The following is a 110,046-nucleotide window of genomic DNA, read 5'->3' as shown; positions in this document are numbered from 1 at the left end:
ACAAAACACCTGCTAATGAAATTTGGAAACTTAACATTATATGAAACTCCCAACATATGAAACTTGCCACAAAACAAAAAAATATTTAGCAAAAAAGTTTAAGAAAATCAAAACACATCATAACTCCCCAAACTTTTACAAGAATAGACTAAAACTAAAAATGAAATAAGTATTATTGACTATCCTCCTGGTACATAAAAATGAATGTGTGATGGTTTATTTCTCTCGTATATAGTAACTCCTCGTGTAGATGACTCTTAAGTTAGCTGAGAAATGGGAACCTTTATTTGAGGAGCCTATACGTCTCAAGAGACCTCAATCTTGGGAGGGACCTTATTCTTAGGATGAATATTTAATCCCTTGTGTCCTGGTCTAAAAGAATCTTCTCGTCATCTTCCTATACTTCGTCGTACGTCTGCCACGTTCTCTCCCTCGTGTAGATAGCTCTTGCACCAACTGGAATGTGGAGACCTCAATCTAGGACAGCGTCCTCGTGAGCTGGAGCTGTAGTGTCCTCATGAGCTAGAGTTGTAGAGTCCTCATGAGCTAGATTTGCAGCAAGACGTTGTGACTCCATCAATTATGTTTAATACTGTCACACATACTCACACATCTCCGTCATCGTAAGATGCCCCCTATCACTACGCTACATCCATAGTGCATTCATACCTTTAGTGTGAATATCTGTCAAAATATGAACCGACGAGTAAACCACAAGTTAAATTTACATAATACTAGAAATAGTAAATATCGTTGTAAAAAAGTACACTACCATAGTCTCAATGATGCTACCAGATAGATGAAATTGCATAGGGGTTAATCAAATAAAGAAAAAACAAATTGTCGGGTAATCGTTCTGTACTACTCCATATAGGGGTCGCTGAATCTTATCAATCAAATATGTGAGGCCTTATTTACAAATCTATTTATTCACTGCTCCCACATATTAATGTATCTTGCATGATGCATCTGGCGGTAATAACTGCTTTTTTCACACTTATAGACCTCACGAAATGCATCTTTTGTATTATATGAAACTGGAATTTGTTGTATGCGACCAAATTGTCACATAACACAATAAAAAAAAATGCCACTCCACCACATCAAAGTATATGTAGGGAGCTCTAGTCCTCTATATGTAACTATCTGATGTACAGATGACTAGTAAAGTAGCCATGACATCCTCAGTATATGGCTCCTATATCATCTGCATTACAATAAAATAATTAGTGAAAAATAAGAGATGTTTACATTGAAACACCAAAACCTCCAAATACATGTGTAAACCGCATGGGTAAATCCCCCCACGCAGTGAATCACATGACCTATCAATAATAGGATTTCACAAGGCACATAACAACACAAGTTCATACCATAAATAAACTCAACCATAAGAGTCCGGATATAAGTTTCATAGGCCACAACAAGCCTTTAAGATACCATCCAAAATACAACTCTAAAGTCCAAAATACAACGTTAATTATAACTCCCTCGCAAGAGCTCAATACAACAAATAGATATATTGAAATAAAAAGATAGCTACTCCTCGCTACCCGCACCTGCGTCCCTTAGCTCTGAAATAATACCACCAAGAGGTGGTGAGCACACATCCCACCACCAATGGAGAGCTTGGGGCTTCATGGGCTGCGGTCTAAACCGCAATCCATTTAGCCTTATGGGCTGCGATTCAAACTGCAGCCCACAAGCCTCATAGGTTGCGGTCTAAGCCGCAGTCATCCTCGAAATTACGCACTTGAGTCGGTAAATAAATGAGGGTAAGTAGACTGGATCTCCTCCTTGGGCTCCCATGTAACTTCTTCTACTCCATGGTGTCGCCAAAGAACCTTGACCAAATGTACGGCTCTTCTTTGGAGCATCTTCACACATCTATCAATGATCCACACTAGTTGCTCCTCATAGGACAAGTCTTTTCTCAACTGGATAGGTTCTTCCCTCAAAACATGTAACGGGTCATATGGATACTTTCTCAACACCGACACATGGAACACATTATGAATTTGAGACAGCTCCGATGGCAAATCCACTTGATAAGCAACCGGTCCTATCCGTGCCAAGATCTCATAAGGGCCTATATATTGAGGGCTCAACTTGCCCTTCTTCCCAAACCGAACTACCCCTTTCCACGGCGAGACCTTGAGAAAGACTTTGTCCCCGACCTGAAACTCCAAATCTCGATGTCGACGGTCAGCATAGCTCTTCTATTGACTTTGGGCAACCTGCAAATGTTCCCGCATCTTTCGTACCTTGTCCACGGTCTCATGGATCAGCTCTGAGCTCTCTATGTTCCGTTCCCCCACTTCGTCCCAACTGACATGTGTCCGACATTTCTGTCCATATAAAGCTTCATAAGTGGGCATCCCAATGCTGGAGTGATGACTATTATTATAGGCGAACTCAATTAAGGGAAGGTGTCGGTCCCAACTGAGTCCGAAGTCTGCAACTGAAGCACGTAATATATCCTCTAAAGTCAAGATCGCTCGCTCCGACTAACCGTTAGTTTGAGGATGATAGGCAGTGCTAAATTACAATTTGGTACCCAATGACTTAGCAAAATTATGCCACAGCCTAGAGGTGAACCTGGGGTCACGGTCAGAAGTTATAGAAACTGGTGCCCCATGGCGGGCAAAAATCTCATCCTAGAATAAAGTGGCTCGATGATCCATAGAATCAATGGTACTGACTCGGAGGAAGTGAGCTGACTTGGTCAATCGATCCACAATCACCCATATAGAGCCCTTTTTCTTCAAGGTCTATAGTGATATGCTCCCACTTTCACTCAGGAATGGGTAAGGGCCTGAGTGTCTCAGTCAGTCTCTGATGTTCAATCTTGACCTGCTGACAAATCAAGCATCAAGCTACAAATTCTACAATGCTTTTCTTCAGTCCCGGCCACTAGAAGTATCTACAAACATCATGGTACATCTTCGTCTCCCTAGGGTGCACACTGTAAGAGGTCTGATGAGCTTCCTCCAAAATCTCCCGATGGAGTTCGCCCACGTCACGTACATAGAATCTATCTCCAAACTTTAGGGTTCCCTATCCATCAAGGCAAAAACCCTTTTTACATGAGTCTCGAACTTGCTGGAGGACTTGTAGTAAATGTGGGTCTTCTGCCTGTGCAACTCGGATCCTCTCCACTAGAGTCAGCCCCACAGTTAACTGGGCCAGCAGTCCAGGACCCATATCTTTGGCTATGATCTGCATGTCCATCTTCTGCAGATCTCGCAAGATTTCCTACTGCTGAGTAATCAAACTAGCCAAATCTCCCATCGACTTCCTGCTCAAGGCATCAGCCACCACATTTGCCTTCCAAGGCGGTAGTTAATAGTGCAGTCATAATCATTCACCAGCTTAAGCTACCTGCGCTGTCTCATGTTCAACTCCCTCTAGGTGAATAGGTACTTCAAACTTTTGTGGTCCGTGAAAATCTCGCACTTCTCCCCGTAGAGATAATGCCTCCAAATCTTCAGAGTGAATACTACCGCTGTTAGCTCCAAGTCGTGGGTAGGGCAGTTCCGCTCATGGTTCTTGAGCTGTCGATGCATAAGCGACAATTCTGCCCTTCTGCATTAGAACACAGCCCAAGCCCGAGTATAAAGCATCATAGTAGACCTGGTAGCCCCCTCCACTACGAGGAACTATAAGGATAGGTGCAGATGTAAGTCTCATCTTCAGCTCTTGGAAGCTCTTCTCATAATCATCTGTCCATACAAAACACTGATCCTTCCGGGTCAGCCTAGTAAGGAGACTGGCAATTTTTGAAAGCCTTTCCACAAAACGCCGGTAATACCCGGCCAAACCCAAGAAACTATGGACCTCCGAGACAGTACTCGATTGCCTCCAATTGAGCACAACGATGATCTTGGATTGATCAACCCGTATGCCCTCTCCCGAGGCCACATGCCCAAGAAACACCACTTCCTCCAGCCAAAATTCACACTTGGAGAATTTAGCAAATAACTTTTCTCTCCTTAGCACTTGTAGTACCAACCGAAGATGCTCTTCATGCTCCTGTTCTGAGGCCAAGTAAATCAAGATATCATCAATGAAGACCACTACGAACCGATCCAAAAAACGGCGAAAGACTCGGTATCAAGTCCATGAAGATAGCTGGTGCATTAGTTAAGCCGAAAGGCATAACTAGAAACTCATACAACCCATACTGGGTACGAAAAGCGGTTTTTAGGACATCTGCTTTCCCAATCCTTAATTGATGATACCCAAATCTCAGATCAATCTTCGAGAAGACGCGCGCCCCACGTAATTGATCAAACATGTCCTCAATGCGAGGCAAGGGGTACTAGTTCTTCACAGTCAGCTGGTTTAATTGTCGATAGTCAATGCAAAGGCGGAGGGTACCATCTTTCTTCTTCACAAACAAGACTGGAGCGCCCCAAGGGGATGAGCTAGGCAAGATGAGTTCCCTACTTAGCAAGTCATCAATCTGCTCTCTCAGTTCTTCCATTTCCTTCGAAGCTATACGGTAAGGTGCCTTGGAGACTAGTCCTGCCCCTAGAATCAGGTCGATGGTGAACTCAACTCCCCTGTCTGGAGGAAGCCCCCGAATGTCCTCAGGAAAAACATCTAGAAACTCCCGTACCACTGGCAAGTCAGTCAGGGTTTGGGTCCCAGCTGACTCGATGGACATGATTGTCACTAACTGCGAACGGTCCACCTGTCAATCCTTACACAATCGACACTCAATGCCATCATTAAGCTGCAAGATAACATCTTTGCTGTAACAGTTAATACTAGCATGGTAGGCGATTAACCAATCCATCCTCAGGATTAGATCAAAGTCCTGCATCTGGAGGGGTAGGAGGTCGGTCTGCCTTGAAATCTCACTCACCAAAAGTTAAGGTGCAAGATCGATAAACATGGCGAAGTTCCAAAAAGCCACCAAGTGGGGTGGCTATGACCAAGGGTTCGACAAGAGGTCCCGGCGCCACATTCGCATATTCCAGAAAAGATGTAGAAATAAAAGAATGGGTGGCCCTAAGGTCAAACAAAATCCTAGTGGTGTGTGCAAATAATGTCATAGTACACGCTATTGCGTATATGAGTCTTAACTAAAATAAGAAAAACACAATTTTCACATTATGCAAATTTGCACGGGGTTAGGAAGGAGGATCTAATATCATATATGAGTAGGACATACGTAAAACTTAAATAACATGATTAATTTACTCAGTTACCTATGGCCACCTCATTGGACTCTTCAGCATCCTACAGGGTCATAGCAAAAACTTAGCCGGTACGTCCGCCTCGCCTCTGCTAGGAGGTCCCGATCGTGCGCCACTGCGACCCCTACTCGCAGTAGTACTGGCTCCCGATGCTCCAAATATATAAGGCGTGGTAGGAGTGGATGGCGCTCTGACCAACAGGAGATACTATGTGCGGACCTGCCTAGACTCTCCAAACTGGAGGTAGGTAACGCGAGCACTGAGGCAGTCACGAGATATGTGACCCCTTTTGCCGCAAGTAAAATAGGTCCGACCCTCAGGGGTAGACGGCCGTGCAGAACCACCACTGCCTAAACTGCTCGAAACTGCTGCTGACCTTCCACCACTAATAGAAGGTCGAGCCCTACTCGACCCGCCTGAACCCTGAGGGCTAGGTCTACTCGGGGTAGCACTAGAACCTACACCACCAACATAGGGGTGACACCTCGGTCGTAGAAAGGTCCCACCAGAATGACCTCCACGAGGATGCCTATCAAAGCGGCTGGTACGACCCGCTACCTGCTCCTGATGCTGTGAGCGCTCCTTAAGTAGGTCCCTCTTTGCTATCCCTGCATCCTCTATCAGCTCTGCGTAGGTCAGGTTCTTCACCATGTTCACCTGCTAGCAGATCTCAATCCGGAGGCCCATTTTGAACTGGTCAGCTCTAGCAGCATCATCAACTATGACTCTGGGGCAAAAGCGGGATAAGGCATTGAATCTGTCCTCATACTGTGCCACTGTCATATTCCCTACCTCAATTGGGTAAACTCCCTCGTAAGCTCAGAACGGAGGGATAGAGGGAAATATTTCTAGTCAAAGGAATTCGAAAATGCCCTCCAAGTGATGTACTCCCTAGCAAGGCGATCTGACATCATGCGCTCAGTGGCCCTCCACCACTCTTTCGCTTCTCCGTAGAGAAGGAAAGTGGCAAAGGTCACCTGACGACTCTCTAGGCACTCAAAAGTGGTTAGGATCTTCCTCACATCCACAATCCACCTACTAGCCTCCATGGGGTCCGTCGTGCCGCTGAACAAAGGGGGGTTGAGCTGCATGAACCGGTTCAGTGACCAGGCGGACCCACCTCCAATCTGCTCGGCTGGAGTAATATGCTCTGACGGCTCTCTCGGTATGTGCATCCCAGACATAGTCGCCGTGCTCTCCCAAACTAATTCTTCGATGAGCCTCTCTTGCTCTATGACAAGCTGTCCTAGGGCCTCGATGCTGGCTGAAGTACCGACAACTAGTTTGTCAACGGAGGCTAAAGCTCGTCCATGAACAGTCGCACGAATAGACCGAGCACGTCTAGGCGGCATTCCTGGTAAGTTCAACGCAGTTTTAGTTCTTAATTCACAAGTATGTCAAAAGTCGTACGTGACTCTATTATTCATTACTCCTAGTTATTCATTATTATTATCACTTTCCTATGTATTTGGATGGTATCTAGAAAGACTTGCCGGATTTATGATGAACATATGCTCTGATACCAAGTTGAAACACCCAAACCTCCAAATACACATGTAAACTGCGTGGGTAAATCCCCTCACGTTGTGCATCACATGACCTGTCAGTAATAGAATTTCACAAAGCACATAACAACACAAGTTCATACCATAAATAAACTCAACCATAAGAGTCTGGATACAAGTTCCATAGGCCACAACAAGCCTTCAAGATACACATCCAAAATACAACTCTAAAGTCCAAAATACAACGTCAATCATAACTCCCTCGTAGGGGCACAATACAACAAATAGACATACTGAAATAAAAAGGCAGCTACTCCTCGCTACTCGCACCTGCATCCCCTAGCTCTGAAATAATGCTACCAAGAGATGGTGAGCACACAGCCCAGCGAGTAGGATCCATATAATCTATAATAATAAAATCACAAGTACATATCCAATGCATGCCTATAGTTGCTAGCAATAACCATACGCTTGTTTAAATGACTTATCATGAGTTACTAAATCAATACAATCAATAAGGATTACACGTCACTATCCTAGAACATGCCAGTTCCTAAACGTATCAGGATAAGTCCACACAGATATCATGCTTAATACAATCTTTCATTCATACAAATTTCAATTATAGTGTTTACATATTATGCATAACAATAAAAGAGTAATCTAGTCATATCATGCCCACTAAGGCATTAATCATATTTATCATAGCTCACTGAGCTATTCACCACACAAGGTAAATACTCTCAAGAAAATCATTCATCATCTCATACATCAAGGGGATATATACACATCTAGCAGTAATGCCACCTACACATGTATGGCGACACTACATTCGATCGGTTATCTGTGGCCATCAGACTAAGGACCCCGGTCATAAGCCCATATCTCACTCTATCTAAATCATCACCGCCCTCAGCGCGAAAATCGGGAGCCCTCAGCTCATCAACGAATGTGCTAACCCTACGTCGTCGGGTACCGCTAGAGATATATCTCCACCTCACAATAATATTATTTATCATTATAATCTAGTCATGACTATGCAGTATAATTACCCGAATGCCACACAGGCTCCCGACCTCAAGTGTAGGCTGCTAATAGTATAGTCATATAAGATACACTCTACCCTCAAGTGTAGGCCGCTAATAGGAAGGAGACAGAGGGAGGGGAGAGAAGGGCCTGACGCTGCCGGTGGCCCACATCGCCGGCAGCCCACCCTTGACGTCAGCGGTCGACGGCCCGCGGCCCTCACCCGGGGTGGGTGGCTTGCTGGAGGGAAGGGGAGGAAAAGGAGAGGAGAAATCGAGGGGAGAGAGAGAGAGAGGTGCGGTGACTCACAATTGACGGCGCCAGCGGCGCTGCCACGCGGCCGAGAGGGATGAGTATCGGGAAGGAAGGGAATCAACGATAATAACAAAAGAAAAGGTTTACTGAGGGGTGGGTCGCGCGATTGGCTTCGTCGGCCGTCGGCTCCGGGGCTTCATCTCCGGCGTCAACAACCCGAGAGAGAGGATAGGGAGAGAGAGATGGCGCGGTGGAGAAGAAATAGGGGAGGCTAGGGATGTTGTGTGCACGGCAAGAGAAGAAGAAGAAGAAGAAGAAGAAGAAGAAGAAGAAGAAGAAGAAGAAGAAGAAGAAGAAGAAGAATAAGAAAGAGAGAAGGGGAGGACGGGGTGGCAGGGTGCTGGGATGCATGGATGCGCTCGGCACGTGCCCCCTCTATTTTTTTATTTTTTTATTTTTTAAAATTTTGGGTGTTACATACATTCTATTATTAACTATCAACTACTTGATCATCTCTTTGTTCATCTAGCTGATCTCTATAGTATCGCAATACATATGGCATTAGATTATGCTCATAAGTCAAGCGACAGTGCCATTTTGCACTAAGCGGATCTGTCTCCTTGGCCTATACGAGTGGGGGTGGTACTACAAGAGATCTTGGACCTTTATGGGTGGGGCTGATATGGTGATACTACAAGAGCTCTTGAGCCTCTACGGATTGGGGTGGTACTACTCTCTATAAAGTACTACTAGTGCGACATCGCCCTAGCTAATATTGCTAGAGTATTACAAGTCCCGTAGTAGAGGTAAATACATCAATTAGACCGTAGCTCCTAACTTGTCAGACAAAATGCAGCCACCCAAAAGTGATACAATATATCTCTAGCATATCTCTATATAGTTTGATCATAGGTATCAATATGTAGCATCGTAAATGTGTCACGCAACCATTGCATTTGGATTGATGAACCTCGCATAGTAGTCTAAGGTGGCGTAATTCATAAAATCTCTAAACATAACTGAAAGCCAGATGTAATCTATGTTACTAGTGATAGCTAGATCATGGATACATAAACCCATAAGTATCACCATATCCTTCAGAGTCATGGCAGCCTTCATGACTACGGGATGAAATATGTGTCTCTAGCCTCTATTGCTCAACTAGAGTTGTAATCAATAATCAATCAATAGTAATATTTGCTACTCTATAGAAAAAGTAGAATTCGCTTTGAACAAGATTTGTGTAAAATCTTGAATGTGGCACCCATTGTCTCAAGATTTGTGTAAAATAATGTAGACAAGTGAGGGTACCTGAATCCTGCAATATACAAAAACAAAAATAAGTATGTCATATGAACTAAACATTATAGTAAATTTAATTATATAATAATGATAACTCTTACCTCATCTCTCCAAATAGCATTAGATATATGTTATTTTTGTAACCTCAAAACATCTCCATCTAGAGGGTTTGGATCCTCACGTGCAATCATCTGTTCATAATCATATAAAATTACATTCATAAGTATACTAAAGACCATGCCATAAAAAAAGTAACATGACACATAAGATAGTAAACATGCTAAATATTCAAGAAAGTGCAAAATAGTTACATTTGAAATAGTGTCAGTATTTAACTCTTTATTTGTAACATGTCAAGTTCGTTGATTATGTCCTTATTGTTTGCAACACCTACATTAGTAGTCATGAGTCCATAACGATGTCCACCATCGTGAGCTAGAGCCCACTTTTCAATTGGGATCTCATTAAGCTTGATGTAACCACTTAATTCGTGAAATCCAAAAGTCAAACTTTCGAATTTGATTTTCCATAGCAGTTTGATAAACAAAATTATTTAAAATAGTATTATAAAAATGTTTATTAAAATTGCTAACTATATGACGCAAATAAATGTGGTGATAAGTCATTAGCTCCTTTGAATTATTACTGGAGTCATTCATAGCTGTTAATATCCCAACATGCTGATCTGAAATTAATTTTTTTTTTTTATCTTTGATGCACAATAAGATAACGCAAAATACAAGAAATCAACCCCAACTTGGTGCATTCTTGCTCTCTACAATAACAAATATAATAGAAAATATTTGTTCATTTTCATCAATGCTTGTAGCAATAATTAAGACACCTTTAAATTGGCCATTTAGATCTGTGTCGTCAATACTTATTATAAGCCTACAATGTTTGAATCCATAAATTGAAGCTCCAAAGGACCAAAAAAACATTCCTAAACATCTTCATATTCGGGCCATCCAATTTGACTTTATCCTACTGAATCACTATATCAACATTTTTGCATTTAACTTCCATTATATATGAATGCAATAGCTTACATGTTTTTGCCCAACCACCAAATAGATTTATCATAATATTTTGTTTTGCTCTCCACACCTTTTAGTATGAAACCTGATAATGATAAGTATGGATAATCTTTTATTGGAGACTAACTATTTTTATATTTATATTATTTCTCGCAAAATTTGTAAGTTCATGAGCCACAAATTTGATATCTAATTGATGATGGTCTGCATTTAGTGAAGGGTTGAGATAAGTATGAGGGGTAATGTATTTTATTATTTTGCACATCTTATTACTATTGCAAATATATGCTCGTACTCCCTATTGACAAATATTATCTTATTGACTCTTCACATATAAACTGATAGGACTATAATATTTAACTCATATGTGTGGCGTGAGGTAATTGCATGTTTTTAAAGTGTTAAATATAGCTACACCACCTCAAGTATACCCAGTTTTTATGAAAATCCCCTAAACTTTGAAATTTTTTTAATATCACCCTTCTATTAGTGTACCATTAAAAAAATTGAGTTAGTCAATTTATGTGACAATCATCTCAGGATATATCAGCTATAAAATAACTTAAATACCCCCTTTTTGGAGAGAAGAGAACTTAATGTTATTTTAGTTTAATAATAATGGACAAATATACCCTCATCTTCATTCTTCTCTCCCCATTCTCTCCCCCATTCTCTCCCTTCCCTCATCTTCATTCTTCCCTTCCTATCCTCTCCTCCTTCATTGCCTTCACCGCCACCACCTCCTCTACCGCTGACGACATCCCTCCTTTGCTGTACTCCATCACCACCACCTTCATCATGTACGCATGACGCAGCGCGCCCTCACTACGTAGCCAGTAGCATAAATACACCATCACATGCACTAGCTTGAAGTTTGTCGGGCTTGGCTTGACCGGATCGCGACCTAGGTTGGGTCGAAGGAGCGATGCCTGTGCACCAGCTTGAAGTTCGTCGGGCTTGGCTCGACCGGATTGCAGCCCCTTCCCGACGACGCTTTTGCCCACGGCGAGGCTTGTCGCCCCGATGAGTGAGGGTGCCTGCAGGATTCCATTGTGATAGAATCCCTGAGGGAGCAGCACGGGGATCATGCCGTGTAGGATGGGGAGGCAGTGAGGAACTCGCTACCATGCCACATTGAACGGGGAGGCGGCGGAGAGCTCACTACTGCGTCGGCGGTGAGCTCGCTGTGGCATTGCGTGGGCTTGGGAGGCAGGGAGCTTGTTGTTGCGCAACATGGGCTAGGGAGGCGACGACGAGCTCGTTACCGTTACCCTCCTGCTCACGCGTTGCCACCACTGTCGTCGCCATCTTGCTCACACGTCACTGTCGTCGCCATCTCGCTCACACGCCACTACCATCTGCCTCACGCCACGTGACACTGCCGCTGCCTGATGCAAGGTAAAAGACGAGTGGAGACTGGAGAGAGAAGGGAGGTTAATTTATTTGAGAGTAATGATGCAATTTGCTATTTTAATTCATTTTTATTAAAAATTAATAAAATTATGATATATTAATAGGGTATAATAGTCATAGCTTATTCCACCACTGCTGTTTACCTTCTCACTTAGATCCAAAGTTTAGGGGGGACACCGTAACCAAGAAAAGTTTAGGGGGTCCCTGTAAAAATCGGGTAAACTTTAGGGGGTGTATCTGTAATTAACCATTTTATTAATACATTTGCCGCTCGTCTTTTCTTTTAAATAATAGATCGACACGTGAATCCCCACTAATATTCTACGAATCAACTGATATACCTTATACTTTGTTACTAGTAACCATATGAGGTGCCTAATCTACATTACACTACTCTGATGAAGGTTCAAATAAATGTGTCACAAAATGATCTTGATCAGCATCTAGTTATTGATCAATATTTTCATTAGATGTGAAAATATAATCATCATTTGGTTCTACACCATGAATAATATCTACTATATGTGTGATATCAAGCCTATCACTTCGTTGACTTGGACTTATATTATATTTATAACAACCAAAAAAAAAAAATTCTACATTGCATGGCACGACAGCTCGTGCCATGCAGTTGCAGCTAGAATGGGCGCCACGCGCCCCAAGCGCTGACCTGGCCAACCTGGCCGAGCCAGCTGGTGCGGTGGGCCCCCGCCGGCGCCGCCATCGCTGAAGACTCCCTCCCCACCGCCTCTCTCCCTTTTCTTCCTCTCTCTCTCTCTCTCTTTCTTCTTTCAGGTTCTTTCTCACCTCTCTCTTTCTCTCTCTCTCAAACACTCTTTCTCTCTCTACCCACTGTTGCAGCCACCTCCACTAGCTACGGTGAGCCTCCCTCCCCCTCCCTCCATCTCTCTCTCTCTTTCTCTCTCTCTCTCTCTCGGCTTCCTCTCGGGACTGCCAAAGGATTGAGCTGTCGGCGAGAGGTTGGCCGCTGAGTGGCCACCAGCGGCCGCACCCTCCCCCATGGCCCAACCCTCTTCTTCCTTCTTCTTTCCTCTTCTTCTTCTTCTTCTTCTTCTTCTTCTTCTTCTTCTTCTTCTTCTTCTTCTTCTTCCTTTCCTCCTCCTTCCCTTCTCTCCTCTGACTGCACCTTGCAAGTGGTGCTAGGCTCGACCCAGCGCCCTTGCAGCGCCATGCACTGGGCTCGGCTCAGCGCCCTACTGTGCATGGTGCTGCACAATTAGTTTAGCTTAATAAATTTAATGTATTTAGTTTATACAAATTAAATATAATTATCTCATAGTTAGTATATAATTCTAATTATACCATGTTTAGCAAAATACCTGCAATATAAATTACTATTTTAATCCTAAGTAGGTAATACTAATTATTAGGGTTATGTATGTATATTCTTACGTAATTATTTACAATAACTTAATTCTTATTTTTCTTAATTATCAAGGAGAATAATAGACAGATTAAATTATATTGTAAATACACTATTAAATAATATGATTATGATTAATAAATAACAAAACAAATATAGAAATAAAGAGTACATAATTACAACCAGAAAACTATCTTTCTTGTCGGGTTAATTTTAATGAATAGAAAGACTGACATTATTTGTTATAAATAATTTCAGATCCCGACCCCCCCCTGTTCAAGACCCTGTGGACCTAGCTATCGAGGCTTGATCGTTGTCGTAGCAACGTGAGCGAGTGGTTGTTTGGTATTTGCAGTAGCGGTAAGTAGTCTTATCCCGTAGACGCCTTTCTCAAATTATGATATATTATATCTTATGTACACGCATGTTTTGACCTCCAGCATGATTATATGATTTTATCTAGGGATGATTTCAGTCAAGCATATTTTATCATATATTTGATTAGGCTAATCTGAGATATGAGTACATTGGTGATATATAGAGATGATTATACTGTTATGATTTTTATGTCGGGATGATCTCTATCATGAGTATGTATGTGATAGACTAGCAAAAGTATACATGGTTAGAGTCGGCATTGCATCATTTTTCTCTTGGCTTCTTTACCACTTAAATTCCTGAGTTGCATGATCTGTTGTCGTACTAGATATATGCATATAATTTATCATGTATAGGAAATCATAAAAGTACATGTATATGTGATGTGATGTGATATGATGTGATATGATGTGATGGCTGGAACGGTATCTGGTTTGGACTGGTACTGGACATATTCTTAGCGTATGGCAGAGTATGGTGATGGCTGATGGTTGTACTCTTAGCGTATGACAGGTTACAACTATCATTGATATACCCTTAGCGTATAGCAGGGTATGATTACTTTCTTCTGAGTTACCCTTAGCGTATGGCAGGGTATGATTTATCTACAGAGATACCCTTAGCGTATGGCAGGGTATGATTTATCTTCAGAGATACTCTTGCGTATGACAGGGGTAAGCTCGAGCTTGTGACATGATGTGTATCGAGTTTGGGGCTGGGTACCGTAGTTCAGCATAGTTGATGATATTCAGAGTTGAGATGGTTGATTGTGATAGTGAGAGATATGTGGACTATATCTTGCTTTGACATATACGATTATCTAGTGGTTGGCATGCATCATGCATCATCATTGATGTGACTAGTTTCATTGGATCATAATTATTATACATGATATGTCGTTATATTCGGTGATGTTATATGGTAATTTCATCATGTGATATATTTTTAGTTGATGATATAATATGCTCATTCATAAGAATTGATTTCATTCATATATATGTCATTGAGGATCATGTTCATACATGATATCATGTTACTTTTTGATTCATATTATCCAGTACATGATTTACTCTCTGTTTGGCATCACTGATTTGGGGTAAGGTCTAATCATTGAGCCTTTAGCTCATGACTCTTTGTTTTCTCTTTTTCAAAAATCCAAGTGAGCGAGTGGAGCAAGATACTCTCTTAGAGACCTTGCGAGTGAGTGAAGAGTAGTGTGTGGTTAGTGTTTTGCGCTAGATGAGTTCTCTTATTTGATGTATTAGTAGACATCCTACAAGTATGTCTTTATCCTTGTCTTATATTCTAGCAGGTGACTTTGTACTTGTATAATAATGTATATACCACCGTTGTGTGTATATTATGGTGAAAAGATCTTGATGATGTGTTGTGGCCTGTGTGGAGCCCAAGTAGGGTTATCCGTGTGTTGTTGACAGTTAAACTTGTTTTATTCTTAGTTTAGATGTTGTGAATAATTTATGATGTTAATACGGGATTATTTGACTGTTAGTAACTAAGCAATTGGTCAGATGCCACGCACGTGCCATGTGGGCTCATGCCATGCACGTGTTCAGGGTTGTGAGTGTTACAATATTATTCTTCATTACTATTTATATGTATTGGTGATTGAAAAATCTAAGGGCTCACATTATTAATTATTAAAACTTGACTGACTTGGATATGCATAATATTGTTTATGATAATTCAGATCAACTGATGCTTGAGATATCACTGTGTTAACGTAGTTAAAACTTTGTTGACTTAGGTCTACATAATATTGTTCATAAAAATTCAAATTTACTATTGGTTGAGATATCACTTGTTTATTAAGTTGTGTGAGTAGAGTAATGGATTCTATGAAACCACCATATACTTTATCATTTGGCATAGACTCTACAAATAATTCCACTAAACCACCACTTTGTTCACGCAAATCAAGTATTACATCCATACTTTCATCATCAACAATTGACATCGTATTGAACTCACCACCAATGTTACATATTCTACAATGCAATTCTAAATTTCATTGACCCCATACTATAGACTAGTGAGTATCGATATTTTATCGAATAAGTCCTCATATGTTGATCTCTTATCCACTCTAATAAATCTTATTATTCCACCATCATATATTAACGCCACTAGGCCCCCTCGTAATTGGGCCACTCTAATAACAAGCGATAGGCATTAATTTCAGAGCTGTATTTTATATGAAAAATAATAAAAAAAAATATGCCAAATATTTAATTGAAGAATTGTGAGGACTTCCTAAAATATCACAATTTATTAAATATATTAAATTTGACATAGTATAATGCCTAAAATTGAAGAACATATAATATAAGATAAATGTAGTATAATGTCCAAAAATGAAGAACATATAGTCAAACTTTCAGACTAGGTTTTTTTTTAAAGAATTAGCAATATAATTTTTTTTTAAAGTATCAAATCTTCATTATGTTTATTTGTATCTATTTCCATCTCGAAAGATTTATTATGAAGAGAATTTTATGAAGATAAACAAATAGTGCTGGTATTATGATTCATAGTCAAGCTGTATGAAGTCCTTAAATCCCCTTCTTAGGTTAACATTAAAACATATTACAATCTCATGCTAACCAAAGTACGTGAACTACAACTGACTTCCTAATGACAAATTTCTTCATAACTGTGAGTCATAGGACTAGCTGAACCAATAGAAGGATTTGAAGAGAAAATGATCAAATAGTGACAAGATGAAACAAAAAAAAATCGATTGATTTCAATTCCGACTATTTCTTCTAACAAGAGAACAAATCTTGCGACTACATTATGAAAGACCTTTAGTGAATTTCATTGTCCACATCAAAATAACGATTATCTATGAGCCCTTATAATCTGTAGCACACTGTAAAAACAATATTGAGAGATCGACTATGAGAGAGATTGAGAGAGGGAGATGGCAGCGAGACGGAGAGAATGAAGTCAAGCGAGAGAGTGTTTTCACTAAAAGAGAAAGAGAGCACGAGAGAGGGAAGGAAATGCCGTAGTGATCGCTGTCGAGAAGAAAATGCTATAGTGCCATAGCGATCGTCAAGAAAATTGTGGAAATGTACTAAAAGTGCTATTGTTAGGAAAGCTGTGAAAATGTTGCACTTGTCGTTGGTACGATCCTTCCTCGGCTATAGGCTCTGATACCAGCTTGATACGAACCCTCTTTTGGTGCTATGGCTCTGATACCAGATTATTACGATCTTGCACGGAACTTTAAGATAAGATCCCGAAATATCCCGCCGTTGGATCACTGTGAAATTTTGATATGTTGTAGGCCCGGAAAAGAGCTTTCCAACGGATCTAGTTTCAGGCGAATCGGAGTTGGGGATCTCGAGATATCGTTCGTTTAGTAGACGAACGTCAGGATACTCTGTTTTTGGATTCCGTGGATGAAGGCACGAAATCCTGGGTAATGGTGGATTGTGGAGGGCCGGTGTTGATGGGGTGGCACCGGTGTAAAAGTGATGGTGGAAGGGTTATGGATGATGGAAAAGTTAGGGATAGCGATGGATAAATTGGAAGAAGGGGGAGAAGAGGGCCACTCCTAAGGGACTAGGGTGATTGGCTGTCGAGGGAGATTAGAAGCGGCGTCGCCGGGGAGATTGAGGAACGGGAGCGAAGAAGATGAAGGAGGCAAGGCAAACTCAATTCTCAATATTCAATTCTTAATTTTGGTTGCCCTACACATACTTTTATAGGCTAACCAACAACTCAATCTTATCCTAAAACACAATCTTATCCTAAAACTCAATCTTATCCTAAAACACAATCTTATCCTAAAACTCAATCTTATCCTAAAACTCAATCTTATCCTAAGGTAAATCCAAGCTCGAGACGACGTCGGTGAAGTCCGAATCGTATCAGTCGTCGACAAACTGTCAGCAAGCTCGAGTGTGAGAGGGAGAGAGAGGACTTCACTTTAGCTTGAGTGTGAGAAGAAGAAGAAGATAGGTTTTTTTTTTGTTGTGAAAATGACTAAGTGTTGTGGGTTTAGCTCAGCAGATGGTTTTTTGCATTAGTGACATTGCTTTCTAGAAAAATGATTATTAAATTGCTTTTCTCAAAAGCTATTTATTAGGCTATGTGGCTACAAATAAGTTGATGAATAGAGTTCATTAATCGCTTTCCGTAGAATGGTTCCTTAATCACTTTCTTGTAAAGTGATTCATTTATCATTTTTGTCAATTACTTAGAGATTGAATTTAGTTGATTAGCCAAATGATAGTCGCTGTTCGAGAAAACTATTTTCTTATTGGACGGACTACTTTGAGAAATACTTTGAATAATATTATAGTTTGAGAAATATATTTTACTATACCAATATTTTGGTCAAAAACTCTCTAATAGGCAATCAACTAATCAATGGGTGAGTATGTAATTAACCCTGCTTAAATTTGAAATCAGGAATACTATTTTGAGAAAAATCTTTTCGAAGAAAAAGAAAAACAAAAATTTCAAGTTTCGACTGTTAATGGTGCCTCAGCACCTTCACTAAATTCTCCTCTTCTCTGCGCTTCTTGTTTCCAATAACGGCTACCATGGAACCCGAAGAAGCTAAGCTCGATCGCTTCCTCCAATGGCTACAGGTCTCTCTCTCTCTCTCTCTCTCTCTCTCTCTCTCTCTCTCTCTCCCACCCTCTTTAAACCCATGGCATGGTCGCTTCCTATGGAACTCTAGGCCAACGGTGCGGAGCTTCGGGGTTGTAGCATCCGATGCTGTGGACCCAACAAAGGATTTGGTGTCTTTCTCACAGAGGCCCCCTCCGGAATCGATAACAACGGTGAGCTTCTTTTCCATGGTTCTTATTGCTTCTATTCGTTCGTATCTTGTATAAAGAACTAGCCAAAATTGGTTCTTGCAATCATCAATACTTGGGTCTTTCCCAGGTGTTGTAATGGTGGTGCCGCTCGATCTCGCCATCACTCCCATGAGGGTCCTGCAAGACCCAACCGTGGGACCCAGGTGCCGGGCCTTGTTTGAGGAGGGCGATGTCGACGACCGCTTTCTCGTGATGCTCTTCTTGATCGTGGAGCGCCTGCGCCCCGATTCGCTTTGGAAGCCGTAAGAATTCTTCTCAAGAAGTTGAAAAATTTGTCCGTATAGTGGTGAATGGGGGTAGATGAAATGCCTCTACATGATAAAGGGAAGAAAGGCCCCAAATATATGAAAAAAATCTCGTCCAATCAGGGCTGTAATATTAAGGAGAATCTACTGGCCGTAGAATCTATTTCATAGTTAAATAGGAAGTTACTTAACCAAAGGCTTGTGGATGTAACTTTAGCTACTGTATTTATAGTGTAGCTGACAAAGATAATGTTCAAAGCCCTGCTACTTCTAGTAAAATGAGTAAAAGTGATAGCAGTGCCTTGGTCTCTGAATCATAGTAGAAATAGACTAAAAGAAGAAAATGGAAGTAAGGGATAATAAATGGGATTATCCTGGCATGTCTTGCTCTGACACCTCCAATCTTATCCAAATATCTTAGAAGTTCTATGTTTTGTTAAACTAATGAATCACTTACCACCAATAGGGACGATTGAGATGAACTTTGGCTGACTCTAGGTTAGGAAATATCCTTGCTTTTCATAGATTCTTTGTTATCATTTTGTAGAGGTCTTCTCCTACATACCATGTAATAAGGGAACATCCTCTTAAGTTACAAAACATGCCTTCTATGGTCTTCATGTAGGTATTTGGACATGCTTCCAAGCACCTTTGGGAGCCCCCTTTGGTTTACAGAAGATGAACTTTCTGCATTGAAAGGTACAACGCTTCACCGTGCCACTGTATTGCAGGTATATATTTCCTAGCGGCATTTCAGTATTGGAACTTGACAAAGATTTTATAAGTTATAAGTATGCCTTATGTCATTTATCTAATGTAAGTTGGAGCTTTTTTTACAGAGAAAATCATTGGAAGATCTATTCAGAGATAAGATGAAGGGTCTGATTGAGGAGCTTTTATGTTCGAATGAGTTGCAATGGTGGGTAGACTAGGCTCAACTAGTCAAATTATTTGAAAATTATATGGTCAATTGATTTTATGACTGGATAAATTTATTTGAAATTTATATGTCCAATGAATGTTTGACAAGTGTCGGTATCGACACGGCATGCTATTTGAACTTTGAAGTCGTGGTGCTTCCTAGGTAGGCATAAATGAATCCTAAATTAGAAATTGTTATCTTCCTCTCGTTTTGGACCATTCTCATGTCTAGGGGACCTTGGATTGCTCTCCAGACTTGCATAAGCCTAAACTGCTGATAGAAAGATTAAATTTCTTGAGAAATGCATATTAGTAATGTTAGATACTTAGATTATCATCATTTAGTGAAGAGTAAGTACTTCTTAAATTTTTACCAAAATTTTCTCTTTCAGTTGTTAAATATGCAGAGAAAATTTGCAATATATAAGCATTCTGCTTTTCTGCCTTTGTAAGCATCTTTGGATCTTTTGGACTATTTTGCCTCTCCCAGATATCCCTTTCTTTTCGTAAAGCTCAAACTTGTGGATGTTTTAGCACCAAAACATGATGATAGATATTTCCTGTTGCTTTAAATGAGTGTCATACCTGCTACGTTTAAATGCAATAAATCGGTTTTGGTAGTTTCTCATAAATGGCTACTTCAATGGTCTAATTGTGCTATGTAAATCTGCCCCTTTTTACTACTAGCAATCATTTCTATGAAGTTTTCTAGAACTTGTATCATTTTGTGTTCCATTATAAAGAATACTATAGTCAATGTAAATATATGAATTTCTCTCTCTTGCTGGATGCCATTTCATATCACATGGTACACTACATTTTCTCTTATTTGCACATTGTGATTGCACCTGCCCTTCACAATGAAAGTTCATTTTAATGGATTTTTTTTCTTGTCTGTTTAACTTCATGAACAAATTATTCTATTGTTATCTTGTTTGCATCAAAATCTCATGGCTTCTGAGAATTGTGTCTGTGACATGCTTGTTTATACTGTCATTTTGGCAACAACACAATTGACATGATGCTAGGTTTTGTACTGATACATTGCATTGGGTTCTGTAATGCCATGGCATTTTGTGATCCTGTGTGACTCTGCACAAGTGCACATTGTCTGTTTCTATTTACAATGGCTGTACCATATGTGCATTATAGGTACAAATCCCTAGGTTAAATTATATGACTTCTAGTTGGCAAGATGTGTAGAAAGTATAAGTAGCTTCCTAATGAACCTATAGCCTTTTCAATTTAAAGAGATAGTATGGTCATAACCTAGAAAATGATGTGACTGTCTTTTATCACAATAAGTATAAATTATTTTCACAAGTCTTTTGACATTTTGTGTGACATTATGATCATGGTTCCAAGTTTCGGCCAGATTGGCTGATACTGGATCCGTTTCCAATCAAAATTGGGAGAGAGAAAGGGAAAAAGAGAGGGAGGAGAGTAAGAAAAAAAAAGAGAAAGAGAGGAAAATGAGAGAGATAAAGAGAGCTCGTCGGAGTGAGAGAGAAAAATAGAAAATACCTCGTCGGAGCTCTTTGGAGAAGCATTGCTAGAGAATAATCGGAGAGAAAAAGACTGAGAGAGAAGGGAGTTGGTGAGGGAGAGGGAGAGTTAGTGGGAGAAAGAAAGAGGGAGAGATCGAGAGAAGGGAGTCGGTGAGGGAGGAGAGAGAGAGGAGTGAGAGAAAGAGTTACTGAGAGAGTAAGATTTTTTTTTATTTGTATGAGAGGGAGAGTGTGAGTAGTAAAAAGAGAGATAATGATTAAGAAAATAATATTTATTTTTTAAGTTTTAGATTTATATATGATTTTTTAAAAAAATTTTAGAATATTTTTGCATTTTAAAAATTATTTTAAAATATAAATCGATACGGACAGCCAATACTGCTGATACGTATCGTTTTCTGGATAGCCGATCCTGATCTCGATCTTGATTCCGATACTTGGAACCTTGATTATGATAGTTCTAGAATGCCGTGGTTTTCTTATTTTTGACATAGGCTGTGATATTGTTATACTTATGAGGCATGGCACAAACAAAATTGTAATCTCATTTTAGTTTTTGTTATTGGGTTCCTTTCATCTAATTGTGCTAAATATTTTGTTTCCTATGTTCCAAACATGTGTTTGACACTGACATCTCATGAATCTTATTTGTACTTTGGCAGCACGAGGGAAATACAATATGAAGACTTCCTTTGGTATGTGCATTTTCTATTGTATGCTTGATGTGTAACATTGAATCTTTGTTTTCTTAATCAGATAATCGTCCATAAAAGATTAATACTTATGTAGGACTACTAAGCAAAGCATAAGCATCAACTTGTGCTGTACTGCTGTAGTATTCTACTTTTTATGGAAGTTTTTCTTGAAGTTGATGAGTAAATCTTGAATGTGAGTTTATGCTAGGACATCTGAAGACATCAAAAAACTATAGATAGTTCTTATGGGAACAATATGCAAGTAGCAGTCCATTTTGGTCCGAGTACATGATACAAGGCTTCTTGGTAGACAAGTTTCTCAGAATGGGTTCTACCTTTTCACCTATCAGACGATTTTGAAGTCCATCTGCTCATAACTTTGCAACTACCTCTATGCTTTTTTTGCAGTTTATTTTCATTTCTAGATCTGTTCTAAGCTTGGATAGAGGAAGAGGTTCGCATCAGTTAGCTTGATGACACAAAAGCATTTGTTGGAATACTAGAGAGTTGGGTCCTTTGCGAAATAATGAATTAGGCAAGATTTGATGTCTTGGCATGTAAGTTATAAAATATAGACAAACATTTGTGATTCAAAGTGTTGGTATTATATAGAGGTGTAAATCTTTACAAACCTTTTCTTGATTCCTCCAATGTATCTCTACATCTTGATCATCAAAAATCATACTTCTCGGAGTTGCATTGTACTTAACCAGGATGAGATAGGTGCAAAAGTTACCTGCATGGTGCAGAACTGCAGAAGTATGCGAAGATTTGTCTCTAACAGGAGTTTGCCAAGGTTTTGTGTCAAGACAAAAAAAGATAGGGAAGAAGGGAAGCTATTTGTTGCAGATTTAGAAAAGATATAGCAAGATACAACCTTATACAAGAATGGATATATGATTTCCTTTGATTTCAGTTGAAGTCCCTTCTTTTCTCCTGTAATTTTAAGAAGTTTCTCGAACTGTCAAATATATCAAAAGTTGACTTAACTATATAGCACCATTTATTTAAGATCCAAATATTAAATTATAGATTAGGAGCCCTATTAACTTACATTTTGGGGAATGTTGACTTCACCGAAAGCAAACAAATTCTTGAGCTTAAATTGAAAAATGTCATGTCAGCATTATTATCGAAAGCCAATCTATCATTTCATCCACTCATAATTTTAATCTTCCAATTGCTTAACAAAATTAGTCATTTCTAAAAATTATGATAATCATCAAAACTAGAAGTATTTTTCTTAAGTTGTCGTTCACTTTAGGAATAAGTTTTTTTTTAAAATTCTGGAATACAACTCTTTATTCCAGAATAACAGCTAAACATTATAATAATTCCATTCTAGAATTTAAATACTATTCATCAAAATTATATTTTATATCACACGCTAACCAAATTACTAATTTACCTTTGATATTTATCTCATCAACCTACTTTATATCAAATTAAAGGGTATTCATAGTAATTACATCTTTTCTTTCACTTTATACCACATTAAAGATAATTATTTCATCCTTATTTCAGAATACAAATGAACATAAGAATAGTTATTCCTAGAATAAAGACCTTATTTTAGGAATAACAAAGAGGAATGCCTATTTTAGAATTAACTTTATTCCTAAAGTAAATGAGGCTTAACTCATCAACTACTCTAAAAACTTTAGCCGTTAGAGAATGATGATTTTTATATTTCATATTCTAACACTCTTCCGCATTTTGGGCTGAGACATTTCAATAGACCCAATGGTGGACTTGATATTAACTTGTAGTGATTTTATATTTTAAATAATAGATATGTCCAATAGAATTTGAACCTAAGTCCTCTGCTTTGGTATTATATTAACTCACCAACTGCTCTAAAAGTTTAAGCTCTTAGAGAATGGTGGATTTTATATTTTATATTCTAACAATTCTTTGATTGATCAATTAAAGGGCTCAACTTGAAATGATTATTAAGTATAAAGATGATAAAAGCACGATCTACAAATATCTCCAAAACTCTTAAAATTTTGAATGTTCTTTCTAATGGAAATGTTGTCCTAGTGTGAGGACCATACTTTGGTGAATATAATTATTAGCTTTAAATATATCATATATTCATATGGCAGTGGGAAGTTGTATAGATATAAGATATATCTTTAGCTAGCTTGAAAATTTAAACAATTGAGAATCAAGAGGACTGCGAGTCTAGTTAAAAAATTGGAAAGGAGATTTACCATTTTACTGAAATACCTATAGGGGATATGATGCGATGCATCAAATCAGTACTTTCATGCCATCCTTTGTGATTTGTTACTTATCCACCACTTAAATGTCTTAATGAGAAAGGGTGGCATATCCAATTTTGATATTCAGTTGGGAGACATCTATGTAAACATTTCTTCAAAAGAATGCTGAGGGAGAGAGAGGGAGGGAGTGGGGAGAAAAATTATGCAAATATTTTATGAGTAAAGGTTAAAGTCTTGGCAATTGTTGCTTATCTTCATGTCCTGATTGGGTTCACAAGAGGATTTTTTAAAAAGGATTGTAGAATTGAGTGTGGCAGTCCTAGGGCATGCCACTAGCACGTTGACATGCCCTATAACACGCTTTTTGGGTTTTTGGCTGACAGATAGTTTCAATGGCTAAATTGAAGACATTTAGCCCTAGATGTTGGTGTAACAAATGCGATTTGTGTAGAAATATTTATATAATTTGTCGTGAAGGCACAGAAATTATCTTGAAGCTATAAATTGCATGCACATTTAATTCAAATTAGAAGAAATTGTTATCGTAATTCAAAGTAGATCAACACCTAGAAGGTAGATCTAGCTAAATCATACACCTATTAGATTCCAATTTAATGATTTCTAGGCTATTTGTTTGGATTTCTTGAAGTCACTAGTTATGCACAAAATTTGAGGAAAACCCATATCTTGTATTTGCGGCTCAAATCTCAACTAATAATTGCAAAGATCAAGTTGTGATTGACCAATATATAGATCTATATGAATCTTACTATAATTAAGACGTTATATTATGATTTTTTCCCCCAAAATTTTGCTCATTTTGGATCAATATCAGCATGTTCTCATGCCTCATGCTGATACCCCATCGGCACAATACATGTCGGTTGGCATGAGGCATGCCAGTTGACATGACAATCCTTGCTCATAATCTCTTTTTTCCATTATGTACTGTATTTTCCTATTATTTTCAAATTTGTCTCACTTATCTGCACTACTGCAGGGCAAATTCCATATTCTGGACTAGAGCTTTGAACATACCATTTCCACATTTTTATGTATTTCCTGAATCATCAGACAAGCAAGACCATAGTTCCTCGAGCCATGATAGTGATTCTTGTGCCTACAAAATTAAAGTTCCTAGTGAAGCATCTGGAGAGGTTCTAATTTCCTAATAAATTTTCTTTTATTATTTCCTTATTCTGCCTTTTATCTTCTGTCAGCAGTCTGTATAGTGCAGCTTTTCATTGTCATTCTTTAACAGGTTATAGTGGCCTTGACTATGTAGGATCTGAATTCATGTTGGATGATTTAATGGATTAGATCTGAAGCAAGATATTTGCCATGTCTCCATAATAACTAATCTTGCATGTTCTTAAATATCCAAGCCTAATAAATCATCTGGATCTAAACATGGTTGGCAGGGTCCCTTGCCAACCCAAAAATTTGAGAATATTTTGTTACACAACAATTTTTTGTGCTTTCCTAAGAGTAAGTTGATGATATTTGGTTTTCTTTTAGGATACTTCCATTCTGGTGGAGCACAGCTGTGACAATAAGACTTCCAACTTGAGAAATATGGAGCATGTTTGGGTTGAGGGTCTTCTCCCAGGAATTGATTTTTGTAATCATGGTATGTTTTCCCACAGTAATATGGTCCACCTCCTATTGACATAGTAACAGGAAGATGTTCTTCTAGGATGGAAGGCTGTAGCGACATGGGAGGTTGATCCAACAGGAGCCATAACTGGAGTTCCAGCTTCTATGTACCTTGTTCTCGGTAAAATTTGTTGGTTACTTTTTATATTTACCATTTCCTGTAAGAGATGTAAATATTTTGTTGTTGCTAAATGTTGAATTGTTGGCTACTTGTCTTTGTTACCTTAGTACTGCAAAATGTGGAATGTAGTTCTATAGCTAATGCTTGTTTTGCTTTTATTGTCACGACTGTCAGAATCAGAAAAAAAAAATTTGGGGGGTTGAGAGAAGAGGGTGCACGTGCTCTGCATGTGCAACCCCTCCCCTCTCCCTCTCCGGCACGCGACGAGGCGCAGAGAGAGAAATTGCGCCTAATCCGGATCGGATTAGATCTAGATTTTTCTTAATCTATAAATTAAAACCCTAATCCTCTCTCTCTCCCCTTAATCCCCTCACCGTCGGAGTCATCGCTGTGGAATTGGATCGCCGGAGCGCCGCCGGAGCAATCAAAGACCACCATACGACTCGTTGGTAGGCCCTCTCTCACCATAAATTTTAATTAAAGTTTAATAGAGTAAATTAGAAATATCTAAATTTGGGGGTTCTTCAGCTTCACCGGCAAATTAGGCCGGCCGGCGGCTTCGGGTCGCTGCCGCTCCATCTGGAAGCATCTTGCCATTGGCCTCGTGTTGTGGGCGTTCACCGTTGGAGCCCTCGTGGCTCCGGTCGCCGTCGGCCTTGGGATTGATCGCCGTTAGCGGGTTCTCCACCTCGCGAGGATGGTGGCACTGTGTGGGTGTTGGGGAGCTGAGGGTGCGGCCGGCGAAGCGTCGCCGCGGTGGCCGCTGGCGTCTTCCTCTTTCTTTTTTTTCTTTCTCTTTTCCTCTCTCTCTTTTCCTTTCTCTTTTTCTCTCTCTCTCTTCGTCTTGGAGAAGACAGACTCGGGCAACCCGAGTCTGGCCTTCTCCTATCAAGTGATTGGATTCGGGTCGGGTTGGATCCGAATCCAAGGAACCCAACCCGGTTCCATTAGTTAATTGGATTGGGCCTTGGGCCCAATCTATTTAAGTGTGGTTTGGTTGGGTTGCGGGCCAATTGTAGCCCAGCCCAACTGATTTGGGCTTATTTTGGCCCAGATTATTAACTTTTTTTAGTTAAATTGTAGGAATATATATATATATATATTTTAATTAAAAATATTATTGTTATTTATTATTAAAGGTGGTGATTTTTAGCACGTGAGCTAGGGATTTAAAATTCAGCTGTCTTGCCTAGACTTAGGTGAGTGGGTTCACTCATATATTTATTTATTTATTATATTTCGTACTTTCGTCAGACTATGTAAATTTTTTGTGTGCAAATTATTTATTTCACCCTTACGTGCAAAAATTTAATTGTTATAATTTTTGTGTGCATTTAATCATATTTTCTGTGTGCATTTAATCATTATACTCTGTGCATCATCATACTTTGTGCAATTATTAAATTTAGTGAAAAGAAGAATGAGACTAGTATTGGTACGACTTAGAGAATAGTCCCGATATAAATCGCTTGCGATTTTTCGTGGTGACTCAAGTCTATCTGGTAGTCCAGGGGAAAGTCCTAAATTAGATCACTTTCTTAGGTAACTCTGGCGGGGTTAGAGAACAGTCGTAGGATGAATGAGAAATTTCCTAGGTGACTCTAACTTCTCTCGACAGTTTGTGGAAAAGACAGAGTGTGTTGATCACATAGTGATACTATCTGATGACCTTAACTGGATCAACTATGAAGAAAAGTCCCGAGCGTCATCTCGAGGTGACTTCTAGTTGATGTGGATCCACAGGGTTTAGACCCATTGAGACATATGACAGTATAAATATTGTAAAGATGTTAACATGTTGAAACCGTGCAAGGTTACAAGTTATGACTCTCTCTATTGTTATTTTTGTTATTATTTAAAGAGCATGTTTATTGCATATTGTTATGAATATTGTTGCTTTTAGTTTAATCTTATTCAACATTAATATAATTTAGAATTTATTTAGTTTTCGAGTGGATTCCACTCACTGAGCTATAGTTGTTAGCTCATGGATTCTTTTTTTTTGTATTTATTTATCTATTTCAGGTAATAGTCAGCGGGACGACTGAGCGAGATGTACCCGGACTCCACCTCCACTTAGGATTCACCTATTTACTTTTCCGTTTTTTTGGGATTTTATGCTTTAGATTATAAGCTTTATTTATTTAGTTTAGAGACTCAAAAACATTAACATTGTTTTATATTTTTTTGCAATTAATTTTAAATTTAATAAAGCAAATTTTCATTCTTATTTATTTATTTTGCCATCGTACACGTAGAAAGTATTAATAAGGCTTCGTGTATCTCAAGCATATTGAGATGCATAGCCGGTCATGATTCCTATTTCGAGTCGTGACAACGACCCAAAATCAGAATCATGGCCGACCATGTACCTCAATATACTTGAAATACAGGAAACCTAAAAATAAGTATCTAAGCCCACAATAACTAGAATCCATATGAAAATCTAATTATAATAAATTTAATCCAATGAAAATAACCAATTTCACTACTAATGTGTCTTTAAGCAAATCGATTTAATAGATAGTTTAAAACATAAAGACCAGTAGAATTGAAACATAAATAAGGTAGATCCTAAGTGGAGGTGGAGTTTCGGTATATCTCGCTTAGTCACCACGTTGACTAGTGTCTGAAATGTTAGAAGGGGAATCGTATGAGCTAACAACTATAGCTCAGTGAATAAAATCTACTTAAAATCCAAATAGATCTAAAATTCATAACTTTAAATAAATCCAAGTCCAGCGATATAAAATGATAATTTTACTAAGCATGTTTATAACAACAGTAATAATAACAACATAGGTAATAACGATGTAAATTATAACTCATAACTTGCTTCGTGTCAATATGCTGAAATTCTCTCAATATTAATAATGTCATATGTCTTAATTGGGTCAATATCTTGTAGATCCATATCAACTAGAAGTCATCTTGAGATGGCGTTCGGGTCTTTTTCTCATAACTGATTCGGTTAGGATCACCAAGAGGTGTCATTATGTGATAAATGACCCTGTCTCTTTTCCTAAGGATCACCAGGAGGTGTCACTATGTAATAAACTAACCCTATCTTTTTTACTAACTGTTGAAAGAAATTAGAGTCACTGCAGAGAGCCTTTCAATCTAACCTGAGACTGTTCCTTAATCTCGCTAGAGCCACCTAAGAAAGTCACCACAGTGATATAAAATAAGACTTTCCTCTGAGCTTCCAAGTAGACTTGAGTCACCACAAAAAGTCGCAAGCGATCTAATTTACATGAAGTATAGCAATGCACTGAGTCATATATTTTGCACACAAATATAACAATTAAATTGCACACATAAATATGTTTTATTTGCATAAATACATGATTTTGCACACAAGTATAGCAACGCACAAATATAATAATTAAATTGCACACATAAATATGTTTTATTTGCATAAATACATGATTTTGCACACAAGTATAGCAACGCACGAATATAATAATTAAATTGCACACATAAATATGTTTTATTTGCATACATACATGATTTGATTAAAAAAAAGGTACAAGATAAATAAATATGTGAGAAGTGTATTAAAAAGCAGTCGCGGATTGCGGGCGCCTAGCGCCTAGGTGGAAGGTGGGCGCCAAGGCGGACTCCAAGGTGGTGTAGTATTTTAATATAGAAAGATTAAAAATATTTATGTATGATATATAATATATTTTAATATAGCTAAAAATTAACTGTAAGAGTACAAGTAGCTAAAAATTAGAATTATTACTAATCTTTTTTCCCTTTACAATTATTGAGATTCTAAAAAACTAGAATATTAAAATATCCCCATACTACCCTTCAGTATTACTCTCAAATGTTAGCCTGTTATCCATTATATCTGGGCCAAAATTGGAAACATAGGGAAAAAAAACTTGAAAAAGACGGAAGCAGAGAGATTTGCATCTCTGTTTCGTCGGAGAGGGAGAAAAGGCATGTCACCGCTACCTCTATCGTTGCTGCTCGTGCTGCGGCTCGAAGAGAGGAGGATCGAAGGAGATGGATTTAGGGCGCCGCTGTCGATGCTGCCTAGGAGTGAAAACGGATCAGATACGAACCATATAGTGCTCAACCCACATTTAGATCCATATTTTTAATTCGGATACGAATATAAAACCATATCCTAACTAAACGGATTCGGATAATTTTTGGATAGAAGATTGGATCTTAAACGAATATTGATCGAATTATTTAGACATAATTAAAACAAAAATATTAAGAGTTTTATAAAAAATAATTTTTTTGTATGTCAAATGCATATAAATTTAGAGAAATTAATATCTACAAATAATATATAACACATCATTAGTAACAATATCAATATTCAATATTTAAATAAGCAAACTAAAACTGTAAAATTAGTCAAAAAAATATGCGGATAAACGGATATTCAATATCCGTATCCGAATTCGAAAATTATATCCGACATGTATTCGAATCCGTATATGAGATTTTTTCAAAAATTTTATTTGTATTCGAATCCTTATCTGAATCGGATAGGAATTTTTTTATCCTAATTCGATCTGAATCGGGTCGGATGGCAGGTTGGGTCGGAGTTAATCTCACCCGTTTTCACCCCACCGCTGCCGCTGCTACCACTATCGACCCGTCCCACGTCTACCAACAAGGTGGGCTGCTAGGCGCCAAAGAGGCCTTTCCCGAGCGCCAATGGCCTGCCTACCTTTGGCAGGCTGCATTACTACTTTGCAAGGCGGCCGCCAATACTGCTTTTCAAAAAAGTGTTAGTAAACCCACTTAATTGAGTCCAGATGAAACGATTGAAATCTCTCGTCCACGTGCTAACAATCATCATCGGTGAGTCGTAGAGTGGTCTTCGATCGCTTCGACAATGCCCCCACGCTCTAATTTGATGGTGGGTGTTCCAACAAGAAGGAGAGAGCGAGAGAAAGAACGACGTAAGGGGAAAAGAATAGAGTTAGGGTTTTGATTTATTGGGTAAGTTTCAAATTTTTATTTGGGATCTGACTTGGATTCGAAATGGCTAGAAATCTTGCGGCCAACTCCTCTCGTTGTGTAACTACGAAGGAGAGGGAAGGGGGTGCATGTGCACTAAGCGTGCGGCCCTTTTTTCTGTTTTTACAACTATTCCCAATAAAAAAAAATTTCGTCCTCAAAATTAAAAAATTAATGTAATAAAAGGATAAGGTAATACCGTAATAATCACTATGTAGACTGGAAAAATAGCTCTGGATGCTTCTCTTACATTTCATCTTCACGCTCTTAAGTTGCTTCGTCTGGCTTGTAGTTTTGTCATAAGATCTTCACGAATATTATTACCCTATTGCGAAGAGTTTTTTCCTGAGTTTTTATGATGTTTACAAGTTGCTCCTTATAAAATAGATTTTTTCGGATTTCAAGAGGCTCGAAATCGACATGATCAACACTAGGCACATATCTTCTCAACATAGACATATGGAAAGTGTCAGAATAAAAAAAAAAAGGGGTTGAGAGAGAATGGTGCACGTGCTCTGCACGTGCAGCCCCTCCCCTCTCCCTCTCCGGCACGTGACGAGGCGCAGGGCAGAATCGCGCTTAATCCGGATCGGATTAGATTAGGATTTTTCCTTAATCTATAAATTAAAACCCTAATCTCTTCTCTCTCTCTGCTTAACCATCTCAGCCTTCTTCTCTCTCTTCTTCCTCCCCCTCTTTCGCTTTCTTCTTCCTCGCCGTCGGAGTCATCGCTGTGGGATCGGCCCGCTGGAGCATCGCCGGAGCCATCGGAGACCACCACACGACTCGTTGGTAAGCCCTCTCCCACCCATAAATTTTAATTAAAGTTTAATAGGGTAAATCGAAAATACCTAATTTGGAATTTCGGCTCCATCGACAAATTTGGCTGGCCGGCGGCTTTGGATAGCTGCCGCTCCATCTGGGAGCATCTTGCCGTTGGCCTTGTGCCGTGGGCGTTCACCGTTGGAGCCCTCGTGGCTTCGGTCGCCGTCGGTCATGGGATCGATCGCCGTTCGTGGGTTCTCCTCCACCTTGCGAGGACGGCAGCACCTCGTGGCTCTCTCTCTCTCTCTCTCTCTCTCTTCGGCTTGGGGAATGACAGACTCGGGCAACCGAGTCTGGTCTTCTCCCTTTATTTTTTGGATTCGGGTCGGGTTGGATCTGAATCCAAGAAACCTAACCCGGTTCCATTGGTTAATTGGATTGGGCCTTGGGCTCAATCCATTTAGGTGTTAGTTGGGTGGGCTGCGGGCCAACTGCAGCCCAACCCAACAGATTTGGGCTTATTTTGGCCCAAAATTAGTAATTTTTGAGTTAAATTGTAGAAAATTTTTAATATTTTTTTAATTAAAAATGTTATTGTTATTTATTATTTAAGGTGGTGATTTTTAGTACGTGAGCTAGAGATTTGAGATTTCGGTTGTCTTGCTTAGACTCAGGTGAGTGGATTCACTCACATATTTTTTTTATTATATTTTGTACTTGTCGACCATATTAAATTTTCCTGTGTGCAAATTATTTATTTCACCATTACGTGTAAAAATTTAATTGTTATAATTTCTGTGTGCAAATCTATTTATTTCATCTGTATGTACGAAAATTTAATTGTTGTATTTTTGTGTGTATTTAATCATTGTATTCAGTGCATCACCATACTTCGTGCAAATATTAAAAATTGTGAAAAAAAATAAGATTAGTATTGGTACGACTTAGAAAACAGTCCCGGTATAAATTGCTTGCGATTTTCCGTGGTGACTCAAGTCTATCTGAAAGTCCAGGGGAAAGTCTTGAATCAAATTACTGCGGTGACTTTTTTGGTGACTCTGGCGGAGTTAGGGAACAGTCCTAGGATGAATAAGAAATTTCCTAGGTGACTCTAACTTCTCTCAACGGTTAGTGAAAAAGACAGTGTATTGATCACATAGTGATACTATCTGATGACTCTAACCGGATAAGCTATGAAGAAAAGTCCCGAGCGTCATCTCGTGGTCACTTCTAGTTGATGTGGATCCACAGGGTTTAAACCCATTGAGATATATGACAGTATAAAAATTAAAGAGATGTTAATATGTGGAAACCGTGCAAGGTTACAAGTTGTGACTCTCTCTATTGTTATTTTTGTTATTATTTAGAGAGCATGCCTATTGCATACTGTTATGGATATTGTTGCTCTTAGTTTAATTTATTCAGCATTAATATGATTTAAAATTTATTTGGTTTTCGAGTAGATTCTACTCACTGAGCTATAGTTGTTGGCTCATGGATTATATTTTTTTGTATTTGTTTATCTATTTCAGGTAATAGTCAGCGAGGCGACCGAGCAAGATGTACCCGAACTCCACCTCCACTTAGGATTCACCTATTTACTTTTTCGCTCCGTTAGATATTATGCTATAGAATAGAAGTTTTATTTATTTAGTTTAGAGACAATAAAATAGTAACATTGTTTTATGTTTATTGCAATTAGTTTTAAATTTAATAAAGCAGATTTTTATTTATTTATTTATTTATTTTGCCATCGTACACGTGGAAAGTATTGATAACGTTTCGTGTATCTCAAGTATATTGAGATGCATGGCCGGTCATGATTCCTATTTCGGGTCGTGACAGAAAGTATTATGGGCTACTCGATATGCCACCTCACCAATATGCTCTAATATCTCAAAAAGTCCAATAAAATGAGGACTCAATTTGTCTTTTTTACCAAGCCTGATTAATCCTTTCCAAGATGACACATTAAGAAAAACTATGTCACCTATTTGAAACTCTAGATTTTTTCTCCGGTTATCAACATAACTTTTTTGACGACTCTAAGCTATTAGAAGCTTTTCCTTGATTTTTACAATTTTCTTAGTAGCATCCTATACTCTATTTAATCTCAATAACTGTCTCTCACCAATCTCATACTGATAAAATGGAAATCTGCATTTTCTGCCATACAGCGCCTTGTAAGGTGCTATTCCTAAACTGGAATGATAACTATTATTATAAGACAACTGCATTAGTGGAAGATGATCATCCCAGTTTCCTTCCCACTCTAGAGAATAAGCTTGCAACATATTCTTGAGAGTTTGGATAGTCCTCTTGGATTGCCCATCAATCTGCGGGTGATAAGTTGAGCTGAATTACTTTGAGGCTTACTTCATCTTACGAAGAAGGTGGAGTGCCGCATCAACTAGCGGACTGATCAAAATGATTAAGTCCGTGACAAGCTAGAGACTTATGTCATATTGTGCACCAACTCGGAACTGAAAATTAAGTGCTCTACTCCTATTTGCTTCCTAATTAAACCTTAATAATGGTCATGAAAGTATTTTACAAAGAATTACTTTAGGCAACATTGCTACAATTTCAGGATTGACTACAACCATTAAATTGTCTGTTTAGTTATCTAGTTTCTTGAGGATTAACAATAGCTTTCCAGTTGACAAATGAACATCTATTCAATCATTTTGTGGCAATTTAAACATATACTTAGGGAAAGGTAATTCATTTATATGCCAGGCATCCTTGTTTCTGTTTAAATTTATTCCTAAAACTAGACCTGCTACCAGAGCATTTTCGAGTAATATTTTATTTAATATCCACTTAATTTCTCTCGTATTTGTGTCTCAAGTTGATCAGGGAACTGTTGATGTTGAGAAAGAGATACACATTAACTATGGTAACAAAGGAAATGAGGTACTTTCTTCTGTGCACTCTTCATTGTCTCAATGGTCTATGTAGTTGGTGGCTTGTCATAATTTTAATTTATTAAGATTTCAGAAGCTTCAGTCTTTGGCACTTCTTGTTGTAGTTCATTTTTGTTATTTTCATGCTACTATGATATTTAGCAAAATCATACAAAAAGTTTTTGCTGTAACTTTGTTAATATAGTTGTTCCCAGCTGTGTTATACACTACAATAATAGTTTTATCAGCTGTTCTAGTGTACCTTGGGTTTTATCTATATGCATCAACAATTGTCTAACAATCTTATATTCTTGCATATTCTATTTCATGATTCCTAATATTCTTTTAAAACGTGACTTTCTCTGCTATGTTAGTGTAATATCAATTAGTAGCTTACTATTTGGTTATTCTTTGGTATAATATGATACATATGCAGCTTCAAGAATAAAGGAAATAACAAAAACTCTCTTTCTTGTGCTTATCTTCATTCTTTGTTTACCATTGCTCATGCATTAGTAATTGTTGCCCTATTTTTAGCAGGGTGTCAGCTTTAAGTGAGTATCATGTTCTTCGTTGGAGTTTTGCATGAAGAACTATTTATGTATATCAGTTAGGTACTAAATGGTCTGTTATAATATTTTTGGTGCAGGAATTGTTGTACCTTTACGGATTCATTGTTGATAATAATCCAGATGATTTTCTCATGGTATAAAACCTTTTCAACCATATCTCTTTTGACCATTTATTATGTCCTATTAATCTATTATACATGTAATTAAACATATATTTTCCTGAGAAGTTACTGACTCTGATTTGTCTTACATTTAGATACATTATCCTGTTGAAGCTCTCCAAAATGTCCCATTAGCTGATAGAAAAGCGAAGCTGTTAGAGATACAGGTATTTGTTTCTTGTAGTACCATGTCTTCATATATCACTTTTAGTACGTTTAGAGCAATGATATAATGCTTCCAGGCTATCACTATCTTGGTAATCTAGAAATCAAATTTACTTGTCTTTTTGTTCCATTTAGCTTGGTTGACATAAGCAATGCTTTAAAAGACTTTAGGCAGCAAACCGGGGTTCATGTAGGCACTAAGCCAGAGTCTAGGCAGGCACCTAGAAGTAAGGTGACCATACATATAAGAAATCATTAATAAATAATGTATCAATGGAAAACTAAATTTACTCATCCTAGAATAAAATTTGAGTACTAGTAATATATCTGAAAGATTGTCACAAAAGTCTTAACGATAATGTTTATAGCACCTATAGAAAATTAATATGAAGAACCAATCACTGCAAAATCATAACATCCATATTTGTGAAAATCTAGAAAAAACAAAAGATAGATTAATTATCACTCTGAGCTAAGCTTCAACTTAATCAATATAAAGCTCTTTATTGGATCTTATCTCATCATTAGAACCATCATAATTTAGTTCCGATTCACTTCAACTTCCTCACTTGTCATCCTCAGAGTCTAAATCTGCTTCATTAATGTCATCTAACCTTCTAAAACTAGAGGCACCTGATGATGCAGAACAATGTTTTGATTGTAGAGTTGAGAAGAAAAAGTAGGGAGAAATAATCAAACCCGAGGAATCCACCAATCGAGGTGTCAGAATTCACTGACGTTGGAATCCACCAACAAACACTCAATAGGCAAAAGCTCTCAAAATATTCATTAACCGATAAAAGATGATTACAAAGCCTTTATATAGGCTAAATAAAGTAAAAGATAAAAGACAAAAATAGCCCTAGAAGATGACTAAAAGACAAGATGAAAAAAATAGCTCTAGAAGGTGACTGGTCACAACCCTCGTTAAGTCAAAGGGCCACGGGTGCAGCCTTTTTGTGCTTACGAGAATAAACATAATAAAAAGTGGTGTCCCCACCACCTGATGATGCAAATCTAGAACATCTTGTAGCCATTACTTCTGTTGCACCAACCATACTCTATGTTAACCTAAAGCCAAGGAATTCTTCCTCTTTATTTATTCTTAAGTTAGATAGCTATGCAACAGTATTCTCTGTATTCTTTAATACCATGGGATCTTTTGTCAAACCTTCATTATGAATTCTTGCTTCGGCGTTGAATTGGACATAGACTAATTTATTAAGTTTATTTATTATTTTGGCATAGATCCGTAAAAAAACCACAAAATAAAAAAGAATCAATTATGGTATACAGATAAATATCATAGCTTTTCTTTCTTACCATCTCAAAAGTACTCCAATTCCGCTCGCAATCAGAAGAACTACATGCCAAGTTTAAAATTCGTAAGTCATTTTTTCTAGACGAGGTTTTGAGACCTATATAAGGAGTACCATTTAACTGCTCCACCCAACGAGAAAAAGGAAAATAAGACATTTTAAAATTTAAAGTAATCAAATTCTAGACGTAATCAAAGATAACCCATAGAGCTAATACTTGAATTTACATCCGGATTAGCCCTTCTCTCATAGCAATTTTTTTTAATCAAAAGTGTCACTTGCATATTTATAAATGTCAAGTTCATTAGTGAGTGATCTTGTGCTACGAGATCACCATTTTAACAACCCAAAATTTTGAAACATAAATAAATAAAATAAATAGATACAATCATTTAGATAACGAGGGATTTAGTTTTATATTTTATATTTTTAGGATTCAGATTAACTCAAATTAAATTTGTGGGTATATCTTTAACTAAGAAAAGATATTAGAATCTTGATCCTAATAAGACTCTTATTATATATATTTTTTTAACTAGAAAAATGGGGGCCTAGAAAAAAGTCCTAACTGGGAGTTTAAGAGAAGTTTAGGGTGGTACCGGAAAAGGAGGTTGTACTAGAGAGAATGGAGAGGAAAGAGAAAATAAAAAGAAAAAGAAAAGAAGAAGAGAACAAATAGTACCAAAGAAAGAGGGAAGAAAAGAAATGAGAAGAAAATGATGGAGTGCATTGGAATTTGTGCGGATGACAATTATGATATGAACATCAGATTATTTTGGATTAAGTGATTGAGGCAAGTTCCCACTTATATTTTCTTAAAATTTTCTTATTCTAAAATAAAGTTAATGAATTGAAAAATATCTCTTTTTATTTATTCTTATCGTGTTCAATTTTATGAGATAATAAATTTTGATAAGATGATGTCAATTATGCTGCATGTATAGAAAATTAATAAATTTGTTGTTTTATGAATTTTATTGAAAAATTAGAGATGTCAAGATTATTTATATTTTTATAGAAAATTCAGATTTACTATGTTTTGAGTATAAAAAGGGATTATGATGTTTATATTTCTAGCAGATTAGAAATATTTCAATTTAAAAGTATTTTAGATTTCTAAAAATATTTAATATTTATTTTATCCAGAAAATAAAATATAAATTGGAAGTATTTCAAATTAGAGGAATTTTGAATTTATGAAAATATTTAATATTATATTTTATTTTCAGAAAATAAGATATAAAAAGAAATCTTTGTTCTCATATATTTTATTTACTTCAGATAAAATATAAGAGATCTTATAAAAAGAAAGATTTTTAGAAGATCTTTGATAAAAGATTATTTATAAGATGAATCATGAATGTGATCAAATATTAGCTTATTATTTGTTCATGTTTTCCTTACATGACATATATATAGAATTAAGATATATATATATATATATATATATATATTAGAGAAAATATTAATCTTTGGATTATGGATAATTCATGCATAAATTGTATTTATAGAATTGAGAATCTTAGTAATTGAAGAATATCACATTTGAAATTCAGAATAAATCAGTATTAATTGGATATTGATAAAAGTGAGATTTGGAACCCAATTTGTTTCTAGAAGATAGGTATAGAGAAAAGATTCTTGGAATATAACGTTGCGACGTGCTACCAAGTGACTCTGGCTGGTTAGATTTTTATCCTGGTGACTCTAATTTTATTCAACAACTAGAAGAAAAATCTGTAGGGTACTATAGAGTACCTATTGTGATCCCAGACGGATCAGCTATCTAGAAAAGTCCCAGTACCATTTCGGTGGTGACTAGTAGTGCGATGTGGCTACATCAGAGTACCCATTAAAGAGAATATGACATTTTATCACTTTTTGCGGGCTTCTATGATATACACTTTAATAGAGATCAATTCTTGTTATATTGATTTATTCAAATTGAAATATTATAAATAATTTATAATTCGATTTTCATAACAGTACACTATCATAGAGATCAATGTTATATTGAATTATTCAATATGAGATATTATGAATAATTTATAGCTCAATTTAGTATATTGGATTTTGAAATTCAGTAAGAGATAAGAAAATTATTTATTTTCTAAGATGGCTTATATATATTGTTATGACTCATTTTTTGCTACTATAGATATCATGTGTTAATATTAATTAGATATATTCTTAGTAGAGTAGGTTACTTGTTGGGCGTCTAGCTTATGAGGGCTTATTATTTTGTAGGAATTTAAGAAGCCGATTAGTGAGAACTCTAAATACTAAGTATATTTTCACTATGTTAATTTATTTTTAAGGATCTGTTCATTGTTTGGGCTTTTATATTTTTTTCGAATTTTATCCTAGAGATTCATGGTCATTATGTTCCAAATCGGGACGTGACAAACATTCAATAAACTGTGAAACTGCCGCCGCTCTCAATGAGTGCAACGACGACAGATGCCGCCATAGCCTGCAACTAGTGCAGCAACGAATGCCGCCGCCGCCCGCAGCGAGTGCAGCAATGAATGCTGTCGCTGCTGGCCGTAGCGACAATGGACGTTGCCATAGCCTACCTAATGACTATGCCGCAACAAGCTCAAACTTGTGGCCGAAAAAAAAGATGAGAGAGAGTATGTGCGAGAGAGAAAGGGGGCACTTACTTGTGAGGCTGTGTTTGTCTTGCACTCTTGCTCAAGATGGATTTGGATCTTTTAAAAACCAGATCCATATACAGGCCTAAAGCCTTAGATGGAAGCCTAGCATTTTGATCGATTAAGCTAGTGACCACCTAATCGCCACAGCAAAAAATCCCATTTAATACCAATAGTTCACTCCAAAACAAATCTTCCAAATGATCGCCTCGCCGTAGATGTAATATTAAAATAAAAGGGCTGTCGCATGCGAGGCACGTGCCTCACTGGTCTCCTTTTCCTTTCCTTCTCTGCTCTTCTTTCCTTCTCCGACTTGGGTTACGGGTGCTTGTCGGATATTCCATGATGCCCTAGCTATAGAGCCTCGCTAACCCCTCCTCGAGAGGCATTGGGATTTTCTTCTCCTTCTCTTCCTTCCTCTTAGCTTTATTTTCCTTCACCGCCGAAGTCGCCGCTGCTGGGGTCGAGTTGTTGGAGTGCCATCGGAGTAAATTACTATCACCAAATGAGTCGCCGGTGAGTCCTCCCCCACCCCACAAATTTAATTAAAAATTAATAGGTCAGATTATAAATACCCAATTTTGGTGTTCCTGGCTTCATGCTTCCTTTATATTATTTTTCGTGCAACATTATACTCCGTACATTATCATCTTTTTATACTATGTTGTATTTTGTCTCATACTTTACTAAATGCAATACTTTAGTTAATGAAATGTTGATCTTCGTGCATTACTATTCTTTATGCAAATAGTAAATATTAGCTTTGGGTTGGTGGGATTTGACACATGCTAAATATTCTTTGTGACCCAAGTGTACCTTAAAGTCTAGAGAACATACTTATACCTGATCAGCACATGATTCATTTAGATGACTCTGGCACGATTAAGAAGCAGTCTTAGACTAGACCAGGAGTCTCCGAGATGACATTAATCTCTACGATTAGTAAAAAAGATAAGTTGCATTTATTACATATGACACCTCCTGGTGACCCTAATTGAATTAGCTGTGAGAAAAAAACTCGAGCGTGTCTCAATGTGACTTCTAATTGATATGAACCCAGAGGTAGTCAAGTACAATTTCAAGCTAAGATAGTTGACACTATTGAGATTGAAAAGGGTTGCATAATAAAATAGAGCATGATTACCTCATTATTTGCATCTTTGTGGCTTATGTTTATTACTCGTATTATGAGATTGCTGGCTATTATTTTTTATTATTGAACTTTGGTTAATATCTCATATTTGATAAATAATGATTTTCTAACTTTTGAGTGGATTTACTCATTGAGCGTAAGTTGTTAGCCCATTAAACTCTTTTTATATTTCAAATGTTGGTCAATGTGGTGAATGAATGGAGGCATCGAACACTACCTCTACTTAAGATATTGGCCTTTACACCTTTGGTTATAGTAGTGGTTTTTAGTTGCTTTAGTAATATTTAGAAGACATTGATTGCATAATTTAGATACTTTATGTCTTTGAGCTTTTTTTATTGGAGTTATTAAATAAATTTTGAGTTTCATTATATTATGAATAATTAGTTAAGGCTTCATGTATTCCAAACTTATTGGGATTCATAGTCGGTCATTATTTCTATTTTGGGTCGTGACATTAGGCGATCGCCTCACACGATTTTTAAAACTAAACATTAGGCATAACTGAAGAAAAGAAAAGTGGAATATATCACTAAGAAGCTAACTTTTCTATTAATGGATGGAAAGAGAGCTTTATATACAATATCTTTGATTACTTTATGCTTTTCTTCATTCAAGTGTATCTTGGGTAATGTCCTGTTACTAAAATGGTTATGATTATGTGATAGCTTTTCTCTGTTTCCAACTTCTAACTAATTTCTCCTGTGTTTCCTTTCCATTTTGATGTGCTTCCCACTTATTTGGATTATTTCTCCTTGTGGCACATTATGTAGTTTCATGGGAACTAAATCATCTTAAATGATCTTTCATCTTTCATGTGCTATTCTTAGTTGGGCTATTCAAGTCTCAACTAGCCATGAATAAGTCATTAATTATACTCGTTTATAATATCCTACTTTCCATTTTGACATACTCATTTCACATTTTCTAACATGTATTTTTTTTTCCTAATCACTGATATTATCTTTTTTGAAGTCATATCCTCCTTGTAAATCATTACGTCATATGTAGCATAATAACTTCTATGCATCTCTAGTTCACTCTAGTAACTCCTTATAATATAGGGTAATATTTGGCAGTTATTTTGGAAGAAAAGTGTGCTTCAGTCATGGATGCTTACTGGTTTTATGCTTGCAGAAAGCGGAATTGAGATGTCTCTTACCTAAAACTTTGCTTGACCGTGGATTTTTCAGTAGCTGTCCTTTCGAAGACATTGAGAATAAGGATAGCTCTGCTGTTCAAATCTCCAATTATAGTTGGAGTGGTCAACGCATGGTTCCTTCGTATGTAAATAAGTTGGTCTTCCCTCAGGAGTTCATAATGGCGTTACGGACCATTACTATGCAAGAACATGAGATTCAACAGGTTTCTTCATTGCTGGGTGAGGTGAGGACCTGTCTCTTTACATGCTTACTTACAAGCATTTATAGTGCTCAGAATTGTTTGTCCTAGTAGTTAGGTATTTCAGATACCAGACGTCTGTTTTCTTTATTAAGGAAAATTCAAAATTAGCAGTAACAATTGTATGACTTATCATTGATGGATTGATCAATGAGATAACTAGTTGCTGGAATATTTATGTCCTAAAGCCATGGCATCTTATATCTGTTTTAGAAGGTGATTGTTAATCATGAATGTGTGATCTTCTATGGTCTAACATTTCTATAGCTAACAGAGTTGTCCAAAATTCGAAGTCTCTATATTCTGATATTTAGTGGAAGCTGTCAATGGTTTCAGAGGAAAAATATGCCTAAAAAGTGAAGTTTGTAATCTCTATTTCTCCTAGTCTGTTTCTCTCGAATCTAAACACTGATCTACTTTTTATTTAAGTGATTGCTGAAGTGTTTAGTTAGGATGGATTGAATTTAATTAAGTAATATGTTTCTATTTGATTCTGATAAGAGTCAAACCAGGTATATCTAGTATGATCAAGTTAACCATAGGCTGAGGTTATAATCTGTTACTCTGACTAGCAACATGCCGTTATTTGCACATTTTTTGAGAAATAGAAGACTTTAGAGTGAGAAGGTATGAAGTCGATAATGAAAATTTCCATAATAATTAATAAATTGAAATGTATAAGTGCAACTAATGTACAATACTTGATGATCAGAACAGCATTACTTGTCTTTCACCTCTTCACTTTTGATGGTGGAATTTAGGGAAAATTATATGATTAGACAGCTCGTTATAAAGACAGGATGGAGTTAAAACTTCATCATAAAGCAGAAGTACAAAGTAGTATGGAGCATCTCATATTGTTTGTTTTTAATACAATTATCTCAAACTAATCAACTGAGAACACTGCCTTCACAGGGAGTGTATAAATGCCATCTGTGTACTCTAATTTCAGTGTACACATTCATACATAAATGCTCTTGTTGTGTCATACAGTTCTCATATCTGCTTGCTAAAGCAGAACATAAACTTCTTATAATTCGACTAAATATAAGATAATATAATGTTGAACCTTTCAGTTGCTTCATGAATCAACAATTCGAGCTGTTGAAGCAGAAGTACAAAGTAGTATAGAATGTAACAATGCAGGAACAAATGATGGTATTCTTGTTGTCAGCTTGATGTTCCTAGAATTATTCATTGACTCAAATCAATGCATAAATTATGTTGGTGGTAGTCACCTCAAGATAAATTGAAATGACATGCTAAAAATTATGAGCACATCTGATGACTCATGCTACAAGAATTAATGAAGCAAGTCTGGATCAATGTTGTGAAAATCACCTGTGATATATGGGTGATCATACCCTTGCATAGCATAGCGCATATGCTCTATGTGGATGCATATGTTATTTAGCAATGAAAATGTGAAAAACACATATATTTAATTAAAAAATAATATATCAGATAACTTTTACCGATAATAAAACTAAAGATGCTAAACAATATATTGGAGAACCATCTTCATTAAAATCTTATCCATGAATAAGAAGATGCTTTGCTACAATGTGACCCGTTTCGGGTGAGATCGGCCGATCCTGTCCGAAACGGTTGATACTCTAATCGGAACCAGCTAACCGACTGGTTTCGATCAGGATCGGGATCAGTCGAAACTGGAAACCTTGTTGGTAGGCCGCCAACTGTAACAATCGTCTTATTTATGTTATTTAGCTAGATTTTATGATTTTTATAAAACTAAGATAACAATTCTCCTACTTGAAGAAAAAGAACTTTTCAAATGAATTATGAACAGAGAGTTATATTGCTTTTAGGGTAATGTATCTAAAAGGTTTTTTGCATCTATACCTTTCTAAAATCTCTTATTTGCATGTATACCCTTCCAAGGTCAATGTTTGCATGTATATCCGTGTTAAAACCCTTGGTCTTTTGCATGGATATCCCTAAGTGTAATAACTATTAAGGTTTCACCATATTAACTATAAAAGGACAGAAATGCCCTATTCTTGTAACATATATTCCTTTTATTTAAGATATGTTTTTTCGTCTGCTAAATCCTAAGCTTTTAATGTATAAGTGTCAAAAACTAACCTCAAAGGAAACCATGGATTTTGAAGGGTATACACATAAACATGAAATTTAGAAGGACAAACATGCAAATAAGAAACTTTGCGGGGGGTGGATATACCAAAAAAAAAGAAAAACCATTATTTTATTTAATGGATCAAGAAAATTACAACATTCATAAACTATCATCTTTGGGGCAGGCTGCTGTCTTCAAATAATACAAAGGATTTGTCTTCCTACCTTCCTGGTATCAGGTCATTCTTCAATCTCCGTTATTTTCTATGGTTGCCCTTTCTAGACCTTTATACTTACCCGGATAAGTAGGAAGATGTAGCTTTATTTTAGTGTCCTTTTCTACATGTCTAATGGTTTCAGCACTTGCAGAAGCCTTGACTCTTGGTAATATGCATATTACATATCTCACACCATTTTACTATCTTTGACATTGGAAGCTTGTGGGATCTGGAGAGGATAGACAGCTGTCTGACAGAGAGGTGCAAACAGCTATATGGGAAGTTTGCGGGGATTATGGAGCCTTGCAGCTGCTTGTTGATCTTCTTCATGTCAAGTAACAAGTCATTCTTATTTGTTGAATTTGATAAAGATACTTATATCATTGTTTTTATGAAGGCATTTCAATTTGTAGGAATGAAAATGGTTTGGCTGTTTACCAAATAATTGAGGATCTCTTTCCAACAATTCTTGGTTGATCTGTTTGAGCTGAATTCTCTAGCTGATAGGGACTTAGGCTTAAGTGGGCTGCTTAGATTGATGTCCTGTAGGTAGAAATTCTTTATAGTCCATCACGTATAGACTGTTAGAACTTACAATTTATTTTACATGGTCTAACATGTATTCCCATAGATATCAGGCTAAAGGATTCTCTGGGCTTCTCTAATAAATTGGATTTCCTATCTATGCTTAGCTCATTTAAGATGTTCATTGCAATTGATTCCTCTTATTAATCTTCTCCCTCTGATTTGTGATATCATTCCATTTGAAAGGATGACAGAACTTGAAGAGGGTTCTGGAAGTGAAGCAGTTGACAATGAGCTTTTGGAGAAGTTCCAATTTGAGGACCTTGAAGATGATAAAAGGTATGCTACAGCTAAATGTATATGTTGAGTCTTTGTCCAGAATAAATCTTGCTTACTGAAACAACCTGAATTGTGATTAATCTTGATCAACAAACACTCAAGGTCACATAAATAACAAGATTGACTCCACCATATCTTTCCTAATCTTTGGAACCTTCTTTCTCCTAGATTGTATTAGCTTCGCTCACCATCAAGTTGATTTTTCTACTCTATTGCATTTTTAGGGGCACTAATCCTACCATGCATTGAGCATTTACCATGTAAATATGCAGTTTGGTGCTATAAATCTGCTGTATATGTGTAGGTCTATTGCTTGATGCAGTTATTTGTACCTCGAAGTTGTTTGTATTTTTAATCTGCTTTGACATTTTTATACTGTCACAGCAAAAGCAGGAAGACAAGTGATGACCAGTCGAGGAGAAATCACTGGTCTAGCATAGTCTACAGAAGAGGACAAAAGCAGCTTACTAGCTTATTTTTGAGGGAAGCAGAACATGCTTTGGAGTTGTGTGCAAAAGAACAGTCCTGACTCTTTAAGTCTATACACATGGCGTAAGTGAAATAAGCTTTTCTTTCTGCACAACCACATAGTTAATTGACTTAAAATCAACGTAGGACATATTAAATGTATAGTGGAATGCTTGAGTCTTTATTGGTTCACATAACTTCTTTTTTTCCCTAATCATGCTGACTTCTTTATTTTTCGAGAGAAAGCTCCTTAAATTGCTGTCCTAATCTTTTAGCATTTCTTTTTTCCTCCTTTTCTTTTCAAACTTGTGCAGGATGTTTTACATCATTACCCATACGCTCTCTCTTTTCTCATCTGTGAAAATTAGAGATGTCCTTTAACTTCTAAGTGATTCCTCTAAGCTTATAAGAAAGGATCACACTTAATCAGGAGTTAATTAATCATGCCATCAGCTCTTTATAATTTTTCAGTTTCTTAAATAGCATGATAGGTGCTCTTTGCTGAATACTGAGGAATTATTCTGTGCTCAGGTGACAGCTCCGCTCCCTGAAGGATAACTGAAGATCAAATCTTCTTGTCCCATTGAGATCAATGAAGCCTTTTCGATTAGAACAATAGACAGCTTGATGAGGCTGTGCCCTGCGTGCATCAGTTCTTTCCAATCTCTGAATAAGTCTCATCAAAATAATGGAGCCTTTGCATCTCAATTTCTTGTTAAGGTGGCAGAGGATAATTGAGATGGCGAAAAATTCTTGGCTTCAGTTACCAGAATTGGTAGGAAACAGCAGCATATGTAGCTGACCTAGAAATTGCAGATTAAGCATGACAGTTCTTGATTTTTTTATGTTAGACAATATGTTTCCCTGTTAATCATTTGGTTTTGTGGTTTATTTAACCTCTTGCTAAGAACTAGCATATCTTAGCTAGGTGATGTGCTATTCTTTTGATGGTCAAACAGAGTTGTTGAATAAATTAACCAACTTTTGGAACCCAGATATTGATGCTCTTCTGTGATATTCTTATATTACTTTTTGCTGTCATCAATTTGCTTCAGCGAAGACCGCAAACTGATGTCATCATTGACTCATTTTAGGATGAGTGAAATTAAGGAACAACTTGTTCACCCTTCTATTTCACCCTTCATATAAAATATTAAAGCTCTGCTTACTCGCAGAATAAAACCAATTTCAGAAAAACTATTCTAATTTCTTATACTAAAGGAAGAGAGTTAATATCAGTATAAGTTATTCTATTTTTAGTTGTATTTTAATATAAAGAGTAATAACTATATGTGATGTGATATAAAATTGATATTAAAGTAATTAAGAATAGTGAAATTGCATTGAAAATTGATGATGGTTTATATCAAATGACTAAAATACCCTCGATTAGATTTAAAGTACTAATATTAATAAAAATAACCATAATATACATAATATATTCGCGCTATATACAAAGATTTATATTCTTGGGGGAGGTGGAGCTAGAGTCGTCGAAAGTCTCTCAATTTGTCGGAAATTCTTTAGGAACTCGGGCTCAAGTTGCTCTGAGGAACTGCCCTCGTAAATCTGAGACATTGCCAGCAAAAACATGGCTTTTTAGGATTATGTAGAACTATTGGAGTAGTCGTGAAGAGTGGTGATTGGGCTTTACAATAAATTCTTTGGTAAGTTTGGCCAAATTTTGGCCTATCTCATGGTCATTATTGGCTTTGGATGTGGTTGATGAAGGTATTTCCTTCTTTTAGTTGGATTTAGAAGATAAAATTTCTCAGAGGGTCCTTGACTATTCATGGCCAAATTCTTAATCTGGTACCATCCATGGAAGCCTGACTTCTAGTCGGTGGAGGAGGTGAACCAGTTTGCACCCGTTTGGGTTAGATTTGTTTAAACAGTATGTGTGACTTCATCTGATTAACAATCTAACTTAGTCTCACTCACATTGTGCTTTTGACATTGAAAAGGTTAATGAGAAGGATACCATTACTTGTGTGTGAAAGTCATCCTAGTTTTATCCAATTTGACACCGTACACAACTAAAAAACAATTCCTTTCAAAGTGCATGTAAATGTAAATGTATTGTTACCTAACGCGTGTGTAAAAGCCGTCGTTTTGTTAGAGTATTCATTTTATAAAAAGATATAGATGAATAAAAAAAAAAATTGAGCAAAATAACCTAGCATTTGTGTGAAAGTGACTTTAAGTTGGGTTTGAGTTTAGTGTAGAGTTTCTTTTGTTTTGTTTAAAAATATAGCTTGTTTAGGTGTTTAACTAGATTGAAGTATTGAGATACTATAATTGATTAACAGTTGGGGTTGCTTTGGATTTCATAATTATGAGGGACTTATTACAAAAAGTATTCTTACATCCATAGAATGTTTTTTTCATTAACGCAACTCTTGAAATAAAATGAATAAAATTGTTTTGGATATGACTTGAGATTTATGGGGATTCATATAGTTTGATGTCGCATACTTTGAAGATTTGAGGTTGGAATTTGTAACTTGAGATTTTTGCTTAGCTTTTTCTTAGTTTATAGTTCTTTGATAATTTCACAAAAGAGAGAATATTTTAAATTTGACAATCACTTGTCTTATAGTTGAATCGAACATGCAACTTGTTATCGTATACAATTATCATATGACATGTTTACATTTGATATATATGTTGTTTATTCTACACATGCGTTTCACGTAGTATCTACTATTTGTGATTGCTTCGGCTCTGTTAAAAAGATATAGATAATTTTATAATTTAGATATTTGAATTAGTTTGTAGGTTTTTTGTCATCAAATTGCTAAAGGGAAATATTCAACTAATCCTAAAAAAAAATATTACAAAAAAGGGAGAAAGTTTGATTTATTGTTAGTCTATCTTTTGCAAAGAATCTGAACATGAGTTTGTGCTTCTGAACTTTGGTGTATATATATATATATATATATATATACCCAATTTTTTTTTTATATACAAACAAAGAACCTTACTAATGTGACTACCTCCTATCTCAACTCTTTCAGGCTTCTTCTCTTTCTCGCTTGGAGAGTTTAGTTGCTGGAGTTGGAATCATAATTGCTAAGTTGGCATCAACCTAGTAGAAGAAGAAGATATCAAGGATCTCTTCTTAGAGGAGATCTAAAGTATTTTACAAAAGAAGACATCAAAAGGATCTATTATTTAATTTGAATTGTGGGATCATTTGTATTAATGAATCCAAGACTACCAACATTACTCAGGATTTTTTTGGGTTTGATTGGTTCTAACTCTTTGTTGGACTCTTGGACACGCTAAGGGACTGAGAATCACGAGTTGGAACTCTTTTCTCTTCTCCAAAATCATTAGGAGTGGAGGGCATTTCTCTCTTTGTCCTCCTCCTTGATCATTTCTCAATGAACAAATATTTAATCACTAATGCTTATAGCCTTATTGATATCAATCTTAAAATAGAGTTTTGGGTTGAATTGGACTCTCTTTCCTCAAATAATCTCGCACCTTAGTGCATTCGTAAAGGACTTTAATTCCACCCGCTCTGGCTTAGAGTGTAACTCTAGCTTCTTTTGCTACTCTGAAGGTCTCTTCAATTCTTTTCTCCGCAAACAGGGACTCAGATCTTCTAGTTCGCAGAATAAACTATACTTGAAGAAGAAGACCCCTGGCCACTATATCCAAGCTTGATCTCTTCCTCATCTTCTTAAGTTGAGATTGATCTCCTTTGTGTCTCGATTTTTGATCTTAATCCTCTCAAGCTTGACACTTTTGCTCTTCGACTTCTTCCTAAAATTTTCAGATTTGAAAAGTTTTGGATTAAACAAGATAGCTTTGACTCTCTCATTAATGATTCATGTCTTTCAGCACCCTCTAGTTTGAATTCAAATGTTTTCTTTCTCTTTAAGCTTCACTTCTGTCTAAAGATCAATGATTGGTCTTCTATAATATAAGACTTCAAAAGAAATTATTCTAGCAAAGTATTCTATCATTAGATGCTTAGGAGGAAGTAGCCCCGGTTTTGAGTGATGATTTGTCAGTTGGGGCCAGAATCGAGCCAATTTAAATAAAATCCTTTTAGAAGAGGAGATTCTATGCAAATGGGAGAATATCATTTTTCTCGATCTCTTCTAAGAGAAGGAAAATCATACGACAAAGGAGAGAGAGGAGAAATCACAATATATAAGAGTCAACATTTGTCAAGAATCACTTTCATGACTTCTTCAAGCAAAGAGTATGTCTTTCTTACACATTGATTTAGACTTTCTTTTGTCAGCCTTTCAATGAAGAGGAGGTTAAGTAGGTGGCTTTTGAGTTTTTTTTTTTTTGACAAAGCCTCGAGGCTCGATAGGTTCTCAACACTTTTCTTCAAGTGATACTAGGCTTCAATTTAATCGAATCTCATTCGATCTTTGATACACCTTATTAGAGTCTTTTCTTATTATACTAGTTATTTATTTTTATTAAAATAAAATTCCTATAGGTTGCCCTTGCGAACGCCTACATCAGGTTTGCAAAAATAGAGAACGTGAAATGCGCGTTCGCATCGACAGAGAACGTCTTTTGTGCGTTCGAACAGGATTGGGCGCGTTCGAATGCGATCGGTGAGATTCCACTAGGATTAGGGTTAGTTATTGTTATTAAGGCTTGCTGGCTAGCATCTATAAAGGTTTGGATGCCAGTCAAAATCATAATGCGATTGGATTATTGATTTCTTGCCTCTTATCTTCTCTCATTCTCTCTCTACCCTAATCTCCCTCCTCATTCTTCACCAATCTACCATCTCTACCAATGGTAAGGTCTCTCCTAACTTCTAATATCCCTCGTCTGTCGAGTCCTCCCTCTTCTTTGGGATCTCGACCACTTCTTTCCCTTCGTTTTTATCCCTCAAACAACATCACCTATCCATCCTCATCTTCATTATCATCCATAACCCTAACTTCCACTCCACTTGCACCACCACCATCATTCACAATATATCATATTTTAGTCTCAGTTGCAATTCGAATCTACGAAGGGCGTCAATACGAAAAATGTAGATCTGAGAGTTACGAATCGATTCCACTTGATTTAGTAATTTTCTGACTACGGGATAATATTTTGTAAATATTTTTCCTCAATTGTGCGGAATGCTTCCCACAATAAATCCAAATCTTTAAGGAATTGTTCCGTGACCTATCATTAGTATCAGAGCCAGGCGAACCTCAGACCTTCATTAATGGTGGAAATAAGAAAGATGACATCAACAAGGAGACCAATGGAGAGCACATCGATAAGGGAGGACTCAATCCACGATAATCCTAACTGTGAGGCCGATTCTCTTAGAGCGACCACGACAGGACCGAGTCAACCAACATCCATGGGTGTGAACATTGGCTTAGCGGATGAACTCAGGGGCATGTTCCAAACATTGCTGCATAGAGAGTTGACGCAATATAGAATGATCATAATGCTTTAAAGGAATATGTCATGAACCGATCGGCTTCGTCATCTCCTCGACGAAGATCGGTGCCTCAAGAAGGACCAGCGGTGGGACCACACCGAACTGATACCCCACAGGTCCAGGTGTGACATGTTAGTGTCAATGATCCTCTTTTACATATGCCTACACATCATCCCCTACCTCCGATACAAAACCCAAGACCGGCGATGGTAGAATCAGAGAGGCATGCGGCACTAATGTGCTTCATTGATGAGGAGGATTGGCACTTTGAGGATGAGGTTGATCTCTTCAGAGATGGTGATGGATATGCTCGAGGATTTAGAGAAGGAGATCAACATGCACAAAGGTTCAGACCTGAACCAAGGATCTTTCGTGAACTCGATAATGCTATTCGAGGAAGAACCGCACGCTTGGACTTTTCAAAATTCTAAGGTGGTGATCCAACGGATTGAGTGTTTCAGGTTGAGCAATACTTTGATTGTCAATGGACAATTGAGGACGCAAAGGTCCAAATGGCAAGTTTTCACATCTAAGGAATGGCATTGCATTGGTATTGATCGGTTATTCATGCTGGAGGATTTACTAGTTGAGCTGACTTTTGTGAAAAGATTACACGCAGATTTGGGTCAGCGGCATATGAAGATTTTGCTGCCACATTAAGCAAGATGATTCAGAAGATGACCATATTGGAGTACCAAGCAGAATTTGAAAAAGTTAGTAGTCGTTGTGAGCCACCTTGGCCCGAACCAACATTGATGAGCACATTCATTTCAGGGCTGCGAGAGGAGATACATGTGGATGTTTGTGCTCTTTGTCCTACCACTCTTGAGGAGGCCTTTGAAAAGGCTGTGAGGATGAAGCAAAAGCATAAGACTCTCAAGATGGCAACAAAAATAAGTTGGGCAACCGAGATGGGCGGTTTGCGCCTAGAATGTCGGTTGGAAATTCTGCGGGTTTAAAGACAGTGACTGCTAGTACTAGACACGATCACCTTTGAGACCTTCTTCCGATGTTATGGGAGGCACAAGACCCCCGTTCAAACTCTCACACCTACCCAAGTGGAGGAGCGAAGAGCAAAGGGTCTTTGCTTTTGATGTGATGAACGTTTCACTCCTGGTCATCGGTGTTCCAAACCGATCGAGAGTGTGATGCTCATTGATGGTCTCGAGGAGGTTGAGGAGGTTATTGATGATGGAGAATGTTCAGAGGAGGTCCATGAGGAGGACGTGGAGGAGGGCACGGAGGAAGATGTCTAAGCTGAAATATCGATGCATACATATTTGGGTACTTCCGCGCTGAGGACATTGCGGATAGATGGACTCGTTAGAAGGCATTGTGTGCATATCCTCATCGATTCGGGGAGTACACACAACTTTCTAGACAAGAGGTTAGTGAGGAGATTGGGCTTGGATGTTGAATCGACTTCGGGGTTTGACGTTGCCATTGGAGACGGCACGAAGCTTCGGGCGGAGAGCTTGTGTCGTCGGGTCGGTATACGGGTGCAAGGACACGACATCATTGTGGACTTGTATCCGTTGGTACTGTGAGGAGTGAAGATTGTCTTTGGCACTTAGTGGTTACAAAGTTTGGGACCCGTCACATTTGATTTCCGGAGCATGTGGATGAAATTTAAACAAGGAAACAAAGATGTGCAGCTTGATGGAGTTCGTTCTATAACAACCTTCCCCACAAAAAAAAATTTAAAAGTTTTGGGCACGACGTGGCCGGCCACACTGTGGTTGTCCTCGTGCCCATGCAAGCTGCTCATGCAGCTTGCATGGTGAGGCACCACGCACCCCCTACAGCTGCCGTAGCCAACCGATTGCGGCCAGCTGGCCGCGGTGGGCCCCAGCGCCGCCACCTTTTTTCCCCTCCACCGCCTCTCTTTCTCCCTCTATATCTCTCTTTCCTTCACTCTCTCTCTCTCTCGGTCTCTCTCTCTCTCTCTCTCTCTCTCTCTCTCTCTCTCTCTCTCTCTCTCTCTCTCTCTCGCCGAGGCCAGCCTATCACCGCCGCTGCCATCCTTGGAAATCACCGCCGCCACCTCCGCGAGCGTCAGTGAGCTCTTTTCCTCTCTCTCTCTCTCTCTCTCTCACTCACACTCAAGCTCGGGTTAGTCGAAGCCAAGCCGCCGACGAGTGGTCAACCGCTGGCTGGCCAGCAACGGCCGGTGCCCTCCCCGCCGGCCCGGGTCCGCACTTCCCTCCCCTCCTACTTCTCTTCTCTTCTTCTTCTTCTTATTTTCTTTCTTTCTTTCTTCTTCTTCTTCCTCAGCTTCCACCCAGCACTATAGCAGACAGTGCCGAGCCCAGAACTGTGTCAAGTGATTGCTTCCTTTTAATTTGTTTACATTAATTATGTGATTTAGTTTCTAAAATTTAGGTAAATCAATTTATCTAGATGGTAGATTATTTTGATAATTTACTCTCACTAGTATAAGTATTAGCTAAGTATTTTTAGTATAATAATTTATTAATTATAGTTATAAATACTTGCATATGATTATATATAGTTTAGCCATTATTTATTAGATTAATACATGTAATCATATCGATAATAATCTTATATTTTATATAGTTAGTTTTATTAAAAATAATTAAATTATATAAGTTTCTATTAATGTTTATGTATGCTTATACATGCATATATTTAATATATTTGAATATACAATGTGTTTCTAGCACCTTATTATTATTATATATTATTTTCAATGCAATAAAATGCTAAGCTCAAATAATTATTTTTATATTTATGGATAATGATTATTATATGTATGATTAGTAACTAGTTAAGTAATCCAAATAATTGAATTATATTTAGTTATTTTACGTACATATGTTTTAATTATATTATTGTATATATGATTCTTTTATGCTTAAAGAGATTAATTACTATATGCCTAATATATAATTAGAATAAGGTTATCATAATTATATATATATATATATAATGTATATCAAGTTATTTAATAAAATCAAATAATTTATTATATTTTACACCAATGAATTCTAAATGCGATAAACGGCTAACATCATATTACTTAAATATTTTCAGACCCCGAACCCCCTTATGTGAGACCTCGTGGGCCTTGACGATGAGTTGATATTTGACTAATGGACGTGAGAGATGCGTGGTTCGTGTATTCTGATCAGACTATGAGTAGTCTTATCCCTTAGATGCCTTTCTCAAATTAGGTTATATTATATATTATGTACATGCATATTTTGGCCTCCAGCATGATTATATGACTTTATCTAGAGATAATTTCAGTCAAGCATATTTTATCATGCATTTGATTAGGCTGATCTGGGATATGAATACATTGGTGATATATAGAGATGATTGGAGATGATTGGAGATGATTCTACTATTATGATTGTATACCGAGATGATCTCTAGCATGAGTGTGCATGTGATAGACTAGCAGAAGTATGCATGTGTTAGATACCCTTGCGAGTGGCGGAGTATATTTTGATCCTTCGAACATGATGTTGAGACTGGATACTAGGTGTTGACTATGCACAGTGGTCTAGTATGATGATGATATATAGAGCTGACATTGATGACTAAGATGTTAAGAAATGCATATGATTTCATTATCATTTGATTATCTGATTATATACTTTTATCAGTTATGACATGTTATCTACTTTTCATTTATATATCATTGATGATACATTTATATACTCATTTATGACATGATGCTCTTTCTGATTTATATTATCTAGTGCATGATTTACTCTCTGTTTAACATCACTGATTCGGGGTAAGGTCTATTCACTGAGCCTTTTTGCTCATAACTCTCTTTATTTCTTTTCTAACCCCCAAAGATATTATGGTACGTTATACCGACTTGAGATATCCTGATGAGATATTTTAAAGCAAAGATGAGGTGAGCTATAAACGTGAAGTGATATAGAAGATATTTTAACCAGATATTGAGTTGCATCGTTATTTGTTATATTTGTATTTTATTGTATCAGACGATGATTTATATAGAACATGTCAGATTATAGTGCACTCGTGTATTAATTGTTTAGTTGTATCTTGATAGTTTGTTGTGGCCTGTATGGGTCCTGCCAGATTAAGTAGTAGTCTGGTATATATTATTGTGGACTTAAATATTCATATGTTAATAGATTTATTTGGTTGATAATATGATTTATTTGGTGTTAGATTATGCGAGTATGAATATATTAGCAAGTATTATTTGATGATGTCATGATTATATATGCACAAGAGGGTATCTGTGCGTGACGGGCCCCGCACGCTAGTAATTGATCTTTATAAGTGAAATATTAATTAGTTAATTGGTTAAGATAGAGATCTAGGTTGTGATGTCAAGATTATTAAGTTTTGATACTTGACGATATTGATAGAAATAATTTGTGATATTGGTATATTGAGAATTTATCTGAGCAACTAATGAATAGGAAGAGGTATTACTAAAATCATGCATTGATGTTATTGATATTGAGGTGTTATAGTCTGTGGAGCATAATATTGGATATATAGACATGTTCATATGTTGTGATAAAGTGTAAAAATTTTTAAATATGTGGAAATATATATTTTGTGCAGAAGGATTATTATCAGTAGAGTGGAGGTTATTCTGAACAAATATAGCATAGTTTTGGGATTTTTTTATCTTTTATAGATATATTTGAGATTAGGAGATTGATGCAAAGAGATATATGCGCAGAGAGACTATTTTGATTTTTATGAGGGTTATAATTATGGATTGTGGATGGATGAGTAAGACATATGACGATTTTGTATAGTGGAAAAAATATTAGGAGGATGTGCTGAATTTGTTGAAACAAAACCAACTGAAGATTAAGAAGTTCAAGTGCCTATGGAGAGTACCACAAGTGGAGTATTTAGGCCACATCATCTCAATAGAAGGTGTAGCGGCAGATCCTCAAAAGGTAGCATGCATGACCGCTTGGCTGATACTTACTACTACCATAGGATTGCAAGGATTCTTGGGGCTGACCGGGTATTATCGTCGCTTCATCGCTGGGTCTAGCAAGATCGCTGCTCCTCTCACTTTTTTGTTGAAAGGCTCTTTTAGATGGACGAATGAAGCCACTATAGATTTTAAAATACTGAAAACAGTAATGACAATGGCGCCCATTCTAGCTCTACCGGGCTTCACTAAAGAGTTCGTTATGAAATGTGATGTATCAGGAATTGGCATAGGAGCTAGCTATACTAATGCAAAAAGGATATCCCATAGACTTTCTTAGCAAGGCTTTATCACAAAAATTTCAGTAATTATTGACCTACGAGAGAGAGATGTTGGCAATTCTGCATGCGGTGACAAATTAGAGGCCTTATTTAATCGGTAGGTGATTCATTATCCGAACTGATCAAAGAAGCTTTCTATACTTTATGGGACAGCGTATACACACTCCGGCCACAGAGAGATGGGTCACAAAATTACTGAGGTATGATTATGAAATCCAATACAAGAAGGGAACGGAAAATAGAGCGGCGGATGCACCATCGCGCCAACCCGATACCGCCAAGCTCGCAGCATATTTTCTCCTACCTTTCCCTTCCTTGACGAGCTAAGGTATGCATGTACATCTGACCCAGATGTTTTGAAATTGTTACAGGAAGTGTTGGATAATCCGAAGCACCATCCAGAGTTGGAGAATCGAGGCGGTTTGCTGCTGGACCGAGGATGCGTTCGGGTGCCCGCAAATGATGGATTGTGGCAAAAATTGTTGGAGCACTTCCACCAAACTCTAGAGGCTGGTCATGAGGGTGTCTTGAAGAGTTATAAAAGGATATCTCAGAGTTGCATGTTGCCAGGATTGAAGCAAGATGTGAGGAGTTTTGTTCATGTTTGCGAAGTTTGTCAAAAGGCTAAGGCAACCACATTAAAGTTAACCGGATTACTATAGCCTTTATCAATGCTAAACCATGTTTGGAAAGATATTTCTATAGATTTCATAGAAGGTCTTCCGCTGGTATGTGGTTATTCAGTTATTTTTGTAGTCGTTGACATGTTAAGCAAGTATGCGCACTTTTCTGCATTGTCACATTCATTTTCAGCCAAGTCAGTGGCTGAAATTTTTATGAGAGATATTGCTCGGTTACATGGCATGCTACATACGATTGTCTCGGATCATGATCGTGTATTTATGAGCGACTTTTGGATAGAGTTTTTTTGGATTACAGGGGACTCAATTGAACTTCAATTCGGCCTACCATCCATAGATGGACGACCAAACTGAGGTGGTCAATCGAGGTATTGAGCAATATTTGAGGTGCTTTATTGGAGAGATGCCGAGACGATGATTGGAGTTCTTACCGTGAGCGAAGTGGTCTTACAACACTGCCTACCACAACAGTATTGACATGACTCCATTTGAGGCAGTGTATGGACGCACGGCTCCGACATTACGCGTTTATGACCCAGTGACATCTGCAGATTGAACGGAGGTGAACTTAGCTTTGATTGATAAAGCCGCCACATTGAGGAGGTTGTGTGCCCATCTTAAACTTGCTCAAAATTGCATGAAGCAAGTTTATGATCGTAGCCATCAAGAACAGGATTTTGACATTGATAGTTGGGTGTTTCTGAGGATACAACTGTATCGACAGGTGACCTTGCATCCGATGCATAACCAAAAGTTAGCACATCGCTACTTTGGTCTGTTTCGGGTGTTAAAGCGTATCGGTCTGGTTATATATCATTTGGAGCTGCCAGAGGGGTCGAGAGTGCATCTCGTCTTCCATATTTTATTGCTGAGGGGGCGGATTAGTGATCATAAGGTCGTTGGATCAGTTCTACCAGAGCCATTGGAGGAGACAGAGATCGTAGAGCCAGTTTGAGTACTTGCTAGGTGCCGACGACGTTATGGTACCAGATTAGATATGGAGATTCTAGTTGAGTGGCTTGACAAGTCATCTGATGAAGCTACATGGGAGTTGGAGACGGACATCTTGGAGCGTTTCCCCGACTTTACACTTTGAGGGCAAGGTGGGGGAAGCGTGGTATGCTGATATACCTTGTTAAAGTCTTTTTCTTATTGCACTAGTTATTTATTTTTATTAAAATAAAATTTATATAGGTCGCGTTCGAATGCGGAAGGGGTCGCGTTTCAACATTCTTGCGAACGCCTGCATCAGGTTCACAAAAATAGAGAACGCGAAATGCGCGTTCGAACGCTTGCATCGCATTGGCATCGACATATAATTTCTTTTGTGCGTTCGAATGCGATCGGCGGGATTCCACTAGGATTAGGATTAGTTATTGTTATTAGCCAACAAGCGTTGGCTAGACTCTATAAAAGTGTGGATGGTAGCCAAAATCATAATGCGATTAGATTATTGATTTCTTGGCTCCTATCTTCTCTCTATTCTCTCTCTACCCTAATCTCTCTCCTCCCTCTCCACCAACCTACTACCTCTACTGTTGGCAAAGTCTCTCCTAACTTCTAATCTCCCTCGTCTGTCGAGTCCTTCCTTTTCTTTAGGATCTCGACAACTTCTTTCCCTTCGTCTTTATCCCTCAAACAACATCACCCATCCACCCTTATCTTAATTATCATCCATAACCCTAACTTTCACTCCACCCGTCACCACCACCATCATCCGTAATATATCGTGTTTTCGTTCCAGTTGCAGTTTAAATCTACGAAGGGCATAAATACAAAAAACGTAGATCTGAGAGTTACAGATCGATTCCATTTAGTTTCATAATTTTATGACTATGGGAGAATATGTGGTGAATATGTTCCCTCGATTACGTGGACTGCTTCCTACAATAAATTCAGATCTTTAAGGAATTGTTCCGTGACCTATCAATCTTCAACCATCTTAACAATCCATATCTCTCCCTAGAATGGTGTGCCTAGGCCTTCTTAATTCTTATCCTTAAATGTGAAGGAGCTAAGGAATTTGACTCATTAATTGTTCTTATAAAATTATCTCTAAAGTTTTGGCCAACCATCTCATCCTCTTGCTCAATGATTTAATCTTTCCTACCCATTCTAGCTTTATCAAAGAAAGGGATATCTTCAGTAACTTTTCTATGGCCCATGTGTTGAGTACTCTCCCTCCAAAAATGAGAGCAAAGGTTAAAAAAATTTCTTTCCGACGCTACATGTGTGAAATGTCTTGGAAATAGAGCTTAAATCAACATCTGGATTAATAGATGAACCTCTCAAATCTCCCTCCAAACTCTATTTCTCTAGGCTTTTTTTAGCGGCAAAGATCTCAGATATCACTATTATGGAAGGGCATAGTAGGATGACTTTCTCAGCCATTTCTATCTTATTCTCAAAGGTTAGAAGATCAGATGCGGTAGTTGCGCTTGAGCTACAAAAGATAGAAACTTGATTCAAGGAGTTAACGTGGACCAATTCTCTGATCGGAGAGTTTTCTGTGTTATATCATTTTATCATTTCTTGAACTTCTTGGATTTGAGATTTGCTAACTTCAACATAATATGGTGCTCTTCTCCTCATCTAAATTAAAAATCTTTTTCTAGTTAGCCCATGTCGACAAGCTTCATATTAGATCGAATCTTATTAAAAAGAATTTTACTATTCCTCATTTATGTGTTCTCTATGATGAGGATATTGAATTGGTGGAATACATTTTCTTTCTTTAATTATACGACGACCCTCAATAGATTCTTTTCTAAGCTGAAATTTCCTCGTATATCTCATATAGGTTGGACCACCGATCAAACAAGCTAGACACTTCTTTCCACCATTTGGCGGAAGATTCGGTGCAAGCACAACAATAGGATTTTCAATAATAAGGCTCTCATCTCAGCTGCCTTTCTCTTTTGAGTTGAATGCTCTTTAGAAAAAATGAGAGCCCTATCATCATCCCTCTTATAGCATATACTTTTTCTCCTCATTCCTCTATAAATTCTCCCACTTAATTCATAACTAAGCTATGCCCATTATATCTCAGAAAAAAAGAAGAAAGAAAAATGAAGAATATATAGGGAATGCTAGAGGGGAGAGTGAGGAATTATGGATTATACAGTGTGGCGAAAGATCTTATTATTTCTTTCCTTCCAAATTTTTTACCAATTAATCGCTAAGAGCAAGTTAAGTCCCCTTACTAAGAATGACAAAATGCCGTTTGAGTCACTAGGAAAGGAAAGGAAAGAAAAGGAAAGAAAAGAACTCAGATTGATTTATCTAATTTGGAGTTAATGTTTACATGAGTTAACTATACTTATCATAGCAGAAAAATATGATTTCTTATTTCTATACTGTTAAGGCAGTCAATTATTGGGGTATATTAATTCTAGATGTTTCTAATTAATAAATAAAAGATAAAAATTGAATAAGAATTATGATCATTCTAGGTCGGCACACCATATTATTGTATCAAAATAAGTAAGTTACAAAGTGAGTTCTAGAGTGCGTGTTGTCAAACAAAATTACTTTTGGAGACAACAATTTTGTTCAATAAGAAATTGCTAACTCAATTAGCGAATTTTAGTATCCTTAGCAAGTGTAAGAGTACTTTCGAGTGTCTAAAATATTTCTATGTTAAATAAAAATTGTTCAACTCTAATATTGGCATCTAATTGAATTAGAAGTCATCTCCTAAATAAATTTATAATTCACCTATCTGGATACCATGTTTGATTTGCAAACCTAAAGAATAAGGCAAAAACTCGGATAATATCGGCCATAATAAACATAAAAGGGAGGGTTCTATTAATAAAATTCCCAAGCATTTATTTAACTTGGCTTCCCGCCTTCTCGGAGAAAAGGAGTACTATTTCGGCAACCAAAGGAACGGAGCAGCTCGTCTGCATCCTCGTCGCAGGAACTGGCTTCAACCGAGAAATTTATTGGGTATCACTCCCAACCAACCTACCGTAGTAGTAAATTCCCTGCGCCTAGAGTTGCAGACTACCAGCATCCTCGAAACCAAAATTAGTAACTCACGACTGCATTTACCCGTTAATTTGGGGCCCCTTTTTGGCACCACCTAATGGAGAACCACGTCGCTCCCGTGACGACGTCCCGCAGAATCAATGAATCACGTCGTTTTTGTCAAGAAGCGAGTGCGATTTTAATGTGCACATATCGCATTACGACAGATCGTTTGGACAGCGACGAGACTTCTCGCGTCCCCTTTCCTCCGTTTTCCCGCGAAGAACCCATCGAAACCCTAGTCCTCGAGGTGAGCACTTGAGCACTTTGATCGATCTCCTCCTCTTTCTCTTCTTTATACTCCATTCTTTGATCGAATAACCTGCTAGAAGCGTGCTCGCTTTCACACTTAATTCGTTTCTTAGGGTTCCTTGATCGGTCTCGTTTGCTCTGTTTCTTACCATTTCTTGATTTGGATTGAGAAAGCTTGGCTTTATTCCCGATTAGTCGTTGGTGGTTTGTGATGGACCAGGTGAGCAAACATTGGTTTGGTAGTTGAATACTATATTGGATTTTTCGTTTTCTGTAATGAAGGGATAATTCTGTGACAATGTGGGATGATTTGGTCTTCAGTACGAGAAGGTGGAGAAGATTGGGGAAGGAACATATGGCGTGGTGTATAAGGCTCGTGATCGTGTGACAAATCAGATGATAGCTCTGAAGAAGATCCGACTCGAGCACGAGGATGAGGGAGTCCCCAGTACTGCAATTAGAGAGATCTCCCTCTTGAAGGAAATGCAACATGGAAACATAGTCAGGTTGTGTTCAATTGCTTCATGTCGCTCATTATTCCTTTTGCGTTTCGTGATAAGAATGAAGGTGTCTTTGATTCCATCAGTTAGCTCTACATCTCCTTGAGTTTTCTTATGCATTCTTTCTGTTCAGGCTTATTAATTTTTCAAAAGAATTTGAAATGAGTACATTCTCTAGTTATAGCAATTAGCAACCATGAATCATTAGTGATGTTGTTTGCTTTCAAACTTTTGAGAATCATTTTGAAGTTTGAGGATGGGGAACAAACTGTAGAAGACCTTGCTTCTTCATATGTTTAAGGAATAAAGTAAAAGATGTGTTACCAGTTGACATGGAAAAAGTTTTTTCGATTTAGGTATCTGCACTTATTTTTCATGTCTAAAATAGTTTAAATCTTTTCCATTTGGCAGGTTGCAAGATGTTGTGCACAGTGAGAAGAGGATATATTTAGTTTTTGAGTATCTCGACTTGGATTTAAAGAAGCACATGGATTCTTGTCCAGATTTTGCTAAAGATTCATACATAATAAAAGTGAGTTTCTTTTGTACTCGATCTTTTTTCTCATATGAATTATTCTCTTCATGCAGTGTGTCCACTCAATACTGAAAGAACATTTACATTGTGTACTGAGTGTCCTTATATCCTCCTCATGATGCTACATAGTGGGGCTGCACCCTAAAATGATATTACTATGATGAGTTACTTTTTGTCGCCAACGCTTTCCGAGCTTACCTAAATAATTCCTCTTCATCTTGCATTAAGCTTTTTATTATGTTTGTTTAGACTTTAGACCAGCTTCCCCCCTTATGATATCACTCCCTGCATTACTGTACATTTATTTTGCTTGATTGATAGAAGTTAACAAAAAGGCATTGTTGGTCCATCTGAAAAAAGATCGTATCGCTTGCTTTGAAGATCAAACAAAATGGGTTTTGACCTGATGTTTTACTGTATTGTTATGTCTCAGAATGCAAGTAAATTGAAGCTCATAAGTTACCTTTCATACTGTGTTTTGGTTGGTTTCGATTTTTTAATGTTGCTCCTTAATTTGTGCTTAAAAATATGAATAATAATATAGGTCAAAATTTCAAATATCTCTTTATTTAGCTCCTTCCACCTTTGCTGAGTTCTAGAAGTTTGATCCCATCTAGCAGGAGCACAAGAGTTTGAAAATGAACGTAGTGTTTGATATGGACAATTGTCTCTCTTGGTTTTATATCATGATGTGTTGTATAATTGATCTCCTAGAACAGTGAGCAGTTCTAGAAATTTGACAACAGGTTGTAAGATCAGCTCCATACTCTTCAGAAGCCTTCTTGACTTAAGCTCATGCTTCATTTGCAAACAAGTTATAAACTTATAATCAGATGCCAGTTTCTAACTAAGCGATACATTACAATAATTGAGCCGGTTTGTTGTATCTGGTAACTTTTTGTATATGACTATATCGTACAATTAAACTATTTACTAGGTTATCCCTATGGTTTGTCGGATTGGCCGATCCAGACCCGATCTGAACTCTCTTTCTCTCTTTTGCTCTTTCTTCTCTCTCTCTTTCTTTCTCTCTTTCACTCTTTTTTCTCTTTTTACTCCTTATTATATAGCCATTGTTTCTCTTATGGAGAAATCTAGTTTCAGCAAACTCTAACAAACTTTGGTATATGATTTTTTGATTTTATTTCTTTATTTTTCTCAAAGTTTTTATTTTTTATTTTTTTCACTATCTTCCTTTTTCTTTTCTTTTCTTCTTCTTATTTATTGCACTATGGTTTTCTTTCTTTTGTTTAGTTTTCTTCCACTTACTCTCTTTCTAATCTCTTCTTCTTTTTAGTTTTCACTGCACCATACTTTTTCTTTCTTTATTTTTTATTTTTTATAATTTTTTCTGAATTTTTAGAAGTTTTCCTGTATTTTTAAATAATAGTTAGAATTTTACGTTATTAAAAAGTCCGATCCGATCCAGGCGACCGATACAGCCGATATGACCGATCTAGCCGATATCTATCATTTTTTGGAAAGGCCGATCTTGATCCCAATTTTTCGAACCTTGGTTATCCTGAATTTGTTGCCATTAGAAATATCCTTCTCTGGTTTTGTATCTTCAAGTTCCAACCTTATATCAATAACAAATGGGTAGAATGCAACAGTGTTACCATAGACTATTAATTGCTGAATATATGGAGGCTGATGTATTGTATGTTTCTCTCTGCAGAAATTTCTTTACCAGATTCTTCATGGAATTGCATACTGTCATTCTCATAGGGTTCTTCACCGAGATTTGAAACCTCAGAATTTGCTGATAGATCGCTGCACTAATGCTCTTAAGCTTGCAGACTTTGGATTAGCTAGAGCATTTGGTATTCCAGTTCGTACATTCACTCATGAGGTGCCATTTTGCATCCTTTTTCATTTTATTACATAATTAATTGGACTGAAGTATTCGCTTCATATATTGGTTAGAAAGGAAAAGCTAGAAATTGCCCTCTAAAAGCATATAGCAACTTAGAATTTAGATGGTTCTACAAATTGAAAAGTGTTAATGTAATGAACAATGAGAAAGTATGGTATTAATTATTTACTGGATCCTGTTTTTAAATGGAATATGTAGATATTTATTGGAATTGCTTTAGTTATTAAATATTACATTGTATACAAATCGTTAGAGTGGAGACTAATCAAATTGCAGTACGGTGTTTGAATGCCTGAAGGACCATTCAAACATCATTTCCCGAGAGCAAAGAGTTTGGTTGGTTTTGCGACGGACTTCAAACAAATTTCTTGAGAGCAATTGTTGCTCGGCATTTGAATGTAGCATCAGGCGTTCAAACGCAACATTGGGTGTTCGAACCCCTAGGCAATTACTATCTAAACCTATATATTGTTTTGCTTCTCTAAAGAGTTATATGAGCATGAAAACTTTGGTGAAAAATCAAGAGAGCTTGCTAGAAAGAAAAAAGAGGAGAATGTGAAGTTCTTGGATTTGGGTTGAGAGGGTTTTTCCATTGTAATCCCTTTTATTCTTTATTAATGAAATCGATGGGATCTTTGTGGACGTAGGCATAGTTAGGTGAACCTCATAAAATCTATGTTTCCTTGCTTGTGCTTGATTTTCTTTTCTTCTTATTTTGCATTTGGTCTCGCAATAACTGATATCAGAGCCTGGATTATGGTTCAAGTTGGAGCTATGCTAGAAGAATTAAAATCTCGGATTGAGAAGTCTAATGTAAGCAACTTTGCTTTGTTGAATACAGATAGAAGATTACTCCACTAAATTGAACTTTATTTGCTCTTGGGTGGAAGTGCAAATAAACCTAAAGACATAGATAATGCAAAATGAATATATTACATAAGAATGCCCTAGCGATGATCCGACTTACTTTTGCAGCAGCTATGGCCCTCAACATCTCCAAGGAGAAGACAATTGCAGATCTTATGGCGGCTTTGATGAGGATGTATGGAAAACGTTCGGCTTCAAACAAGGTTTTCTTGATAGAAAAATTGTTCAACATGATAATGTCTAAAAGTTGTAGTGTGGCAGAACATCTGAACGAGTTCAACAGTCATGAATCGATTTGAATCAAGTTTGGTGTTGAATTTACGACTTTGTTGATTTTATCTAGTGTACTAGATAGTTAGGATAGCTTGGTTATGGCGGTAACTTATAGGATCAAGTAACTTGAAGTTTGATGATGTACTAGGAGTTCTTCTCAATGAAGAGTTCAGAAGGAAAAACATCTCATTAGCAGAAGCATAAAAGAAATGCTAAAAGCATTGAAGGCAGAGGAAGATCTATGAGGAAATATGATAATGGCAGAAGATAACCAAAATTAAGGAAGAGCAATTCAAGATCTCCGCAAAGGTGCTAGAACTGTGGCAAGAAAGGGCACATCAAGTGTGATCGTAGGGCACCAAAAAAACAAGTGGAGAACAACAGTTAGGAAAATGATTCACCTTTCTATTGAATCCTCTTCTGATAATAATGTTTTTATTTTTTCTTGTGATAATCGAAATGATTCTTGGATAAAGATTCAGGCACACATCATGTGTCGCGCCCCGATCCAGGAACATGATGGCCATGAATCTCTAGGATAAAATCCGGAGAAAACATGAAAGCTCAAATAGTAATCAAATACTAAAATAAATTGACACAACGAAAACGGTACTCAGTCTTCAGAGTCCTCACTAAGCGGCTTCTTAAATTCCTGCAAAATAATAAGTCCTCATGACTTAGGCGCCGCAAGTAACCCACTCTACTAATAATATATCTAATGACAAAGATCAACATGTGATACATATAGTAGCAGAAAAAAATCATAATAATAATATATAAGCTGTCTTGAAAAATAAATAATTTTCTTGTCTCTTATATTGAATTTCAAAATCCATATATATACTAAATTAGAATAATAAATTATTCATATAGCACTTTGAATAAATCAATATAAAACGAATCAATCTCCACTAAAAGTGTATTTTTATAGAAATCAAATCATAAATCATTCATATTAACACAATCCGAATAAATCAGCATAAACCGAATCTCCACTAAAGTGTATTATCATGGAAATCGAATTATAAATCACTTATAATATCTCAATTTAAATAAAAATATAAAACAAATCAATCTTTACTGAAAATGTACTATCATGGAAATCGAATCATAAATCATTTATAATATCTCAATTTGAATAAATCAATATAAAAATAGTCGATCTCTACCAAAAGTGTACTAGCATAGAAACTCGCCAAAATTGATAAAATATCATATTATCTCATTAATGGGTATTCTGACCCGTGGCCACATCGCACTACCTAGTCACTATCGGGATGGTGCCCGAAACTTTTTTAGATAGTCGATCCGTTTAGGGTCACAGTAGGTACTCTGCAGTGCCCTACTGACTTTTCCACTAGCCATTGAGTAAGATTAGAGTCACCGGGAAAAAATCCAGGAATCTTTTCCCTAATCCCGTCGGAGTCACTTGGTAGCACGTCGCAACGTTACATTCCAAGAATTTTTTCCCTGCACTCGTCTTCTTGAAAACAAATTGGGTTTTAGATCTCACTTTTATCAGTATTCAACTATACTGATTTATTCTGAATCTCAAGTATCAAATTCCTCAATCACCAAAATTCTCAATTCTTCAAATACAATATATACACGAATAATCCATAAACTCAAATACTACTATTTCCTCTAATATATATATAATATAAATCATTCTTAATAGGTCAGAAAACACGAATAAATAATAATCTAATATTTAATCTTGCAAAATTTCACGTCTCAAAAATAATATTTTATTTTTGATCATATTCTAAAAATAAAGATCTCTTATATTTTATTTATAGAAAATAAAATATATTAGCATAAAGATCTCCTCTATTATTTTCTGAAAATAAAATATAATAATAAATAATTTTTTTTACAAATCTGAAATTCCTTTAAATTGAAGTAATCTTAATTTATATCTTATTTTCTACAATAGAAATAGGTATTAATTATTTTCAGAAATTCGAAATCCATATAAATTGAAATATTCCTAATTTATTTCTTATTTTCTACAATAAAAATAAATACTTTGAAATCTGAAAAATAATAAACAATAAAATCCCTTTTTTTTCCAAGAATGATAAATACGAATTTTCTATAAAATGCAAAATCTTAACATTTCTAATTCTTTATTGAAAATCCTTAAAATAACGAATTTCTTAACTTCCCGTATAATTGACATCATCATATTGTAAAGTTTCTTATCTTATAAAATTAAACAGAATAAGAATAAACATAAAGATATTTATAATTCATCAATTCTATTTTTATATAATAAAAATTTAAGAAAATATGAGTAGGAACTTGCCTTGATCGCTCAATCCAAAATAATTTGATTTTCACATCATAATCGTAATCTGCACGAATTCCAAAGCACTCCATGATTGTCTTCTCTTTCTTTTTCTTCTTTGGTATGATAAAATCTTTTTCCCTCTATTTTTTATTCTTTTTTTCTCTCTAATCTTCCTCAAGAATAATCTCTTTTTCTCGGTACTATAGCAATGCTACAGTACTGCATAATTTCTTTCCTAAAAATCTTTCTAGGGTTTTCTTCTAGGCCCCCTTTTATAATTGAAAAAAAAAAATAATAAGAGTCCTATTAGAATATGAATTCTAATATCTTAAAGATATATTTAAAAATTTAATTTAATTTAATAAAAATCCTAAAATATAAAAGATAAAGTAAAATTTCTCATTATCTAAACTATATATATTTCTATTTATTTATGTTTTAAAATTCTGGGTTGTTACATCATGTGTGATTGTAGGGCACCAAAAAAAACAAGTGGAGAACGACAGTTAGGAAAATTCACCTTTCTATTGAATCCTCTTTTGACAATAATGTTCTTATTTTCCTTGTGATAATTCAAAATGATTCTTGGATATAGATGCAGACACATTCTTTCATGCTATGTCGAATGTATATTTGCTTTTAACTATGTATAGGGAAAGTCAGAAAGGCATATCTTGGTGACGATAAACTATGTGAAATCATTAGAAAGGGAGATGCACATGTCAAGATATCAAGTGGGTTAGAGCTGAATTTGATAAATGTGATATATGTGCCTAAAATGGCTAGAAGCTTAATTTCTGTCAATCAGTTGTCAGACATAGGACATATTATAATATTCACTAATGGCTCATGAAAGATCACAAAAGGATCTATAGTCATAGATTAAGGCAAGTATGAAGGGACTCTGCACATGGCATCTAATAATTATGGAATTGCAGTTGCATCATCTAGAGTTGATACTATGACGTGGCATCGAAGGCTTAGGGACATGAGTCAAAAAGGTATAAAGTGTGGTTTCAAAAGAGAAGGTCAATGCTGGACATAGATGTCTATAAATATTGCATCTTTGGGGAGTAGAAAAAGGTCAATTTTACAAAAGTTGGGACCGATATAGCTATTTTCTCTTGATAGTTCTCTTTCTTATTTTACCTTATAGATTATTCAATTATAAATTTTTAAGTTTATTTTTTAAAATGTAAGTCTGACGTGTTTGTGGTGTTTAAGAATTGGAAAGCTTTAGTTGGAAATAAGACTGGGCAAAAACTGAGAGAGTTTGGAGTTTTGTGCAAACAATAAAATAAAGAGGGAGAAAAGTATTCCAGGAACATCACAACAAAATAGTGTTCCAGAATGCATAAACAAGACACTTGTAGAACACGCTAGGAGCCTAGGAGCATGAGGATAGATGTTGGATTATAAAACCAATTTTGGGCATAAATAGTGAGCACAATAGCCTACCTTATCAATAAGGATCATCAGTTGCAAGATGCATACTATCAAAGGAATTTTGGAGGAGAAAGTAGGTAAACTTGTCAGATTAGTCCTTGGTGGAATATGGAAAAAGAGATAAACTCTTTGAAGGCAAATCAAATATGGGATCTAGTTTAGCTACCAAAAAGAAAGAAAGCCCCGTAGAATAATGGTTATACAGACTAAAAGAGGAACCTGATGACTCTAAGAGATACGAATTTGTCTTAAAAGGTTTTCTAATAATAAGTAGGTGCCAATTTTATAAATAAATTCACATATTGTAAAATTGTCTACTATTATGACTGTGCTTAGTATTTTGGTTGTGGAGTATCTACACCAAGAGAATTACATGTGGAGATAACATTCTTTCATGAAGATTTGGATGAGATTTATGTGAATCGGCTAGAGGGATATGTGGGAGCAAAAACTAAGAAGCTTGTATGAAATAGATTACAAGGCAATGGGTTACAAGAAGTTTGACAATTTTATAGTTCAACATAGGTATAAGCGCCACAATTTAGATCGTTGTTGCTACTTTAGAAAGTATAAAAATTCATATATTATTTTACTCTTGTATGTAGATGATATGTTGGTTGCATGTTCTAACATGAATGAGATATGATCAATTGTCTCAGATATTCTCTATAAAGGATTTAGGTGTAGCCAATCAAATCCTTAGAATTCGAATTTAAAAAGACAAAGAAAGGCAACTCCTGAGACTATCCCAAAAAGAATACATTGGTAAAGTGTTGAAGAGGTTCATCATGGAGAATGCTAAACTTGTTAGCACATCTCTTGCGACTCATTTCAAATTCTCAAGTTAATAATCTACAAAGACATAAGATGAGGAGACAAGGATGACGAAGATCCCATATGCCTCAAAACTCAGACTTTGTTGAAGATTATTACAAAATGAATATTAGTGGGTATATGTTTATGCTAGACAATGCAACGATATCTTGAGTTTCAAGGTAATAAAAGATTGTCGCTTTTATCAATGACAAAGGCAATGTATATTGAGCTTCAAAAGTCAGCAAAAAAATAATATGGTTGAAGAAATTCTTGAAGGAGTTGGGAATGAAGCTAAAAGATTGCAACTTGTATAGTGATATGCTTGACAAAGAATTTAGCATTTCATTTAAGGACGAAGCACATTGATGTCAAATATCATTTCACTAGGCAATATCTGGATCGGAACCTCAAAGTTAGTAAAAATTTACATAGGTCAGAATCCAATTGACATAGTAATAAAGTTGTCACCACTGAGAAGCTAAAGAGGAACTCAACTTCTATTGTTTTTCTAAGTTGAAGGTAGTGTTGAGATCCCACCGGTAGTTGAACATTGATAAATGTTGAGGGCTTAGTTTTCACAAGTTATCATTGAAGTCAGATTAGTCTTCCAAGTGTGAGATTGTTAGAGAGTAGAGACCAATTAAACTATAGTAGGGCATTTTAATGGCCCATTGAGTATTCAAATGTCATTTCCCAAGAGTGAAGAGTTCGATTGGTGGTACCACAGACTTCAAATGCGTTTCTTGGGAGCAATTGTTGCTTGAGTGTTTGAATGTAGCATTGGGCATTTGAATGCCCCAGCGAATCAATGGTGGATTTGATTAGGTTTTTCACTAAACCTATATATGGTTTTGCTTATCTAAAGAATTACATGAGCATGAAATATTTTGGCAAAATCAGAGAACTTTATAGAGAGAGAAAAGAGAGAAAGAATGTGAAGTTCTTGGAGTTAGATTGAGAGGGTTTCTCTCTTATAATCTCTTTTGTTCTATATAGTGAAATAAATAGGATCTCCATGGACGTAACCTTAGTTGAGTTTGCTACGTAACATATGTCTCCTTGTTTGTATTAATTTTTCTTTTCTTCTCGTTCTGCATTGTCTCCCAATCACCATTTTGCTTTCAGACGCTATGCACTTGTTTGGGCATTTTTTATTTTTCTTTTAACCCTATGACTATCGCAGAAACCTTCTTAGAGTCGTTTTGCCAAAATTGAAATCAGTTAGACAAACTCAGAGACCAGATCCTCCACAATTCTTTTACGTTGTTTATTTTATCCTTTTCCAGGTGGTGACGCTGTGGTACAGAGCTCCAGAAATTCTCTTAGGCTCAAGGCATTATTCTACTCCTGTTGATGTGTGGTCTATTGGTTGCATTTTTGCTGAAATGGTGAACCAACGACCATTATTTCCTGGAGATTCTGAAATTGATGAATTGTTCAAGATTTTCAGGTTTATAAGCTAATATTAATATGCTTCAACATATGGTTTTCCTGTTTCCATTTCGTGAACCTCATAGTTTTAGTTATGCAACTTTCTTTTGCATGTACATTCTTAAAGAGTTTTGGGTACTCCAGATGAAGGAATTTGGCCTGGCGTTACTTCGTTACCTGACTTCAAGTCCGCTTTTCCCAAGTGGCCTCCCACAGTATTGAATTCTTGATCTTATTTGCTTCATTGTTTTCTTTTTTCCTTATAGTTTACACTTGAAATTCTTGGGAACAGAAATCTATTTAAATTGAAAAGCTAAAGAAAAGCCTTTTATGTATCTTTTGAATATGTGAGACTTTTGATCATGCTACACCAAATATCATATTAGTTTGAAAATAAGGTTAGTGCATTCTTTAATCATCATGATCCATGAGACTGATTTTTGTTTAATGGAATATAAACTCCACAGAATCTGGCAACAGTGGTCCCAACGCTTGAACCTGCAGGAGTTGATCTTCTCTCTGTAAGTTCTTTGTTCTGCAATAGTTTTTTACTGATCATAATTGTGCAGGTGTTATATTCTGTTGAAGTTTAACTTTGAATACTAAGAACAGTTCTTCGCAACTAGATATGTCCATAGATGTAGTAAATCTGAATACTATACAAACATATTGCGTGGGTCTTCACTCACCAAGGGATATATAGGATCCCTCTTGGAATTGTGCAGCATATGCTCCACTTTCTGCATGAGTCTGCAGAACACACCAAGCAGCTAGAGCCTAGAAAGTTGCCATCGGATTTTAATCCCTTTAATCAAAAAAGGAAGGAAACATATGGCTTTAAGTTCCTAATACATCATATCTTAGATTTACCTTTATCTTTATCAAAAGTCATAGTTTTTGTACATTCTTTTGCGAGCAGCCTTATTTGACTGGACAACTGACTATAACAGATAGTGCTGCACAAGTACTTAGTAACTCTTTGTATACAGTGTTAATTTAATGGAACGCTTGTTGTCAGTTTACCCTTCATTCCACTTGTCTAGATACGATCATGAAACTCTTACGAATGCTCCTATTTTTCCTAATGGAAGTACTAATCTGCCCATTGCTCTGTCAAACGTACTTGCAATATTTTAAATATGAGAATAGAAGGATCTTTACTGAGGATACTTTGTATTGCCCTTTATTTTTAATGCATGTACAGAAAATGCTCTGCTTAGAGCCAAGCAGAAGAATCACAGCCCAGCATGCTCTTGAACACGAATACTTCAAGGATCATGGTGCGGTACCTTGACCTACTTTCTCTGTCTTCACTGCTGTACATATTTTGGGAAGTTTATCATGAGCTAAATTCCCTCTTTTGGATGTGGAATAGTTTCTTTTTCTTTTTATTTGGAGGGTTGGGGAGGCGAGGGGGTTTGATCTCATAGTTTGCTTTGTAAAGAACTTCGATCCAATAATCCTTTGTGCTATTTTTGCATGTGACTCTTATCTGAATAGTCCTCATTGCTCTTATGCAACTTGTTAGCATATATTGATCAAATCACTTGCTTCTAATGAACGTGTTTATTTATCTTGCTTGTTTTGCTACTTAGAATTTACTGTCTAAATTCGAACCAAAGTGCGCTGTGTACTATGTTAGGATCAAATGTTCAAATCTGTTAATGGAGCTTTATTGCGTTTGTACTTGGTGAGTTTTTATTTCTATTTTTTAATCTGGCTTTTCCCAAATGGTTTGTTTAAACCATCTAATGTTAATGCTATGTCCATATTTCAATGCTTTCGAGCTTTATGTGCAGATGTAAATGAAGTTTTCTAACTAAAAGCTCGTTTCTAGTTTCCTTTCTTGAGTCACGATGTTTCACTTTGCTTAGTAGAATTTTACGTCTGCAGAAGCTCACTTATCTCTTGTTTTATTGCACTTAAACCAAGAGGAGAAACAGAGTGGTGAACAAGGTGCATATAAATTTCACTCACCTGAAAGACATCATCAGCTTGAAGCCAAGAATTTCTACCAATTCCCATAACTGAAGCCAAGAATTTACCATCATCTAAGTTCATTGTCAACTGCTTCGTCACCTCCAGAACCCTCTCTGAGTTCCGTCATCTTTTTCAAATGGAAATGATATGGCAATTCAAATACTCTTGTAACAGAGTATTTACAGGTGGAGAGGAGATCGATCTTGTCACAAAGGGGCTTAGCCCAGATCGGGCACCAGGACTGGATGGCTTTACTGCCTGGTTTGTCCAAAGCCTCTGGCCTATCTAGAAAGGACATTTCGATAGCCATCAGATCCTTCTTTCAGACCGGAGTTGGAGTTGTGGATCAGATGTTGAATGCCATGCAAATTCTCTGTTACAAGAAGGGAGAAAACTTTGTTGCCCATAATGATTACTTCACCAATGCTACGAATTTGAATCTGGGAAACTGTGTGGCCACAGTGCTCATGTATCTCTCAGATGTTCAAATGGGTAGTAAGATCTTCCCTATAGCAATGGTTCTAAGTAACATTTCTTAGGGCTTCTCATCTGGCATTACAGCCCAAAAGTTTTGACCCACAAGCTAGTCGGAGCCCAAACTAGGCCCAACCTGATCATGACCGGAAACCATTTCCGTCGACCAGTCCTAATACTTGAAGCCTATAGTTCAACCTGTCCATGAGATCAATCCAATAAAAAGTGAGTTTTATAAATAGCATCTTACATTTTACCTATTTTACGATTTACACTATCTTTAAGGATTTTGTAACTTAATTCTTCTTTTTTCCTAAAACTTGAAACTATACCGTCTATGAGATCAATTAAACAAAAAGTGATTTTTACAAATCACATTCTATATTTTACCTATTTTGTGATTTATACTCTGTCTTTGAGAATTTTATAATTCAACTATCTTTTTTTTTTCTACAATTCTCATTTAACACCTTATGTTATTTAGACGGGTACTAACCTCACCTTTTCTCCTTACCCCTCCCCGTATTCTCTTTCCCCCTCCTCACCAATATCCTCATCTCATTCCAATTCCCATTCCCTTTCCTCTCTCTCATTCTTATTTTCTCTTCCTTCTCCATTGTGGCCACCATTGCAGCTCCTCTACCTCGATGATGGCACCATTGTCGAAAGTCAACCTGATGGCCTGAACCCAACCTATTGAATGTGCTAGCTAGGGGTGGCAATCAGATCGGGTTAAACGAGTTTGGGTCGGGTTAAACAAGTTTGAGTCGGGTCAACTTTGCCTTGACACTAACAAGACCTAATTATTAAACGGGTTGCATTTGATAGACACGAACACAACCCGTTTATTAAACGGATAACACGACACGACCCATCCATTTAATAAATAGGTCATGTTGGGTTAACTCAACCCAACACGATTCACCTGATTAACAACACAAAAACATCATTTCTAATTCAAAATACAAAATAACACAGGCATACTAAATAACAAAAGATGAACTCACAACAAAATAATTCTTATACAATATAACAAAATAATTTTAAAAATGAAATCATTGTTGTTCATCACAGCCGAATCTACCACTAGCATGGCAACATTCACCACTAACACCATCATAGACCCTAAGGGCTCGGAGTTCCAATTATCTCCCTCGTTCACCTCCCACCACCACCACCTGATCTAGCATTAAATCCATCACCAATGCCTTGGTGGTAATTGCATCGTTATAAGCAAGGGGAGCAGAGCCTTGCCACTGATGTGAGATTGGGCAAGATTACGGAATTGACCCCCTGTGTGCGGCGATCGAGGCAGAGGCAGGCCCTATTGCCGCTGGTGTTATTCACATTCTGGATCAGCTCTTTGAGGATGGTGGTGCCCTCAGGGTGGTTTGTCAAGACCTTGCGAGTTGCAGCTCCGCCTTATGAGATCGACCATCTTCTTAAAATCCTCCAACAGGGGGAGGTCGAGAGGACCAGTCGGATCCATGTCTCCAACTTAAAGAGGGGAAGATGGATGGAGTTTGACGAGAAGAGGATCTCTCGAAACCCTAGGAGCGGGCCAACGGTAATGCGAGAGACTAGGGGAAGGAGTGGGAGATTAGACAAGGAGTTGAGGCCGACTTGAAGAGGGGAAGACGGATGGAGTTTTACTCAGACTTATCTTTCTCCAAAAGTAGTTTAACCTATTCCTCTAACAATTGTAGAAACACATATATTGGAAATAACAATCTGATTCTAACTGTCACAAACTCCGATTCAAAATAAATAAAATAAAGTTGCAGACTATAGAAAGTAAATTTTAATAGTCGAGTCTAGTGGTGAACACTATTTTTTTTAAAACAAATTGCACACAAAACTAAGTTATTATCTAAGTGCCTTACTAAACTAGAACAATGCAATACTCTCTGGTAATACATTGGTTTGTACGACTTACTGCACATATAAGTGTATATGTGCTAGCTTACCATTATAGCACATGTAAGTGTATATGTGCTAGCTCACACTTTAATGTCATATATTCCCTTATTTAAAGTCATAAAGAGAAGTAAATAAAAATTAATTTTAAAGTGACTATCACAGAAAAAATAAAGAGAAGTAAATTTAAAACCACAATAATTATTTTGAGAAATATTGATAGAGTATATAAGTATTAAACTTCTCACGAGCTTTAGGCCCCAAAAAGGATGCATATTTTATAGTTAAAAAAAATCTATACAAATAAACTCAAACACACACCACACGAGTCAAATCTAAAATTAAAATTAATTTTTGTCGGATGAAGCAATTAACCTTAGCCTGTTGTGAAGAGGTGCATCTTTTTGTCACAACCAAATGTCTTTCATTACAATCCAACCAATTTTTTTGCATCCCTTCGTCTGGCTATTCAGTTCTTTAAATAAGCCTACAGTCTGCGTTAACATTTAAAATTGACTTGGTTCATTTCATTCATACATTTTTTTAATCTTCTGGGAGAGAGTATTATAAGCTAGTATTGCATAAGACACTTAGATAATAACTTAATTTTGTGTGCAATTTATTTATTTTTTTAAAAATATCTACCACTAGACGCGACTATACAAAATTTACTTTCTATAATCTACAAGTTTATTTTATTTATTTTAAATCAGATTTTGTGATCCGCCAATATATGTGTTTCTACAGTTGTCAGAGGAATAGGTTAAATAGGTTAAACTACTTTTGGAGAAAGATAAGTCCGAGTAAAAGTATATTAAGACTAAGTAAAGAAATATTGACCTTGAAGGCAATTAACTTTTACCAAAAGCGGATCGCGGTATTGCTCTAAAACTTTGGAGGCTCACCTATTCATCAAACAAGCTAAAAAAAATAGCACAAATGGAATGTAATCAGTTTGTAAACTATGCATTATTTCACTGTACCACTATTGAAGTATAAATTACTAAGTCATTTTTCTCTTTGCAGTGAAACCCAAGGAAGGTGATGCAATGCTAATCTTTAACCTCAATCCTGATGGAGGTATAGATTTATTCAGCTAGCATGGGAGTTGCCCTGACATAGTGGGGGTCAAATGGACTGCCACAAAATGGATTCATAAAATACCTTACCAGGATAACATTAGAAAAAGTTCAAACAAGGAGCCACAGTGTGTGAAGGCTGAAGTCTAATAAACCATGCAATCCTTTCAAGGGGAAATGCCTTCTTTGATCCCTAGAACATGATGGTTAGGGAATTAATGGAACAGAGATATCATCTGGGAGTAGCAAATGACCAAAAGTTGAATCTCCACATAGTTTTCACATTTTTTAATTGGCGATGAAGAAGGAAGTATAAAAACTACCAGTTCTCTTGACATATCAAACACAGGAACAAACTTATCTGCAGCTCATTTTTCTTCTTCACATGAAGAAAGGAAAATATTCTGTTCCGCTAATCTAATGCAAAACTCTAATGCATGCATGTTGGAGCCCTTTCGACAACTTTCAGCAAACAGCTTTCTCCAGGTCTTTAATGCATTAACAAACAAAAAAGAAATTGCATGATAAAAACCAAGATTCGCATAGAAAACATTTCTAATTATACATCCCTCGACATGATTGAATGTGTATGATGGGACTAAACAGAGCATGTATCAATGCAAAATCACAAATCACTGGTCTGGATTCTGTAGCTTCAGTTTAACAGCCCATACCTCACGTGCTACAATTCAACAATAAATATCAGCTAGCATGAGAATTGCTTCCAACTTTAAAGGGAGCAGGAGCCTAGTAGTTCTTTATCAAAAGGATTTCTAGATAACAAACTTTGACGTATACGAAGAACTTTTAAGTTTGTTCTCTTCTGAGTTCTAAACATGGATACATGAGCTCTATGCTAGTTTTTAGAGAAAGTAACTGATTGAAAAGGTCTGCATTTATTGAAAAGGGAGTCAAAGATTCGGAGGAGATATTGCTGCAGATAGAGCTGGCCAGCATGCACTTGGAAAATTAGCACAAACATAGATTCTATAGTCCATAGTATGATGAACACCAGGTAGAATGAAGATCAAATTGATTATGACAATATTTATAAATTATAACTAAAAAATGGTGCACCATATCAACAGCTGCTGATAGAGCATCCATCCAGAGAACTGAGAATAGGAGGAGACAGCATAACATCCATGCCTGTCTCACAAACACAGATCTGCATTGTTTATCTGATTATAATCATCCTATCATTATGTATAACCATAACCAAAAAGGGTCGGAGCACCTTATTCCTACATTGTTGAAAGCCCTGACAACACAAGCTGGCAGCAATGGATCTTCATAACCAGCCAACAAGATAAAAATCTGAACAAATTTTGTGTTGAACCAAAAAAGTAAATCCAATTGGCAACTAAACAGAGTAAGGATTTGGAGTTGGACATAACACATTGTGCACATTAGAAAGAATCTGATATCTAGTAACTACCTGATTGTCATCAAATCTATTTTCAATTTGATACAACAGGTACATTGTTTCTCCACTTGATATAGAATGGATCTCATGAGATCTTACCAACTATTACCCTTATCTAAAAAGTAACCAAGGATTAAGTTAGGCAGTACACAATGTTAGGAGAAGAGAGCTTTGAGAAAAAAAAAAGGAATGAAGGAAACAACAAGATCAGTGCTTTCCAACTACTTTTAATCACAGAAATGAGGAACAGAGGAAGAAGGAAAAACAAGTAAGCTTGATTTCGACCATAGGAAATCTGAAATCATAGCATCATTCTCTAGAACTTTGAATATGATCCATCCACTAAGAAGGTTCTGTTGAACCAAAATTGTTGGGGAAGTAAATTCTTGGAAAAAAAAACCCCTTTTTGACAAAGAAATAAAATGAAATTGAGCTTCTAGGAACATCAAAAGGCAATCGAGATTGATGGAAGGTTCAAAATAGCGATTGTATTCAGAGAAACTGAAGGAAGAATGAACGATGAAAGTAATAACACAGTGCACAAGATCTTCAAGAAAAGAAACCAAAAAAGATAATAAAAAGAGCAAAGACAGCAATCAAAACATCCTTTGTCCGCAACAAGATTAAAGTGTGTCAGCAACTACTAACTACAGACTGGGGATATGCAATCAAGGGCAAACTCAAGAAAAGAAAAAGAAAAAGAAGAATAGGAGCAAGCATCAGATAAACGTAAGCACTGGACAACAAAAGATACAACCTAATTCCTGCCATACAAGTAGATGAGAACAATTATTCCGAAACACATCTATTGCACCAACAAGATTCAGTAGTTCAGCAGCATATGACTAATTATAGTTTTACCTGACATATATAACAAGCAAACAATTTTAAGATATTTTAAAATTTTATTAATCATTTTGTTCCACAGAACTCACTTCTCAAAACAACATACTTGAGGTGCAAAACCTATCTATTTTGGAACACATGTGAAAGAAACATCAAAATCACTGACCTGGAAAGAAAGCTCTACCCTTTCCTCGTCTCCGTTGATTCGTCACCGGAGCTTCTCCTTCCCGGCAAACTTCTTGGCGGCCTCCCTAACTTTCTCAATGTACCCCTCGATCGGCGGCGTGAGCGTGGCCATGAATCGATTAGCCGGGAACGGCGTGAAGTCCGGCACTAGCGCCGGCCCCCGGAGGTTCTCCGGCAGCGCAGCGATCGCCTCTTTCTTGAGATTTAACAGATTCGTCTCGGCCGCCTGGCGCGCCCGGTGCCTCCGCATCAGCACGCGGCTGTACTCCTTCGCGAGACGGCGGCCGTCCTCGACCGTGAGCTCATACTTGGGAATCGCCTCCTCGTCGACAAGGCCAAGCGAGATAAGATCGAGCCCAGGGGTGCCCATGATGACGCGCTCATCTTCCTTCTCATCGGCGCGGGATTTAGCGCGGGCTTTGGCGAGATCGAGCTCTCGCTGGCGCTCCTTGGAAATGAGCCCAAGCTTCTCGCGTTCGGCCTCGCGGTGTCGCTCCTTGGGGGTGAGGTGGCGGATAGGGGTTGGAGCGGAGAGGCAGGAGTCCACCATGTTGTTAAGGCGGTCGATGGCTTCACGGTGGGAGCGGCCGCGACTGGCGGAGGAGTCGCCGGCTCCAGCGCCGGAGCTGGAGGCCTTCTTCTTGGGTATGGCGGAACGCTTCAGGGGCTGTCCGGACTTGAGCTTGGCCTTTCCCTTGGCCGTGCCGCTCACCGGAGAGCGTTGCTGGAGTTGGTGGTGGGATGGGACTGGGGTAAGGGGTAGGGTTCTGAGGGAGAAGAGAAGCTTCGTGGAGCAAAGGTTTCGGCGGATCATCGTCTTCTCCTCGCACGGTCTCGTCTATGGAAGGGGGGATGGATTGGGGTTGGCGTTAGGGTTTTTTGGAAGGAAAAAAGGAGGGAGGAGAAGAAAAGAGGCCCATTTACCAAATGGCCCATGAAACATCCTTTGGTTCGGCTACGTGCCGCTACCTAATTGGCTTTCTGGAATATGTCTCTCGAATCGATTTCTATGTCAAGCTTACTGCTTCCAGCTCGAACCCTTTCCTCCAAGCACAAGGTGAAAGATCTGACCAAATAAAATCCTCATTTAAATCCTGATTAGAGATTTCAATCTCTCTTAGAGAGCAAAGCAGTTCGATTTTGGGTAGTTTGATCCTATCCTCTCTGGTGATTCCTTGTTTCTTTTGAAAGTTACTGTTGGATTTAGATCGATAAAATTTAGGTCAGAGTGGTTAAAATTATCTAATAATTTTTGTTCTTATTAGTGATTGGTCTATCTGCACTCTGATTTCCTTTATGCTTGATTCAGTATATTTAGACCCTTGTGTGCTAGATTGGAATGACAAACAGCATATGAGGATTGGTATATGATAATAAATGTGGAGTATAAAACATGGCAGCTCCTACTTCTATGTGTTTTAGCCTCACTTATCTTTAACATAACGGAAAACAGGAAGCTATCGAAGTAAATTATGTCCATGTTGATGCCACTACAACTTTAGGTGGTATGCTCTTTCAGAACTCCAGAGAAAGAGTACCTTTTGGTTAGATACTGAAGGTTGCTTGATTATTTTCTTATTTACCAGCATGCTGTGTGTGTGTTTGTTGGGGGAATGGGTGAGTGTGTATATATTGTTTACCAGAACCAAGATTCTAGACATCCATGTTACTGATTAGATTCTTAGTCTCGCGGGTTTGCTCTTCTTGATTAGATTTTTTTTTCGATCACATCGTGACTTAAAGCTGACCATGAACTTGGAAAGAGAGAATAAGGAATGGGAGCAATTAGTCTAGACAATTTCCATTTCAGGAGAGCAAGATTTTCATGCCCATCTTTCTACAAAGAAGATTGAGCTGTATTGAATACTAATAATTTGTTGTGAGCTGTTTGTCAAGATGACCTTTCAGAAATTTAACTTGATCTAGAAAATCAAGTTTAAGGTAAATAATGATTGGGGGAAATGTTGAGTGAGTAAGCTAAAAAAGTGTGTTTGGATGTTTTGTCATCCAGCAAAATTTCTATGAAGATTACAGTAGTGGAAGAAACTTCTACCCTCTGCAATCTTACCGGTGTATGATTCTATTAAAATCCACCCAAATTAAACAATATGGAAGACTTAGATTTTGTCATTTGTGAAACTCTTGACATAGAATCATCAAACAATTCCCATGGGTAACTTTTCAGAAATGCTTGTGAAGTTTTCTCGAGGAATTTTGTAGCTTGAAAGGGATATGCACTCTATGATGCAGGGAGAGAGAGTTATAAAGCTGCAGTGTTGTCATTTGTGGGTTGTCGAAATTGTTCTTCAACATGTTGTTCTAGCAACCTGTGCTCTACTAGAGCCTTGTTCTCTGTGGAATCTTTCCTTGTGAGTTACTATGCTAACTTTTCTAATAACATAATCGATGTATAAAAAGTTCTGTAACAGTGGATGGAGCCATTTGTCCTTGAGAGTCACTGTCTTTTCTAGAAAGGTAGAAATGACAATAAAAGTAAGAATTTCACCATTCTTTTTTCCTGGGTATTCCTAGAGTAATAATCTTAATATCAAGCTTTGAACCTATATTATATTGCTAACTTGTTTTTTCAAAAGTTACGTATCACCTAACTTTCTTTCTCCTCTGCTGTATCCTGAATTTTCATCTGATATGCAGCAAGTTGATAGATTGGATTTTATTTCAGTGGAGTATGAACTCTGTAATGATGATGAAAGAAGAAAAGGGCACAGCCTGAATCGGAGAGGTTGAGATTGATCCTGGATAGGATTTGTAGTTGAGCACAATATCTTAATCCTTAGAGTAGAGGCCAGGAGAGGGCTAGCCCTGATTATGACCGTGGTTCCATAGCAAGCCTCAACAAAGGGTAGTCCTAATTATGGGAGAGATGAGAGTCCTGCATGCGACAGCTACTGCAGGTTAGACATTGCTTTTATGAGATCATCAAATTATGTACCCATATGTAGTTTCCCGAATTCTTGTACTATTGAGCTGACCATTCTTTCTGTAAATAATCATTTACTTGCACGGCCGCTTCCTTAAACCTCTGGGGCCAGGTACTTCTGTAAATTCATGATTTTTAGCAGATTGAATTAGAAATTTGTTGTTTGATTACCATTTTGTCATTGTCCCTTGCATGGGGAAAGGTATTGTCTTCGTTTAATATCATTCTACTTCAAAGGAAACTCAACTCTCTTTCTCTTTCATGCAAATACAGTTATTCCAGTTATTCTTTATAAGTAAATCTTCACAGATGCATGTAGATGGGACTTGCATGATTTTCTGACTCATGTGAACTGATCGTGCTTACATGCTGCAATTTTAGCAATTATTTCGTTGCCAACTTCACCTTAAGCCATTCACTAGTAAAATTTGGAACTTGTGTCATGCAAAGATAGCTCACATTTTAGGAAATTGGTTTTAACAAAAATTTTCATTACTAAAGAGGCAATCCTACTTGAACCTATAATGTTCCATGGCTATCCTTTCCTCACCAAAATTCTTGCCTCTAGCACATGTTATAATCCCTCCCCCTCCATCTCCAATTTGGCAATTATAGATTCTCCGACTGATACAATCTGAGTCTAATCGGATCAAATCACGGGGACATTGAGCTCAACGGATCGAGTCTATTTATCTTTTAATTAATTTATGTTTACCTCTCATGTAAGTCCTTAAGACAAGTCTAGTTATATCATGTAAACTCTTAAGGCAAGTTTAGTTATGTCATGTAAGCTACTAAGGCAAGTCTAATTAAGTCATATAAATTACTAAGATAAATTCAATTAAGTCATGTAAGCCTCAAAGACAAGTCTTATTTTAAATCGTATAAATCTTTAAGATTAGTCCAAGTATGACTCATTATACCCGATCTCTATATATAGAGGGGCTAGACTTTTTTGTTTAATCATCCAAGCATCCAAGCAGCTAAGAATTAATAAATTATTTTAGTCTTAAGTTTATCTAATAATCTAAAAGTAGAAGTAAGTTAATCATAGCCGTTTATTTTTCTAGGAGTAGATCTAACTTAAAACCTTAATTCTACCTTCAAATCCTAGCCACAATCACCTCCACGAGTCACTCTACCTTACGGCCGTTCACCACCACCTTTATCCGTCCGCGACCCTTCAACAACCACCACAACGTCGGATAATTATCAATTTGTCTTATCCTGACATTACTCCTTTATTTTATTTATCTTTTTTCAACCCGACATCCAATTTATGTGAAACCAAAACTATTAGAATCCTAACTTTCAAGGCTACCATCAGATAAATTTTCATAATTTTTTTATGTCCAGATCTGATTCGTAACAACGACTAAATACATATATCTGGAAATAGATGCTTACTAATGCATACTTAGGATCAAAGTAGCCAAAAATACCTAGCATTCTCGTGGTTGCATATATGTCTGCACCATCTGGCATTAACTTAGTGAGGCCAAGATCAGAAATCTGAGAAGTTCAGTTGCTATCAGTTCTGCCACATGCATTGTAGGTCGCTTTTGATCGGGTTCATCACTTCAACAGGGACACCAACAGCTGAATGAGAATGGAGATAGGACCGTAATTGTATTAGAAACTTGGAATCCATCTCAGTTGATATGAGTATCAAGCTTAGTATAAGAGGTAGGTCGTTTGCAAGTATCTTGAGCTTGATCATAGCGATAGTAGAGGTGAGATCACATCCAGCAGCATCAATCCACTGGAGAGGTTCATCATTTTGTTGAAACCTTCTTTAGCACATTTCATACATCAGAATGTCTTTTGAAACTTTTGATTTTTGGTGTCCAGTAGTTGGAGCCTGAGATGTCAAAGAGGATCTTAAGTTGCCATAATATTTGTCATCTTCTGAAACATTGAATCCTTGAATTTCTTTGAATATTCTTTTTTTCTTTTCACTTATGCTGAAGATTCCATGTAACCAATATTGGCTGAAAATTCTCAATATTCATGACTTTCAAGGTGTGCTCAAACTAATTGTCTGCTATTATTGCTTTAGAATTACTTTTTTGAGAGTAAGTACTGCTTAAGTAATTGTTTGATTACAAATGTATAATCTTTAACAGTTATATACAGATTATCATATTTTTCTTCAATTCCATAATTCCAATAGTTGTTCTCCATCTTATGCTGATCTTTGCATGATAGTAACTAAACAAGTATTATGATTGACTTTTATCTCATATTAATCGTAATACTTGTAGTGTAGTATGACTTCTCCACATTCATATAGACGTGGTTGATTCTCTTCAGTTCTACTGAGTTGTAAACTTTGGAACCAACAATTCCAGGAAATTTTGAACTTATGAGTATGAACTTGATTTCAGTGATCATAATAAGCCTGAGAAAATGAGTCAATTTGAGGTCTGGATCCAATCATGCTTCACGCAAATTACCAGTTGCAATTCAGTTGAGCTTAAACTGCAGTATTATCAAGCAAGTAATAACCAAGCTTCTAAGATCAAGATTGAGCCCATGGGAAATGGAATTATTGTTTGATACTTAAGATGTATATAGGCTTGAAAATCGATTGAAAGCATTTAACTTTACTATTATTACAGGTTTTTTTTTTTTTTTTTTTTTTTGAGATATTACTAGTATTACAGGTAGTTGTTTTTTTCTTGAGATATTACTAGTATTACAGGTAGTTGAGCTTACTTGGTATGAACTTGAGCCTAACTAGGAAGTTGAGAAAGAATACTGCAAAAAATTGTTCTTTTTTCAAAAAAAAATATAGTGCAAAAAATTATTTTGTACAAAAAGTTGCTTGCATCTCCTTAAGGACCATCCTCACAAGAGGAAAAATAGAATTCTGAAACTCCTCTTCATTGATTGTCCTCGAAAATAAATTTTTGGAATCCAGCACCTTCTGATCCTCTTAATCATATTTGTTTCTTCAATTTCTTATTTTCTTTCTTGATGATGGCTCATAAAAGGCTTCACTGAGTTTAATTCCCACTGATTTTTCTATTAACAGTAGAGAACTTTTAAGTCGAAGTGTTTCAATCTCTTGCATTGCGAGAAAGGATAGATTTTTCTCTAGCTTCTTTTCAAATGGTGCATTACTAATGTAGTATTCAGTTTCAGTCCTTGAGATTGTATCCTTGTATACTCTATGACCACTTCATATCAATTATTATACCATTATTACTTGCAACTCAGTGCAGACAATAATTTGAGTAGGAACTAGCTAGAAAACTTACCAGGCAAAGTGCAAGATGATATATTGAATCTCACTTATCTCAGCTAAGCAAATACTAGATCTAATTGGATTTCTCCAGATAGATACAGAACTTTATGTTCCTTGAAACAAACAAACTCATTCACAATATCAGAATAAATGGTATTTCCACATTGGACTGGATCAACTACTCTAATGCAATTACTCATTATGTTTTTGCTGACCTTGTTTCTGAACCTGTATGTTTGGTGTTGCAGTTATGATTTCCTTGGAGTTGAATATGAGCCGGCTCGAATTCTTTTTGAGATGAGCATGAGAAATTCCATGCTCAATTTAGGAGCACGACCAAGACCCAGCTCACTCGTGTTTTAATCATTGGCACCCTTACTTAGAAGACATTGGTACAATAAGTGACACGTATGTCTCTCTCTCATCATAGATCTTTACTTTTCCTAGTTAGCATTATCCACATTCATGCTCTTAACCATTTCCACCTCATTCAAAATTGTGCCTCCCTTAGCCGCATTCTTAGAAGAACAAAGAGTAGTTTGACTTTGGTTTTCTTTTTCTTTTTCCTTCTCTCATTCTTCATGCCCTTAACTTCTTCTTTTTCTTATTATTTTTCTGTCTTTTTTTGGAAACTTTTCACCCACCCTTATCCCTTAGATCTCACTTCTTTTAACCAAGCAATTAATTCTAGTTTCTAGGAGTTGCATGTGTCTTGCTCTTTTACATAAATTTCTCCATCTCTCAAACAGTTTGAAGACTATTCTTTGGGCCCTATTGATAGAGACACTATCACCCAACTTTGAGCTGTACTTTGTCATGCTTTTAATTCTAGTTTACTCTTTCTTGTTCTATGCCTAAGATGAGATGGAATAACTAGAGGATAGATATGATTATTGAGTTATGTTTGTTATGTTTGTTATGTAGTAGATGCAAAGATTGCCTTTTTCCCCATTGTGTAGTTGAGAGTAATAGTCATAAAAATGGATCTACTGAGATGCAGAGTAATGTTTCCCCTGGTAACATTCAATCAAAATCCAGCCTAATGTTATGACAAAATACAAGCTGGTTGATGAGATTTAAATACAAACAGCTGGTGATGCAATGCTAATAACGTACGGGCGACCGAATTATGATCTCGAAAATTTTGATTTGGACAAGTCAATGAGAGAGGGGTAGCAACCTATGTAGCTTGCTGAATCTACTAATAATGCGATGATTGATCGAACGATTGATCGATGCACGTGTTAGATGTTACGTCGCTCTCGTGTGCAGCCCTAGGGCATGTGCCTATCGTCGATCAAATAACTACCATTCATGTTAAACATCGATGCGATATCGATGCGGAATACATCCTTTTTGCCAAGGAGGTGGTCCCTGGCCAAAAAGATTGAGCTGGATGGGAGCTCATAGCCTTGCAAAATGGGAGCAAGTATGTAATCTTGTTGTACCATCAATGGCTTAGGCTTGGGCAGGCAAGACTTGTGACATTGAAGACATGGTCCATTCCTTGGATAGCTAGATACTAGTAGATTGATGGAGATTGTGTATCTAACAAAGGACTAAGAGATCAATATCAAAAGGATAGATGCACTTCTCACTTAATTTGCTACAAGTATTCAAGTAATTCTCATCACAATAGCAATTCAAAAGTGTGGTGTAATCGATCATTTTATCTCTTTCTCCACATCATTTGATTTGCATGACAAGACATCTATTCTATTCCAAGGACAATAATTATTGACCTAAAGGCTTAAAATAGAGAGTGATTAACTAGTTGCATAACAAAATTAGCCATGACTTCCAAATATTTTAAGGGATCATTAACTCCTCTTATGCAGCTACTCGTACATGGATTCTCATGACATTGTATATATGGATGTACTAGATGACACTAAGAATAATATCCAGTGATGGAGATGCCCAGGTAGGAGATTAGATCCATGAGCTCTAATTAAATTGTTAATTTAGTGAATTCATGTGTTAGTGACCCTTAGAGGTCTTTAAACGCCACCATTGATTCTTAATCCAAATAGAAGAGTGGCTTTTAGAGCAGCATTAGTGCTAATGAGTATTTAATGGTGTACTTTCTTTTCTATATTCTTTTGAACTTTTAATCTAGTACTGCAGTCTTTCTCTGATTTATTAATTAAATAACTTATTATGAGATTCCCAAAATTTTATGAATAATAACTTTTTGCTCACCGTTGACCTTTTTTTAATTACAAAATGTCACGTGATTAATTTTAGATCTTTTAGCGATCATTTTATCCTTATTTTAGAGAGAGAAAAAAAAAATAAGAGAATAACTGAGGATGAAATGAATCGTTTAATATTTTTCATCAGTACTTTAGGGTGAAAAATATAGATAGCTTCGGAGGCCAAAATGTTATAAAAAAATAAGTAAAAGAGTCTATGCGAAAATAGACTATAGTTCAAGAGACTACGTGTAATTGACATACATAATTTTTTATTAATAAAACTTTAAAAGGAAAAATTCTTAGAAAGTTAGGCAACTTTAGTCATTAACAAATCTTGTCAAATTTAATTAGCTTTTAATCACGTGGATTTGTGTAACAACTCAATGGTGGGTGGCTTTGGAATGCCTTTTTTTGAACTTTGAAAATGGTGGGAAGCAATGGATATATCTCAAAATCCAATTTGGTGAAGACCAAAACTTTGAAAAAGAAAATTTTATATATTAAAAAAAGGCCAAAACTTTGAACAAAAATTGAAATTATATTAAAAAAATAATAAAAAAGAATCAAATCTTCGCAAGTGGCGGCGTGTAAGCAAGCAGTTGGTAGCCGTCTATCTCAATGGGAGTGCATAAAAGTAATTTGACCCATTACCTTTCTAGAAAAATTTATTAATTATTCCTCTCTCTTTTTTAAAGTATCAGAATTGCCATTATATTTTATCAAAATATTTGTAAAAATATTATTATTTCCAGCAATTGTTAATATATTATCTCACAAAAGAAACATTTTAAAATATCATAATTATCACCAAAATTATTGGGTTATTTTAAAATACAAGTACGGTTAGATTTTTTATAGTATACTCCTGACAGATTATTATTAAAGTTAACAAACGCATACAAATAATTAAACTATTCTCTCTTTTTAAGTTTAGAATATAAAATTATCTATTACCAATTTTTATCTTACATACAAATTTTCCGTTGTATTATGATGTTGATTATAATATTTGATAGCTTCGAAATTATTTTAAATAATTTATGAAAGAGCAAAATAAGATATTGTTTGTTTGATAGAGAAAACCACATTCTTCCTTCTCTAAGCTCTAAGCTCTAAGCTCTAAGCTCTAAGCTCTAAGCTCTAAGCTCTAAGCTCAGGTTATAATAACTAATGGAATGGTATATTTTTTTTTAAGTGCACAGTAATTTTAATGACAATTATAATATTTAAAAAGTCTTAGGTAGCAATTATATAAAAATCGTTCTATAGATATATGTATGACTTTAGAATTATCAGAATATTAGTAATAAAATGTATCAATTAATATTTCCCCCTCGGTGAAATTTTGACCGATGTTGTTAAAAATTACAATTTCCTTTGCCTTAAAAAAAAAAAAAAGAAAGAAAGAAAGTGAAGGAAAGGAAAAAGAAAATGCTCAATTTAGTGATGACTGAGTAGATGGATCGATCAAAACAAGCAACCCATCTTCCTCATCCCCACCACCTCCACCAACCACCTTCTTCACCTCTTCCTCTTCCTCCTCTACTCCTCCTCCGGTGAGCTTTTGCGCCCTCTCCGCCTGCTTCTCCCAATCCATGCCCGTCACCGTCGCCACCATCCCCACCACGCACGCCACCTGGGCTGCCATCATCCCGACCCACAGGCCCCTAAACCCCATCCCTTCCCAGAACCCCAGCCATACCCCCACCGGCATCCCCACCAGGTAGAACGCCGCCACGTTCACGTTGGCCGCCACCCGCGGCCGCGCGCTCCCTCGCAGCACCCCGCACCCGGCCGTCTGTGGGCAGTTCCCCAACTCGCACAGCCCCAGGATAGGCAGCGCAGCCGCCGTCATCCCCCGTATCGCCTCGTCCGACGTGAACGCGCCCGCCCAGACGCGGCGCACCGACGCCGCGAATGCGAGCGCCGCGAGCCCCATGGCGGCGCCGCAAGCCAGTCCGACCTTGGCGGCGCGGCGCGCGCGGTCGGGGCGGTTGGCGCCGAGCTCGTTGGAGACGCGGGTGGAGACGCCGAAGCTTAGCGAAGAAGGGAATATATAAATCAACGAGGTGGTCTGGATTAGAATCCCCATCGACGCCACCGTCGATTTCGGATCCGCGAGGAGGCCGCATAGAAGGATGATGATCTCATACCACCACCATTCTAAGCACACCGACACGCAGCTCGGAATCGCGAGGTTTAGCAGCGAATCCCAACCTTGCGATATCTTGCTGCTGCTGCTGCTGCTGTTGTTGTTGTTGTTGTTGTTGTTGTTATCGTTGATCATCGTATCGTCGTCTAGTTCGTAGACGCCGGAGAAGTAGATGTGGGCCATAAGGGTTAGTACGAGGTTGAGATTGGTGAAGACGGAGGCGAGGGCGACGCCGCGAATACCGAGGCCGAGGACGGAGACGAGGAGGTAGTTGATGGGAAGGTGGAGGACGAGAGCGGCGGCAGCGGCGTAGGTGAGCGGGAGAGTGATGGATTGGGTTCGGAGATAGATGCGAATGGGGTGGAGGAAGGACTGGAGGAGGAGGTCCGGGACGGAGTAGATGAGGTACGAATGCGCGGCGGAGACGATGTAAGGATCCTGCCCAAAGACCAGGAGGAGCCGCCGCATGTTGAGCCACAAGGCAGCGATGGGGAGGGAGGCGGCAAGGAGGAGGATAACAGTGCGGCGGAGGGCGAGGCGGAGGAGGGGGTGGCGACGGGCGCCGAAGGCCTGGCCGCAAATGGGCTCCATCCCCATGGCGAGGCCCGAGAGGACGGAGTAGCCGGTAATGTTCGCAAAGCCCATGGCGAGGGATCCGCCCGCGAGGGGGAGGGAGCCCAAGCGGCCAAGGAAGAGCATGGATATAATGGAGCGAAGATAAAGGAGAAGGCCCGAGATGATCATCGGGAAGGCCAGGCCCAGAATGGACCGAGTCTCCACGACAGTCAGCCCAAGCTCGCCTAATGGCAGCTTGGAACTTTTCAGAATCAGCGGGGTAAGATGCTGGCGTTGATGCCACATTCTTTGGTGTTGGATTGAAGGGGGGAAATGTGGACTTTTTGGCGTTTGAGGGAGCGAGTTTATATAGGGGAGTTGGGGGGAGGGGGAGGGGGAGGGGGGGCAGAGAGAGAGAGAGAGAGAGAGAGAGAGAGAGAGAGAGAGAGAGAGGAACCAAATGCATTCTTACGTTAGCTAGTCAAAAAGCATCTCTATCTATCCATCCATCCATACATCCATCTCTATGTGTCTTCTTGTGATTCCGAAAGACTCGTAACTCTCAACTCCCCTACGTAGAGAGAGAGAGAGAGAGAGGGGGAGTTCAATTGCCGTCGCCTTCTTCGTAGAGTCTCGTATTCTTATTTAGATTAGAGATTGAGGTAATTAAGCTGCAAAGGAGAAGAAATAGTTGGATATAATCCAACAAATACGCCTTGTTATCTGCCAAAAATTAAGATAAAATGAGTGTTGATTAATTGACCGTTTTGTTTCTAAAAGATGTCCTGAAATGTATGCTATGGTTGGTGGTGCTTTGACACAACAAGTGTTTTGATTGGCTCTAATTTCTCCATTTATTAGTTTTAGGTAGTGGGTATCCTTACTAGTATACCAATACAGTTGTTCCAAAATGAGCGACATTAATAACTTTCTATGCTCATCCAATAAATTGTGGTCCTAAATTAATTCATCACACTACCTTTCGCATTAGGGCATGTATTCTAGATTCAATACCGAACAAGTAGGGCTGAAAACGGATTTGGTAGCAGTAAAATCATATTCATATCCACACAAAAAAAATTTCGGACACGAATCCGATACGGAGGAGGACGAAGGGATAGTGAATGTAACTATAGTATCTACTAAACTAATTACTGAAATCTATAGGAGTATGAAAACTACATTAGAGATTCATACAAAAGTATAAAAAATAGTTTACATCAACATTTTCATAGTATTGGTTTGGATACTTATTTATTCTTCAACTCATATTTGTATTCGTATATATTATCTAGATACAGATACAAATTCGAATATTTAGACTGATTAAAAAAATTTCAACACATATCCATCAAAACTTGGATGCAAAGTTAGATTTCATCCGACCCGTTTTCGCTCCTACGACTAACGAGACAATGTAACTAAAGTTGAAGAAGAAAGATAGCATATGATCATGTAACATGCCTTAGTTCCCAATCAGGAAGTAAACAGCTTAGATGAAGTTGAGCAAGCAGCAAAATCACTTGTCTAGATCGACAATGTGAGTTGTTTATGTTCCTAGTTGTAAGATTGACATCAGATCTTCAAAAGAAGAGAGAGAGAGAGAGAGAGAGAGAGAGAGAGAGAGAGAGAGAGAGAGAGAGAGAGAGAGAGAGAGAGAGAGAGAGAGAGAGAGAGAGAGAGAGAGAGAGAGAGAGAGAGAGAGAGAGAGAGAGAGAGAGAGAGAGAGAGAGAGAGAGAGAGAGAGAGAGAGAGAGAGTGAATCCTTTGCTTATGAATTGAATCTTTTACTAAAGATATTCAACACTAATCTTGTACAATTGGTAGATAAATATTTGCACTTCACCACATGCATGGGATCTGATTCTGTTGTGCATGTGTAGTTGAAATCCTATGCCAGTAGAGTATAAGTTAATAATATGGAGGGAAATATATTAAAAATATCCTATCTTTAGTTTCTATAATCTTTTCCTAGGTTAATTGTATCTCAACAACAGTTAATATAATAGGGAGTATTCCATTACTTTCCAAAATAAAAAATTAAAATACCTAAAAAACCTCTTGTTGAATTTTAAAATTTTAGTTTCACTAACCTAAAAGAACTTATTCATGGATATTATGATTATTTTGCACCTAGAGTTATTTTAACTCATCTATGTTAACGACGGGATATTTTTAAAAATATTTTAACTAAAATACAATAACAAAAGCAAAAGAGTATATATATATATATATATATATATATTTTTTGATAGATTTTTTCCTAATATTAAAAAGGGTTTCTCTCTTTTGCACATGTCCTCCTCAAAAGTTTATTATTTATATGCAGCTCCTTCTAAATTCCATATATATTTTTTGCATGATATTCTTGAGATCACCTGTTGACAGTTATAAGCTCTCAACAGTGTAGAAAGATTTTGTTTTTAACTGATCTAAATGCATGCATATTTGTGTTTTTACTATTAACTCTATCAAATTTTAACGGTTACTTAGCTTCGAAGTGATATCGATATAAAAAATATCAAGGGATGCACGGAGACACTAAATTTTTTGAGAGTGTTACATATAGACGCAAATATCAACTTCAAAGAGTTATACACGCAAATAAAAGATTCTGAAAGGGTATAATAAGAGTCTCTCATCAACTGATCTATTAAAAAAAAGCAAACACCAATGGCCATCTTGCTCTACTTTTAGATGAGCAGTGGATCACAAGCTAATCTCACAGTGGAAGGAATAATGACAGTAGTTTAAAGCAAATTGATGTTATTTTTGGTAGTTTGAGTGTAAATGCATGCAAAAATGACTAGCTGTGCACTGGCTCATCTTTACCAAATATGGAAAAAAAGAACTATTCCAGTAGGGCATCAAAACTTGAGACTTGAGAGTTGAGAGTAGTGGAGACTCTTTCTTGTTGGAAGATATTATGCACTTTTAGCTGTATATGATGCATATATATGGAAATATGATATGGCAGTGGGGAAAAAATAGTTCAAAACCTTGTGCTAAGGGACTCATGCTATTATTTTAGATAGTTTATGAGATGATAGGCAATTTATCAGCTAGACAAAAGGGGGTCAACTCTTTTCGATACATAGGTTAGGCAATGGGGCCAATTTAAGGGCGGAGCCGACTCTAAACCTAAGGAGAGACAAAGAGGGTCATAACATATTTTTAGCTATAGGTGGCTACACCGCTAGCACTAGCCCTCCCAAAACAAGCCACAGATCACAATAGGCCAAGTCCACCTAGACATGGTGCTATCACATTTCCTCATGAAAATAGTGGCAAATTTTTTTCATCACACATGGTGCAATGAGTTGGACCTATGACTCCCTATCAAATGGTGATAGGACCTGATTACTTTGCTAAGTGATCGACCTAAAAAGCTTTACTTTGGATCCATTTTGGCTTCTAACTCTAAGATATCAGACTTCGAGCAATGACTTTATTTAGGCATTGTCATAGTTAGGGTAGGCGTACGGGTAAAAATGGATCGAATACGAATTAGATAGTGCTCAAATCATATTTAAATCCATATTTAGGGTTTGAATATAGATTTAGATATGGGAATTAGACCGATAGTAAAATTTAAAATAATTTCTAACTAAATATATATGAATATTTTTTTTTTGAATACAGATCAAATAATTTTCAGATAGAGAATCAAATCTTAATCGGATATGGATCGAATTTTAAACGAATTATGACATTTCTTTTAAAGACAATTAACATAAAATATTAAGAGTTTCAAAAAAAATTTACAAGATCATTCAAAAAATATGCAAGTGAACGAATATCTGACATCCATATTCGTATTCGAACAATTATAACCGATATGTATTTATATCCGTATTTGATTTTTTTTTACTCGTATCCGGATTTTTTTTTTAAATCCCATCCGCATCTAAATTTGTATCTAGGTTGGATAGAAATTTTTTATCTAAATCAGATTAAATAGTGGGTCGGAGTTAATCTAATCTGTTTTCACTCCTAGGTGGGCCGCATTAGATTCAAGCCAATATAATTGGGTTGATTTTGTGCCTAGGTCTCTCCCACGTTAAAACTGAAGCTCTTTGGTCGTATTGGATTAACTCCTTCCATTGTGGACTCTCCTAAAGTTGTGATATTTATCTTCTTAAAATTTCAAAAAGTAAAGACTCAAAATGATCTTGAAATATATGATCTAGGGTTAGGTTTTAAGTTTTTAGATAGCTCTAACAAAGATAGCCTCAAACGACATTGAAAAGTGTAAATACAATAATTTTGTAATGATAATTCGTTGACAATATCACATGTAATTGAGTTATACAAATTAAACTCAAGTAAATAGTCAAAGCACATAGTTTATGAAAGATCAAATTATATTAAAAAAATTACAATATTTGAAGTAGAACTCAATTTTGTCATGCAACTTTTAGGATCTCATTCGAATAGGATCAAGGGAGTCTGGACGGTACTTAAGAGCATTCAAATGGCACACACAATACAACAAAGAAAAAGTTTAGACTCATAGACATATTTATAAATTCTTTTGGAGGTTTTCCTAGCACGAATCACAAATGTTTATCATCTCTATTTAAGAGTCTTAGAGCCAGTGGGAAATTAGAGTTTTAACTTAAAAAGTTCTCTAATTCCCTCACCGCCGATTATATATTTCATTATAAAATGATGAGAGCTTTATTATATGTTGGATTACTAGTACTTCAGATGAGATGAGGATGATAGTAGAGCATTGCAAAAGCTGAAATGCTTATGTATCATCTTCTACGACATGACATGCGGAATAGAGAATTAACCATCGGCTTGGTGGTGAAATAAATCGAAAGCTTTGTACTCATTGAGTAGTTCATTGAGAAGAAGTTTGAGCAACTGACAGACTTCAACCAGAGCTGTTAGTGCGGTTAAAATGATTATAAATGAAACTTCTTTCTACGATTTAACTTGGTAGATCAATCTAGTTTAAGTAGGTACGCAATTTTTCTCTCTCTCTTTGGTAAGAGATATTTTTCTTGTCAAAAAATTGTGTTGTGATCTTTATCATAGTTTTTTTTTTTTTATTCTTGCTCGGATTTTGATTTCGTAATTTACTCAGTTTTTACTCACCGATTTGAGTTCGATTTCCTGTTCTCACTCGGATTTCTATTTTTCTACTCTTATTTAGTGCGTTCGAACACCCTGGATTAAAACTCATTCTAAGTCATTTTCATTCTCAAACTTGTTAGAAACATACTTTATTGTTAGAAACACTTTCTGGGTGGTTAGAATTACTGCAATAAAATTTCATATATATATTTTTTTCTTGATCAATGTCATAGAACTAAAATTCTTAACTTTAAAATTAATGTTTTACGCTAATATTCTTTTATCAAGCATTTTATAACTTGTTACGAACCAAATTTAGATTGATCTAAATGTAAGAAAATTATGAAAATTTAGATGGCGGTAGCCTCAGAAATTAGAGTTTCTAATGGTTTTAGTTTCACACAAATTAGAGGTCGGGATGAAAATATATAAATAAAATAGTAGAAGAATGTCAGAACGGGACATATTGATAAATATCTAATGCTATAGTAGTTGTCGGATGGCGACGGACGGCCAAGGGTGGTGGCGGGCAGCTGTATAGTAGAATGGTTGCTAGAGGAATGTAGTGGCTAGGGTTTGGAAGTTCTAGAGATTCTACGACTATGATCTACTCTTAGAAAGGTAAAGACAATCTAACGGTAACGACTATGATAAAATGATAAATGTGATAATAAGAAAAATAACTAAACTCAATTTATTCTCAATGCTTGAATGCTTGGATGATTAAACAAATAAGCTCATCTCTCATTATATATATAGGTCGGATACAATGGGTCATATTCAAACTTAATCATAAAAGTTTATATGACTCGAACTAGGACTTACCTTAGAGGTTTATATGACTTAACTAAACTTTCCTTAGTAGCTTACCTGACATAATTAAACTTACTTTAGTCGTTTATATGACTTAACTAAACTTGACTTAAGAGTTTACATAAGAGATAAATATAAATCAATTAAAAGATAAATAAACTCGATACATCGAGCCCAATGTCCTCATGATACAATCTGATTTCACCCGGTTCGTACCATAACTTTTATTGAAAACTCATATAATAAATCTAAACATATTACATAAATAAAAATAAATACTCACATAAATACAACAATGAAATCTTATAATCTATACACATACATGTCACATCACATTTCATGAATATTTGAGATAGGAACGAAGAAAAGTCGGTGGTCCTCCCTTATCTTTGTGCAACCGACCTTTTTGATTCTAATGTATGATCCCAGATACACTTTGGATGGTAGCACCTTATGGTCCTCAAAAGTTAAATAATTTGTTAAGCTCATGTTTTCATAGTGGATGATTTGGAAATATTGCAATCAAATCTTTTCATCAAATCTTTTTATTTTGTCTTTTTTACAATATCTAGATCTAAAACTCAAAAGATAGAAACATTTTATGTGATATATAAAAGTTTTAAGTTGTTAGATTATATTCTAACTAGTATAATATGATGTTAACTAATCAAACTCTAACAGAATAATGCATGTTTATTGTATCCTTGTTAATGATGCCAATGAGTAAGATAGAATATGCGACAAGAATAAGAGTGTAATATATAAATATATATATATATCCTTATATAGAGTATTTTTATAAGATAAAAATTAAGTGTAATACATAAGAAAATAATAATCCTTATCTAAGAGTTATAAATTTGTCGCATAGGGCATCGAAAATAATTATAAAGCCACTACTAATGACCCGAAGCAATTTTTTACCTATGTAAACTTAAGCTATTAGAGAACGATAATTTTATATATATTTTTTATACGCTAATATTTAATATTAATGATCCATATTCTTTGGAAGGTTTAAATCTTGAATTGCAATAGACTAAACACTCTTGCTTGCTACTTGTAGAGAAGAAAATGTTCAAATAACCAATCTTTTTTCAATGACCATAAATTATAGTTAGATATATTCAAATTTTATGAAGGTCATTATCCTAATATACCTATAAATTAACATAGCCTTTATGCAATGAAATGTTAGGTTGGTGGCTCCAAAATTAGATTTTCTTTCAACAGTGACTCTTAGTTTCCTAAATTATTACTATTTTCAATATATATTCACTCCCCGAGCAATCCTTTTTATCACATCGATCGTCAAAACTCATGCAAGTTACTTTTTTTCTTAGTTTAGAAGTCTATATAAATATTTTTTATATAGATAATAAAAAAGTTTAGAAAATATATATGAAAAATTATGATACTTAAGAGAGGTTACATGTAATTATTATTTTTCTTTAAGATTTCTACATAATTTCTACAAATATCATAAGTACCGCTGCATTCTTAAAATATTATAATTGCGACTAAAATAATATTTAACTCTTTCAGAATTACCATGAAGGTTATTTTTTAATAGGATATTTCTAATAGATTAGTACTAAAGTTAATAAACACATATAAAAATATAAAATACTTTTTTTTTTAAGTTTAGAATATAAAATATTTATGGACAGTGTTTGTCTCACATAAAATAAGATATATTTTATTATTCTATTGTATATAGTTTGTTTTTTTTTACTAAGTTTTATTTTAGTTGTGATTAGTTAAATCTAATTTCGGTGGCAATTATAATATTTTAAATAACGCAGCATTAATTATAATATTTTAAAAGATTTCGATTACAATTATATAAACATTCATTTTTCTTTTTGTTGGTCCACGTAGTTGTTAGAGAAAAGTCAAAAGAGTAACATTCCATTTGGATAAAGAGAGAAGAGAGAAGATAAAATTAATTTTTATTAAATAGATTTTAGTAAATATTATAGTAGAATAGGACATATTTTAAATATTAAAATATAAAAGAGTTTACGTTTTCTTTTATTATTTTTTTTCTTTTCTTCTCACCGCTATTTGAATAGAAAAGAAAAATTGACCATTAGAAGGATTTCTTTTCTCTCCCTATCTTCTTCCTTTCTCTTCTTTTCCTTAAAAAGAGATTAAGTTTGAATTAAAATTATTTCAATTCAAACTAATTTTGAGTCTATTTTAAACTTGAGCTCGAGCTTAAACGAGTTACTCAATTAGATATTTCAAGTCTTCTTATCAGTTCGAGTCATTTTTGAGTCCGAACAAACTTAAATTAATTTAGGCTCGAATTAAGTTTAAAATACAACCTAATTCAACTATAAAGAGAGAATTTATATTACTTATATTAAATATATATATATATATATATATATATATATCGAACATTATCAAGCTGATACAAGATTAAGCTCGGCTTAACTTATTTTTCAAGCCAAATATGATCGAGCCGAGATCGAGATCGAGATCGAGTAGGCTCGATTATTTTGACAGCCATATTCAGAATACATTCATGTAGGGTGCGAGCATCAATAATTTGGATGGAAAGTGAGAGCATTAAGTCAATCAAAAGGAGACAATTAAAACACTCTTTTGAGCAATAACTTTTAACGTATCCGGATGGCATTTGGTAGAGTCGATACATTTATGTGGTTCATTTAACCACGTTCTCCTTGTGATTGATTGTAATGTGGAGGAGGAGACCAAAGAGAGTGAGACAAATTAATATCATTGTATTTTTTTATGTATATCATTGTTAGTGCATGCAGTCAAAATTGCACCCGTGCATCACTGAAATTGACGACAAAATGTAAGGGAATTAATGTCCTTTTTAAAGATTCTTCCACACTTACAACACCAACTGTCTATCATGTTGCTTCTTGGTTGAATACATTTTACTCATGCCAAATTTAGTTTGTTTGTTTTTTTTCATACCCTTCCTTGTGTTAGCTAACTCTCTTTCTCTCTCATGCACTTTTAATCAGTTTGTAGTTATTAGGGTTTTCATTCAGAGTTAGCGGTGTCGATCTCTCACTGGTCGGTCGGTTTGAATAAAATTACTTTACCTTGTGAGTCTTTCCTTCTCTCAAAGACATTTATTTTAAGGGGGCATAGTGATTCGAACAAGAGGTCAAATATATTTAACCTTATTTTCATTTAAAAAGTTAAACTAGTCTCTTTCAATTTTCAATAACTAGTTAGAAAATGATTTTTTTATTTTATAAAATCCAACCGGAGTTTTGATGTGGACTGGGCTTATGGTGTATTTGTGGTGAAGTGATGGTGCGGTTGGTGGTGACAATGGAAGAGATGATGAGACCTAGAAGGTGGAGGTCATGGAAGGATGGTGTGAGTAGGTAAGATGTTAGAAAGAAAGAAGAGGAAGAAATGAGTCAACCTTTTGGGACCAAGAGAATATTAATCCCCCATCGAGGAGGGAAAAGATGACATCGACTTCGCAGCATTAGCCTTAGCTTGAGAGAAGGAGATTGAGAGATAAGTAGAATAAGAAAGAAGCTTAATATTCTTCAATGGTCTAGACTAGACTGCTCTCCACATATCTAAAGACTAATCTAACTCAACAAAATATTCAAAATAGTCATAATCCATACTAACATCAACGGCGGGCATTGAAGTCCATGATAAATGTGTTCAACTCAGTAAATCGAATGTCCCCACGAGGTGATTCGATAGAGTCCAAACCAAGTCATATTGCACTTCTTTCATTCCAAATTTGTCTTCTTTCTAAATTTTAGTATTTGTAAACATCTAAAGAGAGAGGAGACAAAAGGAACTAATAAAAGGCTAAAGAAATTATGTCATTGAGGAAAAATTACCCTTACCGTTATCTTCAGATAGATAAAGTTCAACTAGACATCTTATCGTTTCTCCAAATCATAAGAGAGTGAAAAAAAAATTAAAAAAGAATTCTTAAAACGCATCTTATAATATATTTGCCATGGAGGAGCTTGGAGAAAGTTGGCATAAAGTAAGAATTTTGCAGCAGTGGGCAGAGATACAATTGAGAAAGGCATCAATACCAACCAAAGATACCAAATCATCTTATAGACTTAGTTGGATATATAGTTCATCAAGTGGTCCATCGAGTTTTTTCCCTTTGCAAAATTAGGCTAAAAAATCCAGAGCTTCATTTATTTATTTATTTATTTATTATTTGTGATATTAGTGTGCTATTCAAATTATGTGCATTCTATTATAATAAAATATATATCGATTATAATATATATATATATGCTAAATTAAAAAAAAATTAAATATAATTAAATTGCAAAAGCCCCTAAAAAATCCTCACTTCTTTAAATACTTTTTCTTTCCTATCTCTAATACGAAATGGACTGCAAGCATATGCTTTAGGGTTTTTTTGTGCAAGTATACCCTTCTAATGTTAATATTTGCATATATTCTCAAAAATGTTGATATCTAAATATATATAATCCTCAAAATATATAGTTTTTATATTTATACATAGAAATACCAACTTTAGAGAGATATATACATACTTTTTAAGGGTATATATACACACACACACACACAACGCTACGCTTTAACAGCAAGAACTAAATTTTTAAAGAAGATATTTACATTGTGTTATAGGAGAAGATCGTGAGTTTAATTTAATATTTACTTATCTATTTGTGTCGTAAAGAGTAGTTTAAGGCATGGAAGAGCCGAACTCTTCATATCGCCACTGTAATTGGACACAAATTTTTATCAAGAATATTGAATTAGAACCCAGATAGAGATATTAAATAGGTATCTTCGGGCTCTTATAGTTAGTTTATTTAAGGGATATAAAGATGAGATTAGATTAGTTATCTCAACTAGTTGTCATATTTGCCAAAAGGATGTATCAACCCACCTGAGGAGTGAGATGATATATCCTAGTGGAGAGATAGATAGAGCTCTTATATAAGAAATAATAAATTTAGATATATAAATAATAAAACTAATAATCTTAATTAGTCTAATTATATTTTTATATTTATTTAAAGTATTGCTATATTAAAAATTTTATATTTTTATTATTTAATATTTTCATATAACTTATTGGATTATTTTGTATTACTTTTGATCTTAAGTCTGATTATTTTGAATTGAACGTGATTAATTTTTATAATTAATATAGTATAATTTAATAATATTTAATGATATAATTTAAATTTAAGATAATCAATAATAGTTTAAAATAGTAATTGACGTTACTATTTTTCTTTATTGAGGACAATGATATAATTTTATTTAATTATCTCATATATAGTCTTTGTATAAACCAAACACTATATTTAATTTATAATATGATAGGAGATATGTTATCTATTTAAAATAAGCCTAGGAATGACTTATCCCCTCTTATTTAATCCTACAACGATATGCCCGTAGTGAAGGACTTAGATATAAATTCTTAGCCTCTTGTTGGGCCTCACCTGGATTAAGCTTTTGAGAACATCCCACCTCACCATTTATACTATTTCCTTATGCTATCCATATAAAAGAATTTAATTTCGCACCTACATCGTTTAACTAAGACTTTAATGTGACAGCTTGAGACCCAAAACCATTGGATCTGGTCTCATTCTTCCTTGCATAGCTTGCATAGACCACCCCCACATAACACTTAATTATAGACACAATGATGCAATTTTCGAGCGAGATTTATGAGTTGAGATTTTGCAAGTAAGAGTTAATCAAGTATCTTGAAGAGCCATGCACATCAACATGAATCTGATTGCATGATTTGAATATTCGCTGAAGGGTTGCAGCATTGCTGCAAAAAAGATTGAAAGATGGTCATTCTTTTTGAGCTCAGACCTAGAGGTATTTATGCGATAAGGCAATATATATATCTTCCATCGTCTCCTTGATCCTTTTGCTGTAACAGTTTTAATTACTTACAAGTAGTTTGTTATAAAGATAACTCTTATGTTCTTCGAGGTAAACTATGCAAAGAATCTGAAAATCCAATCTTAACCTAACATTTAGTTCATGATAATAAAACGCGGTAGGTAAGACGGGGAATATAGAGAAAGTTCAAGCATGTAGGGCATAGAAAAGATCAGCAATTCATAAATGTTAGATAATTAAAATAATATTGTGATCACGTAGAGGCAGCATTCCCAGAAAGACATGAGCTTACCTCCTTATCTACTAGCCATGCAGCTAACAAGCCCAGATATGCTTGTTTTTACTGTACTTATTACCTAGTAACAAGATGATCTAACAAATGAGAGGAAAGAACTTCCCTTCAAGTCGTTTTTGCCTTTGCTGGGGTAGGAAGCAACTGCCAAATAAAGGAAGAAAACGAGATTAATTTCTCGAGTCAGTAGCTTTAGACTTTATGTTATATCAAAATAGAATTCAGGAAGAACCTGATAACAAGAGATGAGAGAGGTAATGAATCCAAGTGCTCCTGTGACACGCGGAGTGACTTTCTTCGGTGCCAGTTGCAGTAGTCCTACAGCGACTACCAAATCCATGGATGATTTAATAAGAGCTAGTAATCTATCATTGGATTTCTTCAGCTTTATCTGGTATTGCTCATCCTGCAAGCACCGTAATGAGTATATTTGAATTTGTAGGTACACAAAAAAGGATGGATCACAGTAGAGGAAGCTTAAGCTTGTAGGAAAGGATGTAATAATACGTACTTCATATTTATTTTTTCCTTTCAGCCCCTTCTCTAACTTCTTCATTGATTTGGATAGCCTTTGAAGTTCTGCCAACTATGAGTACGAACAGAGTTGTATATCTCAAGTAATAGATAATAGGTTAGATAATGGATGAAGCAAGGTGCATACCTCAATTAAGGTGGTGCAAGTAGAAGAACCCAACCAGCAATAAAGCGATATCCTGCTGATTAACTCTGCACGTTCTTTGTTCTACAAACATCATTTTAAAGCATTTATATCAGTTTGTCCAGTTCAGAAACATCTAAGAGCCAGATTACAAAAAGAGATCCAAACCTTGTATATCCCTGTCCTGCTTGCCCACACGATTTGATCTAGAAACAAGAAAGATGACAGCAGCGCATTTTTGGACTGTAAAGGCCATGACCACCCAACAGAAAAGATAAACATTCTTAAAAGACCATTGAATGACATAAACAGGCCTGCACCATTTTCTATTAGAACAAACTTTAATGATGTAAAACTGGTTCCATGAATAAAAGTAGCATCTGCATACCTTTCCGAGTAAAATCAGTGAAAGAGGAGTTCCTTGGGCAGGTGGGCTAATAAGGGCATGCAGATCATTAACAAACTGCAGAGCATAGGGAGATGATGATGCTGATTGCGTTAGTGCCACAGTAGCACTTTATACCATTACTAAGAAGAAATGGATAGAACAAAGACAACCTTAAAGAGTCGAAAAACTTTCCGTGCCAGACTGGTTGATTTGTCAACATTTTGTGCAGTGCCAGGTTCTCCATTGCTCAAAAATTTTGATCCATACTGGATAGCCCTACAAATCTTATCCCTGGCTTCAGCCTTGTTTAAGTATAAAACTAACAGAGCAAGCTCTGCTCTTGTGGCATCCAATGTACTCATCTTCTATCCTAAAAACACCTGACAAAGCAAAGATACTATATAATGATAAAATAGACCAAAAGAACTGAACTAATATAAAATAGTAACTCAAACACACAAAAAGGTAAGAAAAACACAATTTTGGATATTAGATATCTCGATATCTTAACAGAACAAAAAATTACTCTTTAATAATCCTAAGCACTATATAAACAGTGGACAGCTGACATTAAAATATACAAAAGATCAGAAAAGATTTAAATGTTCTAAAGGCAGACATGGAGCTAGTTGCAGAAAAAAAAAACTCTTAAATTCTAGTAATTGTAAGATTGGGTTCTTGAAACTGAATGCATTCATGCATATCTTTTTATAACAAAATGCGAATTTTAAACCCTAAGTTTGATCAATAATCAGTTTAAAAGAGGCCACAAGTGCACACAATGGCCCACTTTGCTATTTTGTAAACTAAATGATTTTTTTATGCAAATGGCCCCACAGACATGGCACCACATAGAGCCTATGCTTATGCAATTAAATATTTTGTTGTTACATATTTTGCAGTGCACACGGGGTTACATATTTTGTGGTGTTAGATATAAAATCAAGATATCATACACATGCTAAACATAATGGTACGTAATAAATAAAAGGAACATGTAAGAGAATTTCAATGAAAAAATACTACTTTCTCAATCTCTGTCTCTCTTTTTCTCCCACTAACTCTCTCTTCCTCTCCCTCACGTAAATAAATAAAAAATCCCTTCTTTCCCTCACTCCCACCCTCCCACTCACTCACTCTCTACTAACTCTCTCCCACTCTCTTTCTCCCACCTATCTCTACCATCTCTGACTTATAACTCACTTCAAAAACAAAAAATTTCTCTTTTACCCTCTTCCTCTCTGAATCCCTGTCTCTCCCACAAACACAATGCCTCCCCCTCTCTTTCACATACACACAATGACTCTCTCCCCCTATCTCTATCCCTCTCCCACTCCGAGAGAGAGAGAGAGAGAGAGAGAGAGCAGTGTTGCCGGAGTGCGGTATTGCCGAGTCCATCAGAGGAGGAGCTTGCTGGACACCTACTTCAATGGGTCTGCATCAGAGGACTTCGCCCAGGTGGATAACATAGAGAGAAGGTATATGGATGTCTACTTCGAATGTCTAACCCATTCACTAACACATATAGAGTGGTTTTGATCGATACAGTTGAACAAGTCCGATACGGCTAGGGATGAGTTGATCCAACCGATACACCATCAAAACCACTCAATAAACTAGTTTTGGGGTGGAATTTGTTGTGGCTGATCCAGTTCGGATCGGAATATGCCAAAATTGGAAACCTTGGAAAGAACAAAATCCACATATCGCACATCTTTCCAAAACATCTGAAAATATACTATAACTATAAAGATGGAACAAAACAATCATCTCAAGATATAATTCATAAAATAACTTTAGTCTTGGACATTCTAATTTAGTAGAATAACAGGAATAAATGTTTAGAGTACAAAATGAAATTCTTGATTCATCTTGGTCAAAATGAAGAAGAGAATCTAACGGTCACATCATTTACTCATTTATATATCAAAGCATTTTCATGTAACATCTTAATAGTGTTAAAAAGAATTGATTGAATGGTTTAGGTCAGCCATAGAGATTGTAAGGCAATTTTATCTAATGGCAAACTGTTTAGGAAAGTGTGTTGACTTATATGTTGAAATCGAGCTGCAGGAACTTTGCAGATCTGAAATAAATATATTGACTTGATCCTAGGATGATCGTATTGGGTAGAGGATTATTTAGAAATGTGTCATGTCGCAAAACTGCCAAGAGGGAGATTATAAGTGCAATTTTATGTAATGATGATTTCGTGAATACAAACACTAGTAAAATGTGTCGTACAATCTACGTAATTTGTATGATCAGGTCATATTACTTGTAGAAGATTGATAGGTGCAAAGAAATCCAAGATTCATTTAAAGAAGAAAGAGAATTCAGCATTCTGCAAAACTCTGTTTGAACCAAGTTCTAAGTTAATGCGAATTACGGCACAAAAACAGTCAAATTCACTTAAGGAATATAAGTTCAGTCCAAACAAACCTTAAATTCACCTAGTCCGAAATACAAAAGATCTTCCATAGTTATAAAAGGATCATAGAGGCTAGAGGGAGGTATCCATCCAAGGAAGAACTCAAAGAGCTTCTAGTTTACTTATTAAAGAATTTGGAATAAAAAGAGAAGTAAAACTTTAAGAGTTAGAGAGTTTTAGGTTCCCCCATGGAGCACATATTTTATTATGTCTGAGGAAAGTCATCAACATATGTCTGAGTTCTAGATTACATCAGAGATCAATCAAGTACCGGAAAAGCTAAATTGAGTTGTGTACTACAACTTCTACTATCAACTACCGAAAAGTTTGAGAAGTGATCCGTGGTGACAAATTGAGAACTAGACGTGGAGACAATCTAATCATGGAGTAGCTAATCGAGAAGGGTTTCAAATAAGAGAAGCAAACTTTAATGGTTAGACGACAAACTGTCTAAGGTATAGTAGTAATTCTTGGGTCTAAGAACTATTGATATAGATTGATCTGGTTTGGACAGATCCCTGGTTCTTCTTCTTTCAACGGAAAGAGAGGTTTTTCACATTAAAAAAATTATTAGTGTGTTTATCATGTTTACTCTTCCTATTTTTTCTTGACTTTATGTTTCTTAGACTTACTCTGTTTTTCACTTTCCGACTTGTATTAATTTTTTCTTGTTTTGAGTAGTATTCAGTTTTCCTAATCCAACTACGATTCAAATTTTGATTGTTTGACTTTGACTTGGATTTAACTTTTACTTTTCATATCTTATTTACCTAGTCAAATTAGGATTCCTATTTCTCCACCAAAATTTCAGAACTTCTCATGGTTTAAACATCAACAAAAAGGGAAGAAAAAAGAAAGATAACTACATGTAAATTTGCAGTATGGAGACAGATAATTATATGTGGTGTATACTCCATAGAGGTACTCACACCAAATGACTAAATAAAATGTGAATTAAAATTATAAATATACACAGATTCTAAATCAACCCTTAACTCATGGTGCAAAAATAGTTTGTCAAGAAGAAATGAGAACTTGAGTAGTGTATCAACTTCATAAAGAAAGCAGTATGCTACTGAGAGTGTCCAAGCAAGATATTGATGTTGCATAGTAATCAATTCAATACAATAAATCAGTTTTGGAATGGATGGTTAACCACTGGATAATCCAATCATCAATCACAAGATGGTGGTAAATGGATAACGGTGAAAAAGCTCAACAAAATGAAGAAAAAAGGTATGAGATACAACAAGAGACAAATGTATGCTCCACCAAAAAGGGATGGATAATTTTGAAACTGCAAACATGCAGTGGAGCTTAATGCATAGATTCCATCAGGATTCAGAGAAATGAAAAAGGTATGATCAAATAAATTAGAAAGGAATATACACAATTGACAAATCATGTTTATCAAAATTTCACTGACCAGGATAAACAATAACAAGTATAAGAAGTTTCTCAACTATGGATCTTGGTGTCTATGTCGCCAAAGGAGGACAAAAGTGAAGTGTAGAATGTTTGCATGAAACTACCACTCCAAGATATATGTTTCGCTTGGCTGAGGGCAATGGCCCAAAGTTATGGCAGTTGAAGAAGTCTACTAGGTGACCCTTAAATTTATAGACAGGTATTAGTTAAATATTCATTATCTAAAAAATGTAAAAGACATTTTTCTAATATATAGCTTGATAAAGTTGGGAGATAAGAGCTTCTGTAGAATGACATGAAGACCACAAGCCTGACATACTACTGAAGTGAGCATGTCTAACAGAGCTGCCAGCAGCCACACAATATCTTTTTTTTTCTAACAGAAAGGTTACTACTAGGAGGGTTATGAACAATGGATAACAGAAATTAATTTCTCAAAGATCATTCTAGGAGGGGACTGGAGTAAGAGAGATTCTACTTCTACCTCTTTGCATAAGTTTAATCTAAAGGCTTCTCATACAAAATAAGGTGAAGACAAGATGCTGAACATTTTCTCTCAGATTTCCCGGTGAATGGAAATATAGTTCCTACCCTCGCAAGGAACCATAACTTCAGAAGGTAAGTTTCCCAACTTTATTTGTTTGTGTTAATTCACAATGACATATGATGGTACTCCCATTCCACCTGTTAGGCATATGAAATGGAAGTTGCAGGACAAGTACAGATTTATGACTCATTGCTACAATCATACAATACCTACTACTACAAGAATTAACCTGGTTGACCATCCATGAACACCTTAACCTTTCTAATGTTGAAATAGGTCATACTTCATTAGAATGGGAATAGAACCATAAGATAACAAGAAATTCCACGTTGTTTCAACTATAAAGACTATTGGCGTTCATAAAATTTTGAGTTAAAACATTACCAAATTTTGTTCTTTTTTTTTTTTATTCTCCATAAGCATTAAATAGTGTGATGTGATTTTGCGACCAGAACACTACGTCAGGTGAGATCAGATAGTTGAATTCGTCAAAATTATAAGTTGTAGATCTAATCGTCAGAATAACTAGTGTTCCCACTAATGACCAATTAAAAAAAGAGGTAAACAAAGACCAAACTATTTGTATAAGGCAAGTTAAGACTTAAGACTGCACATGCCCCTTTCTTAACAGAAGGGCAAACGAACTAAAGATAAGTTCGAATGGATGCAAGTAAAAGCAATTGGCTTTTTGCATGAAATTATCCTTATTTCCCTCTAAATCTGAGATCCAATTCTTTCATCATCATCATCGTCTTCTTCTTCTTCTTCTACTGTTACTACTACTACCCATCCTTCTCTCTCTGTTTCTTTCAAGAAAACTCAAACAAAATCACGCTTTTAGATCAAACCTACTCCAACTCGCCACCTATCAACTACTTGAATCAAAAGATAAGCAACAGAAACAAGAGATAGCTCGAAAGATTTAGACTAGACCGAAATAAGATCACGACATACCTGAGCGAAAGAAGAGGATTGATTGCAGGAATCTACAGACGGGATTCCTTCACGGGCTTCCCCGAGCAAGGGATCGAGATTCGAGGACTGAAAGGAAAGAGAGACAAATTGGCGAGAGTAGTTGGAGGAAATTTACTAATATAAATTCGGATAGATTTAGAATTTAAGAGTGAGAGTTCCGCCCACCTCGAATACCGCACCTCATCAGCACTGTAACAACTAAAGGCGACAAACGAGATTGTATAAGATCGTCTACAATACAAATTGTAGGAAATCAGTTAACTAGCCAATAATACACTGCCAAGTATTTAATAGAGTAAGTTTTTGGGGGGAGCATGAAAGGATCCCAATGGTGACGTGTTTTTCTTCTTTTTTTTCCTTTTTAAGAGGAACTATGTTTTTAGTAAAATTGGTAGGCCCTACTACCAAAGAGGCCCCAGATCGACTCAAATCCCAAAAAAAATACTATACTAAAAATTATTCATTAGTCGAGTGATATCTCGGTAGTATTTAGTTTGAAGCATTAGCTCAGCGACCCATATGGTTTAAAATCTGAACTAGATAACTTAGTATTTTGGCTAAATTAAATAGAGCCTAAATGTATTTATATAGACAGAGTGTTAGACTTTTGTCTAACTCATATCTAGTTTTTCGTCTTTTTCGAACACTTAAATGATAAAAAAAATGTATTAGACTTAAAAACCAACCATAACACTTCCGCAACCTAGGAAGGCACAGAGTCGAGTCTAACTCCAAGTAACTATCGACTCCACTCAGTTAATGACTCAGCGGTGCAATAACTTAGAAGAGCAGTTCGACAGTCTAAAACTTAGTGAAATATCATTAGACTCAAAAATCAATCATACATTCTCTGTGACAATAAGAGGTCACATGGTCGACTCTAACCCTAAATTATTAATTATCTCTATCGAAAATTTACAAGTCATATAGAATTATCTAATAAGACGTCAACTTAAAAATCACCTACTCACATAAATAGAGTTGCACCTCACCTTTTTTGGTACATAGTTTGCCACTGTGTCCAATAGTCACTTTATTTGTATGGGTTTGTGACGTACTTGTAACAAAAATGATTGTCCCTAACACGCCACTTGAAATTTAGAAATTTCTATTTAGGACAAGTTGCAACAAAGGAAAAAAGCCAACTTGGTTTTGCCTCTTTTGTCTTCTTTTGCATAAAAAAAGATATAAGAATTTTTTTTTAAGTGAGGACTTGCAGTAAAGTATTTTAGACTAGTTATTTATAAAGGAGTTTTTCACCAAAATAGCCTCATTTTTTTAATTTTTTACTGAAATAGATTACCGTCAAATTTATTTACCAAATGGAGTCTAATTTACTATAGCCCTAATAAAAATGTTGAACTGATAAGCGTTTTTAAAAATGCTAATCAGTTCAGTGTTTTTATCACCAAATAATTTTTTCCCTAAATTATAAAAAG

The 110,046-nt window shown here is 36.4% G+C and overlaps 5 protein-coding genes and 2 long non-coding RNA genes across 13 annotated transcripts; 4 read left to right on the top strand and 3 right to left on the bottom strand.

The window, feature by feature from the left end:
• The first annotated feature begins 17,973 nt into the window (after positions 1 to 17,973).
• Positions 17,974 to 46,460, top strand: LOC140788988 (ribosomal lysine N-methyltransferase set10). 3 transcript variants are annotated; one of them, XM_073138553.1, is made up of 18 exons: positions 17,975 to 18,126; positions 18,219 to 18,321; positions 18,428 to 18,602; positions 19,231 to 19,336; positions 19,445 to 19,524; positions 21,697 to 21,729; positions 24,958 to 25,114; positions 25,476 to 25,587; positions 25,654 to 25,734; positions 33,021 to 33,050; positions 34,340 to 34,404; positions 35,044 to 35,100; positions 35,223 to 35,294; positions 41,556 to 41,804; positions 44,354 to 44,469; positions 44,906 to 44,998; positions 45,383 to 45,550; positions 45,998 to 46,460. In XM_073138553.1, exons 1-17 carry the CDS (start codon positions 18,079 to 18,081, stop codon positions 45,525 to 45,527), a joined length of 1,722 nt encoding a protein of 573 aa, XP_072994654.1. In that variant the 5' UTR covers positions 17,975 to 18,078; the 3' UTR covers positions 45,528 to 45,550; positions 45,998 to 46,460. The 3 variants fall into 3 exon arrangements, with proteins under 3 accessions (XP_072994657.1, XP_072994654.1, XP_072994656.1); XM_073138555.1 differs by lacking the exon at positions 33,021 to 33,050; XM_073138556.1 differs by lacking the exons at positions 44,906 to 44,998; positions 45,383 to 45,550; positions 45,998 to 46,460 and adding an exon at positions 44,102 to 44,155 and having other exon boundaries at positions 17,974 to 18,126; positions 44,354 to 44,470.
• LOC140788989 (uncharacterized) lies at positions 21,937 to 22,324 on the top strand. The gene is made up of 2 exons (XR_012109123.1): positions 21,937 to 22,035; positions 22,138 to 22,324. It is a non-coding gene; the product is annotated as an uncharacterized lncRNA (long non-coding RNA).
• A 14,441-nt stretch (positions 46,461 to 60,901) lies between the features above and the next one.
• On the top strand, positions 60,902 to 72,583 carry LOC140787955 (cell division control protein 2 homolog). The gene is made up of 9 exons (XM_073136997.1): positions 60,902 to 61,064; positions 61,180 to 61,286; positions 61,388 to 61,572; positions 61,978 to 62,098; positions 63,780 to 63,953; positions 70,959 to 71,122; positions 71,231 to 71,318; positions 71,571 to 71,624; positions 72,308 to 72,583. The coding sequence occupies exons 2-9, from the start codon at positions 61,278 to 61,280 to the stop codon at positions 72,395 to 72,397; spliced, it is 885 nt and encodes a 294-aa protein (XP_072993098.1). The 5' UTR covers positions 60,902 to 61,064; positions 61,180 to 61,277; the 3' UTR covers positions 72,398 to 72,583.
• A 3,885-nt stretch (positions 72,584 to 76,468) lies between these two features.
• On the bottom strand, positions 76,469 to 79,905 carry LOC140789829 (uncharacterized). Its single transcript, XM_073139683.1, has 2 exons — positions 78,992 to 79,905; positions 76,469 to 76,746 (listed from the first exon to the last, which is right to left on the bottom strand). Exon 1 carries the CDS (start codon positions 79,823 to 79,825, stop codon positions 79,034 to 79,036), a length of 792 nt encoding a protein of 263 aa, XP_072995784.1. The 5' UTR covers positions 79,826 to 79,905; the 3' UTR covers positions 76,469 to 76,746; positions 78,992 to 79,033.
• Positions 79,906 to 79,987: 82 nt separating this feature from the next.
• On the top strand, positions 79,988 to 82,122 carry LOC140789830 (uncharacterized). 5 transcript variants are annotated; one of them, XR_012109259.1, is made up of 2 exons: positions 79,988 to 80,068; positions 81,667 to 82,122. It is a non-coding gene; the product is annotated as an uncharacterized lncRNA (long non-coding RNA). The 5 variants fall into 5 exon arrangements; XR_012109261.1 differs by having other exon boundaries at positions 80,023 to 80,155; positions 81,695 to 82,122; XR_012109258.1 differs by having other exon boundaries at positions 80,042 to 80,178; positions 81,695 to 82,122.
• A 6,578-nt stretch (positions 82,123 to 88,700) lies between these two features.
• Positions 88,701 to 90,427, bottom strand: LOC140789828 (protein DETOXIFICATION 49-like). Its single transcript, XM_073139682.1, has one exon. It carries the CDS (start codon positions 90,411 to 90,413, stop codon positions 88,836 to 88,838), a length of 1,578 nt encoding a protein of 525 aa, XP_072995783.1. The 5' UTR covers positions 90,414 to 90,427; the 3' UTR covers positions 88,701 to 88,835.
• An 11,656-nt stretch (positions 90,428 to 102,083) lies between these two features.
• On the bottom strand, positions 102,084 to 108,779 carry LOC140789783 (peroxisomal membrane protein 11-5-like). Its single transcript, XM_073139615.1, has 8 exons — positions 108,587 to 108,779; positions 103,397 to 103,606; positions 103,227 to 103,301; positions 103,007 to 103,081; positions 102,842 to 102,922; positions 102,692 to 102,766; positions 102,413 to 102,586; positions 102,084 to 102,324 (listed from the first exon to the last, which is right to left on the bottom strand). Exons 2-8 carry the CDS (start codon positions 103,586 to 103,588, stop codon positions 102,289 to 102,291), a joined length of 708 nt encoding a protein of 235 aa, XP_072995716.1. The 5' UTR covers positions 103,589 to 103,606; positions 108,587 to 108,779; the 3' UTR covers positions 102,084 to 102,288.
• Between the last annotated feature and the right edge of the window lie 1,267 nt (positions 108,780 to 110,046).

Source organism: Typha latifolia, chromosome 5 (genome assembly GCF_019914945.1).
Source record: "Typha latifolia isolate L0001 chromosome 5, TyphaL0001v2, whole genome shotgun sequence".
In the NCBI taxonomy this organism is placed as follows: domain Eukaryota; kingdom Viridiplantae; phylum Streptophyta; class Magnoliopsida; order Poales; family Typhaceae; genus Typha; species Typha latifolia.
This window is presented reverse-complemented; position numbering and strand designations above follow the sequence as displayed.

Coding starts and splice junctions, on each gene's coding strand:
- LOC140789783 (XM_073139615.1), bottom strand. CDS start 103,588: ATGAGTACATTGGATGCCACAAGAGCAGAGCTTGCTCTGTTAGTTTTA. Junction 103,302..103,396: donor AAGTTTTTCGACTCTTTAAG/GTTGTCTTTGTT, acceptor TATGCTCTGCAG/TTTGTTAATGATCTGCATGC. Junction 102,923..103,006: donor GCAGGACAGGGATATACAAG/GTTTGGATCTCT, acceptor TGATGTTTGTAG/AACAAAGAACGTGCAGAGTT.
- LOC140789828 (XM_073139682.1), bottom strand. CDS start 90,413: ATGTGGCATCAACGCCAGCATCTTACCCCGCTGATTCTGAAAAGTTCC.
- LOC140788988 (XM_073138553.1), top strand. CDS start 18,079: ATGGAACCCGAAGAAGCTAAGCTCGATCGCTTCCTCCAATGGCTACAG. Junction 19,525..21,696: donor TGTTCGAATGAGTTGCAATG/GTGGGTAGACTA, acceptor GTACTTTGGCAG/CACGAGGGAAATACAATATG. Junction 44,470..44,905: donor GTTGATCTTCTTCATGTCAA/GTAACAAGTCAT, acceptor TCCATTTGAAAG/GATGACAGAACTTGAAGAGG.
- LOC140789829 (XM_073139683.1), bottom strand. CDS start 79,825: ATGATCCGCCGAAACCTTTGCTCCACGAAGCTTCTCTTCTCCCTCAGA.
- LOC140787955 (XM_073136997.1), top strand. Junction 63,954..70,958: donor TTCGTACATTCACTCATGAG/GTGCCATTTTGC, acceptor ATCCTTTTCCAG/GTGGTGACGCTGTGGTACAG. Junction 71,123..71,230: donor GAATTGTTCAAGATTTTCAG/GTTTATAAGCTA, acceptor ACATTCTTAAAG/AGTTTTGGGTACTCCAGATG.